At 36.0% G+C, this 144179-nt stretch overlaps 1 protein-coding gene across 3 annotated transcripts; it reads right to left on the bottom strand.

The window, feature by feature from the left end:
* Positions 1-38478: 38478 nt before the first annotated feature.
* SNX7 (sorting nexin 7) lies at positions 38479-136499 on the bottom strand. Of its 3 annotated transcripts, none has more exons than XM_063106575.1 (9): positions 136320-136499; positions 113557-113739; positions 108390-108500; positions 107808-107972; positions 105488-105686; positions 104052-104251; positions 101189-101275; positions 60116-60268; positions 38479-38709 (listed from the first exon to the last, which is right to left on the bottom strand). In XM_063106575.1, the coding sequence occupies exons 1-9, from the start codon at positions 136497-136499 to the stop codon at positions 38623-38625; spliced, it is 1365 nt and encodes a 454-aa protein (XP_062962645.1). In that variant the 3' UTR covers positions 38479-38622. The 3 variants fall into 3 exon arrangements, with proteins under 3 accessions (XP_062962645.1, XP_062962646.1, XP_062962647.1); XM_063106576.1 differs by having other exon boundaries at positions 38479-38673; XM_063106577.1 differs by lacking the exon at positions 107808-107972.
* Between the last annotated feature and the right edge of the window lie 7680 nt (positions 136500-144179).

Genomic DNA, 144179 nt, shown 5'->3' with positions numbered 1-144179 from the left:
GTGCCTTTTAGGTGGGTGCCCCAGGCATCTTCCTGCTTGGCCCTAGCCATTGTCCTCTCTGTTCTCCATCCATAATGGTCCACAGATTTTCTTCCTAGCATGACAGGACTCTTGTGTTTGACTTTGTCCAAATCTAAGCAATGCATTTAGCGATTGTTGACCATTTCCCATCAGCAGTGAAACTTCCAACATGTCAGTAATCAGTACAAGGGACACCAACTTACATTCTCATATTTAATGGCTGATAGATTTGGAGGTTGGGTCTAGCAACATGGAAAGTGGAGGAAATAAGAATGAACAAAGGAAAAAGAATCCATGCCAAAAGAAGGGAGAGAAAAGGTTATATTCACGTGAAAGTTTGCAACCTACACTCTGATGAAATTAGATACATTTATTCTCATTTTAAGGATGAGGAAATTAATGCTAAGAGAGGTTCTTTCTCAAAATATCACATATAGCTAGCTATCAAATCCAGGTACATTTAGCTAAAAAAAAAAAAAAAAGAAAAAAAGCCTATCTAAGAACAAAAGAATGAAGACCATATATCCTGAAACAAAGGTCTGTAATCTTAAAATGGCTGAGGTAGACTTATCATCAGTATCAAAGCTGTAAATAGGCAGAGTATGAGTTCAGGGGAAATGGGAAGACCCTCTTATTCTATAAAAATAATTTCCTATGACCAATGATGTCTGAAATTTTGAAAATAAAATATGATAGAAAGCACAGAAGACATTTTTAAAGAAAATAAATTATTACTAATACTGGGGAATAATCATACTAGCAAACATTTATTGAGTAGAACCATGCACCAGAGAGTATTCTAATGATGGTTACAGGAGGCATCTACTTGTAATCCCAACAACAACATTGTGATTAAGGTACTATTGCTTTACTCATGTAAACATTATGAAAACTAAGGTGCAATGAGGTTAAATAACCTTCCCAAGGTTACAAAGTTACTAAATGTCAGAACCAGGACTCTTACCCAGGACTGTATGACACTAGACCCCATACTTCAAACAGCCGGACTAAACTACTTCTAGAAGGGGAACTGATGATGGTAGCATAAGTGATTTGAGTCATCATCTACCTTAGCTAGAAGCCAAGCCCTACAGAAGAGGATTCCTAAGAGAAAGTAAACACCTAAGGATCAGATTACAATATATCCTTAAAATTTTATAGATCAGTGTTAACACTGTATCAGGCATTAAGATAAGTTCTTTACCTGGATTATTTTATTTCTTGCTCACAACAAACCTAAGGGATAGGTACTAATAGATCCTTATTTCAAAGTTGAGGAAATAGAGACAGAGATAAATTGAGTATTTTCTCAGGACTTGAAACCTAGGCTGTAGGAACCATATATTCTTAATCATTATACTCTATTTCAAGCCATATATCTACAGGCTTAGAGCTTTAATTTCGTCTTTCATAATACTAGCTCCTTAGTACCCTGGTACTTACAATCTTGCTCTTACATCTGGACCAGGATCTGGTAAGGTTGAGCTGAGAGGATAGAGTATCCTCTAGCTCCTCCTAGTGGCTAGAGTGGCCACTAATATTTACTGAAGTGTGATTATTGTGAATCATTACAAACCAGGAACCACCAGCTTGTGGGTTTGTCCAAAGGCCTGGGAGGCATTAAACACCTGAAGTCAAACCCATCCTGAGCCTTGGAGGTCTCATTAAATGTCTGACATCTGGTATACACCAGGGTACGTTAGCAACTGGGGGAGAGCATCATGCAGATTAAAATGATAAAATTACCCCCAAATTAGTCTGGCAGATGTGGAGTTTCACATCACACCAGGAGTTTCAGTTTCTTCCTTGCCTTCCACTACAATAAATATCAATGCTTGTTATCCAAGCTAATTACACAGTACTCCAGCACCAAGGAAACCCCATTTTCCTTTCATTTCTGACATACAGCATTTAGATTCATCCCCTCTAATGACCTGTTTCCTCCTCTTTCAAGAACAGAGTGCTACAGCCACCTAGCTAGTAATTCAAAACTGAAAGCTACATCATCCTCCGATCCTTATTATTTTTAGGGTTAGTTTTTAAGGCATACGTTAGTTACAGGAATTTACAGTCTTTTTAAAAGTGGCTATTTTCAGACCTGTTTGCATGACCACAGTCTGAAGCATCAGTCAAAAACAGCTTGAACTGATTGCATCCTTCTCTGGAACAGACCATCTAGAAGCAGAACATCCATTTGTAGCTGGCCCATCTGCCCTGTAATTAAGGTTGCATTGCAGCCCTGCTCCAACTTATTTCTGCAGGAGAACAGCTGAGATCCCCTAGATAAGATGTCAGAATATGTGCTACTGGGATTGCATCCAATTTTTTGGTTAACATTATCAGAGGCAATTTAGTGCTGAATTTAAATCACCAGAAATGTTGGTGGTATGGCCACACTAGCATTTATAAAGTCAGCCTTGCTCTCTTAAGCTCCACTTAAAAAACCTCTTCATATTACCATTCAAAGCTCAATGAAGGAAACATGTTGCTGCTGAATGAAAAAAATGAATCACTATGTACATCAACTCTGTATCATGCACTTAAAAGCCATAGAAACCAACCTTACCAAATCACAAGAAATGTTGAACCATGAGTTCATTCTTATACCATTACTCATACGGACAGCTGATGTCATATGCATTTTAAAAACAAGAATCAGCTTTATGGATCAAGCTGGTCAAGGATGAGAACAGTGTGGCCCACCGGCCGCCACCTCTCAGGTTAAAGTGGAAAACTAAGAATGATAACAACATTATCAGGGGCAAATCTTGATTTTTTTTTTTTTTCTCCCTAAAGCAAATTCCATGAAAACAAAAGCAGCAAGTGTTCTGAGAGGCTGGTGTATTTACATTATGTAACCATATCTTGCTAATATATGCTTATGTGTTTTTCCCCAGCAAAGTATAATAATTAAACAGACCCAAAGAATTCCTCAAAGCAAAGTCCAAGGCCTATAACATCAGACTGACAAATATTTGCACAGAACCTATTGTGAGTAAAGCACTGTTATGTCGTGAGGTACAAAGTGAAATAGAAAATTTGGCCCCAACTGCCTGCGCCTCACTGTCTACTCCCCTAAGATGTGGTGCCTTCTGCCCTCCACTAGCTGATAGCCTTGCACAATCACAGGGTCTTCCAGCTTGAGGTTTAGGGTGAACTGTTGAAGCATTACAGTGCTACCAAGGAGAGGCAGATAAAATGAATGGATACCATCACAGGACTCAGAAGCATGTCATGTGCACACACCCCTGGCCTCCGATTTTATGAAATCACCCCCCAAACCATCACTTAGAATATTCAGATAAATTAGTCTTTCTATTTAGCTCCCTCTCTTGAAAAAATGTTTTAAGAATTAAGCCCAATCCAAATGCTCTTGGTTTTCTCCTAAACACAAAACCTGTGAATGAGCATAATTTCAAGTCAATAGAGACAAACATAATTTATAAGGGGATTTTTAAAAAAATCATGCATTTCCTAACACTGTTGTTAAGGTTACAGCAAGTAATAAAAATGCAGAGAACATCTTGCAGGAGAGACAGACTTTGGGAACCCCCTTCTGGCTTAGCCAGAGGAAAACGACCCCACTGGTTCACTCAGAGACAGCTGTGGGATCCAGATTACAAATTCCTCCCGAGGCAATATGGATATGAGCTTAAAATATGCATCTCTCCTCCCAATACAAATTTGCTGATGCACTTGCTGTCTCAATATTTCTGTAAACCAAAATGCCCCACCCTCAGAGCAGAGCAAGTTGAATCCTAAATTCTTAGGAAATAAAGTATATGATGCTCAGAAGTTATGTGTGAAAAGATTTTTCTTTGGAATCTCACAATCAGCTGGCTCTTGGTAGCAAGACCAAACAGAGATAAAAATGAAAGATTCTATCACTACTTTAGGCTCTTGAATCTCAAAAAGGAAATATATTTGTTGTCATATTAATAGTTTCCTGTGGGGAACTATTTCCAGTGAAATGCAAAAACATTATTAGAAAATTTAGAAGAATATCTTATGTGTTTATTAATAAACAGTACTATAGAATTGGACGAAAACACAGACTAAACTATATAAAAACCCAATTCACAGTGACTGGAAAATGCCTAATGTAGATAGAAGGTAAAACTCTGAATTACTAGCCTCACCAGAGATTATGATAAAAGTGAAGTGAGGGTTTAAAAGTAGCCCAGATCTCAATTCTCATTCCAGTTCGACAAGTATTGGTTATATTCCATGTTCTTGATAATATGCTGAGTGCCAGAGATATGAGGCTAAAAGACACATGCAGTTACCCAAAGCATAGTATGTGCCATTATAGAGGACTGTATTAAGGGGCTGGATACTACCAAAAAAGGAAGAGCAAAAGGGAGGAAATATCAGATATGAGATCTCAGAAATTAGGGATCATTTTGACCATAAAGAATATGACTCTGAATAAAAATCTGCATGTCATAAGGACTTATAGGCTGTATGCAAAGGACTTTTTAACCTGTTAGTGCATTAGTCACATTTTTATAACCAAGATAAATAACTGCATTCACTGTCATCTTTGAATGTGGTAATTCCCAGCATTTTATTGACAATTGACTTTAACATGAACTATTTTATATCCCCTTCACAACAGTTCTATAAAATAAGCAGGGATGAGAAAACTGAAGCCCCACTACATCTCAGATTTGGTAGTCATGTTAAAGATCTTTTATGTCTATCTGTTGATATTTATGTCTATCTGTTGACTGTAACACAGTGTTACAGTCCACCCTGCACATCTGCGGGTTTCACGTCTGCGGATTAAATCCACCCCAAACTGAAAATATTTTTTAAAAGAAATAAATGAAATAAAAATTAAAAATACAAGAAAAATAATGAAAATAGAAAAGCAATACAGTATAACAATGATTTACATACTGTTTACATTGTTAGGTATTATAAGCAATCTAGAGATGATTTTTATGGGAGGATGTAGATAGGTTATATGGAAATACTATGCCATTTTATATAAGGGACTTGCACATCCATGGATTTTGGTATTTGCAGGCAGGAGGTGCTAGAGCCAATCCCCCACAGATACTGAGGGATGACCATATATGCACAGGATTCCAAGCTCAGGTTGAGGCTAATGGGAAGGAGTGCTGGAATCGACTGGAAATGTCTGTCCGTGCCCAGAGGACAGGGAGTGGCCTCAAGAATGTCTTGTACTTGCTGACCTTTTGCAATCCTGTCCACCGCTTCTCTTAGAAGTCTGTTTTTGTTGCTTATAACAAAATACCTGCAACGGGGTGATTTATAAGAAAATGAAATTTATTGCTTACAGTTTCTGAGGTGGGGAAGTCCAAAGTCCATCTGGTGGTGATGACAGCAATCCAGGGGTCTCAAATTGTAAGATGGTGGAAGCAGAGAGAACAGAGAGAAAGACAGACTCTCCTCTTCTTTTAAAGCCCTCAGAACCATGTCCCTGACCACCATCTTTAATGCATTCACTAAGGCATGGTCCTACAATCCAATCACCTCTTCAAGGCTCCACCTTTCAATTGCCATAATAGGATTTCCCACCCTCTTAACAGTCACAGGGGGGGTTAAGTTTCCAATACATAAAACTTGGGGGACACAATTCAAGCTTCAATGAGTTTTGGGGGGACATAATTCAATCCACTACAAAGACCTTTGGTAGTTTCCTGCTGTATTCTCAATACTGAGTACTAAGTGTTCTTAAATCTCTCTGTCCAAGTAATTTCAAGTTCTTACTCCAGTACAGAGCAAGTTCCAGTATTTCTTTCTCAGCTCCATCTCACCCTTCTCTAAATAATCATACATCATTTCACTAAGTACACAGTGGTGTCCTAATTCTCTGAGTTTTACAAAGTAAGTGATCCATTTTATAAGCATTTTTAAACAGTTCACAACAGTTAAGTAAAGAGGGCTCAAAGTAAATAAGACTTATTTCTCTTCATTGATATCAATATAACATTATTACCAATAATGTGTTTAACTAGCATTTTAATTTGTCTCTGACCACCATTTTGCTCCTTGTTTTATTTCTACTAAGTGGTTCCAACTTCCCCTACCCATGAACACTGATGGTTTTTCAAATATTTCCTACAGCATATTTTCCCATAAAATGTTTTTTTTTTTTAAAATAAAATCTGAACTCTGTGGGAGAAAATTTCTATATACATTTTAAAAATAAAAATATTTACACCATTTTTATTTTATGACATTCTCTCATTTTAAAAAATATATGTGGAGACTTTCTTTGCATACTAACATTAAGGAACTCCAATTGCTTCATCTCGGCAAACATCCTTAAAATCAGCAAGGCAGGCATTTAGCCATCTCTAACCAAGCCATACAAAGAGATAGTTATCATTTAGCATATGAACATATGGTTGAAGTTAAAGTGACTGCTGTGGAGGACTGCTGAGAAGACACACAAACCCAGAGCATGGAAGACTCCTACAGGGGAACGCATGCAGCACAATTCCACTCCACTCATTCCTTTCCTCCCAATACCATAATCACTATTTTAAAAACACTGTTTAAATCCTTTCAAAGTCAAGTTTAAACCAATACCCCGAAACTCCTACAGTCAGTTCTACCTCCTTTGAGCTTTTATAGGACTTAAGGTCTGTATTTAATTCTTTATTCTAAGTGCTCAGTAGATAATAAATTCTTGAATTAGAACGAGGAATTTTTAGGTTACAGACATACTTAAGTAAATAACTCCAATTTGAAGAAACTCCCCTAAGAAAATAATTTTACTCAAAGGGTGAACACTGCAATATTATTTATTGTAGTAAACCATTTAAAACTATGTGAATGTCCAACAACTGGAGATCGGTAATAAATTATGGCATGTCTAAACTATTGAATTTATGGTGGCCATTAAAATCAACATTTAGTACAAAAATTTCTTTTTTAATCTGAAGTGAAAAAATCAAGATACACAATTTTATATAGTATTATTATAACATGCAAATATAATTTTACATAGAAAAATGCAGATAAAGTATGCCAAATATTAATAATAGCAGTAACTATATAGTAGACCTGTAAATGTTTTTACTTTTTTTTTGGTATTTCCTACATTTTTCTGTGAGAAATATTCATTTCTTTTTTAATGAGAAAAACATATTTTCCACAAAAAGTTTTAAAATTCACAAAGTTAAGAATAATTTCTTCAGTGGGCAGCATGACTTAAATGACTTCAGTGCTGAAGAATTTGTTGCATAATGAAATGTTTATTGGAGAGTCATTACCAAAAGTGGGCTTTTCTTGTGTGAGCCTCTGGAACTAAGACCAAGAAGAGCCACATATCTAGTTATTGGCAAAACAACAGCCCCAACAAAAGCACTGCATTAAAGAGGGCTTCCAAAATGACTGAAATATTTATGTACAAAGATAGTCAATTATTTGCATCAGAGAATAAAACAATAGTAATATCAAGAGAAAATACACATTTTAAAAAATTTTGCCACTGTGAGACTGCAAACTTCACCTTCTAAGACAGCAGACTTTCCAAGTCAGAGAGTTAAAAGAGGTGAGGAGGGATACAAAAAGCTATTCATTCCAAAGTGGGCTTACAGTTTTTACCACTTTAGTGATATAATATCAATATATAATAAGCTGAGTATATTTAAAATGACATAGGTATATACTTATAAAACCATCAACAGTATCAAGGTAATGAACATACCCATCACCACCAAAGATTTCCTTGTACCTTGTTATAAACCCTTCCTCTTGCCTTTTTCCACTCCACACACCTGCCCCATCCAGAAATTAGTTTCTTAATGCAGATTACAGACTAATCTGTCACTATGGATTGGTTTGTATTTTTTCAGATTTTATAGTAGTCTATTTTTGTTTTGTTTTTTGCCTTTTTCTGCTAAAAATACTTATTTTTAAAAATAATTTTTTTTAGGTATTGAAACATAATTGTACATATCTGTGGGGTACAGCATTGAATATCAATATTTGTGTGCAATATGTGATGCTCATATCTGGATGGTTAGTATATTCAAAATTATACAATGTAATCATTTTTTGTGGACCTTGACAAATTTCTCACTAACCACCTGCCTCTTCCCACCTCTAATGGCCTCAATTCTGTTCTTCCCTTTGGAAAGTTCACCATATCATTGTGATTGTTGTATCTTTCTTTTTTTATTTATTTGTTTATTGTTTTAGTTCCCACTTATGAGTGAGGACAGGTGGTATTTCTCTTTCTGTGCTTTGCTTATTTCACTTAACATAATTTCTCAAAGTTTATCCATATTGCTGTGAATGGCAAGATTTCATTATTTTTTTAATTGTATTCCACTATGTATATATACCACATTTTCCTTATCTAGTCATCTGTCCATAAACATTTAGACTGGTTCCAACTCTTGGTTATTATAAATAGAGTTGTGATAAACATGGGAGTGCAGGTATCCCTTTGACACGATGATTTCCATTCCTTGGGTATATAACCAGCAGTGGGATTTCTGGATTGTATTGCAGTACTATCTGTAGTTGTTTGAAGAACCTCCACGCTGTTTTCCATAATGGCTTCACTAATTTACAGCTCCACCAACGGTGTAGGAGGGTTCTCCTTTCTCTGCATCCTTGCTGGAGTTTTTATTCTCTGTCTTTTTGATAATGGCCTACCTGGGGTGAGATGGTATCTCAGAGTGGTTTTGATTTGCATTTCCATGATGTTTAGTGATGTCCAGCATTTTTTCATGTGTCTATTGGCTATTCCTATATCTTCTTTAGGAAATGCTTATTCATTTCCTTTCCCCATTTTTAAAGTAGGCTACTTGTTTTTTTACTGTTAAGTTGTTCCTGGTATATTCTGGATATTAATCCCTTCTCGGATGTATAGTTTGCAAATATTTTCTCCCATTCTGTAAGTTGTCTTTTAGCTCTGTTGATTGTTTTATTTGTTGTGCAGAAGCTTTTTAGTTTGATATAATCCCATTTGTTTATTTTTTCTTTTGTTGCCTGTGCTTTTGGGGTCTTATTCATAAAGTCTGTACCCAATCCTACTTCCTGAAGTGTTTCCTGTATGTCTTCTCTTAGGACTTTTATAGTTTCAGGTCTGATCTTTAAGGCTTTACTCCATTTTGAGTTGATTTTGTTATATGGTTAGATGTGCAGGTATAGTTCATTCTTCTACATATGAATGTCCAGGTTTCCCCAGCACGATTTACTGAAAAGGCAATCTTTTCCCCATTGCATGTTCTTGCTGCCTTTGTCAAAGATCAGTTGGCTATAAGTATGTGGATTGATTTCTGGGTTCTCTATTCTATTCCATTGGTCTGAGTATTTGTTTTTATGCTGTATTAGTCCATGTATTAGTCTATTTCTGTTGCTTATAAGAAAATAACTGGAACTGCGTAATTTGCAGGAAAAAAAATGAAATTTATTGCTTACAGTTTCAGAGGCTAGGAAGTCCAAAGTCCAGGGAACACATCGGGTAAAGGTCTTTTTGGTGGTGGCTTTACTACAGGGGTCTCACATGGCAGAAAATGGTAGAGCAGAGAGAGACACTCTCACGTGTTCTCCTTTTAGAGCCCTCAGAACCATGCCTGTGACCACCATATTAATCCACTCATTAGGCTGTGATTCTAGTTATCTAATCTACTCTTCAAGGCCCATCTTTCGATTACCATAATAGGATTTCCCATCCTCAACAGTTACAATGGGGATTAAGCTTTAATACATAAAACTTGGGAGACACAATTTAATCCATATCATTCTGCCTCTGTCCCCCAAAGTTTATGTCCTTCTCACAGGTAAATATAGTCATTCCATCCCCAAAGTCTTAACTTGTTTCAGCTTGAAAGTCCAAAGTTTAGAGTCCCATCTGTGAAATCAATATAAGTTATCTACTGCCAAGATACAATGGTAAGACAAACATAGGGTACATACTCCTGTTCAAAAAGGGAAAAATAGGCCCAAAGAAACAGGTAACAGGTGTTAAGTCAGTCCAAAAACCAGCAAGGTAGGCTTTAAATCTCAAAGTTGGCGAACCATGTATTTTGACTCCATGTTTGATATCCTCTGCATGCTAGTGTGGGGGTTGGGCCCCCAAGTCCTCCAGCAGCTCCACTTCTGTGGCTTTCCTGGTATGAGGCTATACTTCAGCTCTCACCAGCTGGCATTGCACACTAGTAGACAAATCTGGGGTCTCTGCGGCAGTCTCACTTCCATGGGTCCACCAGGCAGGACCTTGGTGGGGTTTTTATGCTACAATTCTGACCCCACATTTCCTCTTGGCATTGCTCTAGCAAAGGCTGTGTGTGGTGAATCTGTCCTTGCAACAAATCTCTCTCTGGATCCCTAGGCTGTTCCATACATCCTTTGGAATTGGGGTGGGGGCTCCCAAGCCTTAACATCTTGCATTCTGCAAGCCTGCAGACCTAACACCATGTGAATGTTGCTGAGGCTTCTGGCTTGTATTTTCCAAATCTGCAGGTCCAGCCACATGTGGGGCCAATTTAGCCACAGCTGGAGCAGCCAAAGCAGCTGGGGTGCTGGTGTGCTTGGAAGCAGCTTTCCGAGGTGGCCCTGGGCAGTGAACCCATAGAGGGTGCCTCATGCCTGTTGCCTGAGACCATTCTCTCCCTCTAGGCCTCTGAGCCTGCAATGGAAGAGGAAGCCTCTGAAATGCGTTCAAGGTCTTTTTTCCTTCTCTTAGTCTCTTTCTTCTATACCAATTTGCTTAGCAAAGGGTCACTGGCTACAGCCTTGTATTTGTCTCCTGAAAATGCTCTGGGCTTCTCTATCACATGGCCAGGCTGAAAGTTTTCTAAATCTTTCCACTTGGCTTCACTTTTAAATTCTGCCTTTCAGTCATGCCTTTGCCACCATAACTCAGCACAGGCTCTTAAGAGCAGTCATGCAGCTTCCTGAATGCTGCTTAGAAATTTCTTCCACCAAATGCGCTGGTTCAGCATCTTTAAATTCCATATTCCATAAAACTTTTGGATATAAGTAGGATACAGCCAAGTTTCTTGCCAGTTGATAGCAAGGGTGATCTTTGCCCCAGTTCTAAAAATCTCCTTCTTATTTACATCTGAGATCTTCTCAGAATGGCCTTTACTCTCCACATTTCTATCAGCTCACCACCATTTAGCCAGTCTCTAAAACATTCCAGACTTTCCCTGGTTTTCTTGTCTTCTAAACTCCCACCCACAGCTAGGCTTTTTCTAGCTTGCTCCTTCAAATTTTTCCAGCCTGATCTCAATGCCCAGTTCCAATGCTGCTTCCTCATTTTCAAGTATTTGTTATAAGCAATACCTCACTTGTCTGGTACCAGTTTTCTATATTAGTCCATTTCTGTTGCTTATAACAAAATACCTGGAACCAGGTAATTTGTAAAATAATTGAAATTTATTGCTTACAGTTTCAGACGCTGGGAAGTCCAAAGTCCAGGGAACACATCTGGTGAGGGTCTTTTTGGTGGTGGCTATACTGCAATGCAGGGGTCTCACATGGCAGAAAATAGTAGAGCAGAGAGAGACACTCTCACATGTTTTCCTTTTATAGCCTTCAGAACCATGCCCGTGATGGCCATATCAATACATTCATTACGGCATGGTCCTAAGAATCGAATCTACCTCTTCAAGGCCTCATCTTTCAATTACCGTAATAGGATTTCCCACCCTCAACAGTTACAATGGGGATCAAGCTTCTGATACATAAAACTTGGGGGACACAATTCAATCCATATCATATGCTAGTACCATTTTGTTTTGGATACTATAGCTCTGTAGTATACTTTGAAATGAGGAAGGGTTATGCCTCTGGCTTAATTTTTTTATTCTGCTCAGGACTGCTTTGGCTATTTGGGGTCTTCTGTTGTTCCATATGACTGTTAGGATTGTTTCTCTTATCTATGCGAAGAATGTCATTGGTATTTTGATGGAGATTGCATTGAATACGTAGATCACTTTGGGTAGTATGGATATTTTCACAATGTTAATTCTTCCAATCCAAGAGCATGGTCTATCTTTCCATCTTTTTGTGTCCCTTTTAATTTCTTTCAGCAATGATTCGTAGTTCTTGTTGTAGAAATCTTTCACCTCTGTGGTTAAATTGATTCCTAGGTATTTTATTTCTTTTTGTGGCTTATAAATGGGCTTGCTTTCTTGATTTCTTTTTCTTCTAGTTCATTATTGGAGTATAAAAACACCACTGATTGTTGAATGTTGATTTTGTATCCTGTAACTTTATTGAACTCATTTATCAGCTCTAAGCATTTTTTGGTAGTCTTTAGGTTTTTCTATATATAGGATCATGTCATCTGCAAATAGTTTGACTTCGTCTTTTCCAATCTGGATGCCTTTTGCAATTTCTTGTCCGATCACTCTGTGAGCTAGTACTTACAATAATAGGTTAAATAGGAGTGATGAGAGTGGGCATCCTTGTCTTGTTCCTGTTCAGGATAATATTAGCAGTGGGTCTGTCATAAAAGGCTTTTACTGCATTGAGATACATTCCTTCTATATCTAATTTTCTGAGAGTATTTATCATAAAGTAATGTTAAATTTTGTCAAATGCTTTCTCTTTGTCTATTGAGATAATCATATGGTTTTTGTCCTTGATTTTGTTGATGTGGTATATCATATTTATTGACTCACATATGTTGAACCATCTCTGGGATGGTTCCTACTTGATAATCGTGTATAATTTCTTTGATGTATTGCTATAGTCTGTTTGCTAATATTTTTCTGAGGATTTTTGCATCTATACTCATCAGAGATATTGGCCTGTAGTTTTCTTTTTGTCATATCATTGCCTAGTTTTGGTATCAAGGTGATGATGGCCACATAGAATGCATTTTGGAGAATGGCATCAGTTTTCATATTCTGGAATAGTCCAAAGAGAATTACTATTAATTCGTCTTTAAAAGTTTAGTAGGCTTCAACAGGAAAGCCATCCGGTACTGGGCTTTTTTTTTATAGAAAAGACTGCTGATGGTTGCTTCAATATCATTGTTTGCTATTGATCTGTTCCGGTTTTCTATTTCTTCTTGGTTCAGTTTCAGTAGTTTTTATGTGTCCAGAAATGTATCTATTTCCTTCAGGTTTTCAAATTTCTTTGTGTATAGTTGTTTATATTAGTCTCTAATGATTCTTTGTATTTTTGTGGTAACAGTTATAAGGTCTCCTTTTTCATTTCTTATTTTGTCACTAGGGTTTTCTCTCTTCTTTCTTTTACTGAGCCTAGCTAATGGTTTGTCTATTTTGTTTATCTTCTCAAAAAGCCAACTTTTTGTTTCATTGATATTTTGTATCATTTTTGGGTCTCTATTTCATTTAATTCTGCTCTGATCTTAATTATTTCTGTCCATCTACTAGTTTGGGGATTGGATTGTTTGTCTTTCTAGTTCTTTGAGGCACTGCGTTAGGCTGTTTATTTGAAATCTTTCTATTCTTTTGATGTAAGCACTTATTGTAATAAACTTCCCTCTTAGTACTGCTTTTGTAATATCCCAGGGGTTTGGGTGTGATGTGTCATTATTTTCATTAGTTTCAAAAATTTTTTTGATTTTCTGTTTAATTTATTCTTGGACCCACAGATCATTAAGCAGCATGTTGTTCAATTTCCATTCATTTTTATAGTTTCCAGAGTTTCACTTGTTATTGATTTCTAGTTTTAAACTGTTGCGGTCTGAAAAGATACCTGAAATGATTTCAATTTTCTTAAATTTTTTTGAGACTTGATTTATGACCTAACATGCAGTTTATCCTGGAGAAATTTCCATGTGTTGATGGAAGAATGTATATTCTGTAGTTTTTGGATAAAATGTTCTGTAGATATCTGCCAGGTCCAGTTGGTCTAAGGTGTAGTTTAAATCCTGTGTTTCTCTGTTGATTTGTTGCCTAGACGATCTGTCCAATGTTGAGAGAGGGATGTTCATGTCCCCAACTATTATCAGATTGAGGTATATCTCTTTTGTTAGGTGCAATAGTGTTTGCTTTATATATCTGGGTGCTCTTGTGTTGGGTGCAGCATATATATTTATGATTGTTATGTCTTTTTTCTGGATAGATCCCTTTATCATTATTTAATGGCCTTCTTTGTCTCTTTTTTTTTTTGGTTTTTGGTTTAAAGTCTATTTTATCTGATATGAAAATAGCCATTTCTGCTCATTTTTGGTTTCCATTTGCATGGTATATCTTTTTCCATTCCTTCAGTATTAATCTGTGTGTGTCTTTACAGGTGAGGTCTCTGCAAGACAGCATTTAGTTGGGTCTAGCTTTTTAAACCAATCAGTTAGTCTTTGTTTGGGGGGGAATTTAATCCATTAACCTTTAAGGTTGTTATTGAGAGGTAGTCTTATTCTCGGCATTTTATCAATTTTCATTAAAATGTTTTAAATATCTTTTGTTCCTTTCTTCCCCTTTTATTGTTTGTCTTCAGTTTTTGTTGGTTTTTTGAGGTGGTAAGATATAGTTTCTTTCTGTTTCTCATTTGCATGTTTGTTCTACCAGTGGGTTTTGTTCTTTCTTGTGTATTCATGGTAATGCTTATTGTTTTTTAAATTCCAGATGCAGAGCTTCCTCGAGGATTTCTTGTAGGGCTGGTCATGTGGTGGTGAACTTCTGCAGTTTTTGTTTGTTTGTAAAATAAACTATTTCTGAAGGATAGCCTTGTTGGTCATAGTATTCTTGGCTAGCAGTTTTTTTTTGTTTGTTTTGTTTTCTTTTAGTACTTTGAATATACCATCTCATTATCTCCTGGCTTGTAGAGTTTCTTTTGAAAAGTCTGCTGTTAGTCTGATGGGGACTCCCTTATAGGTGACTTGACACTTTTCTCTTTCTGTCTTTCAGATTCTCTCTTTGTCTTTGAGCTTTGCCAGTTTGATTATAATGTGTTTCACATTATAATGGAGGACATTTTTGGATTGAATCTGTTTGGGAATCTTTGAGTCTCCTGGATCTGAAGGTCTATGTATCTCCCTATACTTGAAAAGTTTTCTGCTATTATTTCTTAGATTTTCTTCAATTTTTTTATTCCTTTTTCTTTTCTTTTCTTTTCTTTTTTTTTTTTGCCCACCTGGGTTATTTTTAGAAGACTGTCTTCGAGATCAGAAAATCTTCTTCTGTTTGCTTTAGCCTTCTACTTAAGCTCTCGGTTGTGTTTTTTATTTCATTAAATGAATGAATTCTTCAGTTCCAGGAGTTCTGCTACTTTCTTTTTTAAGGTATTAATCTCTTTGTAAATTTCCTCCTTCATATCCTTAATACTTTTTCTCATTTTGTTGTGTTGTCTAATTGAGTCTTCTTGTATCTCATTGAGTTTCCTTAAGATTATTGATCAGAATTCTTTTTCAGTCATTTTCAAGGGTTTCCTGCTCTATGGGGTCTGGTATATCCTTTGGTGGTGTCATATTTCATTGCTTTTTCATATTCCTAGTATCTCTACATTGATGTCTGGTCATCTGACAGGGCAGTTGCTTCTTCTATTACTCTGGAGTGGGCTTTGAGGAGAGAGACTTCCTCCTGTAGCTGTGTTTTATATTGACCATTGAGTGGGGTGTTTTAATACTGGCTCCAGGTAGATGCACTAGTGTAGTCCCATGTGGGTACCTCAGTTGTATTCAGTGTTGGAGTTGTGTGTAGTGCCTCTGTGGCCTAGGCCCTGGGGCAATTACTGATTTCTAGCCGAGGTTAGTAACACTGTGTTGGTTTGTCAATGATGTGGGTGAGCTCTTGAGTTCTTGGGAGACACGCCTTTGTGCCCTGTTATTCTTTGGCTGGGGTAGATATTGCTGGGCAGGCTGGTTGGCACTCTGGTTAGCATCCTATGACCCTGAGGGTATACTGGGGTATACTGGAACTCCTTAGTTTGAATGGTTTACCCTGGGTGGGGTTTCTTCTTCCTCTTTCGTACAGCAAGAGGCTCCTCCTGGGTCCTTGGTCCCAATGGATGGGTTGGTGGTGACTGGAAATTTTCTTTCTTACTCTATTGGGCTACCCTGAGTTTTTTCTCTCTCAGGTGGTTCTGCATGTGTGTCTTCCTGGATCAAGGCAGTTGTGTGGGGTGCACATGTACCTCCCACCCCCAGGTGTGCTACCACATGTGGCACTGTAATTCCCCCTGTGGGTTAGGCCATGGGGTCATGGGTCTGTGCTCACTCACCTCTTTCTCTGGGTTCTGCTGGTGACTCCCTTTGTGTGAATGCAGTTGAGTGGTTGGCAGGCTGCCTGCACAGCAGTGGTGGCTGCTGCTGTGGCCGCAAGCCACCCTTGCAGTGGCAGTGGCTGTGGTGGAGGCTGTGGTGGACCACAAAGCAGAACCAGTGTCTGCAGCAGTGGTGTAGGCTGCTCGCAGTTCCTAAGGTCCCACACACTTCTGACATCTGTCCTATATATTCTACTTTTGCTTGCTTCATTCACTCAGTATAATTATTTAGAGATTAATCCTTGTTGGAGAATGTATCAATAGTATATTCTTTTTAGTTGCTAGGCCATATTCCATTATGTTAATATACAACAGTTTGTTTATTCATTCACCTGTTAAGGACATTTGGGTTAGTTAGAGATTTTAGCTATTAAAAATAAATTGCCTATGAACATTCCTGTACAAGTCTTTGTATGGAAATAGATTTTGTTTCTCTGAGTAGAATGGATAGATGGCCTAAGAATAGAATAGCTAGGTCATATGGTAGGTCTGAATTTTTAAGAAACTGCCAAACTCTTTTCCAAAGCAATTGTACTATTTTACAGTCTCACTAGCCATATATGAAGGTTCTATTTCTTCCACATTCCTGCCAGCACTCAGTAGGCTTAGTCTTTTAAGTTTTAGCTATTCTAATATGTGTGTGGTGGTATCTTACAGTGGTTTTAATTTGCATTTCTTACAGACGAATGAAGTTGTTTATTACTTCATCTGCTTATTTGCCATAGGAGTATATTTTCTTTGGTGAAGTGTATTTTCAAATCTTTTGACCATTTTTAATAAACAAGTTTTTTCTTTTTCTTTTATTGAGTTTTGGGAGGATATATATCTGGATATAAGTCTTTTATAATATAAATGATTTAAAAATTTTTCTCTTTATCACTAGTTTTTAACAGTTGGATTATGATGAACTTTGTTGCAGTCTTCATATTTCTTGTGTTTTGGGGCTCATTGAACTTCTTGGATCTGTGAATTTATAGTTTTCATCAAATCTGAAAATTTTTCAGTTTTTTTTTTTTTTTTTAAATTTTTTTCTGTCCCTGTCACCCTACTTTGGGCACTTAAATTACGAGGGTATTAAGCCACTTGAAATTTTCTCATCCATATCTCACTGATGTTCTGTTCATTTTATAAAACTTCTCCTTTATATCTTTTTTCATCTTGATAGTTTATATTTTCATGTCATCATGTTTACTAATTTTTACATCTGCAATATTGCATTTGTCATTAATCCTATTCAATGTATTGTTCACCTCACACATTTTAATTTTCATTTATAGAAGTTCAATTTTTGTCTTTTTAATATATTCCATGTTCATACTTTTTGAACATATAGAATAGTTATATAACTATTTTAGTGTCTTTACTTGTTAATTCTAATATCTGTATCAGATTTAGCTTTCAACTGATTTTTCCCCTCAGTAGGAATCATATTTTTCTACTATTTTGCCTATTTGATCATTTTTTATTGAATTCCAGACATTATGAACTTTACTTTGTTGGGTGCTGAATAGTTTTGGATTTCCATTAATATTCTTGAGATTTGTTTTTGGTACATGATTAATTTACTTGAATATTGTTTGATCTTGCTTTTTACATTTGTTAGGCAAGACTGGAGAAGTGCTGCAGACTAATTATTTCTTACTGTTGATGAAGACACTTCAGAGTACTTTATGCAATGCCCCATAAATCATGAGAGTTTTCCAGTCTGGTTGGTGGGAAAAGGTGCTATGTCCAGCCCTGTTATCGCTGCCAGGCACTATCACCTTTAATCTGTTTGAGCAGTTCTTTCCCGGGCCTTGGGTAGTTTTCTCACACACATGCACTCCAGCAGCACTCTGCTACAGAGATGAAGGGGCTTGCTGCAGATCTCTGGATTTCTCTTTTCATGCAGCTCTCTCTTCTCCAGTACACTGTCCTACACACTCTCAGCTCTGTCTCTTCAACTCAGCAAGTCGACCATGCTCTGTCTGGGTTCTGCCTCTACATGTTGTGTCCTGGAAACCCTCTCCAGACAGTATGAGAGGGAAATCAGAGAACTCACATTATTTTTTCCTGTCTCTTGGGGATCACTGTCCCACATTGTTTGCCACTAGAGTCTTAATAACTCTTATTTCCTACATTTTGTCCATTTGTCTGTCAGGTTAGATAGTAATTTTGTTTCCTGTTACTCCATCTTAGTTGTAAGTGGATGTCCTTAAGTGTATTCATTTTGATCTTAAATGACATATTGCAAGCCTCAGCATTCTGAATGATGAATAAAATATTCCCATGGCAATTTTTATGTTAATACAATAATAATGACTCAAATATTCCTTTATGAAATGCTCCCTATAAAAAGAAAACAAAACAAAAAAACCCAATGGCTTCAATGAGACTTGTTTTTATTGTTGTTTAATAGGCATAGTTTTGAGTAAATATTTTTCACTTTATATTTTTAAAAATTGCATGTTAAGGCTGGCCAGTTAGCTGAGATGGTTAGAGCATGATGCTGATAACACCAAGGTCCAGGGTTTAATCCCTGTGCCGGCTAGCCACCAAAAAAATAAATACACAAATAAATAAATAAAAATTGCTTTTTAAAATTAATATTTTTCATACTATTTTTGAGTTGCCATGTTTGTTAAAGTGCTATGTATTAATTTTGATTTTCATTGCCAACTTAAAGCTCTTCTCCATAGACTATCAAGATAAGTCCAGAAATTATTTATTTTACATTTCTTTCTTTTTGAAAATTCAGTATCCTTCCATGTAAACTCAACTTTAGAAAAATATATGGATAAAAGCACAATAAAATGATAGAAATATCTTATAATTAAAAAAACATAATTTTTTTGTGGATAAAACATACTATGAACTTTAAATCAATCGCTTACACTGTAGCTACAAGTAAAATTAGCTGTTTTGTCTAAATTGACTGCTTGGTTGCTTCAAACTCCCTGGCAATTCAGTTAAATTGGTTGGATCATTATACGTTATGAAACTGGCAGGTTATTACACTGAACTGACTCTCCAACTCAATCAAAAATGGTTAGCAAGCTGTATATGGAGCCATAACACCAGTCTGGGAATAGTTGCCTCCTGCTGGGTGCTACGGGTTCTGGAGAGCACTATGAGAACATTTGAGAATCTTTATTTTCCTATAATGCTTTTCATCAAAGGACTTTGAAGTTACAATAGTATTTAAAGTTCCTTAGATCAAAGGTATTTATGTCATTTGAGGAAAGACAGTCATATTTGCAAATAGTCCATGACATGCATTACATGCGTAAAAACAAGCAAGAGAGGAAATCACAACTAGAACTTAGAATTCTCCCTCAATTGTATTATAAATATAACACTCATATTAACTAAATCAAACACACACTATTAAGAAACTGGCCTAATATTTACCCAACAACCACTGCAAAGCTGAAATAGAAACTTTGAATGGCATTCAATAAATAGGTCAGTATATTTATGCTGGATTTACAAAGTTTACTTTGGCATTTCTCGTCATTGAAATGCCACTAAGCATTACAGTACCAGTAGACTTGCTTAAAACTTCTTCCTAATAGCAAAAAAAAAAAAAAAAAAATGGAGGTTTTTACTTCAAATATAATTAATTTGGGGAGTTAAGAGACTTAGACGAAGATTAACTTGCAGGAACAGCACGGTTTATTTGAACTCTTCTAGTTTAAATCTACATCAGCAGTTGCACATTCACTATTCTAGTTAACCTAACACTGAATGGTCTAAGAAAGAAATAATGTAGGCTGGACAGAGTATTAGAAAGGAAATATCATGGTATGAAATGATGACTGGGGTAAAGGTGAAAGTGAACTACAATCTTTATGTTTAGAGTTAGAAAATTCTTTAACAGCCAGCTAATGTATTCCTTAGTTTTGCAGATATTTTAGGAAGTGAAGTGACTTCACACAGAGACAGGATAAAAGCCCATCCAAGCAGATCTATTGCTAGCAGTTCTCAGAGTCTTACCTGGTAGATCACTAAATCTGTTGACAGTGATAGTTCCTCCTCTCTGTGGCTCAATGCGGTTTCTAAAGGTGAGGGAGACTGGCCATGGCTGGCAGCAAGCAGTGATTCTTCCTTCCTCTAATTGTGGGTTTGACACTGCCTTTTTCAAGGAACGTCACCAGGAAAGCTCCTTGGCTCCCCACCACTGTACATCTAATGTTACAGGGAAATGCAAAGTGGCTTATGCTTATTAAAAACAAATCAAAAACCTTGGGTTCTTAGACTAGGGAAGACACTTCATGGTAGTGCTTAAGAACACAGTACTTAGGTGTGAATCACATTGATTGTTGTATGAAATTTTACAAGCTATTTAATTTCTTCAAGCCTTACTTTATCTGAAAAAATGTAATAATTGTTACAGTCTCATATTATTAAGAAATACTCACATGTAAAATGCTTGACACAGTATCTGTTAAATATATTATCCATTGTCACTATAACATCAAATAGATTACTCATCCCTTATGTTTCTTTTCCTGGGAGAGTATTGCTATCTAGTATCCCATTATTTTGCTCTAGATTCACAATGGAAAAAATTGATATTTTTGCAGCTTATGATTTTTGAGGCAACCACAAAAGAAGTTGTTTCCTATCAAGTGCAAAGTACCGTAAACACATCACATGGGAATTCATACCACATTGTTACCAAGTTCTCTTCCAGATTTACCTGGGGTCACAGGATCTTGAAAGGATTGTGGGCTTAGAAATACAGTATCAAGGAAGCTTCAATGCCGGTGTGGGGGTGATGGCAATGATCCATAAGTATCTGGAACTTAATGAGATGCCTTCTCTACCTCTTTATCCTCTTTATTCCCCCCCCCTCTTTTTTTCCCCCTCTAGACAAGCTAGATTCGAAGAAGGACTGGGAGCCATGTGCTAGCTCATAACAGCTCCAGAAAACTCAGTGTAGCAGTTGAGTAGGGGAAAATAAAGTGGTACAAGAGAAAAGTTTGAGAGTCACTGAATCAATTCAATGTCAAGTGTCTCTGTGCTCCCTGTACAAGAACCAGAGGCAATGCATGCTGGAATAGTACATAAATAAATTATTCTCATCATTTATTTCTAAAGATATTTTGATGAGTGAACTATTAAATTCATGAATGAAGGTGAGGAAGATGGAAACAAAGATTCTTCTCCGTAAGACTTGTTTGGACATGCTGCAAAATGAATGGCTCTCGGCCTCAGAAAATGTGTTCCCCACAGTGTTCCTCTCTTTTTCTGCTGTGACACGTGTGCCACAAAACACAATTAGCCTTTCTGTTAGGCTTTGCATTTTTCTGATCTTCTAACAACTGGGTGTCAGATATCTCAATGTATAACCACCTACTCACAACAAGATTACATATTAGATTCTTTGTTATCTACTTTTATGAAAGATTTCTGAATGCTAAAAAGGAATAAATTAACTGTGCCAAATCTGTAATGAAGTTTCTGTTTCTATCTGATGTTAATATTTCCATGATTGTACAGTAATCCTTGTTAAGGACAAGACCATCTATATTATCCTAAAAGAACACTGAAGGTTACATAAAATACATTTGATTCCATTTGATTATTGGTGCTATATAGCCATATTTGTTCTAGACTAAATATTATAAGTGTCTAATAGCAAGCTGTAAAGTAATTATTAGAATAAATCTTTCTGAATGTAATGTAAATACAAACCAGGAATACAAAATCAAACATAACTATTTTATTTAAATTTCCTAGACTTTAATGATCTGACTCCTAAGTTTTTCTCTAAGTGCTATTTTAGTGTTAACATTCCTGTCCTCATACTTAGTAGAAATTCGCTGATGACTGTGAGCAGAGGTGATGTCCATCTTTTTCACCGTTAACTCTGCCATTGATGAGAATGGCTAGCATGAATAGATACTCAAAAGATACTTGTTTGTTATTGAATAAAATAGTACATCAATGAGAAACTGTGAAATAATGTATATTCTAAATAAAAATAATAGCTACAATGTTTGGACTCTCCGATGTGCCAGGGTGCTTCATGTACGTTATATCTTTCCAAAGTCATAAACACACGATAATGTGTTTTCATGATCATTTTGAGGATAAGCGGATTTATAAAACATCTCTTACTTTTAAAGTTTCAATTTAAAAATCATTCAACATAGTTGTGTAGGAAGACAGAGAATATATCACATGATCTGCCACCTGCAACAATTCAGATGTCATTCCCAGCACCCCCCCTCTTCCTCACTCACTGTGTTCCAGACATACTGACTTCTCGTTGTTTGTGAAAACACCAAGTACGATTTTTGGCTCAGGGTATTTGCATTAACTTTTCCCTTTCCTGGGATGCTCCATCCCTTCTACCTGCAAGGCTTGCTTCATCATGACATCAGATCTCTATTCATGCATAATCTCCCCAGAGGGAGTCACTGACTACCCTATATCAAATAGCTACCCCACTCTCTATGTACTTGTCTTGCTATAGTTTTCTTCATTAAACTTGTTGTCATCACTAGATATTTATCTAGATCTCCCTCCACTGTAATATAAACTCCAAGAGAGCAGAGTCTTTTTATTCACTACTGAATCCTCAGTATGTAGAGCAGTGCCTGACACATAGCAGTGGTCGTAAGTATTTCTCAAATGACTCAGTTGGTCGCCCTTGTTTATTTAAAAATATATTTTACATGTGCCATGAATAAATTAGTTTGGAATTTCCTAGTTCATTATAGATGAGAAACAAAACCCCAAAAATGCTCTGTCTGATACTGGCTTTCTTGAGACATATTTGGGGAATATTTTGTTAAAGTGTTCACCAGTACTCATTACTGCTACGGAGTTGCTTAGGAGAAAAGTGATGCCTTAGTTTACTATGGTAACGTGACCCAGGAAATGCTGAGGTATGAAGAACCAAAATTCCAGCACTCACTGGCCGTGTAAATTAAGTTTTCCAGAGAAATTTTAGAGAACTCATAAAGGTTATTAGCAAAAAAACAAGAAAAAAAAAAAATCTGGTGAGCAAATTCCTGTTGCTATGTGACAGGCACTGTACTTAGCACTTGACATGTATTAACTTCTTTAGTCCTCACCTCAGAACTCTCTGAGGTCCTATTACACTATTTGCTATGGGCAGAATTGTGTATTCCTCAAAATTCACATATTGAAGTCTCAACACCAGTACCTCAGAATGTGACTGTATTTGGAGACAGGACCTTTAAAGAGGTAATTTAGGTAAAATGAGCTCAAATGGGTGGGTCTTAATCCAATAGGACTGATATCCTTATAAGAAGAGGAGATTAGGACTCAGGCAACATATACAGACCATGGGGTACACAGTCAGGGTTCTCCAGAGAAACAGAACCAATAGGATGTGTACTGTATATATATACAGAGAGAGAAATAGAATTATTTTAAGGAATCGGCTCACAAGATTATGGAGGCTGGCAAGAAAATGAGCAGGGTGGGCCAGCAGGCTAGAGATTCAGGAAAGAGCCAGTGTTGCAATGAAGTCTGAAAGCAGTTTGCTGGAAGAATTCCCTCTTGCTCAGAGGAAGTCAGTCTTTTGTTCTATTCAGGCATTCATTATGGAGAACAACCTGCTTTACTCATAGCCATCAATTTAAATGTAAATCTCATCCAAATACATCCTCACAGAAACATCCAGAATAACATTTGACCAAGTATCTGGGTACCACGGCTCAGCCAAGTTGACAGATAAAATTAACCATCACAAGTCTACTCCTTGTCAACTTGGCTCCCACACACTTCTCCTTAAACCGTATTTTAATAGCCAAATAAAGACAATAACAAGGTCATACTTCTGCCTAACATGATACAACTATCCTGCATACAACCCAAAATGCAGTAAGTCTTTCCCCAGAAGAGGATACAAAAAGTCCTTGGATGAGTTTACCCTTCTCCTTGATATCTTGTAATTTAAATACCATGATGTAAGGTTGACAATGCTTAAATACTATGATATAAAGTTCATACACGTTATATCACATAAGAGGATGAGAGAGGAAAGAAAATAGATATTTTCTATGTATTATATATAATATATATTATATAATGTATAAGTACATATATGAGGGTACTTCAAAAAGTTCATAGAAAGATTTGTATTATCTTTCAATTCTATTTTCCCACAAACTTTTTCAAGTACCTTCAAACACACACACATTCACACAAACATACTGATAACAAAATAAGGAAGAAATACTCATGACAATTACAGTCCTCATTTTTGTATCTGGTAATGTGGTCATAGCTGGAATTTATAATTACTTTCTTCCACTACCCATTCTATACTCCTTTGCCATCAACAAGCACCTCAGGTGGTCATGGTTCTTTCCCTGGTGGTATGACTCAAACCTTCATTCCTGAAGATTTCGGGCCATTAGTTGTCTTGATTGATTGGACTGTCATAGTTTTCCACTGATTTTAATCACAGGGTACAGTAATACTAAGAGAGGCCCTAAGGGATCTCCTGTATTACAGAAATACTCTTCCTTACTTCCACTGTAGCAGTCCAATTTCTCCTTTGTAGTTATGATCAATCACCTTAACTAGCACAGTAACTCCTTTGTCTACTGATTCACAGGCATGAGGAACCCAAAGTGACCAGGTAGCAGTCTTAATTTCAGATTCAATGGAATCATTATTGAGTGTCTTGGTGGAAGGATTTTCCCATTTGGAACTAAGACCTCTAGGTCAGCAAGAGCATAAGATCATAGGGTAGGAAGCAAACATTTTTCTAGTTGGTCACTAAGGCTGCCACTTCCATTTCCACCGCTCGATGCCTGGACCCATGAATCCTGGCTACAGGAGAAATAGGAACATATACTGGACGCTAACTCAGAGTGTATACAGCTTCTTGAAGAACCTTGACCCAGTCCTGCAAGGTATTACCATTTAGATGGTGCTGTAACTGAGTCTTCAAAATGCCATTCCACTGTTCTGTCAAGCCAACTGCTTAAGGATGCTGGGAACAGGTGACAGTGAGAAGGCAGCCATCCTTGAGGACAAGAAGAGAGGCCTCAGAAGAAGCCAAACCTGACGACACCTTGATCTTCGGCTTCTGGTCTCCAGAATTGTAGTATTTTGTATGTCAGCCCAAGGTCACACAGATAGTAAATGACTGATTCAAATTCAGATCTTAACTTCAGAGCCCTCATTTTTAACCATTAGTTAAGAGAGCACCTGGTTGTCTTATCTGCTTAACTAGATGTTATGTACTTTTATGATTTCATCATGATCAGCTCACTATGTGGTCCAGAATTAATAACTGGAGATAAATGCATTGTTCAGTCTCTTTAGGGATTGCCTAACAAATTAATACCTAGGAAGTGCCAGGCCTTAGAGGGAAATAATTGTCTTAAGTTTAAAAAGGAATAAAAATATGGAAACAGTTGTTTCTTGAATGACATAATCATTTAAGAGCATTTTTGAGAAAATTCTTACTTTATGAGGAAAACCCTGAAAACCTCCAGTGACATAGCAGCCCAAGCTGGCCCATGGGCTCAGACTGAGCTTTATCTGCTGGTCAGCAATGCAAAAAGTGAGCACGGACTCCCTGATTCTTCTGAACCATCTCAGGAGCAGGGCGGACAGAGTTCTGCTTCTCTTAGGTCAGGGCAGCTTCACTCATTTGTTTCCTCTATGGAAAAGTTTTCATTTAGAAGACTTGGCAAATGTTTCTTTAGAAAACTCTTCAGCTTAGTAATTGTTGGGGCTGTCTTTAATCAAAACAGACAGAGAGGCTAAAGAAGAAGAGAAGCATCTTCATTCAGAATGGAAAATATAAAAAGCAATCAATATCATGTGGGAAGGAGAAAAAATTTATATCAAAAAATTTAATTAGACATTATCCCTCCCTAAGCTCTTACATAATATATATTATATATAATACACAAAGCTAAATATATATCTACATATATATTTCCCAGATACTGAATACCTTGAACTTATTTAATTTCTCCCTCCTTGCTTCATATATGTTGATCAAAGAAAGTCAAAATTGGTTTAAAAATTATAAAAATATTAATCTTTTAATTTTAAAAAATCAAGTTTCCTATTTACTGTCAGACTAGCTGTTCTTACTTTTAAAAGCTTTTTTTAGTTTTGGAGGAGTATTTTGCACTGAACTTGTGCTAATGAACAAGAACCAAAGGAGTCTAAGCACCGTGCCTCCTGAGTACAACCAGAGAACTTAAGCAAAACACCTTCCCTTCCTGCCTCTTTGCCAGTCACTTATTTGATGTAACTAAGAAAGGTGGCATTCAATGCTTGTACACTATCTGAAGTAAATGCAAGATATTATATATTAGGAAGGAAGTTATCGAAAGGAGGGGCATTCACTTAAAACCCCATTTGGCTAAGCAGATGAGAGTGGGGAGAGAGAGAACAAACAACTTTAACTCCAACTCTATTTTTAAATAACTGAGACCAGGACTCAGTAGATAGTTTGTGGGGCCCAGCGCAAAATAAAAATGTAAGGCCCCTTATTCAAAACCATTAAGATTTCCAAGATGGTGACAACAGAGCATTAAACCAAGTTCTGGATCCTTCTAAGTGTATAATCCTGCAGGACTGCAGTCATAAACCATGACCCTGGCTCATAATTTCTTTATAAATTCATGGACTGACTTAAGTTTAACTTATCTCCATGATCCCCTACAGAATTTAAAACTCTATGTCATTACTATACGAGTGGACTTCAAAAAGTTCACAGAAAGATTTGCATTATCTTTTAATTTTATTTTTTCCATGACCTTTTGAAGTCCCCCTCTTATAGTAACTTATGCTTCTTAGAGGAAAAAGATTATACTGTGCACCTGATATAACAGAATTTTATGATTTTTTCCTCCAAAAGTGAATTTCTCACCAAAATATCTTTTAGTATTTGTAGCATCCTTGCCTTAGAGGGGAAAAATACTAATCTCTTAAATGGAATTCTTGATTATTTCTATTACATATTTCTTAAAGAACACTCAATCTCACCTGTTAGGTAGAAAGATCTTCATACGACCTTCTGGGGAAAAAAAGAAAAGGCACCTTGTGAAGGTTAATTCTAGGTGTCAACTTGGTTAAATGAAGGAATGCTGAAAAACCTGGTAAAGCTATCTTTTTATGTGTGTCCATGAAGGTGTTTCCAGCAGAGATTAGTATGAGAGTCTGAGTGGACTGGGTGGGAAAGACCCAACCTCAGTGTGGGTGGGAAACATCCAATCTGCTGGGGGTCCCAAGAGAAAAAAAGACAGAGGAAAGAGGTGAAGCTCTCAATCTGCTGGAGCTGGGGTACACTCTTCTCTCCTGTCCACGGACATCAGAGCTCAAGACTCTTCAGCTTTTGGGTTCCAGAACTTACACCAAGGACACCATCAACTTCCCTGGTTTTGAGGCCTTTGGACTTGGACCGAGCTATGCTACTGGCATCCAGTTTATAGACAGCCTTTCGTGGGACTTTTCTTCATAGTCATGTGAACTAATTCCCCTAATAAATCCTTTTCATATAATTATAATGTATCCTGTTGGGTCTGCCACCAGCCGACCCAAACAGCCCTAGCCTCATTCCTTTTGGTGGGCGAGCAAATGGCCCGGATTTCTCTTTCCCTCAGGTCCCCTTTGGAAGGAGACGGGGGAAGAGAGCTGTGAAAAGAGGTGAGCTCAGCTGCCGGCCCCAACCAGCCCAGTTAAAGGACAATCAGATGCGGCGGGGGTTCTGTCGAGCAGTTCCGTTTATTATCACACAAGCACTTGCTTTTAAAGGCAAATGGGGAAGGGAGGTTTTTTACATAATCCTATCAGCTTAAAGGTCAAGGGCATGCATCCTGTCTCAATGCCTAGCTATTGCAACCACGCAGTGTTCACGAGCGTGGAAGCACATATTTGGCCAATAAGGGCTAAGGCAAGGTTCCCGCAGACACCACCACCCTACTTCCTCCTGGCATCGTGGGCCCATAATGGCGCCCCTTGTAATGTCACTTAAGGTGGCGTTAGTTTTTAAGGCCCGACAGTATCCTATTGATTCTGTCTCTCTGGAGAACCCTAATACAGATTTTGGTACCAGGAGTGGGGACAGAGCTGCAGCAGAGGAACCTCATCAGCACCCTGTCTAGTGGATCTGTGAGAGCGGGACTGCCATGGAGACCCCAGATCTGTGGAAATACCAGTGTGCAACGCCAGCCTATGAAAATTAAAGCATCACCTGAGACCAGGAAAGCTATATAGAACTGGAGCTGCCAGAGGAATGGGGACCCAACTCCCACACCAATGCGCAGAGGAGGTTGAACATGGAATCGAGGTACCTGATTCGCCAGACTTGAGATTTAATGCCTTCCCTGTTGGGTTTCGGACTTGTTTGGGACCTGTTACCCCTTTCTTTTTGCCTATTTCTCCCTTTTGGAATGGGAATATGTACCGTATGTTTGTCCCACCATTGTATCTTGGAAGTAGATAACTTGTACTGATTTCACAGATGGGACTTTGAACTTTGGACTATTGAGCTGAAACAAGTTAAGACTTTGGAGACTGAATGAATGCATTTGCATGTGAAAAGGACATGAGTTTTGAGGGGCCAGGAGCAGAATGTAGTGGATTGAATTATGTCCCCCCAAAACTCCCTGAAGCTTGGGTTGTTTAACATATTAGGAATTTAGCCCCCACTATGACTGTTAAGGGGATAGGAAATCCTATTAGGTCATTGAAAGGTGGAGCCTTGAAGAGGTGATGGATTGTAGGACCATGCAGTAGTGAATGGGTTAAAAATGGTGGTCAGGGGCGTGGTTGTGAGAGCTTTAAAAGAAGTGGAGAGTCTGCCTTTCTCTTCTTCCTCTCTCTGCTCTCTCTCTGCTTCCACCATCTTGCAATGTGAGACTCCTGGGTCACTGTCACCACCACCAGATGGACTTTGAACTTTGCATCCTCATAAACTGTAAGGAATAAATTTCATTTTCTTTATAAATCACCCAGTTCTGTGTATTCTGTTATAAGCAACACAAACGGACTAATACACAGCTATTATGTATTCTCAATCATAAAGTTTAGAAGTGGATAATTATAGTTCTTTGGTTGCATTTTCTATTTGAGCCCTTTAAAGTTCATTGAAGGATGCAAATTATGCCATCAAGCCATCTTGAGTTCTTTATGTTTTTGTGATATAATAATTGAACAAAAAAATTTTCCCTTGAAAAAAGTATCAATTTTAACACCATTCTCCCTTTCTTGAAATGTTAGAATCTGAATATTTTTAAGGTGGGATATGTTGTAATAGGACAGAAATGCACAGGAGCATGAAACACCAAAGAGGAAAGATATGTTGAAGTCTTCACTCCCAATGCTTCAGAATGTGATCTTATTCATATACTGGGTCTGTATAAAGGCAATGAAGTTAATGAAGTCATGAAGTTGGGCCTTTATCCAATATGACATGTGTCCTTGTGGAAAAAAAAGAAATTTGAACAAAGAATCATGTATGGAGGAAAAACAATGTGAATATACAGAGAAGACAGCCATGTGACCAAAGTGACACATCTATAAGCCAAGTAACACCGAGGATTGCCAGCAAACACCAGAAGTTAGAAGGATACGTAAGGATTCTCCCCTAGAGCCATCAAGGAGAGCATGGCCCTACTGACACCTTGATTTCACATTTCTAGCCTCCAGAATTGTGAGACAATAAGTTTCTGTCATCTTAAGCCTTTGGTACTTTGTGAAGGCAACCCTAAGAACTAATACATGCATTAATTAAGATTTATTGTTTGTTGTATGATGTCTGTCTTCTCATTAGACTTTAGATTCATGAGGACAATGTTTGCCATTTATTTACCATTATTTGTTTGTGTGTTTTGTTTTTTTTAGCAGCTGGCTGATATGAGATCCAAACCCTTGACCTTGATGTTACAAGGCTGTGCTCTAACCAACTCAGCTAACCAGCCACCCCTACTTACCATTATTGTTTACAACAGCACAGATGATGATGTCTGGCACCTATCCATACTGGAATATTTGTAGAATTAGTAAATTACTGAATGAATGGGTGTATGGATGATGATACATTAATGCAAAGTGCTTCAAAAGATTTTAGAATCTCAAATTGTTCAAATAAACCACTTAAATGCAATGATAACATGATCTTAAAATCAGAAATCATAATACTTCAAATAGGAAGAGAAAAATTTTGATGAATAATTATCAAATGCCTCATTGAACCAGCTGATTAGTTATTAAATTGCATGTTCTGGGATTACTCCCCCTAAAACGAGAAAGCTTTATTCTTCTGATTTTGCCAAAAGATTACCTTATCATGTTTTAGAATAAAAAATATAAACAATCTCTTTAATCTTAATAACTTACATTTACAGATATATAAACAGAAACTGTAGAAGTTCAAATTTTCCCTCTTGAATGTATACAATTATAGCCTTAAAGAATCACATGAACTAAAGTGGTGGCAAACACATATAAACAGATGCCCCATTTTAAAGGATCTCATTGCCCAATAACCTTATGAACACGAACGTAAATACATTTTCAATCCTGGGAGAACTGTAATACATGAAAAGAAAAGAGTAAGATAAGTAATAGTATGCATACAGTAGGCTTCCTGCTCCATTGATTTTTAATTCATGTCTTTACACTAATTATTCTATACATTCACACACTAGACATGAATACACACAGACACACACACTCGTACATAAATATGAACTTAAATACGTATCTGTACCACATCTATTTATATTCACACGTATGCATCACATTCTGAACCTTTCTCACTATGATATGCCTTAGTAAATATGACCAGCAGTTTGCCTTATCTCAAGACTGATTCATGGAAGGACTGGAAGTTTCAAATATTTAGTGGGTAACATGGGGAAGGTGATACAGAACTTAATACTTTTTTCTTTTTTTTAGTCAAATAGTCAAAGTCACTGTGTAATTTATTCTTATACTTCCCACCAGTGTAGATCTGGCAGATTAATTCCCCCTTTCCACAGATGGGAAATTGGGGCCTAGAATAGTTAACTCACAAGCTCAGAATTTTAAATGCTAAAATGCTTTTTTTTTTTTTTTTTTAACAGTATGTTCAGAATTTAATTCTAGCTCTATCAACTCGAAGAGTTTATCCAAAGCCATTATTAACACACAGGAACATTTTTTCTGCATTTATAGGCTAGATATTAGAATTTGTTTGCCAGAAAGAATGTTTCCATATAACTTTAATTTCTTTCTTAAGTTAGTTCACGTTGCTGCAACCCTACATTTGGTTAAAAATAGCTAGGAATTGGGAAAGTTTTCTCCATCAGTTTACTTCCTATGAGTTTATCAGTACCTAATCTATTTCAGATTATGTAGCAGTCAAATTAATTTTCCCATTTTTGAAGAAGCCTGTGTGATAAGATAGGTCTCTGTAGGAGAACAATTTCATCCTCCTAAGATCCTATTCTTTTTAATGTTTAACTTGTGCTATTAATATGTACAGACCTTTACATACATAGTTTTATCAACACCATATTAATTAGGTATTATTAGCAGCCTTTTTATAGAACAGGTAAAAGGAAATAAAGTAATTTTCCTAAGGTCACAGAACTATAAGAGACAGAACATAAACCAAGGTATGACTCTAAGACTCAGGTAAACAGAGGATTTTATGTATTCTCACCAGGTGCACCTTCTCAATAATGATATCACATCCCTATTTAAAATGTAGTCTTTGGACTAGAAGCTTCAGCTTCCCCTAGAAGCTCGTTAGGAATGCGGAATCCCACAATGCACCCACACCTATGAATTAGAATCTGCATGTTAACACGATCCCCAGGTGATTCAGGTGCATGTTAAAGTTTGAGAAGAGGTGGTATAGGGAACATGGCTGTTGTAAAGAGACCTGAATTATCTTGATCCATTATTTTCTAATTTGCTCATCTGGAGAAAAACAATTTTTGTAATGTCTAGTTTCCTCATGAATGACAGAGATAATGATGTCTGCTTTGGCATTGGCAGAACATTTAAATGAGAAAATGCAAGAAAATCACAACCAAGCCTGACTGGCACATAAAAGGGACCCAATAATTGACAGATATTATTGCATAAATAGTATGCTATCTCTTACAATTGCACTCAATTTATGCTTCTGATAGGTTTAGAATATTTGAAAAGGATATACCTCTTCTTTCAAAACAATTAATCATGTGGTAGAATATACTAAAATTTCAATCAAAATTTGTATTCCTTCCACCTCATACACTTTAGCCTCTTTTCAACCTTCATTTAGACAGTAGAGGCACTGATAGCTTCAGGAGTGAGGTTGTATAGTAGGCAAACAGAGAAAACTCTGAATTTCAGAAGTTTAGGCCCTGATGGGTTTAAGGCAGAAACAATAAACTTAGATAAATAGAATTAGCCCGATCAACCAGGGTGGAGTAGAGTGCTGATTCTGAATCCTTGGATTTCCTCAACCAGTACAGTTTCAAAAGAAATGTGGGAAGACAAAATGATGGTGTATTAGTCACAATCCTCCAGAGAAACAGGGGGTGGTGAGAAGAGAGAAAGAGATTTATTACAAGGAATGGGTTCACATGATTATGGAGGTTGACAAGTCCCAAGGTCTGTAGTCAGCAAGCTGGAGACCTAGAGAGTCAATAGTGTAGTTCCAGTCCAATGGCTGGCAGGCTTGAGACCCAGGAAGAGCTGATGTTTCAGTTCAAGCAAAACAAAGCCTATATCCCAGTTCAAAGGCAATCAGGCAGGAGGATTTCCCTCTTATTCAGCCTTTTGTTCTATTCAGGCCTTCAACTGATTGGATGAGGCCCACCCACATTAGGTAGGGCAGTCTGCTGTACTCAGTCTATGGATTTAAATGTTAAACTCAATCAAAAACACCCTCATGGCAACACTCAGAATAATAATTGACCAAACATCTGATACATAAAATTAACCATCACAAATAGTTAACATTTGTTTTGCCATGAAAAGATACTGAAATTATCATTACATCATAGAAAAGGAGGCATATTTATGACTTTAAAAAGGACTTAGAAAGGACATAATTTCAAAACGATTCATAAATAAATTAAGTTTGGCTATATGAAAATTATAGTACATCATCCTTAATTTTCTTATTTTACTGTGGACTAAAGAAAACTCTTCCAGAATGAAACAAATCAGAAAATTGTGTTTTGAAGACTGGAATAGATGTAGGAGAGCCTGCAAAGGAGGGGAATATTGAGAGGCCTCTGCTGAAATCCAGCGATGATATGACTCAGACCTAATTTTCTGGGATGCTAGTGAGGGTATGAAAGGGGAGATGAAATGAAGAGTGCAACCGACTGGGAATCACTGTGCTGCTTTGAGCTTTTCTTTTCTCATACAACAAAGGTTGATTGAGATAATGCTAGGATCTGGTTCTCAAATGCCATGATTCTAGGATGTTCAAACTGAGCAGATCAGTGAGATGACAGAAATAAAACAAATATTCAAGACGTTAAGCCTCGGAAACCTGGTGAATGATGGTGCTATGGACAGAAAATTTGGAAGTTGTACCATCTTACCAGGTGGCTCTAGTCACTCTACAGTTGTAAGAAATCCATGATTGCCCTTTTCATTTTCAAAAGCGAAACGAAATAGGACTAATCCTATCTAAAAACAAAGCAAAATAAAACAGTGAATCAAATCCTTTGCAAAATACTGCTAGAGAAGGAAACAAATGAACACAATACTACTACTGTAGCTGTGAAAGTGTTTTATACATACTGTGTATTTGTCAAAGTTTCACTTGAGATGTTATGAAAAATTAGCTGCTTTTAAAATCTTTAAAAAGTCCCTTTCTCTGTCCCAGGTTGCTAGAATTAAGAGGTACACTGCTAAAGGGGTCAAAATATAACATGACAGGAGACCCAGCAACAGACTGATCAATTACATGATTAAAGGTGGAGTTACCTAAACTTAAATTAAAGGTGTTTAAATGCCATTGTTTCAGGCACTAACTCAGCTTACGACCTGGAAGTAGAAAAAAAAATCTCCACACAATAGACTAATTTCATTTTCTTAACTTTCACACCTTCATGAAATACTATATTGAACTGGATCTTCAGTGATATTGGATGTAGCAGTCCCTCATTATTCCATTCATGTTAAGATAATCATATAGTTGAACATATTTGTAAAAGAAAGGATCACACAACATTGTCATTCAATATATTCTTCACAGCAGTATCCTTCAATGGAATCCTAATTCAGTATTTCAGCATGGGAACATATTTCATATACTGGGCTCCTTATTAAGTCAAATCTAATGTAAAGATTTTTTTTTTAAATATAGATGAATGCACTAACAACTAATTTAAGTCTTATGCTATTTCTTAGCCAGTACAATTATGATTGACTTCCTATGTAATTTTATGTGCTAGACTAATGGTTTATTTACTCTTATAATCTCTGATATACATATTCTTTGAAGTGCTATTTTTATATTAGTCTTTGCTTGTTGAAGAATTTTAGGGTTAAGAATAGTGTTAATTACATAAGTGTATAGAACTAGTACAATTCTAAATGGATAAAAACGTATGTTCATTTAAAATTATAGTGTGTGGGCCGACCCCGTGGCGCACTCGGGAGAGTGCGGTGCTCGGAGCACAGCAGTGCTCCCGCCGCGGGTTCGGATCCTATATAAGGATGGCCGGTGCGCTCACTGACTGAGCGCGGTGCGGCCGGTCGCGAAAAAGACAAAATAAAATAAAATAAAATAAAATTATAGTGTGGACATGTACTGTATTACTTTGTCTTCCCCCAAATTCTTTCCTCTGGATAAAGCAGCCCCTTCTTTTGGATGGCGAACATCTAACATGGGGTCTGAATGAAAGCTGCCATCTTCCTTTGGCCATAATCTTCCTGCCTGCTGTAATTTGTATAAAAGTGGAAACTGACCTCAGCTGTGTTGATAATAGCACCTTGGCACAAAGATTGGCGTGGGACAGGGATGGGGGGTGTGGGGGTAAGAGAGGGCTTGGCTGTATCCCAAGCTAGTTCTTCCCTGAAGATTTTCAACTGAATTGAAGCTGGGAGGAAAGAACTCTTTTCTCCCTGACAGCAAAGTTGGGCTCTTGTGATCCGGGAGCTACTAGCAGACATTAATCTAGTCCAAGATTTCTCAATCTCAGCAGTAATAACATTTCAGGTCAGATAATCCTCTGTTGTTGGGGGCAGTCCTGTGCATTACAGGATGTTTAGCAGCATCTCTTACCTCTATCCACTAGATGACAGTAGTGCTCTTCTCCCCCAGTGTGACAAACAAAAGTATCTCCAGGCTCTGCTAAATGTCCCCTGGGGATCAAAATAGCCCCCAGGTAAGAACCACAGAATTAGCTTCATGTAAAAGTAGAACTGGAAGAAGTGAGGCCAACCCATTCAAGAGAAGTTGGGAATAAAGACAGAAAGAGAAAGAGGCCTGTTCAGGAACACTTGGCCTGTTCAGGAACACTTATGCCCAAATATACCCTTTCCTTTTCAGTTAAGCTGATCAAAGCCCTATTTTCTAAAGCAATTTGATTTGTTCTTTTGTCAAGTGCAATAATAAGAGTTCTGAAACAAAATGAGGAAAAGACAAATGCAGAAACTGAGCCAAAGGACAGTCAAAAAAAGAAATCAATCAATAGGGCTTGATCAAACCATAGATTCAACTGTGTGTTTTGAAAAATATTTAAGAACTTATAAACCTGATTACAGCAAAGAAGATAGAGAAATTGATTATGAAATATAGGGTCAACAGCATAAGTGGAGCCCTAAGATAGGTTTCCAGAGCAATGCAAAATTATCCTCAAGGTAGTCTTAGAATGAGGCAAAGGAAGTAAAAGAAAACAAAAACAAAAACTAGATTTTTATCTGTATCTTCTTGGGAATATACACGTCAGATAGTGGCTTCTTGTTTAAAGTGTGTGCGAGTATGTGTGTGTTTCAAGTTCTCTAGAAATGGAGAAAATAATGTTTCCTATTTAATCAACTGCCAGAAAAAAAAAGGGGGTCAGGGGAGGGTGGGGAGAAAAGGAAAATTACAAACTGTGAATATGAGCTTCTGCACCTGTGAACCAGAAAACATAAGCAACATCCCCAAATCAGATCTTAAATCTGGGCCTGCTGACTCCAGAGTTCATATGAGTCATCCTTCATGACAATGTCTTTCACCCACGTACAAAAATTTCCCATAGACACAGGAAATAAATTTCTTTCTTCCTAGGACTTCAGGTCAAAATAACACAGAAATGCATCATCGATGCTTCTGCTTTGAATAGCCAGTTATGGTAAAAAGAATTTAAATTTCCTTCCAGGTAACTGGAATGAAAAAAGGGAGTGGAATCCTTAAAAAGAAAAGATTAGTATTGCCTGGCTCCAAGAACTTGTAAAAGATGGACTTATGTCTTTTCAAAGTCAGCTATTTCTAAAATGTACTGTCTATCACCAATTCCGCATAACACTACTGGCATGTCTCACCTAAAATCACTGTCTTTCCTGAAATACGCTTAGGGGGAAAGTAACTGAACAACAGGAAACCTGTGTTTTGGGAAGAGCTATTGAAAGAGGGCATAGGTTGAGTGAAAAAGTACACCTAAACTTCAGGTTGGATTTTTCTTTTAAGTATAAATCTAATGTGTTATTTTGCTGTTGTTTTGGCGGAGACCAAGGCTGGCTTCTCCGACTGATTCAAAAATGCTTTAAGAGAGCTGGGAAAGGAGACCAGCTTAGGGTTTTTACTGTGTTCAGGATGCTGTGGGTTAAACATGTCTCCAAATGTTCATGTACTGAAAACTTGACCCATATCGTAACAGTGTTAAGAGGATAGGAAATCCAATTATGGTATTTGAAAGGTGAGGCTTTTAAGAAGCAATTACATTGTGAGGACTGTGCCCTAGTGAATGGATTGATCCATTTGTGGAATAATGGGAGTGGTTATGATGGCTTTATAAGGAAAACAAGTGAGATGATTAACTCACTCTTGTTCAGCCCATTCTCACAATGTGACTTCCTCAGTTGCTGCAGTCACCCCACTAGGAAGAAAGCATTCATAAGATGTATTCTCTGGACTTCGGACTTCCCAGACTCTGAAACTCTTAAGAAATAAATTTCATTTCTTTCACAGGGGGAAGATTCCAACCTGCAGGGAGAAGCTTGCATGGCTTGAACTTCTTCCTGTCAGTGCTAAAGAAGGGAGCACTTAGGCTTTCTTAGAAGCTTGCTCAGATGTGGGGCAGAAAGGAAAGAGGGTGGAGTGAGATTTAAAAGACGTCAGCAGTCAAACATCAAAAAATGGCACCAGATCTTTTCATTACAAATGGTTTAAAAATTATACATGTCATTATTTAAGAAAAATGTTTAGTTTTATATTTATATCTGTATATATTTATATGTGTATCTCTTGTTTTAGTTAAAACAATTTAAATGTCTAGGTTTTTTGACACATTTAAGTGTTAATAACACAAACTATATTTAAAGTCATACATGTAACGTACCATGCATGACCAAATGCCTCAAAATCTAAAAATTATTGAAAATTAAATAACTAACATATTCAGGTTTTTCATAAAGCTATAAAATCAACATGAAATCACTCTGTATGATCAATATTACCAGAACCTAAGCTGTGAGTATGAAATGTGTCTTTTTTCATCACTATAGACCACACGCACCTGCAACTGTGACTTGCAAAGAAGTTAGATGTGAGTGGTGAAAAGTATGTAAAAAATACCAAAAACAATATATTTACTAGTGGGGATACAATTATATTAGGATTTCTAACTAATAACTCATATAATAATTTAAATCCATCTTGGAAGCTTTTTTAAATGTGGAAAACAATTACTTAACTTTTAACAAACCAACTTTCATTCAGTTATCATTAATGTTTAATAACATTAAATCAATTTTGTATGTTTGCTACAAATTCCCAATATCAAAGTGACTAGTATTTCAGAGGAAATTATGATGAAATAAAAGTGAATGCATAGTATACTCGTTAACACATGCTGAAGTCATGTTAGAATCTGATCAGAGGCTTAAGCTACTGGTAGAAAAAGAAAACACCATGGCCAGCCATTTCATACTAAACTTTTTACTAAAACTGAGTTCTTTACAATATATTTAAAATATCATGTTCCACAGTCAAATATTTAAGAAAAAAAAATTCTATATGCAATTATTGGCACACAAATTTAAGAACATAATTAAAACTAAGCTAAATCTCTATTTATATAGGTAGATATATCTATCTATATATATAGATAGATAGATAGATAGATATATCTAAATTCATGTCAATGACCTGGAATACCTGAGTTTTCAAGTTGTTGGTTTTCCAGATAGTGAGAAACATTTTTCATCCATTTTATAAACGGCATGGCCAATCCAGAAAGAATAACTTTGGCTGATACATGTCATCTCCCAAAGGTCATGCAGAAGTCCTCAGTGGGGTTCAGGTTTATCTTCAGAGGCTTCTTCCAAGTGGAGGTCAGTCTGTGATGTAAGGAATGATTCCCATGTAGCAAGGCACTAAATAATGGAAACACGCCATGAGGAGATAAACAGCAGTTCACTTTCAGTGTTAAAAAGATTAATAAATCCTGGCACATCTCTTCCTATAGCAATCTACCCTCCCCACTCTGATCAGCTTGCCAGATCCTTGTCATTTTCCACATTAATTCTTAATGAGAAATGCTAATGCTAAATAAGAGGAAAACATAGTAAAGGATGAAAGACTGGCACACATTAATTCACTGAAGTAATCTACTATTATCCCATCATCAGGAGAGAAAACAGAGTCCAAAGTTATAGAGAAAAAGATGGATCCATTTGGATATGAGGAGGCAGGCATTAGGTGTCTAGACAGCAGAGGTGGTCATATCTGAATCTACTACCTCTAGTGTAAGTCTGGGAAAGTGAGTTAGGAAAGCTTTATTATAATTTTTTCAGCTCTAAATTAGATTAATGATAGTACTCGCCACTAAGACAAATGTGAAAATTAAATTTATATAATCTGTATAAATCTCTATGTAGAATGCCTAGAACAAAGAAGTTCTCAAAAAGTTAGCAACTATTATATTACAATGATCTGTTGGGACTGGATGGTGAGATTTGGTCATTAATGTACCACAGGAAAAGAAAAAAAGGTTGTAAGGGATTGAAGGTGGCTGGGACACACAAACATAAATACGGCCTACTTGATTTTGCCTAGGGCTTATCGTCCTAATAGACTAGTCTTAGGTATCTGTATGAAGTTTATCTACAGCATAATTTTAATAGTCAGCACACATTTAGGATTCTTCTAAAACATACTTCAATGTATATTCAGCTTGAGCTATAATTAATTAGACAACAAATTATGCTTTTTCCCAAATGTGATAGACTGTTATATACATGCATTTTTCTATATAACATACTCTAAAGCTGGATTGATTAACACAAGTCTACTTGCCTAAATCACTTCATGTCACTTCTTTTTCCTCTAATCCTTTTACAGCTTTGATAAGTCTATTTCTGACAACCAGTAGGAAATGACAGACCAGAGATTTCTCAAACACTATAAAAACTCAAATATTTAAAGTTCCCAAATTATAAGTGTGCTGTGTTCCAAAAACTATTTATGTATACACTTATATGTGTGTGTGTGTATGTATATATGTAAGCACACAATTTTTTACAAACTGAGAACTTAGAATATGTGAATACTATGCCAAACCAGGTTTTTATAACGGTTATATACAGTGATTTAATTCTGAGGTAGTTTCCAAGAGCCTAGGAAACTAATAATGGAGACAGAAGATGTATATTTGCATAAGAACAGTAGAAAATATCATTGAAAAACCTTGTCAAATAAAAAAGATGCTGGGTAAAATTTACCCAATAAATTACTGAGTAAAATTGAGGGTATTTATATTGTAATATATTTATTTTGAAAGCCAGGCTTAGGGTTATGCAGGTTTCATTAGTATAGTCAAGTCTAGTCTATGGCCATACCACCTTGAATGTGCCCAATCTCTCTTGATCTCAGAAGCTAAGCAGGGTCAGGCCTGGCTAGTACTTGTATGGGAGAATAGTCAAGTCTATTAAGACTTTAAGGGGTATTTTTGCTTTAAAAAGCTTTAAGAAGAAAGTTTAGTGCAGTGACCTAGAAATCAGGCACAGGACTTCTATTGCTACCCAAGATGGTGTGACAGGTACTGGATTTACTCTTCTGACAAAATCAATCAAGCAAACAAGCAATCAATCAAACAGACACAAAACATATGAAATAACAGTTTTCAAGTCCCTGGACATAAGGCAAAAAGGACAGTGATCCCTGACAGAATAAATAAATGGGTGAGTGCTATGAATACCCCAGGGCTAGGGATAAACTGTGCCCCTCCAAATTCTTATGTTGAAGCTCAACCCTTAGTCCCTCAGAATGTAACTGTATTTGGAGATAAGGCCTCTAAAGAGGTAATTAAGGTAAAATGAGGTTATATGGGTAGGTCCTAGTCCACTCTGACTGATTTCCTTATAAAAGTTAGAAATTTGGACACACAGAGACACCAGGGATGTGAGCAAAGAAGAAAGACCATGTGAGGACATGGCGAGAAGGTGGCCATCTGCAAGCCAAGGAGAGAGGCCTAAGAAGAAACTAACCAGCTGATACCTTTAATCTTGGATCTCTAGCCTCCAGAACTGTTAGAAAATAAATTTCTATTGCTTAAGCCACCCAGTCTCTGGTATTACATTATGGCAGTCCTGGCAAACTAATATACTAACTAGTTTACTGCCTTAAGAGAATTTCCAGGCCATGGTGAAGGGACGGTGAACTTAGATGTAACTTGGCAGACTCCCAGAGTTGAAGAGAAGCAGCTAAGAGTCAGGAAAATGCACCTGGTGTTCACAGACCAGATAATCTGAAGAGAGAGAGGTGCACAGACAAAGAACTCTGGAGAGGTGAGGAGGGTCCCCCACGAATACTCAGCAGGGTACTGGTTGGTGCATGCATATGAGAAAACTACTTGAGGCAGGGGGAGAAAAAAAAAAAACATCAGGAAAGATTAAATAGTGTCCAGCATTCTCATAGGGCTTGGAATAGTACAGGGTCCCATCAAGCAGACTGGAAAATCACATAATTCATGAGTTATTGGGTAGCATACATAGAATGGCCTTGCCTCAATAGTGAGAAATAATTAGCCCTAGACTAAAAACAACTTAAGTACCACCTAACAAATCTTAAGAGTCTAAAGGATCAAACTGTTACCAAGTAACTTAACTGAGCCTCAGAACTAAGATTAAGGATACTTATAGGAATACAAAAATATGCAACATACAACAAGGTAAAATTCACAATGTTTGGCATAAAATTAAGATCACCAGGAATGCAAAGAAGCAGGAAAGTACCACCCATAATGAGAAGAAAAATCAACTAATTGAAACTGATCCAGAATTGACAAAGATGTTAGAATTAGCAGACAAGGAAATTAAAACTATTATTGTGACTTTGTTCCAGATGTTCAAAGTGTTAAATAAAGGCATGGAACATAAGAAAATAGGACCAAATTGAATTTCTAGAGATTAAAATTACAATGTATAAGATGAAAAATATACTGGATGGGACTGATGGTTGGAAGACAGTGCATCAGAAAAAACAAGTAAGCATGAAGGCATAGCAATAGGAAATATCTAAAAGGAAACACACACAAAAGAAAAGAATCAAGAGAGAGAAAAAAGGAAAGAGCATCAGTGAGCCATGACAACTTGAAGTATCGTAATATACCTGTAATTAGAATACCTGAAAAGACAGGGGGCAGACATGTATTTGAAAATATAAAGGCCACATTTTTCCAAATTTGATAAAAAATTATAAACCTGCAGATCCGAGAAATTCAATGAACCCCAAACATAAGAAACATGGAAAAAAAATGCATCAAGCCACTTTCTAACTGAATTGCTTGAAACTAGTAATAAAGAGAAAATTCTTTAAAGAAGTCAGAGGAAAACGCTATGTTATTATCCAAAGGAAGAAAGGTAAAAATGACAGCATTTCTCATCCAAAGTAATGTAAGCAAGAAGAGAGAGAAGCAACATTTTTAAATCAGTGAAAGAAAAAATACTTTCAACCTAGAATTCTATGCCCAGCAAATATATCCTTCAAAAACAAAGGTAGAATAAAGATGTTTCCAGTCATACAAAAGCTACAAAGTTTATCACCAGAAGACCATGCTACAAGAAATATATATATCAAAATAAAATGTCATAGTAACCATATGGGTATTATAATAAGGTAGACTATGATAAATTTAAGATGCATTCAATAAAACTGAAAGTAACCACTAAAAAAATACAACAAAGAGTTACACCTAATACGCCAACAAAAGGTGTAACAAGAAATCATGTAAAATTATCTATTAATCCAAAAGAAGGCAAAAAGAGGAAAATGGCAACAATGAACAAATGGGATAAATAAAAAATAAACAGCAATAGACTCAAACTTAACAATATCAATAATCAATTGCAATGTCCACAGCCTAAACACCCCAATAAAAGATGCAGCCTATCTACTGAACTAAAAAAATAAGTCCCACATATATCCAATTTAAATTTCTTATAAACATTTTAAATATGACACAAATAGGTTAACATTAAAAGAATAAAAATACATATATCATGTAACACATGTCTAAAGAAGAGCTGGCATAACTATATTAATATCAGACAAAGTAGATTTTAGACCAAAGATCATTATCAGAGATAAAGAAGATCATTTCATAATGCTAAAAGGACCAATACATCTACGGGACACAATTTAAAATGTTTATACTCATAATGAGAGAGTTTCAGAATACAAAAAAACAAAAACTGACAGAAATGCAGAGAAAGACAAATCTACAATTATAATCAATTCTGATATTCTTCTCTCAAGAAATGACAGAACATGTGGATATGTCAGCAATGAAAGAGAAGATTTGAACCACTCTAACAATCAAGTCGACCTAATTGATATATATAGAACAAAAGCCCAATACACATTTTCTTTCATATGGACATACAACATTTACCAAAACAGAACATATGAGAAGCCTCAATAGATTTTAAAAGATTTGAGTCATATAAGTATGCTCTCTGAACATAATGAAATTAAATTAGAAATCAATAATGCCTAAAAATCCCCAATTATTTGAATTGTAAATATAACAATTATAAGTAACTCCCTGGGTCAAGAGTAATTACGATTTGTAATGATGAACATGCTAATAATATTGATTTGATCATCACATACTATACACAAATACTGATAGTTAACCTGTATCCCATAAATATGTATAATCAAAAATAAATAAATTTTTAGAAAAAAAATAATGTGTATTCTCAATTGGCTAGAAGGTAAAAGCTCAACTGCTCTCATCAGAAATAAATAATAACTTTTGTGATAACAAATATGCTAATTACCCTGATTTTATCACCACATATTGTACACATACACTGAAATATAACTCTCTACCTCATAAATATGTACAATCAATATGTGTCAATAAACAAATAAGAAGAGTTTGGTAGTAAAAAAAAAATAAATTAAATAACCCCTGTGTCAAAAGAAAAATTAGAAAGTATTTTGAACTGAATGAAAATGAAAACATAACATATCAAAATTTTTGGTATGCCACTATAGTAGTACATAGAGAGAAAATTTATAGCACTAAATGCCTACATTAGAACACAGAAAAAGTCTTAAATCAATGATTTTGGTTCTTTCTCTTTACTTTGAAAACTAAAAAAGAACAAATTAAGTCCAAAATTAGCAGAGGAAAGAAAATCCAGAAAAAGTCAAAGTGGGAATCAATGAAGAGAAAAGAAAAACAAAAGAGAAAAATAAATGAAACTATCTGTTGGATCTCTGAGGAGATTAATAAAATGGATAAACTTTTAGCCACATTTCTCATTAAAAAAAAAATAGGGAGAGATGACACAAATTACCAAGGGTCAAGGAATAAGAGAGGTAACATCAGTTCAGATTCTATTGAAGGAAAAAAAGAAATTTTATGAAGAGCTTTATGCCTATACATTTGACAACTTAATGAAATGAAACAATTCCTTGAAAGACACAAACTACTGAAATTCACTCCAGAAGAATAGATAACAAATGAATTTGTGTAATTAAATATCTACCCACAAAGAAAGCTCCAGGCTCAGAAGTCTTTACTGGTGAAGAAACATTTAAGGAAGAAATCATACTAATTCCACATAAACTCTTTCATAAAACTGAAGGCATAGAAATGCTTTCCAACCTACCAAAATCAAAGACATTATAAGAGAAGAAAACTATAGACTAATATTCCTTATAAACATAGATGCAAAAATTCTACACAAAATTTTAGCAAATCAAATACAGCAATTTATATAATGAATTATATGCATCATGACCAAATGGAATTTATCCCAGGGATGTAAGACTGGATTAACACTGAAATATCAATCAATGTAATTGACTATATTAAATGCAGTATCTTCTCAACAGACACAGCCTTTATCAAATTCCAAGGTCCATGCCTGATTTAAAAAACAAAACAAAAAAACTCAGCAAATTAGAAATAGGATAGAACTTCCACAACCTGACAAAGAACATCTACAAAAAAACCTATAGTTCACATCATGTGTAGACATGCAATATTAGCTGTTGTTAATATTTTATTTCTTTTCAATGCCAAGAAAAAAAAGAAAAGTTAGCTTTATAAATGCAAATCTCCTTCACCAAATTCCAAGTATAAAAACTAAGAAAATACCAAAATACCAAAATGTAACTTTTAAAAATCTATCTACAATGTTTACAAAACAAAGAAAACTATTAACTGGGTTAAGAGAGCTGATAGAGAGCAGAACCATACTTTACATTTGGGGAGAGCCTGTTTCCCTCACAAACCTTTCTACTAGAGCTCTCCGGTCTCTTCTCTGCAAATCTATAGACAATCTAGGATGTGTTAACCCTGCAGGGCAGCCCAAAGCAATTACTGCTTTCAGAAGATGTCATATCTTTTTGATAACTCAGCCAAACTACCATTTAAATAAACTTTTGAACGTTTTCAATGCAAAATTCAAAATGAAATTCTGAGCTGTCTGCTCTATTTAGAATTCCTGTCAAATAAGTGATCCAGATTGTGCCAAAGATGGCATTAGTCTTCAAAGTGAACAAACTTCTATCACTGTCTGCTTCAACTACGCTAGCTTAATTAAGATCTAAGTAAGATATTCGGTAGCCATCCATGCTGATTAGTGTTGTGAATTAACATTTTCATTTCTAAAATAAGTCGAAATGAGAAAGTGAAACATAGTAAAAGAGACACATTAGCTATTTAACTATCTCCTTACCATTCTCCATATGAGGCAAAAGAAAAAAAAATTTATGTATTTTGAAATACAGACCATTATAGAACTAGCTAACAACAAAAATAACATAACAACTGTCATATAGTGAAATGAACACTTGGTCAGGCATTATAATGGTTGTTTTACATGTCACCTTCTTTAAATCTCACAAGGACTATGAATCACATTTTACAAATGAGAAAGCTAAGGCTCAAATTGTTTAAGTACGTTTAGGATATTACAAATCTCATAAGTGGTATAGATAGGTTGAGCATCTCTAATCTGAAAACCCAAGATGCTACAAAATCCAAAACTTTGAGCACTAACATGATGCTCAAAGTAAATGCTTATTGGAGCATTTCAGATTTCAGGTTTTTGGGTTAGGGATGTTCAACTTTTTAAGTCTCTGAAGATATTCCAAAATTTGAATGAAAATCTGGAATCCAAAACTCTTCTGGTCCTAGGAATTTTGGATAAAGAATACTCAACCTGTACTTATTCATCAACAAACAGAGAACAGCCAATCTCCTAAATTATACCAGGGTACATATAATAAGTCACTGGACCATCAAAATGAAAAATGAGATGCCTTTCTGTCACATAGTGAAGAAGGAAAATTTTGAAAAGGGAAGGTGAATAAGAAAATATATAACTGCAGGAGCATTGGGATAATTAAATTTTGAGGAAAAAATGTATACATATACACATTTATATGAAGGTACTTCAAAAAGTTTGTGGAAAAGTAGAATGAAAAGATAATATGAGTTCTTCCATGAATTTTTGAAGTACCCTCATATATATATATATGTATATATAAATAGATGGATGTTGAATATAAGAAAATTGATTACCTATAAATCTCTTAGAAAGTCTTTGCTTCCAGGAGTACATATGTCCTTTGAAGATGACTGAGTTAATACATTCCAGCATACGGTAGGTGCTCAGTAAACACATATGACCAAGGAGGAATGTATTGAACGACTGATGCTAAGATGCTGGTCTTCATAAAAACTGCATTTTTTTCTCTCTGAACACTAATCACTGACATACTGCCTTCTACTGCTCTCTAAAGTTGTTAATGTTAAGTTTTGTTCCAAAGCCTCATTCCCACTCAGACTGCTGACCAATAAGGTTTCTGGGCCTGTAAAGCTGAAGATTTAACCTTGAATTATGTAGCTGCTTTTGGAATCTTGATCTCTTTTGAAATCTTGGTAGACTTTTTACTAAATAAATAAATATGTTAACTGCCCCTTCCTGTCAATGTTTAATGTTCACCTGAGTTTACTTGATATCTTGCATATATATCAAGTGAACATACATAAATCTTTTAAAAAGCAACTAAAGGATGATCTCTAATTCTCCTTAAATCTCTTTATTCTCTGTCTTCTTCTAAGTAGGAAAGCCTAACTATAAACTGATGAAATGGATTGTTTATACCACATAGTTAAATAATTTAGTTCAGTGAGTATTCACTGTGCCTAGGATTGTGATAACTGGAGGATATAAAGAATCATCAAAACAACAAAAAAATCTCAAAACCTAGTGTGAGATTTGCTTATAATTTATAAATTCTATTTTTTAAAAAGGTGTTTCTATTTGTTGTTTGGCTTGCATTGCTATCAAGCAATTATTTTTTTTTTTTGTTTCCCCACTTTTAAATCATTACAATCAGTGAAGCAAGCTAACATCCATCAAAATGGAAAATACCCAACTGCACTGCTGGCCTGACCTTCAGTAATACTGATCAGCTCATTCTAGCTTTAGATTCTCATATTATCACAGGAGAATCAACAACAGAAGTTCCACTTTTATTTGAATAAGGCACCATCATTTTCCATACAACAATTTCATTTGATACAACAATTCTCTGACAAAATTAGATTAATTCCATTTTACAGCTAAGAAAACTGATTCTCAGAGCACAGTACTAAGTCTTTTCAGTGCTCTATATGAACCCATAGTGAATGGCTCCTTCTCACTGCAGGAAAAGTAAGCCAATAAATAGGAGGGTACTTCAAACAGTTCATGGAAAGATTTGTATTCTCTTTTAATTCTAATTTTTCCACAAACTTTTGGAGTACCCTCGTATGCTATCTATGCAATTAGTCAGCATGTGGGGTGACTGGAAAGCGAGTTTATCACAAACTCTAGATAATTGAGAATCCAGTACACGTTAATCCAAAGTGGCTCCAGTTTGTAGCCAAAGACCAAATACTGTAGCTACTCTCTGAGGACAGAACTCTGAGAAAGAAAGCAGTCATGGTTAGAAAGTGAGCCAGGTCTAGGGGAAACAGACCCCCAGGTAAAGAAAGCCCTTTTGTTCCTACACACACGCTTAACACCTTCTCAAATACACAAATACAGAATACTTAGAAAAGTATGTTTTAATTCCAAAACTAACTTATAGTTTTGAAAATAAAGCTCTTGCTACTTCAGCAAAGGTAATGATGACATTTTGCCACTAGAAGAGGTAAATGTCTCTTCGGTTCTCATAAGTAGGTAGTAATTCCATGAGTAGATGTGACCAAGTTTTCTAAAGAGTAAATGGTGACAATAATCATGTTTCTATAAATAGAATCAATATTTTCTCAAGCTCATGAGATATGAGAAGGTTCTGTCCCACAGTGTGACATCAGGCAAATCTCTTTACTTCTCTAGGACTGTTTACCTATTCCTAGAATAAGGGGCTTTGACTATGTGTGTCCATTAAGTTTCATTCCAGAAATAAAATTGAGGTTTCCAGAGGCTAAGTGGCTGACAAGAAGTTGGCAAATCAGATCTCACACAATTTATAAATATGCCTGATTCTGCTTGGCTTGACCCAGTGTGTAATGTAGCAAACATAATATCTTACATTTGCCCCTAATATTTGGTATTTATAAGATAATTATTATAATAATTTCCAAAGTTAAAATTCATAAATGTATGAGAAATATTTTCAATCACCGCCACAGCTGCTATTACTAGTGGCCTATATTTATTGAATGTTTACTATGTGCTAGACACTGTGTTAAGTGTTTTCTTTCATTTATTTATTTATCCATTCATTCACTCATTTAGTTTTGAAACCTATTTTCTATACTGGCATTTTCAGACTCAAGTAAAATTAGTGGCTTAAGGGATATGTTGGTTGAGAGTGCTGGAAAAATATTTATGAGCATAAAAACTTAAAAAATCAATTTATTTTTAGTGTCTCACTGGGAATACTAAACTTTGCTTCTAAAACTTCTTCTTCATCTTCATATATTCCATTACCCACCTACCTACATACACACATACGTGCATACGTACATAAGTTATATTTTAATACCCAAACACATCTATGAGGTAAGTATTCTTATTTTCAGCACTTTATAGATGAGGATACTGCAGTACACTGAAATAAAGAAAAGCCCTCAAGGTCACTCAGCCCAAAGTCACAAGTTAAGCCCATTCTCTTAGCTACCATGTGGCAATGCCAACAGAACATTTAATATCTTCATAGGTAACGCCACCAACCTGTTCATGGAGAGAGCTAATAGAAAATTCAGTTTCATCCAAACTATCACATAAGTAAAAATTAATAAGATATGGTGTTATCTCTTTGGTAATAAAGTAACTAGAAATTAGCCTAAAACAATAACAATAATGTCTATTATTACAGAATGTGATAAGAGCCAAACCTTACCATACATTTCTTTGAAAGCCAGAAATTCCCATATTAAACTAAAAGTTGTGCTTTCACTTTCCTCACTAAAGGTACCTTTTAGAGAATACCATGATAATTGCATCTGTCTCAATAAACTAACAATAGAAATATGACTGAGTGTCCTCTAAGTATTTTAATATCTCAAAACGATAGGGCACAGATGACATCACCTACACTTAAAACATCAAAGCTCAAATTTGTAATCATTTCTACACTAGACCAGTATCATTGCAAAATTACTTTGCATCTATAAAAATTGTAGATCATGCCAAAAATGAAGGGATGCAACATTGCTTTTTATCATCTAAATCTAAGACTTGAAACACTAATGAAAACTTTCAAGAGCTGCATATTTTGAATTCTGAAATGTAATCAATCCAGAAAGAAATTAGAGATGATGTTGCCAGAGAAAAGCAACTTCTATTATTTCCCAATAGCTCAAAACTATTCACTAAATTTTATTTTTGGAAAAGTCTAAATTCATCTTTTGAGAATCATATGCAAATTTATAATTTTAGAAATAACAATAACTTTAAAATAACAGGATTTGCATATTTTTCTAAGTATTGCTTTGACACCTCTCTCAAGAAGGTAAGTGATAAGTTTGCACTTGTAAATACCTAAATGACTACAACACAGTTAATGCAAAAGGACCCATTAGCTACAAACGCCATCTTGTGGTTCATTTTTTTAATAGTCTGTAGATGTCTAATTCAAAATCTGATAACAATAGGAGTCTTAGGTATAATTTACTACATTTCTCTCATGTTTACACATGGGGAAACTGGGGCAACAAAGGGTCTAATATACAGAAATCTTTATAGGAGCAATTAATACAACAGCCACAATATGAATTCATATTTCTTCAACTCATACTTTTTCTATACCATATAATCATTTTTGACTTATAACAAGTCAAATACATGAAATTTGTTCAGTTTAATACTAGACACTTCAAACACCAAGCTTATCTGTTTTTGTCTAACCATTCTTTGAAAGTACAGAAAACTATAAAGAAGAGCACATTTACCTTTGGATTACTAGAAAATTATCAAGGCACTGCTATGATGTTTAAGCACATTATCTCAAAGCATTTCACATATGTGTTCTCATTTTATTCTCCTAAAGACTTGTGAGGGGTGTGTGTGTGTGTTGGGCAGGGGGAAGGGGTCAAAGGCAGGAGATCAATACCTCTATTTGACAGATTAGCAAACCAGGTATAGAGAGGACATAATTAAGATTTTAGAATTAGCTAATGGCAAGCACCATGATATCCAACTTTAATTTTTTTCATTAGTAAACCCACCTTCTTTATTCAAAATGTTATATCACACACACTGTGTGCATATGTGTGTACATGTGTGTTTTATATAACTTCTTTCTTTTCTATACAGGAACTATTATATTGGCTCATAGTATATAATCTGTCATTTACAAATCACAGTAAGTAGAAAGTCCTTGATGCCAAAACCAAACATTTAAGAAAATTATTTCATTATAATACGTAATCATCTGTTAAGGGACGCCCCAACCCCTGCTGACCTTAACATATGCATTCTGCTTCTGTACAAGTCGCTTGCTAAAATAAATGGGGGAATAAACAGAGTAGCATGGTCAACACCATTTTAGGCGGCTCTGCCATTTTAGCCTGGAAAGTCCCTATTGGGAATCCAGGGTGTGGAGGGGCTACAGGGCTAACCACAAAATTAGCTTATGTATAGCTGGCTTGCTTGCATTGGCTAGATTGTGTCAGGTGCAAAAAATTCCTGCCTCGCTAAAAATAAAAGCTGCGAGAGGTTTCAACTCGGGGCTGCGCACTTCGACTGGCCTGCGTAGTCCTGGCTGCCAGAAATAAACTCTTTCCCTTTCCTATCACCCGGTTCTCGTGGGCAAATTTCTTTTACCCGTCGGATGTTGGCCATAACACATCTATTCAAATCCCTGATTAACTAACTACATTAAAATTTATCTAGTCCAAAGTACAGTAAGAAGCACAGATTGTCTATGCTATGGTATAACTATCCATTTCACAACTAAACTCAACTTATTTGCATAGATGACTGAAAAATAATTATATTACAGAATACAGAACTAGTGAGAATATTTTTAATGGAAGTTTGTAAGAAAGCAGAAACCTGCAAAACAACAAAAATCTTTAAGACTTATATGAGACATAATAAAATAGGTCCGCCATTATGTGGTAACATGAACTGTGGTTCCAGCCTTTGAATATTTACTTCAGAACAGAAATCATCACTTAAACAACAAAACAGTTAAAGGACATAATACTTTATAATTCCAAAAATGACCAATAGTCAATTTTAAGGTTTCCTTAGAATTAAATAAAAACCAAAGCCTGCTGCACTTAAACTTAATTCTATAATACTTTAATATTAAATAGATTACAAACTTTTAAATGAGAAAGGACACTCCCTACACTAAGTGTAAGATATGAACAGACTCTTATATTAAAAAAAAGGAACTTTAGAGCAGGAACTTCAGAGCAGTGCTATCTGTAGAGAACAACAATTTTTTTTTTTCCCCTCTCAATTTGCTAAGGACCACTAACTGGCTCCACTGAGCATGACTGGTCTGCAGTTCATGCCACTTGTAAATCACTGTAAAAGCTGGACAATACTTGAATTGGTATATACCTTATTCAGCAAGACAAGTCTACTAATCACCTACTTGGATGTCTTAGCAATGTCTAATTGCTATAGAAGATTCTAACTGATTACTTTCAGTTTCTGAATTGAATCCTTAATAACAACTTATGGAACTGGCATCACCCCACACTTTAAGTAGCACTACATTAGAGATCAACAATACTTACCCAAGGTTTCCCAAACTGCGTTCCATGAAACACTAATCCTGCAGTAAGGAACACTGATCTAGTAAAGGAAATTATTGCCTTCAGATTCACAAACCATATAAGTATATAAAGTACTCTCAAACTTCTTTAGTAATAAAACCTGCTTAACTTTAATAATTGCTCTATATTTTTTTGTCCATCAGAATTGTCTTCTTTTTTTTCTTTTTCGTGACCGGCACTCAGCCAGTGAGTGTACCGGCCATTCCTATATAGGATCCGAACCCGCGGCCGCTGGGAGCGTCACCGCGCTCCCAGCGCAGCACCCTCCCGAGTGCGCCACAGGCTCGGCCCAGAATTGTCTTCTAACATAATAGAACCTTAATATGAAGCGCATAAAACTTTAAATTTTGAAAAAAACAGATTTCAAAGAGATCACCAAGATAAAGATCTAATAAATTAAATAAACTGACCTCTAAAAAGTATACTAACATTGTACATGCTGATGATTGTCTTACGTGGAATAACTTTGGTTTGAGTATAAAGATTCTTGCAGAAAGAAGCTAGTTAGATTTACCTCTTGGAATATGAAAGCAGGACCTTGTCAACAGCATGGAGGATAATATTTACCTTCTTATTTGTTACGGCAGAGGAGTGTCTCCCCATGGATAAGACAGTGGATAATGTGGACACAAAGATTTAATGAATTGGCAAATGTAACTGGTATAAAAGTGGTTAGGCTAAGTAAATTTCTATGCCTCACAGACTATAAAGCCGGTGTGTTTGCTGCAGAAAATCTAACCTACACATAATGGGGTGTATAAAGTAATTCTGAGACATTCTTCACATAGTTCCAAAGATACAGACTGCTCTTTTCTGAAGGGATGTTTCAACACCATAAGAAAATCTGTCTTCCTGAACCCTAGGGCAATAGGTCATGTTTAGGTCAGGTTTTAGTAACTGTTATGAGGCATGACCGTAAAAAGAAAAGCACCGTTATGGATTCAAAAATCTCTGTCCTGAATAACTCTGGATTTTTCCAGATCTAGTCAACTTCTTTGTTTTTATAAGGAAAGGGAGTTGAGACACATTAACTTTAAAGATCACTCTGTACTCAGACTCAGACTCAGAGATGGCCAATATAAAAAAAAAAAAATTAGTGGGCCAGCCTATGGCTCACTTGGGAGAGTGCAGTGCTGATAACACCAAGGCCACCGGTTCAGATCCCTATATAGGGATGGCCGGTTAGCTCACTTGGGAGAGTGTGGTGCTGACAACACCAAGTAAAGGGTTAGGATCCCCTTACCAGTCATCTTTAAAAAAAAAAAAAAATTAGTGATTTGTAGAGGATTCATAAAGCAAATGTACCTCACAGGGCCTGGTTTTCCAAAGCCTTGCAGTTTCAAATATTGACCTTGCAAAGGACAGGAAATTTCCCCGAGGGCATTGAGTCTCTGTTGCAAGATAAGAATCATAACACAGCAAGGCTGCTGGCTCTAAGACAGACAAGTTACTAATTGATCTGTAAAGTTACTAAAAAGCTGCTAGAGGAAAAGGGAATGTCACCTAAATCAAGCCTTTGTTAGTGGATCACTTAATTGCCTAACAGAATGTCATCTGACTTGTTTTTACTGAATGTCACTAGCTTCTATTGTAAAACTTGTTAAACTGTACTTATCAAAACCCCACCTATGTCTCTTCCTGTAACTTCTTGGTCCGGAGAATAAATGCAGGAAGAGAACCCCAATTCGTGGTTAATTTCCCAAATGGAAGAAATGACTAGTGCTTGAGGAAGTTTTGGGATATTAACCCCTTTCTGGGGCTTCTCACTGCTCAAAACAGATGGGCTTTGAGTAATGTTTGGGGGCTCCATCACCCAGGGGAAAAGGGGTGACAAATCCATCAGAGGCAAAGCAACAGTGATTTAATATAGACCATCTATTATGTCTCTGTCCCAACATTTTAAAAGAAAACTCAAACACTATCTGTTATTCCTTAGGTTCAGAACTATAGTAAACAACTCCATCTGGGTAAATCATCCCCACTTCCATCTTTTTCTCTCCAAGACAGGCTGTTTACAAAGAGTTCAGCAGAATTAGTTGATTGTATATGATGTGCATCAGAAATTACAGAGGAGGCTAACTACTTTGGAAACAGGAGTTATTGTTGCAGCATTCCCAAAAACCTTCTCTGGAGCTAATTTTAGTATTAACCTAGGAAAGAAATATGGCTTGCATTTCTCGTGGGTAAATTAAGATCTGTCCCTTTTAGTCACCCTTTACTTGTATTTGCCTAACCCTTTCAACTTATACTTTCATTCCCCTTGATGGAAAAAACAGAAAATAGAAATAAGGTAGCTCTGTTTTCTCAGTCTCCATTACATAGTTTCCATTATGGATCCATTTTTTAAATTTTGTTACAGCTTATTAATTCCTAATTTTCTTGCTTCCAAAGAGGCTCCTCACACCCACTCTGATTTGATTCTGGTACTGTTTGAAAGTTCTTTACTTTTTTTTCCAAATGTGCCCTCCCTGATATTAGGTCGTATGAGAACCGTTTTTCGGCCGCGCCCCATCATGGTGCTGGCTACCCTTCTCTTCCGCCTTTTTCCTTCCCGCCGGAGCCACAATACCTTCCCGCCGGCCAATCGCGCACCAATCAGCGCAGGCTCCCTGCTCCTGGCTCCTTAACCAACATAATCTATCCAATCCCCAAATGCCCCGTGTCCCCTGTAAACCTATCAACTCTCTTCTAAGCCTATAAAACAGATGTACTCGCTAAATAAAATCGGAACTTCTCTGGCGAGCTGCCTTGCGTTTGTGCCTCATCCTTTCACCTGACACTTCCTATTTTTTTCTGCATTCATCCTTGACTGTATCTTCCTCTTTCATCTTTACTTTTCATAGTCCATGGTCCACATGTGGAATCATATCTGATTCTCTTTCTGCCTCACTCTTTTTTCACTTTTTAGAACTGCTCACTCCTCTTAAGTCATATTTTCTGTTCAAGTCTGTGACTTTGAAGGTATAACTAATTTTTTAATAATTTTTAAAGCCCCTTTACTAAATTCTAGAGAATATGACTGAGAATAGCCACAGTTTCCCTTCCTTTGCTTTCACCTCCCAGATTTTGAAAATGGTACTTTCTCCCTGGGTTACTGGCAAGTTAAGATAGCAGTTCTTCTTTGTTAGAGGTAAGTCTATGGGGGCGACTCCCGATTGCTCCTTTCAATTCATACACATGAGCACAAAGGCAATAATTTTTCTGATTTCAAGCTTTTAAAAGAATGAAACTTCTAACAGAAATCTAAATGTCATCCATCAGAATCTTACTTAGACAGCAGTTTTACAATCATTATCAATACAGATTAATTTCTTTAACTAGAAATGCTTGGAACTGTCCTAACTTGGAACAGGGTGTTTTCTAGTAAATACTCACAAAATCTACAAAATATTCCAGAGTATGCAGTGCAACACGGAATTTAAAACAACCCTTTCGCTAGGATTTATTTCACCTTTTCCCCATTGTAACAAGTAAATTCCTAAATAAATAAAACTACATTTGAAGAACCTCTAGATACTCACTGCTCATGTATTACTTAGTTTGTAGGACTGCTGGGAGGTCTACTTTTTAAAATTTCTGTAATTTTTAAATGACTCATAAATAACTGGGCTTGGATTTTAGGACAACACTAGCAGTACTGTTCATTTGGCTAGATAGTGTACCCTTGTAATGATTTTTTTCTTTCCTCATTTATCTTCCAGAAAACGTCTGTCACTGTCATTGTTTTTCTGCTTCCTGAATGTCCATAAAAATGCATATATTTGTGTTATTCACAAAGGACAGAACCCTTCTATTAAGTCTGTCCATTAAAATTCAAGCAAATAAAACAAATATAAATACTCCTCCATTAAAAAATGATTATAAAGCTGTATTAATCAAGTGAATATATATACACATATATTATTCTTCCTTAATAAACTTTAACCTCCTGATAGTAAGATTTAAGTTTGAATTTGAATCCCCCACAGTGCTTTGCATAGGGCTTTGATAATAACAGAATCTTACATAAATAATTTTATATGAAGCAACTGATATTCTTAAATAAGACTGACAGAATTTGAAATGCAGTAACCATTGAACTGTTTTTTAATTGAAATTCTTACCAAGTAAGTGTTTTAAAATTAAGTATTTATAATTATTTTCAATAGTATTATTTATGGTGGCAAAAAAGAGAAAATAACCACAAATGTTCAACAATTAGTAATTACCTAAGTTAATAAAGATATATCAATGTACTATATGATTATGACACTATGTGGGAAAGCATGTAAAACAAATGAAAAATACAGAACTCAAAATAACATATTCACTTCAATCATCATGACACAAAATAAATAAGTAAACATATGTGTTTTTATAGTTATATATTCAGAAACGGCCACACAAAAAATTTAAAATTAATATTTTGATCTTAAAATATCAAATTATTTTTCTATGTTTATATTTAAATGTATTATTCTCTAAAAGAAAGGTTTATAGATATTCTTTATTTCTTCTTCATACATTAGTGTACTTTGCTTTGGTTGCTGCTGCTGCTGTTTGTTTTCAGTGAGCATGTATTAATTTTATAACAAGAAAAATAAAGCTATAAAACAAAGACTTCCATACACATATTAATAATTCTAAAATGAACTGTGCAAAGGAATCAGCTATATTCTTTTATTATATTCATTTAACTACAATCTGCTTAATTTGGCAAAAATTAACATTATGGGAAACTTGGTCCTAGATGGAGGTAGGGAGGGCAAGAAAACTACCTGCAATAGTTAGAGAAAGCTAAGTGAGATACCACATGTGACATACAGAGCCAGACCTGATCATAGTAGGTACTCAGAAGTGTTAATATAGCAGGCTATATCTGCTGTGGGCTATAGATGTGCTGGAACATAGCTCCCATTACTAACCCTACCCTTCTCATAACTTTGACATCTCTTGTAAATTACCTACCCTTTCTCACCATCAAACTGTCCTTGAGGGTGTTAGAGACAAAGAAAACAAAGACATGAAGATGATCAAAAGGCCTTCAAGCAGGAATGTAATGGAGATAAAGCCTATTTGTCATCTCGTTAATAACAAAGGTGATTTCATGGGACTGGATAAATGGTTTCCCATTTTTTGTGCCTATCCTACCAGAGGTTAACTGTTCTCTCTTAGAGTTATTGACAAATCAGGAGCTATTCTAAAGCAGTTCTTAAATAGCTGCACTTTCCTTCCAGAAAGTCCAAATAAGCACTCAAAATCCATTTGTAAGAGGACATAGGACAGCTAAGTGCATGCAAAGATATTAAAATTAAGCTTCATAAGAATGCACTTTTCCAATTCACAATATCTGCCAAGGATCACTTCCTCTCAAGCCTTCTTCACCATTAGCATCATCAGGATCAACAGTAACAAAAACAGATTCTCTTTTGTACCTTCAAGGGAACAATGAGAAAATATCCACACACTAGGAACAGACCCCTTGGGGGATTTATCTATGTACATGTTGATGAAGAAAGAAGTATTTCCATTAGAATGTGATTAAATTAAAAAAGAGAATGTAAAGACTCTGAAACATTTCATGTACTTATATATCTGAGATATTCTGAAGTTAATAGATGGCAGCAGATTGTTGCTATTTAGGCCTCACAGTCTTTCTGCTAATTAAGAATCCTTGATTATTTAAGGGCTCCAACTTCCTGATTTTGTTTTACTAGACTGATGTGACAAATCTGTTAAAAATTTTTCACTCAGGGAAAAAAACCAACAACAAATAACTGGAGCTGCAGGGGTCTTTTGAAGTTATACTAAAGAAAACCAATGATTCCTCCAAATTCATATATCCAGAATGCAGTACACTTGATATATTTTTAGTAACATTTAGATATATAATTCACTTGGGGGAAAGAGATAAAAACAACACACTGACAAACTCCTGTGAAGAACAAAATTTGCAGTATGGCACAGCGATGCTAATGTAACTGTTTCTAAGAAAACAGTGTTTTGTATAAACTGAATTCAGTCCATGAGAATGACAAAAATACATATGTATGTGAGAAGTATAGTTAAAACCCAAACCTTTTAGTTGAAGTTTTATAGAATTGTTATGAACATTTTCTCTTAAAAAAAAGTCCAAATGTAGAAAAACTTGGCAGATCTTATCATTTAAAGAAAAGTATATTAGGTACAGTTGTCATGTGATTTTTGTACCCTAATAGCTTTTGTCTTATAAACACAATCATGTACAGTATAGTGCAAATTCTAATTTTTAGGCATTTTCTTATAAATCATTTTAGTTGATTGTCACAATTTTGTATTGTAAGTGTGGACAATTTCTACTGTAAAGGAGAGGTGAAGTGACTTCTGTGGATTTAAACAGTAAAGTGGTAATAAAGCATTACGTTGATAAGTGTGCTTTATTATGTAGAAATATTTTAAATTATTCAAAATCTGAAATTTATGGGAAATTCCTTTAGATACCTGAATTTACTTAAGATTTTTAATGCAGAATAAAAAATTAAGGAGAGATAGAAAGTAATCTTTCCAATTCCACCCACTAAAAAATAAGTCACTTGAATCTGTTGACTAATTAATCTCCAGCCGACTACCACAAAGCTCCTAGGTCAGTTCACATCTCCACCTTTGCTGCTGCAGCAGCCTCTTAAACTAGACTCATCACATCCAGCATTGCTCCACTCTGACCCATACATAGCCAGGTGATCTGTCTAAACCTGCAAGTCTAATATTGTCACTTCTCTGCTGAAAACTCTTCAATGGCTCCCACTTCCCTTAGAATGAATGATAAAGGACTAAATTTACAAGGTGCTCTTCAGTCTCAACTTTTAACTCAATACTCCCTCCACTCCTCCTTCTTCCCCAGAAAAAAAAAAAAACTCAGTTATTTGAACATGCTCTCTCTCACTTCTAGGCTTTTGTGCATTTATTTGTTTTCTCTGCCTGGAACTCTATTTCTCACATCTCCATCTGGCAACCTCTTATTTATCATTCAGGTTTCAGCTTAAACATATCCTCAAAGGAACCTTTCTCAGTCCTTCTAGAGTAGCTAGGTGCCCGTGCAGTGTATTTCTGTATTGGAACTTAAACCACAATATTATGCTCTCTTGTTTTAATTGATTGTTTCCCTCTCTGACTGTAACTACATGAGAAACAGACTGTGTTTGTCTTGCATACTATGGTCTCTCCAGGGCCCAGCACAGTGTCTGGTGATAGAAGGGGCTCCATTAACTCTTATTAATGATAAGATGAACTGATACTGATATTAATAAAAATATATTCAAAACATAGAATATTTCAGTTTTAAATACCTTTAAACTGATAAGCACTGAAGACTATAAAACATAATTTTCTTAATGTATCAATTCCATATATTCATTAATTTAGCTGGAGATAAGGTTAAAGATGTGTTTAAAATATGCTTTACAGAAAAAGTACAATACGCTGGGTGGAGAAAAGGGATAGTATTATAAAATTCACTTACTAAAATAACTACTTGAGGAACAGTTAGTTGTGGAAATAAATGAAAAATAATCATTTGAAAAGTAAAACATTGACTAGGCTCTTTCCTGAACTAAAAAGAAACAATCTTGCTACTCTTTTGCTAATGTAATAGCACGTTTCTTTCTTGATGATTTTTAATAGCTACAGAAGGCAGGGATAGCAGGGATACAGGATCTGGCCCTGAACTGATTTTCCGCTTTCAAATTCCTTTCCTTCCTTAGCAAACTCTTTACAATACAGAAAAGAGAGACGGAAAAGGAGAAATAAGAAAATAAGAGGAGACTCATTAAGAAGTACTATCAAGAAGTATTATCAAGTGCTTTTGAAAAATTCAAATCCTTCCAAAACAGCAAACTGAGGGGAAAACAATAAAACAAATAGTAACTGGCAACTCCACCGGCACTTAGCCGCAAAGAGGCTTTTAAATGTGACACTTGGTTCTTTAACAGACTTTTTTAACATAGGGACAGATAGAAAGTAAAAGAGAACATAACTTTTAAAAATGGAGCATATCGAATATCACTAATTACCTGTTCATAATAGTGGATATTCTCCTCAGCCATATCTGTAAATGCTGACTTGATATCATTTTGCATATTCTGTTTCCATCTTTCCCAATCCGCTTTCAGGGCATTATTAGCACATTCCACTTTATCTTCAAGTTTTCCAATCTCTTCTGTAAGCTGAATTAGGTCACAGAGAGAAATTCATCTGTGTATTATTGCCATTAGGTGAATTCATCAAATTTAAGTTGAACATTATATCAAAACAGCCTAAGAATAACTTTTTTTGAAAAGTCACCACTACGAGGGTACTTCAAAAAGTTTATGGAAACAGAATTAAAGGATAAGAATCTTTCCACGAACCTTCTGAAGGCCCCTCATATTTCTTGTGTGTACTAGTTAAAGTAAAAAGAACAGTGGATTCAGTCAGGGCTGTTGAGTAGAATTCTAAGTCTACCACAGATTAGCACTTGACATTGGCTAAATCTCTCAAACCCTGGGCTTCAGTTTCACCATTTACAAAACAATTGAAATTGAACTACAAATTATCTCAAAAGTCTTGTACTAACACTGTCATTACCACTATCATTTCTGGTGACAATATTTGTGTTAAAAGATATGGTTTCATTCCTTGCAGCTTCCTAGTCCTGGTCCTTATTTTTCAATTGTTTTTAGCAGAAAGCTTAATTAACTAACATGTTATAATATCCATACATACTATCTAGTCCAACCTGAAGGGCCAGGGGATTAACTCACCAAATTTCACCCAGATAACTGGTAGCAGAGGAAGGTTTATGTCTCAGAACAACTGAACCCTAGTCCACGCTCAACTACACAGGCTTAGCAAGATATTTATACTCATCCCTACTTTGTCCACCAACCTTTGGGCATGTAATTCACTGATTTATTCTTTTCTATGTGACATGTAGATACATATTTTATGTACAGTTACCCCTCCATATCCGTGGGTCCCACATTTGTGATGTCAACCAACTGCAGACTGAAAATATTCAGAAAAAAAAATTGCATCTGTACTGAACAAGTACAGACTTTTTTTTCTTGTCATTATTCTCTCAACAATACAATATAACAACTATTTACTCAGCATCTCCTTTGTATTAGGTACTACAAATAATTTAGAGGTAATTTAAAGTATACTGGGGATGTGCATAGGTTACATGCAAATACTACTCCATTTTATATCAGGGACTTGAGCATCCATGGATTTTGGTGTACACGGGAGGTCCTGGAACCAATCCCCCATGGATACCTAGGGAAAACTGTATTTATATTTATTCATATAATCGACATATATTTACTAAATGCCTTATCTGTACTAGCCATTCTTCTAAGACCTGGAGATTCAGTTGTGTAGAAAATAAACAAACCCCCCTGCTTTTTTTTTTTTTTTTTTTACGAGTGTTTATACTCAACTGGGGAGACAAATAAGCAAGATAAATAAAATATGAACTATAAGCTGGTAATAAACGCTAAGGAACAAAATTAAGCAGGACAGTGGATAGGGAATGTTAGGATGTTGCAATTTTAGATAAGGTGACCAGGGAAGGCCTGAAATAAGAAAGTGTCATGTGAATAAATATCTGAAGTAGATGTGAGAGTGAAGCACAGGATTCTCAGTGGCAAAAGCACTCCTAGCAGAGGAAACAAGAGCAGTGAATCACCTGGAGGTAGAAGCATGCCAGCTTGTTCAAGAAGAGCTAGGAGAGCCAGAGGGAATGTCCTAGGAAATGAGGTCAGAGAGGCAGTGGGTGACCAGATCATACCGAGCCATGTAGCCCATGGTAAGGTTCTTGATTTTACTGGGTGAGATCCAAAGCCAGGAAGAAAAATTTGATCAGTATTGAAACCATTTCTCTCATGTTTTAAAAGCTAAACGTTTATATGTTACTACCATTTCATGACTGAAATTACTATATTTGCAAGAGGCCATCATTTAAGAATAATTCCTACCTCAAAGATGTTAAAATGTGAAAATGTATGTCTTAGAATCAATAAAATATGTTGTTTCTGATGCTCGTTTGAATTAACTTTTTTAAAAAAAATAAGGAATTTCACTTCTTTGCTCTTATTTCATTGCAGCCATGTGTGCTTTTATGTCCCTAAAAACAGATATTTAGCTTTACATAAATCCTGTATTACCCATGAGAGATCTATTTCAGTGGTAAGGTTAACTTTCATGTTTCTGTCTGTTATTTATTTATTTTTTTTTCACTTTCTTGTTTTGTTGTAGGGTAGACGACATTTATCACTTTATGGGTATGTGTACTCCTTTAACAATTTTTTTTCATTTATTTAATGTTCAGATAGAAAATTTTCTCAATATACAAACGAAGGAAAACACTACAAACTGAATTTAAAGTCCATTGATAAGGAGTAAATTTAACACACAAAGATTAACATCTTTAATGCATGAATAACTCTTAAAAATGAGTTAGAAAAATCTTAACAGAAATTTGGTGAAGGACATGAGCAGACAAGTCACACACCCAAAAGAAACACAAGTAGCTAAAAAATACATTCTAAGATGTTCACAGAAATGGATACTAAAACAGAAAAATGACATTTTTCATTTCTCAAACTGAAAAAATGATACTGTGTAATACTGGTGCTATGAGAGAAAAAATTTCAAAATCTTCTAATGTAAGTATAAATTGGTAAAACTTTTTTGAAGAACGGCTGGATTCACAAAAAGAAGTCTTTAAAATGTCCATACACTTTCAACCAATTATCCTACTTCTTGAAACCATAAGAAAATAATCAAAGAAAAAAATATTTTTTTTAATGTGGAAGGCAGTTATATAAAGGTAAAAAATTGGGAATAAACAGAATGTACAATAATATGAGAATAACTAAACAAATTGTGGACCTCCATAAAATGTAATATAATACAATTATTAAAATCATAATTTTGAAGAGTATTTAAGACAAATTTTCAAATCATAATATTAAGTGAAAAAGGAGGATGAAAAACTGCACTAAAAATAACTAGGTATATTTAAACACCAGATATACTTCCAAACAAATGACTGAAAAAAATTTATATGTATATATACATATACATATACATATAAATATGTATATATATATATATATATGTTTTGCCAAAAGGGAAATTTATTTAATGTAAATGCACACATTAATAAAAAAGAAAGACCTCAGATCAACAATCACCTTTGCACTTTAGGAAACTAGAAAATGAAGAGCAAACTAAGCTCTTCTTGATTTTTATTCTAGACCTAGCAAAGGGAGAAAATAATAAAAATTAAATCACAGATAAAATAAACACAAAACAGAAAAAAAAATAAGAGAAAATCAAGGAAACTAAAAGTTGGTACTTTGACAAGATCCACAAAATTGGCAAACCTTTACCTAGATGAAATAAGAAAAAAGAAAAGACCCAAATAACTAAAATCAGAAATGAAAGAGGAATCATTATAAGCAAATTTACAGAAATCAAAAGGGTTATAAGAGAATATTATGAATAATTCCTGGTCAACAAATTAGATCATTTAGATGAAATGAATAAATACCTAGAAACATGCCACCTACCAAGAACAAACTATGAAAAGTTTGAACAGAAGTATGGCTGATAAGATAAATGATTATCATTTTTTGGCTTCCTGATGCAGGACTCTTGAGGATTTCTTGCAAGGCTGGTCATGTGGTAGTGAATTCATGAAGTTTTTGTTTTCTGGCAAATACACTATTTTTTCCCTCATTTCTGAAGGATAGCCTTGCTGAGTATAGTATTCTTGGCTAGCAGGTTTTTTTCTTTTAGTATTTTGAATATATTATCCCATTTTCTTCTGGCCTATAGAGTTTATCTTAAGAAGTCTGCTATTAGTCTGATAGGGGCTCCCTTATAGGAGACTTGATGCTTTTGCTTGCTTCTTTTAAGATTCTGTCTTTGAGCTTTGCCAGTTTGACTATAATGCATCTCAGAGAGGATCTTTTTGGGGTGAATCTACTTAGGGATCTTTGAATGCCCTGGATTTGAATGCCCATGTCTCTCCCTATACCTGGGAAATTTTCACTTATTATTTTGTTAAATAGGTTTTCCATGCCTTTTCCTTTCTCCTCCCCTTCTGGAACACCCATGATTCGAATGTTTGGGCACTTAAGGTTGTCTGCTATCTCAGATTTTCTTCATTTGAAATTTTTTTTTTCCTTTTCTTTATCCTCATGTGTTATTTCCAGAAGACTGTCTTCAAGATTAGGAATTCTTTCTCATGCTTGATCTAGAGCCTGCTGCTTAAGCTCTCAGTTTTTTTTTTTTTTATTTCAGTGAGTGAATCTTTCTGTTCCATGAATTCTGCTACACTGAGGTATTAATCTCTTTGTAAGTATCCTCTTTCATATCCTGGATTTTTTTTTTCTCATTTCATTATGTTGTCTGAGTATTCTTGTATCTCAGTGAGTTTCCTTAAGACTGTTGCTCAGAATTCCTTTTCAGTCGTTTAAAGGGTTTCCTTCTGTATAGGGTCTGGTATTTGAGAATTACTGCATTCTTTTGGTGGTGTCCTATTTTCTTGGATTTTCGTATTTCTAGTATCTCTACATTGATGTCTGGCCGTCTGGTAGAGCAGCTGCTTCTTCTATTACTCTGGGAGGGATTTGAGGACAGAGACATCCTCTTCTTTTTTCTGGTCTCTACTGGTGAAACTCTTTGTGTCAATGCAGTTGAGTGTCTGGCAGGCCACCTACACAGTGGCTGTGGCTAATGTTGTGGCATCAAGTGGCTTCTGTGGCAGCTGTGGCTGTGGTAGTGGCTGTGGTGGGCCACCCTTGCAGAAGTGGTGTTTTTGATGTGCTCCTTGCTTGCTTCCAGGCAAGGGATGCTACCCTTGGCTCCTGCCTAGGCCCCCCAGGCCTGTTCTGCTGTTTGCCTGCTTTCAGGCAGAAGGAATGGCTGCCGTCAGCTCCTGCTCTGTTGCTTGCCTGCTTCTGGGCAGAGGAGGCAGCTGCCCTCCATGTATTCTTTCAGGTAATTATTTGGCTAAATCTTAGAGAACATCTCTAATGGGATGTTTACTGAATAATAATGGTAGGCTGTGGGTGCTAGGGAATAAGCAAAAGTAAAATTGTTGAATGGCCAAACTGAAACAGGATCTGGGTCTGCTAGAAAAAGTTCAGGGACTGGTTAGGGAGGCTCACTCCTCTGGATTACTGGATGGAATCTTGCTATTTGCATAGCTAGATGGAGCTTATTAACAGAATCTCTCCTGCATCTAGGAGGAAGAGATAAGTACATATGCTAATTGTAACCACCCTGCTATTCTCCTCTGCTTATGCTTTGCAGTCTAAAATTGCTATGCACTGAAGTGGGATTACTGGCAAGTGGCTCTACTGAAACTGGCTTTAGGAAACACAGTATCTAAATCAAATATTCTATCTTCCTCCCCTTCCAGATGGAGCTTAAAATGGTGTTATAAAAGATTTACAACAAAGACTCTTCCCTTGTCAATCTGTAAATCCCCATCATTAAAGCCCTTGGAAGTGGTAGTCAGGTTGGGTGGTGGTTCTGTGCTGGATAAGAGCTACCATGTTCCTAGAGAAGAGGTCTTTGATATCACTGTCTCCCACAAAAAGGTTTGTAGCCTTATCAGCACAAATATTGGGATTAAGAAAACTGAGAATAGGTTGGACTGAATTCAGCTGAAGCCCCACTTCTGTCTTTTACAGGCTATGTGACATTGGGTAAGACTATCTATCTGTTGAAGCTCTAGTTGCTTCATCTATAAAATGAACATAAAAATACCCATTTCACAGGGATTTTTATGAATATTACATGAAATAATGAACATTAAATGATTTACATAGTGCCTAACAATTTGCCTACTAAATGTTCGCTATTACCATCACTACCACCACCATCATCATTATTATTAGATGGTAAAACTGACACTGATTCACTCTCTTCTTCCAGTATTTTGGTCTCTAGTAATATGTCATACTTCTGACAGCATCAAGGTCTTAAGACAATTTCTATTGCTATTTCTCAATCTATTATCACTAGTGTAGATAATATATGAGCTTTAAATATGTATGATCAATTCCTGTCATTTTTTTTTGTGTGTGTGTGTGTGGCTATATCTGCGTATTTTTTTCTTTCTTTGATGATTTCTTCACTACTTTAGTTGGAAATGGAGAAAAGAGACATTAGGTTTTTCTTAACACTGAATCATCTTCTCATAATTCCAATTCTAAGAAACACTAGTTAATAAGCATAAAACACCTAATTCAAATTAAGAATGATCTGGACTATATCTTTCCTAACAATTTATGCAGGCATAATGTAATTAACTGTCCTTCCCCTTAGTTGACTCTAATTTTAGCAAGTTCTTTGGTATAAGGACTATGCATTCTGACTGTGCCATCTGTCAAGGCTCTGACAAACCAAATATACTCAACAAAAGTTAACCTAATTGGGAGAATGAGATGTGTTTGAAACCTGCCAAGCCAAAGGAACCCCTCTAGTGAACTGGTATTCTTCCTCCACCATACAGCAGGTTTCAACAATAACTCTAACCATAGGAAATTCAATTCATATTCTCTATTGCAAAATAGCATGGAAATGACTGGGTTTTAAAAAATTTTAAGCTTGCACAATTCTTCTTTTCATGAATATTGGAGGTAATTTGGCCCTCTGTTGGTGGAAAAAAACCAAAGAACCAAGTAATCCTTTTTCACCAACAAAATGTTGTAATATGAGAATAAGTAATAACAAAAGACTGTAAGGTAGTGAGGGAAGAAAGGTTAATATTTAAAAGCAAAGCTAATGGGCAATCTCTAGCTTCAGTTATGTTCGGCTAGAAATTAAGCCACACAATTAAATAAAGGTCATTAATACTAAGAGCTATCCTTCTCCAATAATGAGTACATATCTATAGTAACAGTACCAGCAGTAATAATAATGACCATTTATTGCATTTCTGCTATGGGCCATTAAGCTATACGCTTTTAAGCTTTATATAGTTTTAAGCTATATGCTTTGCCACATTATTTCATTTAATCTGCATAAGCAAGTGGCAAATTTGGGATTATCATTTCCCTGTCATGAACTGGGAAACTGGGAGAAAGAAATGAAGATATTACACAGCTGTACAGGGATTCACATCAAGGTCTAAGTCAAAGCATATGTAATATTTATACTGACTGAATAGCACAAGGCATTGGGCTAGCTTTCCTGTGGTTTTCAAAGCTGAACTGCTTCGCCTCTGAATTCAAGGAGTTTATAACCTATTATGATAAAGATATGCAAAAATCAAAGGCTATAATAAAAAGCAGTTTCCTCGTACCAACCAGTATCACCCCCGCCAAAAAAAAACCAAAAAACAGGTTGCGATACATACCACAACGGAGGTAAGAAAATAAAGTGGTATAGAAAGATACAGAATGGAGGATTAATTCTGATTGTAGGGTAAGGAACATTTTGACTGTAAATTCACAAGGCAGTGACTGGGGCAAGAAAACACCTAGCTGAGGGTATGGCATGAACACAAACACAGAGATGGTATGATACAGAGTGTGACAAAAGAATGGCAAGGAGGCTAGTTTGGAGTGGGCAAGGAAAAACATGGGGAATGCAGATGGAAAGGCGGGTTGAAGACTGACTACCAGAGGGTGGATGATATTAAGCATGAAATGGATTCTGCAGGAGATGGTAAGAAACTGAAGGTTCTGACCAGGGCAAAGCTGTACTTAGACAGATTCTTGAGGCAGAGGTATGCAGAGATGGTTAAGAGAGAAAGAAAGGAGGAGAGAATGGAAGGTAACCAGTTAACCAGAATGGAGACTAAGGAAACAAGCATGAAAACATGATCAGGAGGATGTGGTTCATTCCCACTCACTCACCCACCCAGGAGCATTCACTCAGCATCCATCTAGTCTGTGTTAGGAACTGAAGTGGAGTGTAAAGAAATAGACATTGCCCTCATGAATTCATGCCAATGGGGAGAAATAAAAAAGAAATGGGGGGCTGGCCAGTTAGTTGGTTAGAGCATGGTACTGATAACACCACCGTCCAGGGTTCAATCCCTGTACTAGCCAGACACCAAGAAACAAACAAACAAACAAACAATTGGATAAAGAAAACATGAAGGGCATTTCATTTAAAGCAAGCTGCAGGCATAAATTCACAGAAGCATGTTTACTTTGGAGTTTTTGAAGATTTGCAGGTAGTTCTTTAACGTTGGTACCTAGAGTATCAGTAGGGGAAGAGCAAAAGATGAAGACAGAAAGGCAGGTGGTTGCCAGGCCCTAAAGAGGTTTTCTGGGTGCATTTAGATTTAAAAAAAAAAAAAAAAAAGACAAGTGGAGTTTAAGAAAGAAGACTGAAGGGCAGTGGTAACAGTCAGATCCCTGATGACAGGGAAACAGAAGAAGACAGTAAAATGCTGGAAGGCAGAATCAGGAGGATCTGGCACCTGACTAGATGTGGGAATTGAGAGAAAACCTTGCTGCTAAGGTTAACTGGAAGAACAGGTGGGGGTAACAATGGGATAGGAAACGAAGCCCTGAAAGCAACAGTAGGAACACAGACACTCATTGTCCCAAACAGTCATGCAGGGTTAGGTATATCATTATATAAACATTCAAAACCATTCAGGGCATCAAACCACTTTTGGAGGTCAACAAGAGTTAAGATTACACTTAAGCCTCGAACTTCCAAAGTAACTTTGCTATACTAATTTGGGTGGTTTGGACAAGTTGGGAGGTGATGTGGACATACCAATTGACATACCAACTGCACCTAAGCAAAGTCTAATATTTTACATAATAAAAAATGAGAGCTATACGTCTAAGGAAGAGAAGTACAACTATTAAAAAAACTCCCCAGAGAAATGCTTTGCATCTCTGAACAGATGATGTGCAGCTCTGCTCTTTTGGGAGACACCTCTCTCCGATATCAGTTTTTAACTTGATATTTTAATGATGCTTCAATTGTTTTAGAATTCCTTGTAGAACAAGAAACAGTGATGTGGCTTATTTGGAAACTGTTAAAACACTTGTATAAAATGAATGCCTAATCTACCTCATTAAAATACATAAATAGATAAACCTGGTTCTGTTTGTTGCCTGTGGCATCTTTTGATACAATCATTTATTTAGAAGTGCTAAGTTTTCAGGGTTGTCTGAAAACTGTAAGACATTTTACTAGTTCTAGGTATAGTTGACCTTCGAACAATGCAGGTGTTAGGGGCACTGACCCCCACACAGTCAAAAATCCACATATAATTTTTGATTCTCCCAAAACTTAACTACTAATAGCCTACTGTTGACTGGAAGCCTCACCAATAATAAAGTTGATTAACATATATTTTGCATATTATATGTATTATATACTGTATTCTTACAATAAAATAAGCTAGAGAAAAGAAAATGTTATTAAGGAAGTCTTACAGAAGAGAAAATACATTTACAGTTCTATACAGTATTTACTGGGAGGAAGTCCATGCATAAGTGGACCCACGCAGTTTGAACTTGTGTTGTTCAAGGGTCAACTGTAATTTGAATGTTGTTCGCATTTAATTAAATAGAAGCTTTAAGTTTGGTGTACCTATAGCAGAATCAAGTCACAGTGAGAAATGCAAACAAATTCAGGAAACTTTGCATGTATAGTGACTGGGGTATGGGAAATTTGATGTGAAAAATAACTGAAAATTTTTCTACTTAAAGCCCAAAGAAAAAGGAGAACAGTATTAGAGAATTTAGAAGCAGTTTATGCTCATCAAGAAAACTACATTTTGATAATTACGTACTAAATCAATAATAGTCTTTATTCATATAGTTAATAAATTTTTATTCCTGCCTCCTACGGGCAAGGCACATGGCAGATGTCATGAGAGTTACAAACATTCTAATGAGCACACAGTTTTTTGAGGCCCTTGGGGCTAAATAAATCTCACAAAAAACCAAATTCTTACATTTTGGAGTTTTCCTTTGTTCTAAAAAAACAAAAACAAAAAAAACCAGGATTAGACTCTGAATTGTTTTTTAGTTAAAAACTGTTTTATCCTGAGAGAGGAACATGACCAACTTTGGTAAGCTTATGACATGATTCACTAAAAATTATTATTATTTATCTCACAAAGGGAAAGCAAAAATTGCTGATCCTTGCAAAGGGACAAAGTAACAGAAGAAGAATTAAAGAAAATAATGAAGAAAAAAATCACTAAAAATAATAAATTCACCATTAACATGAACATCCTAAATGTTAAAGTAATATTTAATTACTATACTTCATTATTTCTCATTTGTGGAAAGTATAGTCTAAGAGGGGGTGACAAATAGAAGATGCAAGATGATCATATCATATCCCATCTACTGCAACATCCCAGATTCAGCTGAAGGGAGTTCCCTCCTTTAGTTATAATATTGGGCTTGTTTCATTTCTTTGATTCAGTTCAAGGTAATCCAGAGAATGGCCTGATAACCAAAAAGGCCAAAAACAGATGTACCGGGTTCCATAAACACCAGCTACAGCTTGTCTTCCCATTGTAAACGTTTGTAAGTCACGTGGGAAAGTGGGAAAAATAACAGGGATGAATCTAAGCAGACCATTATTACTAGAACACAAAACCTACATTCTGTTGATATGGGTTTGAGGGACCATTTTTACAACTATAGACCATAATACTATTTTTTAATTTTTTTTTTTAAATTAATTGTTAGGATACAACATCAAACAATCTACCATTACAAAATGCAATCGATCCTCATGGTTCCCCAACAGCTCCTGACCCCCCAACCCCAGGCAACCCCAGTTCTGTTCCCCTCCCCCCAAAAGTCCAATGTATTACTGTGATTGCTGCATCCCTTTTTCTCCTTTCTTTCTTTCTTTATACATTCATTCATCTATTTTTTTTTTTTTTTTATCAGCTCCTACATATAAGTGAGGACAAGTGATATTTCTCTTTCGGTGCCTGGCTTATTTCACTTAACATAATTTTCTCTAAGTTCATCCATGTTGCTGCAAATGGCAGTATTTCATTCTTTTTTATGATACAGTAGTATTCCATTGTATAAATATACCACATTTTCCTTATCCACTCATCCAATGATGGGCATTTAGGTTGGTTCCAACTCTTGGCTATTGTAAATAGAGCTTCAATAAACATGGGAGTGCAGGTGTCCCTCTGACATAATGATTTCCATCCCTTTGGGTATACACCCAGCAGTGGAATTGGTGGATCATTTGGCAGTTCTATCTGTAGTTGTTTGAGGAAACTCCATACCATTTTTCATAATGGCTGCACCATTTTACAGTCCCACCAGCAGTGTAAGAGGGTTCCCCTTTCTCCACATCCTTGTCAGCATTTAGTATTCTCTGTCCTTTTGATAAGAGCCAGTGTACCTGGGGCAAGATGATATCTCAGTGTGGTTCTGATTTGCATTTCTTGGATTCTGAGTGATGTTGAGCATTTTTTCATGTGTCTGTTGGTCATTCCTATATCTTCCTTTGAGAAATGCTTATTCAGCTCCTTTGCTCATTTTTTAATCCAGTGACTTGTTTTCTCAGCTGTTGTTTGAGTTTCTTATATATTCTGGATATTAATCCTTTGTCAGATGCATATTATGCAAATATTTTCTCTCACTCTGTTGGTCTTTTCCCTCTGTTAACTGTTTCTTTTGATGTGCAGAAGCTTTTTAGCTTGATGTAATCCCATGTGTTTATTTTTCCTTTTGTTGCCTCTGCTTTTGGGGTCTTATTCATAAAGTCTATGTGCAGTCCTGCATCCTGAAGAGTTTTCCCTATGTTTTCTTTTAGGAATTTCATAGTTTCAGGATGTACATTTAATTCTTTAATCCATTTTGAGGTGATTTTGTTACATAGTGAGAGGTACAGGTCTAGTTTCATTCTTCTACATATGGATACTCAATTTTCCCAGCACCATTTATCAAAGAGGCAGTCTTTTCCCCAGTGTATGTTCCCCATGCCTTTGTCAAAGATCAGATGGCTGTAGGTATATGGGCTGATATCTGGGTTCTCTATTCTGTTCCATTGGTCCATGTCTGTTTCTATGCCAGTACCATGCTGTTTTGGTTACTACAGCTTTATTGTATAATTTGAAGTCAGGTACTGCTATGCCTCAGCTGTATTTCCCCCCCCCCCAGGATTGTATTGGCTATTTGGGGTCTTTCATTGTTCCATATGAATGTTAGAATTGTTTTTTTTCCATTTCTGTGAAGAATGTCATTGGTATTTTGATTAGGATTGCACTGAATCTGTAGATCATTTTGGGTAGTATGGACATTTTCACAATATTAATTCTTTCAATCCAAGAGCATGGAATGTCTTTCCATCTTCTTGCATCTTCTTTAATTTCTTTCAAAAGTGATATGTAGTTCTCATTGTAGGGATCTTTCACATCCTTGGTTAATTTTATTCCTAGATATTTAATTTTGGGGTGAATATTGTAAATGTGCTAGCTTTCTTGATTTCTTTTTCTGCTGGTTCATTCTTGGATATAAAAAAGCTACTCATTTTTGAATGTTGATTTTGTATTCTACAACTTTGCTGAAACACTAAGAGTTTTTTTGTAGTCTTCAGGCTTCTCCATATACAGGATCAGGTCATCTGAAAACAGGGACGTTTTGACTTTGACTTTTCCAATCTGTATTCCCTTTATTTCTTTCTCTTCCCTGATAACTCTGGCTAGTACTTCCAATACTAGGTTAAATAGGAGTGATGAATGGGCATCCTTGTCTCGTTCCCATTCTTAAGGGGAAAGCTATCAACTTTTCACCATTCAGGATGATATTGGCAGTGGGTTTGTTGTATGTGGCTTTAATTGTGTTCAGATACATTCCCCCTGTACCTAATTTGACAAGTCTTTACCATGAAGGGATGTAGATTTTGCCAAATGCTTTTTCTGCATCTATCGAGATAATCATATGATTTTTGTCTTTGATTTTGTTAATGTAGTGTATCACATTTATTGACTTGTGCATGTTAAAACATCCTTGCATCCCTGGATGAATTCCACTTCATCACAGTATATAAATTTTTGGATGTGTTGCTGTATTCTATTTGCTAGTATTTTATTGAAGATTTTTGTATCTACATTTATCAAAGACATTGGTCTGCAGTTTTCTTTTTTTGGTCTATCTTTGTCTGACTTTGGTATGAGGGTGATGTTTGCCTCACCAAATGATTTTGGGAGAATGGTCTCTGTTTCAATTTTTTGGAATATTTTGAAGAGAATTGGTATTAACTCTTCTTTAAAGGTTTGGTAGAATTTGGCAGTTAAGCCATCCTGTCTCAGGCTTTTCTTTTTTGGGAGAACACTGATTGCATCTTCAATCTCTTTGCTTGTTATTGGTCTGTTTGGGTTTTCTATGTCTTCTTGGTTCAGTCTAGGTATCTTCTATGTGTCCAAATATTTGTCCATTTCCTCCAGGTTTTTGAACTAGTTGGCATATATTTGTTTATAATAATTTCTAATTAATCTTCATATTTCTGTAGTATCAGTTGCAATGTCTCCTTTTTCATTTCTAATTTTTGTTATTTGTGTCTTCTTTTTTTAATTAGCCTAGTTAATGGCTTGTCTATTTTGTTTATCTTCTCAAAAAACCAACTTTTTGTTTCATTAATCTTTGTTTGGGGGGGGCTTTCTGCTTCATTTAGTTCTGCTCTGATCGTAATTATTTCTTTCCTTCTACTAACTTTGAGGTTGAGTTGTTCTTGTTTTTCTAGTTCTTTGAGTTGTAGCATTAGGTTGTTTATTTGCCATCCTTCTATTCTTCTGATGTATGCATTTATTAAGAACAACTTCCCTCTTAGTACTTGCTTTTGCAGTGTCCCACAGGTTTTGTTATGATGTATCACTATTTTCATTTGTTTCAAGAATTTTTTGATTTCCTGTTTAGTTTCTTCTTGGACCTATACATCATTCAGAATGTTGTTTAATTTCTATGCCTTTGTATAGCTTCCAGAGTTTCGTCTGTTATTGACTTCTAGTTTTAATCCATTATGCTCTGAAAAAATACTTGAAATAATTTCAATTTTTAAAAATTTGTTAAGACTTGGTTAGTTACTTACCATATGATCTATCCTAGAAAATGTTCCATGTGCTGATCAGAAGAATGCAAATTCTGTGGTTGTTGGGTGAAATGTTCTGTAGATATCTGCCAAGTCCAATTGATCTAAAGGGTGGTTTAGATCTTGTTTTTCTCTGTTGATTTTTTGCCTAGGTGATCTGTCCAATGTCGAGACAAGGGTGTTCAGGTCCCTAAATATCTATTATGATATTTGGTTCTATATCTTTCTTTAGGTCTAATAGTGTTTGCTTTATATATCTGGCTTGTATATGTATATTTATGATTGTTATGACTTCTTGCTGGGTAGCTCCCTTTATCATTATATATAGAGGCCTTTTTCTCTTTTTTATGGTTTTTGCTTTAAAGTCTATTTTATCTGATTTAAGAACAGCTAATCCTGCTTTTTTTTGATTTCCATTTGTGTGGTATATCTTTTTCCATCCTTTCACTCTTAGTCAGTGTGTGTCTTTACAGATGAGGTGAGTTTCTTGAAGACAGCATATAGTTGGGTCTATCTTTTTAATATAATCAGTCAGTCTGTGTCCTTTGAGTGGGGAATTTAATCCTTTTACATTAAGAGCTATTATTAACAGGTGCTATTTTACTCCTGGCATTTTACTGATTTTTGTTTGGATATTTTAATACCTTTTGTTCCTTTCTTTCCATTTCATTGTTTGTCTTCCATGTTTTTGGTTTCTTGAAGTAGTTAGATAAAGTTGCTTTGTTTATTGTTTGCATTTTTGTTCTTCCATTGGGTTTTGTTCTTTCTTGTGTATTCATAGTAGTAATAGTTATTTTTCAGATACCAGGTGCAGAACTTCTTTGAGAATTCTTCTAGGGCTTGTCATATGGTGGTGAACTCCCACAGTTTTTGTTTGTCTGCGAAGTATAATATTTGTTCTTCGTTCCTGAAGGACAGTCTTGCTGGGTATAGTATTCTTGGCTGGCAATTTTTTTCTTTTAGTATTTTAAATATATCATCCCTATCTCTTCTGGCCTTTAGGGTTTCCGAAGAAAAGTCTGCTGTTAGTCTGATAAAAGCTCCCTTATAGGAGACTTGACGCTTTTCTCCTGCTGCTTTTAAGATTCTCTCTGTGTCTTCGAACTTTGCCAATTTGACTATAATGTGCCCTGGAGAGGAACTTTTCGGGTTGAATCTGAGGATCTTCGAGCCTCCTGAATCAGAAGGTCCATATCTCTCCTTATATTGGGGAAGTTTTCCACTATTATTTCATTGAATATGTTTTTCAATGCCTTTTCCTTTTTCCTTCCCTTCTGGAATACCCATGATTTGCATATTTGCGTGCTTAAGGTTGTCTGCTCTCTTAGATTTTCTTCATTTTTTAGAATTCTTTTTTGTTTTTTTGTACACAAGGGTTATTTTCAAAAGGCCATCTTCAAGATCAGAAATTCTCTCTTCTGCTTGATCTAGGCTGCTGGTTAAGCTCTCTGTTGTGTTTTTTATTTCACAGAATGAATTCTTCAGTTCCACAAGCTCTGATACATTCTTTTTGAGGGCATTTATTTCTTTGTACATTTCCCCTTTCAGGTCCTGGATACTTTTTCTCATTTTGTTGTGTCATCTGAGTCTTCTTATATCTCACTGAGTTTCCTTAGGATTGTTGCTTAAAATTCCTGTTCAGTCATTTCAAGACTTCCTGTTCTATAGAATCTGGTATTTGAGAATTATTATATTCCTTTGGTGGTGTCATATTTTCTTGTTTTTTCATATATCTAGTATCTCTATGCTGGTGTTTAGTCATCAGGTAAAGCAGTTGCTTTTTTCCAGTACTCTGGAGTGGGGACTGAGGAGAGGGAGTTTCTCTTGGTAGATCAGTTTTATAATGACAGTCAAATGGGGTTTTTTAGTATTGGTTCCAGGTAGACACAGTAGTGTAGTCTCCATGTAGGTACTTTGGCCAAATTTGGTGTTGGAGTTGCATGACAGTGCCTCTGTGGCCTACTCCCTGGGGCACTTAGTATTTCCTTGCTGAGGTTGGTGACACTATTTTGGTTCTCAAATTTTGGGGGGTAGTGCCTTGGAATTTTCTTGCTCTCAGGTTATGGTGGGTGTTCTTGAGCAGGCCTGCTGGCACCCTGACTAGCTCCCCTTGACCCTGATGAGTGCACTGGGATATACTAGTGCTCCTAGATTTGAATGGGTGACACTGGGTGGGTTTTCCCTTTTTTTTCCTCTTTCCCTGGGTTCCATTGGTGCTTCTCCTTCTGTCTATGCCAATGAGTGGTCAGCAGGTTTCCTATGAGGTAGCAGTGGTGGCTGGTGTGGCAGTGAGCCACACTTGTGGTGGCAGTTGCTGTGGTGGTGGCTGTCACGGCCCTCTCCTTCAGCACTAGTGTCTGCAGCAGTGGCAGAGAGTGATACTGATGGTGCAGGTGCCTGTCATGCAGGCACTCTTGGCAGTGGTGGGTCGGGCTCTCTAGGGAGGAAGGGCCGGGCTTTGCTAGGGTTCTGTGCAGCTGCCTGTCACACGGGCTTTCCAGGGAGCAAGGGCCAGGCTTTGCCGGTGTTCTGTGCAGCTGCCTGTCACAGTAGCTAGGTCAGGTGCTCAGGGGGGCGAGGCTGGGCTTTGCTGGAGTCCCACATGGCTGACTGTCCATCGGTGCCAACAGCAGCAGCCAGGTCAAGCTCCCAATGGGAGCCAGGTCCAGTCTCTCCCAGGGTCCCACACGGCTGCCTGTCATGCAGGCATCCTCAGTGGTGCCTGGGTTATACTCTGACCTTTGAACTACTTTTAAGTTATTAAATTTTTGAAGCAAATATAGCTACCAGCACCAGCATAGATTCATTCAATCTCTCTAGCTGGTTTAATCACATTGGAGGTTTTGTTTCTTATACCCTCAATACTGATTTTAGGTGAAACCAATGTGGAAACTCTACAGTATTTTAATAATTTTCATTAAAGAGGGCTTTTATAAAAATTTATAAATTTTAATTCTCTATTACTGTTACAAATTTAAATTTGTAAGAGCATATCTTCACTTAGGTACAGCTATCAGAAACAGATCCAATATTAAAGTTACATAAATCTATGCAAATGTGGTTAACTTATTAGCTTTTTAAATCAAATTGTTAACTAAAATATGAAAAGTAAAAAAATAGTAATTTTTTCACAGAACATTACTTTAAAATAGTACTTATTGACTTAATAGAAAAAAATAACTATTTAGAATCTTATAAGAGAATAAAGAGAATTTGTTCTTTCTTATTTTCTTTAATTTTTTCACATTTCCAAAATGTGATCTTGGAAATTATATCACAGATATCTTTTTATTTATTAGTAAAATATTAGAGATGTAAATTGTATTCTCACTTATCTCGGGATAGCAAATAAATTACAGAAAAGATTTTTAAAACTGTTAAAAAAGACCTCACAAATACAAATCTCCAAAGATATTTTATAATATATAAAATTTGGAGACAAATTCTATAGTACTTGTATACTCATCAAGCAAATAAGATGTAAATACAAAGGTACTCCAAAAAGTTTATGGAAAACAGAATTAAAAGATAATATGAATCTTTCCATGAACTATTTGAAGTGCCCTCATACGATATCCAGAGTGCATACATTTGATCTAACACCAAACATTTGAAAATAATTGGGCTTTTCTTCTCAGAGATTGAAGTGTGCTTAAAGTTGATTGGGTAGGACTTTTGCTCTTAAGTTTGATCTTTTGATGCCATTTCTCTCAATATGTTTCCATTAGAGAAGCAAGAACTTTCCAATTTACTAACAGAAATAATTATTTCATTGAATTCATTTGGCCATCCTATGTCCTCTTACAAACGGACTTATGAGAGCTTTCTGCCAGAAAAACACAACTATTTAGGAATTGCTTTAGAATAGTTCTGGATTTGGCAAGGATTATGAAAGAGAGCAAATAGCTTTGGAGGGATGGGCACAAAATAATGGGGCATTATCTACCCAGTCAGAGTGAAATCACCTTTGTTCTTAAAGGGATGACAAAGGGCCCTGATCTCCTTTATATTCTTGTTTGAAGGGCTTTTGATCATCTTCATGTCTTTGTTTTCTCTGTCTCTAACACATCAAGGACAGCTTGATAGTACGAAATTCACAAGAGACATCCTGAAGTTATGATAAAAGAGTTAGTAAAGAGAATTATGTTCCAGCAAGTCTGTAGCACATACAGGATTCTTAACATACGCCTACTAAATTAACATTTCTGAGTGCCTACTATGATCAGGTCCTGCCCTGCCAGTCACATATGGCATCTCACTGAACTTTCTCTATAGTGCTTGGAGGTAGCTTGTTTCCTGCCAATCCAGCTGGCCCAACTTTAGGTAGTAGAAGTAGGATTTGGCATGTTACAGGTCCCTGTAACAGTATACTTTTGTCAACTGTAAAGTAGTTCTCAACTATGTTTTTCTTCTCCCCAATTACTTAGCAAACTCAATGTAAATTTTTTTGTACATAAACTTTTAATCTTACTTATTCATGCTCTTTCACACTGAATTCACCAAAATGCAGTTTCTAATTACCTTCAATAAGGAAGAAAAAATAAACTTGGTGTAAAATAAGTATCCATTCAATCATGACCAAGAGCACAGGGATAAATATGAGACAAAAGTCTCTGCCATTGGGAGCTTACAGTCTAGCAGAGACTTAACAATCCACATTGCAGTGGAAATTCCTTCTTATTTCAACTTAACAGTTGCCTTAGAGTCTGTCAATGAGTTTTCTCTTTTTTCATAAAATAAGAAAGTCTATCCAAACTAAATTTTAAGGAATTCAGAATTTCTAGGTTAAAAATAACCCTAGAAAAGAAATGTATCTTTATATTCAATAAATATTCCCAATGCCCTAAATATTCACTTCATAAAATTAAGGTATGCAATAATGTAGGTAAGTAAATAATCAAATATAACCAACTCAGATGGGATGACATCCTCATCTCCAGGACACTTCTACATGTCCAGTGCTCTGCAACATGTGGAGAGCAAGACGTGTACTTGTTATAAGGGAGGTTGCAGCACCTACCTCGGCTAAGTTCCTGGCTTCCTAATGACAAACTTTTAGCTCTAGGTCAAGACTCAGATTCCAAATATACTAGCCACTTAGATCCACTTTCAAGGACATTTCACCTTTTTTAGTTGTCTTAGGGTATTAACATGGTGGTTTTGCCTCCTCCCCCCCTTTTTTTCCTCAACTTTAAAAATATCATAATCACATACATTTATAGGTCAGAGATTTAAAGCATGAGCTTTGAAATCCCATGAGTTCAAACTCTAACTGACCTCATACAAGGTCAGTTTCTCAATAGAAGGCAGTTTCCTCATCTGTAAAATGAGAAAGTAAGTACCTCCTTCACAGGAGTATCCTGAATGAAGTGTTAGCAAAGTGTCTGGGACTTAATTAAGCATTTAATGCAAGTTAGGCAGCACTCTGGTGTGATTATAAAAGGATTATTGTTAGGGCATCAGAAATGTCCTGGCTGAATCTGCCGTCTCTCTCACTTGTCCTGTGTTAGGGAATCTCTGTGGAGGACCTGCATAAGAAAGGCACAACAGCCACAGGAAAAACAAAGAGCTACTCTGTTAATAGCTCAGAAAGTTCTAAGGAGCCCCAGTATGCCTAAGAGTGTTGGTGGCTGGACTGGACAGGGCTTCAGGCCAAAATGTCTAAGTAAGGTTATTCCATAAGGCCCTTTTCCAAATGAAATTGGTGAGGCCAAAAAGCCCAGAAATAACTTCTATTTTAAGCAACAGGTTGCCATATTACCTCAATAAATTATTCCTCTCTAATCCAGAAGTTTTAATGTCTTGCAAATTATGGAATGATAAAATCCTGAGACAAAATATGCAAATGGACATTTTTTCCCCCAGATTCTAGAGTATTCTTCCTAGTAATTAAAAAAAACCTGTCTAGCAATGTAAGAAGAATAAAAGCAAAGATCCCCTATACTTCCAAACATCTTCTTAGGCTTTTCATTTTTTTGTTTGTTTGTTTACTAGAGATGAGATTTTAGAAAATATATTATTCATCCAACAACAACCTGTTGAGCACTTAACTATGTGTCAAGTACCATGCTAGGCATGGTGATCCTATGTGAAATGTTTTCCTTCCTTTCTCATTCAATTTTTGGAACACTTCTTTTCCAGAGGCAAATCTTAGCATTAAAAAGTCTTCCCAATACTAATACAGTTTCAAGATGAGACCAATATGTAAAGCTTTAATGTGTATTTCTCAAACTGGAATTCCAATATCCATCAATTCTCAGTGATAGCCTAGAGAACCATCAGCCATGAATAAATATGGCATAATCTTGTCATATTTTAAAGAGATCAGAGAAAAATATTTTTAAATTAACATAAACATAAATATATTAGAGAGAAGTGATAATCACATGAAACTTTAGAACAGGAGACCTTAAATTTTAAGCTTGCACTGGCCACTGATGGGTCTCTCTACAATTTACTGGGGTATATATTCTAACTTTCCTATACTATAGAAAGTAAACTCCTTTGGTAAAATGTTTGAAATATATGCCACATTAGAATATGTGTTAGAAGCAAATTTGCTTGATTGTTGAACTATACATTCAATAAATAATTAATACACTTTGGCATAATTCTAGAGGAGTTAATTGCCATGATTACCAACAATTTTGTCAAAGTATCATTCATAGAAAGTATGGATTGAGAAAGCAGCTTCCCCACATTCTATTTCTCTAGGAGTAGCTGTCAGAATGACAGAAGAAATTATCCAGTCAAACTTTTTTAAGTCACCATGATCTATCACTGCTAAAAAGCAACCTAAGGGGAATTTTCACTTAATTCTTTAAGAAAGAACCACCCTTGTTGACTACTGAATCATCCGTCCTTAAGCACTTATCTGCAAAGTTGTAATCTAGATGATATTATAATCTAGATAATGGCAAGTAAGCATCCCTTATCCTCACCTCATGATTGTCTCTATTTACAAGTATACTAGTAAGGTCGTATGGGTAGCACAACTAAAATTTAGTCTCTCCAATATTATGACTGAGCCCATAATGTCTAAACAGCTTATAAGGGCTGTTCCTGGTGCATTATTGGAAGAGTTATTTCTTTATTATCAAATAATGACAATCTCACACAAATTAATCTAGTGTGCAAAAATTTATGAGGCCAGCATAACTTGATACAAAAACTGACATTTCTGATACAAGCAACAGTAATTACAAATCTTTCTTACTCAAAAATGTATATTCGAAAGTCCTAAAAAAAAAAAAAAAAAGAAAGAAAGAAAGAAAAGAAAAAAGCAAGCCAGCCAAATCCAGCAATGGCCAGATTGGGTTTAAACCAGTAATCCAAGGGTGGTTAAAATGAAAAAATCTCTTAGTGTGAGTAGCCACAGTAAGAGAATAATAGAGAAAAAGCATACAATTATCTGAGAAGATACAGAAAGTCATTCATTAAAATTCAACAACCCTTATAAATCAACCTCTAATCAAACAGGAGTAGATAAGAACTTCCCTAATCAGATTTAAAATACACAGGGAAAAAAACTACAGCAAACATTATTACTAATGGAAAAAATCTTGAAAGAATTTACATTAGAATTAGAAATAAGATAAGGATGTTCCATCGCTAATAACAATATAATGCTTTTTTTTTGACAGCTTAATAGCAAATGAAAAAATATATATAAGGTATAGTTATTAAATAAATGAGACCAATATGCACCCATGATAGGATTTTCTACATAGAATACCAGAGTCTACAAACAAATTATTAAAATTAAAAACAGTTCAGAAGATTGCTGAATATATAAGATCAATATGTAAAAGTGAACTACATTTCTATACTCTAGCCAAAAAAGAAAAAAAGGTTAGACAATAAAATGTTTTCAAATAGAAAATTTATACATACAAACCAAAAAAATAAGGTACTTAGGTATAAATTTAACAAAATAGAAGATCTTTTTGGGAAAAAAAATTTTTAATTTTATGAAGAAATGTTAAAGGAGACTTATAAATAGTGAAGTATCTAAAAAATTATTCTGTTTTAAATCTTCTAGCTAGTTCTATATCTTCTAATTTCAGCTTAAATAACAGTTTCTCAGATAATCTCTCGCAGTACAGCACTTAGGTACAAAGCAGGGTTGAGTTTTTTTGCTATTCTGTATCTCAGTCCAGTGTTCATTTTCTTAACAGTCATTGGAAATTGCAATTATTTTATTAATTTGTCTTGTACTTTCCTGTTGGAATATAAGCTCTGCCATGAAGGGCCACTTGTCTATCTTTTCCCCATTATTCCCAGTGCTTACACTATGTGGGAATTAGATAAATATTTGCAGACTGAATTCATGATTTTATGAAAGTGAAATCTCAGTAATATATCTAGGCTTGTTTCTCTACTAGCTTTCCAATCACCATTTCTTTACACTTAAATACCACAAAAACTTAAAAAGTGCCCATATCTAACCCTAAAGACATTTGTTACCAAAATTTTTGAGCAAAACAATAGAATTTGAGGATGACAGGTACTCTTACTTAAAAATATCATCATATTCCTTTTTAAATGGCTTCTCTATTATTTCCTTTTATGGAAAAAAAAAATCAACCATTCAATCTATTTGTTCAAATGCTAAAAATTTCTCAGCATCAGAAAAGCTGGAAAATTACCATTTTGAAAAGTTCTTGAAAATAACATACCTAAATAAAAAGATTTGGATTGCCACTGTATCAGAAGATAATAGAAAATTCAAAAATGCAATTCTAGTCTGACAGCTACCTCTTTTTAACAAGTATTAATTAAATTTCAGGAGAGATGTAAGAGGGCTCCTAACAATAAAATTGTATTTTATGATTCATGAGAGAGGTAAGATGTTTCTGAAGAAATTAGATGCTTGATTACACAATGCTGTTCAGGAATACATGTGATTACTAAGAAGTACCTTTTTTATATACTTTACAATACACAACATTCTTAAAAAGTAGAAGCCTTTCTTTCTGAAGCCAATTTTGCTATCCAAATAACTTGTTTAGAAAAACACAATACACTTTCTAAAAATGACAAATTGAGTCATAAAACACCCACAAATGTAGTTGATGCATCACCTTTCAAGCTCGCACCTCCAACAGCACTAACATCCTTCATATAATAATTATGATTTCTTATAACATTGCAGGCAACAGAAAACCTATTATTTAAACAGCTGCATTTCAGGAAATGTAAAGATCTCCTTTGACTCCTTTGCACAACACAACAAAGCACAGTAAATGTACACTAGAATGAAGAGAATTCATTTCTTTCTAGGTGTTTCCAAGAGTCCCATTAATGTAAACCTTTTACAAAAAGGAATGATGTGGCTCCTTAAATATAAAACAAAAAAATTTAAGGTCATTTAACTCTTTAGATATGACACTTTCCTGTATTTCTTTCTGGAAAACAATCTAAAATAAAAATAAAAACAATTTGCTATATTACGATTAGGTTTTCTGAAGTTAAAAATTATTTCAAAGCCAAAATCTAAACTTACTTATTTCATGACCTTCAAAGGCCATACAATTTTCTGTCATGAAATATTTTAATTTCATTCACCAATTTTATAACCAAACAATATCTCACATATTATCTCATCTAATTCTCAATATACCCCTGTAAGTTAAATATTATTTTTTACAGTTTAATGATACGAAAAAATAAAGCTTATTGAGGTTTAAGTGACTTACTTTGTAACGTCTGTCTAGATGGTTTTCTAACTTGTAATCCAAACCTCACCATACTACAAAACTCCAAAATGGAACAGACGAATTTCAGGAGATATATAAGACAGCTCACAATGCTGCATGAAAGAACTTTTGTTTATATTTAACTCTTATTTCATGTTTTTAATATCTACTTACATGGGTACTTTATAATACAGAGAAAATATATGAGGATAGTAGTACAAGTACATAATTTGTAAATTTAAAATGTACATACATTAGGAGGTATACTAAAAAACATTTAGGAAATGGAGCATGTGCTCAAAAATATCTAGTGACTACCGCTGTTATTTTTGCTGTAGTACTCTGTACATTATACTTTTAATCAGGTGTAATCCCTTGATGCTTCTTTCACATACTCATTTCTTTTCTATCTGAATTCCTAGCAAAACTTCCATGAGAAATGACCTCTCCTTTTAAATTCAATCAACCGCACTATCATATACAAAAAAACAGCTCTTAAAAAGCTAACATATTCTAAAACAGAGCTAACCAAAAGATCACAGGTAGAAATGATCTTTTCTGGATGGTCCAACATGGTAGCAATAGCCACAGGTGACTACTGAAATGCAGCTAGTGCCACTGAGGAGCTGAATTTTTAACTGTATTCAATTTTAATTAATTCAAATTTAAATGTAAAGCACATGTGGCTAGTGGGTACCATATTGTATAGCACAGGTCTAAAGAGCTGTGGTCAAATAACTAGAATAGTTTATGTGCTCAAGTACATAAATTGAGGGTTCCCCCCCAAAAAGTATCTTTTTTTTTTTTTTTTTTTTTTTTGTCTTTTTCGTGACCACTCAGCCAGTGAGTGCACCGGCCAGTCCTATATAGGATCCGAACCCGCGGCGGGAGCGTCGCCGTGCTCCCAGCGCCGCACTCTCCCGAGTGCACCACGGGCTCGGTCCAAAAGTATCTTTTTTTAAAGACAAAGTTGCTTTTAATCATTTTCCTAGAAAGCCTCTAATATTATTGAGAATTTACTCAACTACTTCATTCAGAAGAAATATTAGCCTGAAACAAACTCAATTAATGGTACTTTTGTATACAGCAGTCTACCAATGGAATTAGTGTTTTTTGTTTTGTTTCTTTTTGTTTTTTTTTTAAAAAGACACAAAGAAAAAAGAGAATAATTATTTCTAGAAAATGACCTCATAATTCAAGTGTCTATCATAAATATTTTAATGTTACTTTTTAAAGTACTGTAAATAGATGAAGAAGAAGAGCAATGGGATAGACAAGTTCCACCACATACAAAGCATATTCTAAAAACCCCCTTATTGAAACAGCATGGTCCTGGAGTGTTAACTAACCAACAGACCAAGGGAACATACACATATATATATATATATATATATATATATATATAGAAAGTCTTAAAACAGTCTCATATGAAAATGAAAATTAAGTATATTTTTAAAGCAGCATTGCAAATCACTAGGGAAAACATGATTATTCAGTAGATAACTTTGGCACAACTGGATAGTTATCTGAAAATATATATATAATTGAATCCAAACCTCATATTTATAACCAGAATGAATTCCAAATGGCTCAAAGACTCAAATATAAAAAAAGCAGCTCAAAAAGTTAATAGAAGAAACCAGGAGACAATTCTTTGTCACCCTGATGTTGAAGAGGACTTTCTAATTTGTCCTTAAAGCTAAAATCCTTAAGAAAAAGTTAGATAAATCTGTCTTAATAAAAAATTAGAAATTTCTGCATAGAAACTCAGTATAAAGAAAAAATCAATATAAAGAAAATTAAAATACGAATGACAAAGACTTATTCCCTAATAAGAAGCTCTTAAAAATCAGAGAATAACCAAGAATTAACAGAGAAAATCTAATGAACAGAAAAAGAAATAAACTTTACTTAAACATATTTAAAAAAATGCTTCACTCCAGTCATCATAGGAGAAATACAAATTAAATTTACAAGGGGATACCATTTTCTTTTTCACTTTTCATATGGCAACAAATCTACAGTTTGATACCACTGATAAGGCTGGGGGTGCAGCATATAGGAATCAGCAAGCTGGTGAGAATGTAAACTGTAAAGAGCAATTTGGTGGTAAGAACAGCAGCCACAGCAAATTCCTTCAGCCTTTCCTAAAAGCCAGGCACTATTCTAAGCACCTTGTAAGGATTATCACGTTTAGTCCTATGTGCTAGGTACTATTACTATCTCTATTCTACAAATTAAGAAACTGAGGAATGGAGAAGTTAGCTAACTTGCCCCAGATCACAAATTTAGTAAAGAGCTATCACAATTGAATATCCTTCGATTCAGCAATTTCACTTCTAGGTATTTATTCTACAGATATACTGGTACATCTTGAAAATAATATATATACAAGGTTCTTCACTCAAGCATTGTTTATAGTAGCAACAGATTAGAAATAACAAACATTTACCAGCAGGGGTCAGATTAAATAATTCTGGTATATCTATACAATGGAATGCCATGTAGCTGTAAAAAGCCAATAAATGGAATGATCTCCAAAATACATTATTATACTAAAAAAGCAAAGTGCAGAAATCTTTATAGTATATTACCACATGGATGAAAAAAGGAATGGCAGAATGTATATTTGTATTTGTTATATATAAGCTGGAAGGCTGCAGAAATGACTAAAGTAGTTCACACTTGTAACATGGGTTGTGGGACCTGGGAGGACAGGATATGGGGATGGAAAGAAGACTATTCACTGAATGAGTTTTTCAAAATTTATGCATTTTGAACAACGTGAATATATTATCTATTCAAATAAATCATTGTGTTTTTTTTAAGCGACATGCTAATTAGTTATGTTAGAGATCAAGAACATATATCTTATGTGACAAATGAAATGCTGAAGTTCCGAATGTCATATAAATGAGCAGTGGTGGTTGGTGGTCACATTTGCAGAGACAAATTACATATGAATTCAAAAAAATGGGGCATAAAAACAGAGACTCCTTCTTCCTGATTGCTGAACTGTGTGTACATATTTCCTCTTCCAATAAAAGAGAGCATTAGATGATTCAAAAGAAGTGCTGGAAATGTATGAGAGAATAGAAAAAGGTAATATTTCTATATTAATATATTATTTAGTATATATTAAAGAATCATATTTATATGTGTGTGATCTTAAATATATACTTGTATAACCAAATTAATATAAATCTTATAACTAAAAATTTGACATTGGACAAATCCTTATCTTTTGGTGAAAGATTTTTGGGAAACTTGTGTCAGGGCAGCCTTACATTTGTACGTCTACATGTGACAAGTGATAGCCACATCTGCTACTTCTCTCTCCATCTGAGTATATGTGGATGCCCCTTTCATTCCCTCGTTTATGGAATGCCCATAATGAAGTCCAGCATATTCTTTGTGCAAGGGTCTGTGACAGATCTTTTAATGTATTAAAGGTTTATTTTGAATGCATTTCATTGACTCTGTCCTCTTTCTTACTAGTTTTAGATTAAAAGTCTCTAAATCAGAGGGTCTCAGCAGCAATAGAACTTGCCTCCTGGGAAGGGCAGAATTTTAGGACGTTTGTGTATTTTGAAAATCTCTTACCTTCTCCCCAGCTACACTGCTTTTGAGAACCACAGGCACATATTAAGGAAATAAATTGTGCCTCCTTAACTCATTTCATAGCCTCTTTTTGACTGAGAGATAAATAAGGCACATCAATTTAATCAAAAATAAATACCATTAAAACTGCCAGTTCATTGTGACAGAATATTTCAAATCACCAGTAATGTTCTGCAGCAAAAATGGAAAACAGAATTTATCACATATGCAAACTCTAATTGATTGGTACTAGTTATCTGAAGCATATTGATAAGTACTTTTTGAGGATCCTTCTGGACTGAGATGTAAAGTTCCATGATGGAGTAGTGATTTCTGTTAGGGGTAAAGGAGCAGTAGCTCATTTACAGGTGTTGTCCTGGATAAAGTTTTCACAGCCTAGAATATAGTTAATAGCACAATTTCTGGAGTCTTGCTTCAAACAATTCCAATGTTAACGCAATAACTTTATTTCACTGTGCCTCACATTTAAAAAATGAGGAAAATAATAGTATCTACACCTCATTGTACTGTGTGAAACAAATAAGACAATACATGTAGAACACTTAGAACTCCACTTGGCACAAAATAAGTGTTTAAAAAACGTCTGCTATTATTATTGTTGTCAATCAGTTTCAGCATAACCTGCTGATCTGGTTAAAATATAACTCTATATAATAATTCCTTTAAAGAAGAATAAAAGAATTTTACTGTCTGAAATCATCATAACTCTACATGTTCCAGAGTGCTTTCAAGTAGCAATTTCCAACATATTATGAATTCTAAGTATATCTTTTGGAGAAGATAAAAGAAGAAAACAGCAAACTCTTAAAACTTCTTTTCGTTTTGATTTTAGATGCAGATAATTGTCACTTGCCTTCAAATGTTCTCATCCATCTGGACTTCAAGGCTGATGTCCACACTGGTGGAGGAGGGGAGGCAAAGCCAGGATGGCCTAGAGCAGGACGTCAAAGCAGTGAGATGAGGAAGTGGTCCCTGCAAAGAGTGGCCTGCCAAGGGGAAACAGAGCCCTGGACTGGGAAAGGGGAAGTTCTCACATGGGCATGGCCCAGTGCAGGGTGCAAAAGTCCAATGGAGTAAGGAATGTCTATACTTAAGAAAGGAGACACCATGGCTATACAAGATTGGTTATATACAGGGGGATTCATCAAACAAGTAGATACATGAAGGATATCAGGAGCCTGATTCTCACTGTCAGAAAGGCAACTACAAATATGGAAAGGAAAAAACCTAGAATGAATTCTTAAGATAACTGGATTTAATCCAAGATAATTGGAGGCATTGATATAGACTCATTGTTATACACACACACACACACATTTATACATATATATATATATTTATACATATATACATACATACATATTTTTATATATATAGACAGACAAATATATATAGGTATAAAAATGTGTGTCGGGGGGTGATTACACATAGATATATTCACTGGCTCTGTCCACTGAGAAAGTTTTGGATAGTGATACTTCAATAGCAATGAACACGTGTAATGCCAAGCTACTACATTCTAAATGTAATCTTTTCCACTAAAAGGAACCAGGGCTCATTAGAGAAACTGCTGATTCCAAGACTAGGGCAGGTCAAGTACAAGATGATCCCACAATGTTTGGTTGTATCAGCAGCAAAGAACTGCTCAGAAATAATGGGTACATGTCAAAGGAGCAGAAAAGCCAGCTTAAAGGTGGCCCCATTGGCCAAACTGTGGGCAACTCATGTATCAAAAGAACTTATAGTAATAATGGACTAAAACCCACATACTAAAATAAACAAACCACAAATACACTCACACGAATAAATTGGAAGTTCAAAGTATGATAAGGAATGGGATAATCATATAGTCTTAAAGAAGCCCCCCCCCAAAAAAATATTTATTAATTACAAAGGGAAAGGAGTGATTTTATAGTGGAGAAGCTGGGAGGACATCACCTTAATCAGTGATCAGCATGTACATCATCATTAATGGGACAAATAAATATCACGTACTACCTAACAGGAATCAGTGAAAAGATCACAGCAACGCTTAAGCAATATTCCTGTGCAAGGTCGTTAATTTAAATCTAATCATAAGGGCATATATCAAACAAGATATAATTGGAGGCATTCTACAAAACAACTGGCCTGTAATCTTCAAGGGTGCAATGGTCATGAAAGTCAAGGAAAGATGATGGAATTGTTCCAAACTGAATGAGACATCTAACTCAATGCTGTCAGGAACATTATAACACACTAGCAAAACTTGAAAGGAGTCTGAGCATTAGATAACAGAGATGTATCAATGATAATTTGCTGACAATGATGGTATTTTGGTTATGTAGGAGAACACCCTTGTTTGTAAGCAACACTCTATTCAGGGGTCATGAGCATAAGGTTAACAACTTACTCTCCAATGGTTCAAGGGAAAAAAGGTCATAGAGTTGCACTAGCAACTTTTCTGTAAATTTGTCACTTCAAGATTAAAAAACTTTAAAGCACATAACAAATTAAATCATAACACTTCCCTATTGACAGCTCTTCAGGGGCAATCCACAGCAACCAGAATAAAACTCAAGCTTACGTGTTCTTCACTGTAGCCCCTACCCCTCTTTTCTCTAAATTCTAGCTACATGGGACTTAACTATGCTCCTGGAACATGCTGAGCCCACTCTCATTCAGAGAACCATGGATCCTTCTTCTACTTTGAACACTGGTGCTCCAGAATTTGGAACGATCGTTCCTTATACCATCTGGCTCTCCTCTCAATATCATCTCCTCTAAAAGGCTCTTTCTGGCCACTTTAGCTAATGTTCTCTTCCCCTCCTGGTACTCTCTATCACGTTACCCTGTTTTATATTCTTCATAGCATTAATCGCTATCTAAAATTATCATATTCATTTCATTTTTTCCACTTATTTTCAGTGTCCTTCCACTAGGCTATAAGCTCCTGAGGGATAGGGGCTTCGTCAGTCTTGGTCACTGCAGGTCCCCCTCCTCCTAGTGCTTGCACATTGAAGAAGCTAATAACACTTTTACTTATTGACTCTCTAGGCCTCAATTTTCTCATCTACAAAACTGGGAATAAACTATTTACTAGATAGTAGATATATCTATTTGGATACTATAAGCAAATGATTAGTACAACACCTAGAATATAACATTTACTAAATGGATGTTAATTATGCTTACAGAAGGAAACACTAGTTTGGACTTAGAACTTCTTTGAAAGTTAAATGGTGATGTGCCTGGGACATTTCCCCCCACTAAACTGATTTCCCTATTGACTAAGATTCAGTAGAGAAAAAAGGCTTACTCTTAAAAACCTAGAAATATGAGGGATCTTCAAAAAGTTCATGGAAAGATTCATATTATCTTTTAATTCTATTTTTCCACAAACTTTTTGAAGTACTCTCATGTAACAAATCAAAACGTACTTAATTTAGTGATATCCCATGCTGCTAGAAGAAAAGCTACTGGTTCTAGACTGCTAAAATACAATTTTTGATTTTTATTACTATTTAAACTATTCATACTTTAAATGATATGTTTTATGATACCATTATATATTCTAATATCTTACACTTTCACACTTAAATTCTCAAAATTTTGCCAGTACAAGTTCTAGACTTTCTTTAGTTAATCTTCAAAAACTTCTCTTTTAAAGTAAGCATTATTTCTGCATATTCATAGATAAAGAATAATTAATGTCTGATTAAGGTCACAAGTTAAGTAAAAGTGAATCGAAGCCCTCTCCAGGCTTCTGATTTCCAGTGTGTCATTGTTTTAAGCATAATCAAATATTTATTGAGTGCCTAAGCAGGGCCAAAAGTGAAAGAGATAGGCAAGGCAGAACCTTAGTACATATTTCTTATTAACAAAAAGTCTACATTAAAAGGAAATTTTTGAGTTTCTGCACAGGACATCTGTTTAAACTATTCTATCTATTGTAGCAAGCCCCACAAACGAAACCACAAATCCAAAGGACACCATAAGTAGAATTTCTTAAAATCCTGACAAGAAATGACTAGAATTTTAAATTACCCTTTTTACTTACCCATCTGTTACTTTTTCTGTTGCAGTTAAGACGATCTTTCTTTAGGAAATTATCTGCAACAATGTTCGAATGCCTCTCTTCTTCCACAGTCTTTCATTGTCTATTCCCTTCCCACCCTCACCCACGACAAACATACACAGGCCTATTCATCTTGACTGCAAGTTTATATGTTTTTTTTCAAATTAGTAAACCTTAATATGCAGTTATTTCTCTAAGCAAATTTCAGTGGTAAAATTTTTAAAATAGCACAACTTTTTTCAACTCACTCTCAAATATCTCCTGACTAGTTTTCTGGGTAACAGTTACATGAGTCACTCAGTGTTCAGGTTTGTGTTCACAACAGACATGCTGGTGTTTCTGGATTCCAAAAGAAATAACTAAAAACACATTTTTTTTTTTTTGGTCATAAATATGCTACAAAAAAATGTGTTGGTCTTTGAGATGACTGGCAATACTTTACCTCTAGTTCTTATTAATTTATTTCTAATTTGCTCCATATTAAAATTTAAGATGACTTCTAAAATTATACTCTACCACTAGTTTAAAGACAGTAAGTAGATAAAGGCATTAGTGCAAAGAGAAAATAAGAGCAGAAAAAAAGAAAGTAAAGCCAGGGGTGAGGTCGACACACAAAAGACAAACTTGCCAGATAGAAGTGGATCAGAATTGAGGCTCCCAATAGTCTTCTAACTGGAAAGAATGGGATAACAAAGCGGGATAGGATCAGGTGTAAAATCCAAGATGTGTATAGGCTGAAAACACACTAGCTACTCAGGAGAAATGAAACTCTATTCCTGGTGCTGAGATGTAAACAAAACCTTTTTCATGAGGCCCATAAAGAAAAAACATAAAGTAGTCAATGCTGTTGATGCTCATCGTAAGCGTATTTATGATTCTCCTTAAAATGCCCTTCATTATACATTAATAATGCAATACCAAGTGCAATTTAATTAAAATAATTCCACGGGATTCCAAAACACAACTTTTTGATAGTCTACAGAAATTCCAATACATTTTAAAATATCTATTCAATTGTCTAGAGTGAGCAGGTGGGGCAAGTGGGTGGTCACTATCCAGCTCAAGTTAATTGCGGCTTCCTTTTTCTCTTTTTAAGCAAGTTGAAAGTCTAACAAGCAGGACTACAGCTACCACTTTCCAAGCTTTGATCCAGAAGAACAGAATGAAACACCCAAGATATACTTTGAAGAAAGTTCTTCCAATATTATTTATAAAAATATTTACTACATAACCCCAGTTAGGCACTCAGCTAAGAGTTTCAATATGCTCATTTAACAACACTCTAGGGAAGATACTACCCATATCTTTTATAGTTGAAAAAACAAAAGCAAAGAGAATGTAAGTAACTTGTCCAAAACTACAAAGGCAGTACGTGGCCTCTCTGCCACACAATGAGCTGGTTTATTTTATTTTTTAATTTAAACATAATTGATTGGAGGAGGGTTCCAGTCAAGATGGTGGAATAGACAGTCCCCAGCATCACTCTCTCCCACAAATCAACCAATTTCCAACTATAAAAATGTAACTACAGCCAAGCTGGGGCTGCTGAAGGTCAGGTGAAGAGAACGGACCTACGGAGTTGATGAAGGCGGGAGAAGACAAGATGAGAGAAAGAAAAAACTGCTTGGAGCGTTTTGGGCCGTGGCCGCTTTAAGGCTGGAACTGCTGAGCACATGGAGCAGGAGCTGGCAGAAGCCTCAGCTGTGCCCTTCAGATGGAGTTGCTTAGAGGCAGCAGGGGAGAAGAGGGCCTTGGTGGCTCCTGGGACAGCAAGACCACGAATAGGTTTCCCGTGGATCCACTCAGGAGTGAAGAGTCAGAACAGCTGAAAAACGGAAGCTATTCAGAGGCCTGTGAGTCATTGCAAGGAACCGGTGCATGGCCTGACCCATGGAAAGTGTTTGGAGCACAGGCGGTGGGGGAGACAGGCCCACCTGGAGAATACTGGGACACAGCAAGGACAGCCAATCTGCTCCCCAACCAGCACAGGACCACTCAGAGGAGACTGGTCAGGAATGCAGAATTGCATGCGGTGCAGTTTGATTAAAAGATCCAGGCCCAGATCAGAGTCTCTACACAACTCAGGAGCACCCAGTCTCTGGAGAGCCGGAAGCACCTATAAGGTCAACCATTAAACCCTGAGCTGCACAAAAAGTCTTCCCTAGGGAAACAACAGGAAAGCAGCAATTTAGTTCAACAACACAGCTCAAGTACTGATTCCCATAGGAAGTTCCCCTGTATTAGAAGTAAGCAAAGGACAAAAAATTACTTCTGGTCCAGGCACACCACCAGTGCCTCTGGGCCCCACTCAGGGACCCAGGGATGGAGCTGGGGACCGGACACCCCGTCCACACCCAGGCACACCACCAGCACCTTGGGGCCTGCCTGGGGACCTGGGGCATGGATCTGGGGACTGGACTCCCCCCCACAACCAGGCATACCAGCAGTGCCAAGGAGCATGCCAGAAACAACACCTCCATGTATGTGGCCCACTACAGCCACCACAGTAACCACAGCTGCCGCAAAAGTGGCTAGATGCCACAACCACCACGCAGATGGTCTGCCAGCCATTGGAGTGCATTTACACAAGGGGAGTCACTGGTAGAGACCAAAGAAAAGAATAGGATGTCTCTCTCCACAAAGTCCATTCCAGAGTGACAGAAGAGGTATGATAATATTGGGGGACCTGAACACACCCTTCAGCATTGGACAGATCATCTAGGCAACAAATCAACAGAGTAACCATTACTCTTTCAGAGGGAGAGAAGAAACCTAGGGTTATCAGTGGTGGGAAGCGGGAGAGAGGGAGGAAAGGGAGAGATTGGACAAGGGGCATAAAGAATAAATACAATTTGTAACAATATACATACTAATAATATTGATTTGATCAACATATGTCAACACTGAATCCGAAAAATATGTATAAATCAATTATGATTCAATAAAAAAAAGAAAGAAAAAAGAAAATCAGAAAACAGAAAGAAAAAAAGAAAAAATAAACATAATTGATTATACATATCTGTGAGGTACAGAGTTGAATATCAATACCTGTGTGTAGCATCTGAAGCTCAAATCAGGATAACTAGTATATTCAGTATTATTCTCATCATTTTTCATGGCCCTTAATTGATTCCTCCCTTACCCAACCTCCACAATTGCAATTACTTTAAATTCTTTTCAGAGACAGTTCTACATAGATGTGCCAGCGGCACAAAAATAAATGACAGAGGGGAAAAAACAGTATGGTAAAATTCCAACTAGAGATTCCAGGCTCAACAGACTATTATTCATAGGGTAGACATGTTTTTTTGCTATTTAATCAAAAGTATTCATTATTATCCTTTACAAGTTTATATAAATAGGAACACATTTTTTTTTTTCCTACCACTCAAGCCAATAAAGCCTTGAATGGGAGGCCTGCCAGAGAAGATCTAGAGGGAGAGGAATTCCAGGCACTCTCTGGTAGTTTCTTCTGGGAGGAGAAGACTGCTGAGGGCCTTCTTCATGACAGCATCTCTCCCCACCCATCCCAAACTCCCACTCAGCTGTGTGCATGCGAATCCAATATGCTGCCACCCAGAATCCATCCTCCCCTACCTTTCTTACTTTCTGCAAGATTCCCAGTTTTTTTCAGGTATCTGCATCAGGATGTGTATTATGGCTGGTCTAAGTCAATTCTGGTGGTCATATTCCCACTCCACGTGACTGGCGTGATCATGACTTCACAATTCTGGCCAACTAGATATGAAGAAAAGTCAGGAGGATGCCTCTGAGGATAAACTGATAAAAGGAAATGTACAAGAAAAAAGTCTCTTCTCCTTCCACCACATATTGTCATATTCTTAACTGCTGTGTGAGCATGTATATGTGTACACGTGTGCATCTGAGCGTGAAAGAGACACACACATAGATGCAAACAGACAAAAAGAAGCAGAGAGGAAGGAATAAGTTTGTAAATAGGTCAGGGCAGAGAGGTGAGTTAGCAAATATCTAGGAAGAAGAGGCAACCCCAACCCCTACCACAAAAATAGCTCACTATGCCAATATCACCATTTCTTTAAAGCTTCCTAGATTTAGAGAGAAGGCAATCTTGCTCTGAGCAGCATTCAGTACACTATCAAGATCACCTGAAAATTAATAACCACTATTTGAGGATGAGAGTAAAACACTGGTTCAAGAAGAGTAAGTCATACAGAGAAAGGACCAACCTAAGTAAATTTGGTGTCTGTTTGTATCTACTGAATATGGCTGTATGCAAATCCAGACTACAATGATCTTATGAAAATGCTTTTTTTTCCCCTCACATAAACATACTGTTAAACAGCTACTGCATTACATGTAGATCCAACTTTCAGATTCTATGCACATATTGCTAAATGTCAAATTTATTCATATTCATTTATATTTGAATGCTGCTTTTAGTGGAAAACTATAAATCATCCATTCAAAAATAAAAATTAAAAAAAAAATGGATATGCAGCATTATTTAGCACCCCAGATGAACCTTATTTATTCTACAGCTAAGCAGTGAAGTCAATAGCATTTTCAAACAGAAGCTCTGACTGTGAAAACTTACAACAACCCACGTACATGAGTTTTCCTCATAATCTTAGTTATTATTATGCCTTTTTTGCCACAGTCTGAAATTCTCTTGCTTTCATAGAACAGTATCTATTTCATAGAATATCTTCGCTATTGGAGCACATAACACAACTCTCAATTTATTTTGAAATATTTAATATCTATACTTATTCTATATCAAAGCGTTTTTTTATTAACGCCTTACAAATGGAGAAATGGTTAAAAAATTTGGATGACCCTAACTAGATCTGTTTAGTTCATCTTACCAGTCCAATTATCAACCACCAGCCAAAGCTATATAAATTTTCTTTCCTTCTCTTCACCAGCCACTCCTTCTCTCCTTCTCCCATTATCATGAACCTCTCAATGTTGGAATATGCCAAGGCTCAGTCCTGGGAAATCTTTCCTCTCTCTTTTCTCATCCTTTAATGACCTCAACAAATCTCACAGCTTTAAATACCAACCATTTGCTAACAACTCCTAAATACATATCTCTGGCTGGATCCCTGACCCATGGATTTTTATTTGTAACTGTCTATTCAGTCTCCATTTGGGTATCTAACAGACACATCAACTTTACATGTCCAGATGAGATTTTCTCATGTTCCCCACTAAACCTGTTCTTTCCAAAGTCTTTCTCATCTCCATGAATGCCAACTATTACCTTCCAATTGCTCAGTCCAAAAACCTCAGAATCTTCCTTGACTCCCCCTATCCTCTTACAATCCATTGCCCAGCAAACAGCATTTCCAACAAAATATACTCGGAATCTGACCGCTTCACATCACTCCACCCTGGCCCAAGCTTTCATGTTTCACTGGGATTGTAAGAGCTGCTCTCCAGCTCTGGCTGCCCCGCATCCCACGCACACACCACATATATGCCATCTTGTGTTTTTCCCAAGCACAGTAGTCATTTTATACCTTAAGTCTGATCATGTTACTCCTCTGTTCAACTGTTCCTCTTCCTATCTCACTAAGATCAACACTTAATAAGGCCTTACCTGATCCAACCCCTGGATACTTCTCTGACTTCATGTCCCACAACTCTTCTACTTGCTCACTCTATTCCAGTGACACAGGTCTCCTTGCTTTTCCTGAAATGTGCAGGCATACTTCCACTTTGTACTTACTGTCCCCTCTGCCTGAAAGGCTCTTCTCCCAGGTGCTGATATTACATAAAAACCACCTCCTTGATGAGACCTTTCCTGACCCCTAATTTTATTCTATCTCCTCCATTTATCACTATATGCAATATACTATAAATTTTAATTATTTTCTTCTTTTTTTATTCTCCCCACTAGAATGTAAGTATCATGAGGACCTGCTTTCTTGACTGCTGTTTCCCCAGTGCTTGGAATAGTGACTCTTATATGGTAGGTACTCAATAAAATTTGTTAAAACATTTTTGTTGAATACTTCTACATTAAATGGCATCTTATCATGACATAAAATTGCACATCTCCAAAATTCTTTTCTTTATTCTGTACTCAGTTTAGAGAGCCACTATCTGCCTACCTTACAACCTAGAAATGTTAGAGTCACTAACAACTTGAAATGTTGGCTGCCCCTCAGTATTTAAGTGAAATGATTCTTCCACCTACCTCTCTCTCAAATTAACTCCCCTCTGCGACTCCATTGCCACCTCCTCAGTTCAGGCTCTCAAAGGATCCATACTGCCCAAAAGATAAAGTCCATCTTCTTCAACCCAACAAATATGCCATGCCCCCCTTCCCATCTGAATGTCTTTACTGAGTTTAGGTCATTTTGAAACCATTAATTGTATTGCTGGGAGATAAGAACTACAAACCACAAACTCTAAAATGCAGTCACTGTACAACTACCCAGGTAATAATCAAGAAACTCGCTATAAAATATTATTTTAGTGTGTAGAAAAAACATATCTTTTGTGGGCATATTTGTGATAGGAAAAAGTAACCATAATGCCATTGTTGCTAATTTACAGCATACACAGAGTTACAGGCCAGTAAAAAGAAGCGTCTTTATTTGCACAGAACAAAGCCCACATAAAGATCACCTGATATATTCAACATGAACTCTGGAATGTTACATCACTGCTATTTTTCTACTCAGTAATTATACCACCCCCCCCCACCCCCCCCCCCCACCCCCCGCCAATCTTTGCCCTTCTTGGTAGAGCTTCATTTCACTGATCTTTTCATCATTAGTTGCTTTGCTGGATTTGCACATAGCATCCCACCCAAAGATGACTTTGATAGAGTGAAAGTAGCTCCAGTGTGTCTCCATAGAAATGGCCCCAGGGTTGTCTCCAGTGTGGCCCTGTCTGAGTTGCCATGGTAAACAACCAGGCAGATTGCTATATTCAGTTCTCTGCCAGGGTCGCCATGGTGACTGCAAAGGACTGCTCCTTAAAAGGACCTCCATGGGCACGTTTCCATGGTGACCCTATCCTGCATATTTCTAAGCAACCTCCCTTTGGTTGTTCTGTCACCAATCATGGCAGGTTCATTTTTACAGTAACTCTGGAAGGTTTCTCCCAAAGATAACATCATAACACATAGGGATTTGGAAGTGAAAGGGTCTGTAAGTAAATTAACTGTTTGAAAATGTAAACAGTGCCATTCACGATCATTAAATCAGTCCCAATACATTTTAGGAAGAAACTGTTTTGATGGGTAGCAAAGAAATCACTGCAATGCAATGTATTTGTTTCAATGTATTTGTTTCAAACCTTAACTAAAATTATGTTACAAAATATAACATAGACAAAGTGTCAAATTTCTCCAGTCTTACAACATAGCAGCTATTCAGGTATTAAATACTTTATAGTGGACATGACACACACACAAAAATGAAATCACAAATACAGACTGATCATTAGGTTATGATATCAAGAAAATGTTTATAGAGCAAAAGACAAAGTATTTGCAAGCCGAATAAAAAGGAAATGTGTTTTTCTAAGTTGAGATGGGAAATCCTAGCCATATTTGGACCAAAGCTATTTTTTTTCCCTGTGCTTTTGTGGTTAGAATAATCCCAACTAATCTTCCTTTCATTTTAAAATATGAATATGGGCCATTCTGAACAGATGACTGGTTTTTAAGTCATCTCCTGAAATTTTAAAATGCTATACTTTTTCTAGTATTTAGTCAAGAGCAAAATTTTGTCTAACCACTATTTTCAATATTTAAAAAATTATTTAATAAAAAACAAATTCTAAAGTTCAAAAGATGCAATTACAATTTTTATACGTGTCCACTGTTTTTCTTTTTGCTCCTCCAGTTGACTCTTAAAAAATTTTATATGTATATAAAAATATATATATATATATATAAAAGTGTGTGTATGTGTATATATAATTCCTACTATATGGAAAAGGTTAATTAATCTTAAGTTCCCTCCTTTCTCCTCATCTTGAGGTAAAAATAAAGATGACTTTCCCTCGAGCACTAGTCTCACTTGTTCTATGTTTTCTATTATTCTCTCTCACAAAGTCCTATCTACTACTCTGTCCACAGCAGCCCACCGTCCCACTCACGTTCTACTTAGGAGAACAGAATTTCAGTTTGAAGAATACACATAGACATGGAACACGAGGATAATTCATATCACTTTTTAATGAAGTCTCCGTGTTCTGCCCAAAGTCTGATTTAGTAAAGACTTCTTGCTTCAAGCCTTTAATATGTTTTCATGAATCAGAGTAGTCACTGCAACTTCCATTCATTCATTCATCATTCATTCATTCATTCACTAAATATGTACTGAGTGACTACCACATTCCAGGCACTATTCTAAGCGCTGGGAATGCATCAGGGAACAAATAAAAAATTCCTGCCCTTAAGGTGTTTAGATTATGAAGAGGGAGAGAAAGAAAACCAACTACAAAATCATATATTATGTTATAAAATGAGTAAAGCTGGGTAGGAAATTAAAGCAGGAAGGAGAGATGCAGAGTCCTTGGCTGGGAGAGAGTGAGGGAGAGTTCAATAATGCAGATTTACAGGGGGATTTCAAGGACTCCCCCACTCATCTGATGTAAGTGTACTCAATACTGTACTAAGTACCAATCTAAATCCTTAAATTAAAAGAAAAATTAAGAAAGCATCTTTCATAGAGTCCTCAGCAAAAGTTAACTAGAGTAATAGTCAGTTTTTCCCACTTCCATACTTGCTGAGAGACAGTATGGTCTGAGTCAGGCAAGAGATATCATCACTTCCAATCTTACTTCTGGGTTTCAACAGCTATAGAAACCTAGGCAAATTACTCCACCTTCCAAGTCTCTTCCTCAATTTTAAAAAGAATAATAATTCTGATCTGATAATATTACTCTGAAAATACACAAAGATAATAAAAAATAAACAGTAAGATACTGTGGGTAAAATAATACAATATCTAGAATTTGCATTAGAATACTTCAGAAAAAAAAAATGGCAGAAAAGATAGATGAAAAAAATTAGGCAAAATTTTGAGGATTAATGAAGTCCAGAGATGGCTGTACAAGAGCTCATTGTATGAGGGGTTTTTTAAAAGTTCATGGAAACATTTGTATTATCTTTTAATTTCATTTTTCCATGAACTTTTTGAAAACACCCTTGTATTGTAAGATCCATTTTTATGTTTGAAAATTTCCATAGTAAAGTGTTTTAAGGAAGGGATTAAACTTGAAAACAAAGATACTTCCTTTGTAAAGATTTTTATATTAATTAGAAAAAATGTGTATAGAAACATTAACTTATTTTTGTATAAATGTCTTATAAAACCAGCAAAAAAGTGGATTTATTTACTAAGTACTTACTAACCTGGAACAATGCTAGGTATTTTCAAGCCTTCTTCTAATACATTCTGTCCTTTTTAAAAAATTAACTTAATACTTTCTCTATAGTATGAGACAATATATAAGTCAGAAAGGCAGAAAAGCATTATTGTTAATTTTGCAGATTCACACAGTACTCAACATAATAGATATTTAGAAGAAATTTTAGTATCATTTGCTCAGTGCTTAGAAGCAATCATGTAATGAAGCACTGTATTGTTCATAACAATTTTCAACAATGAATTCAATATGATTATATCATTTTAAGGAACTTAAAAACTTACCAGGTCAATATCTGCTTTTTTATAGGTCAAGGCTTCAACTTTGGAATCCAGTTCTGCTTGTATTTGGTCTCTCCTTTTCATAACACCCTTCATATTAAAACATCAGGATAAAATAGGCTGCACTTAGTTTTAATAATCTTTTCTATAATGAAAATATACATTTCAAAATATAAACAGCATCTGTTCCCCAAGCCATTAGTCATTTGGGGATATAATACATTTAAGAAATTGTTTGTTTCTGTTTTAGTTTAAAAACTAAGTTAAAAGCAAGTATTTAAGATAATATTTTCAGAAATATTTTATTAGTTTTCCCAATGCACATTTTACCACTTTAAGCATTATATATACATATATACATTTGATGGAGCATTCTAGGCAAGCATAATTCTTCAGAAAGAGCAAAATATAAAACAAAAAAAATTAATGGGAACACTAGAAGTACATGCTTTAGTGTAAACTGGGCACAGCTGGGAGGTCATATGAGCTACTCACTTGAAAATGTCTACAATCAATGGAAACCTTATCTGCCTCTAGAGGGACAGTTATTCAAACAGGCAATTACAGAAGGCAATTAGAAAATTGAAATATACATTTACATCATTAGATTTTTTAGCTTGAAATGTATAAAAAATATTCATCAATTAGCCAAGCTTTTGATGAAAAAATCATGGCACTTTTTTGACTGATAGGAATTCCATCTTGTTTTCTTGAATAATCATGATTTTATGCTTCAGTGTTTTCAAACACCCTAGTGAAACAATTGAGTGTAGAATCCATCTACATCTTTAATTACTTTTGCCAATCTTTTACAATGCCTTTCCCTTGGTGACTCACTTTTCTTCTAAGACATTCTACTTAGACTTCATAGACACAAGAACTCTTTTATTTGTACTCATCTTTCACTGGTTTTCCCAATATTAAATAATGAAATTCTAATAATGAACACAAACGGCCTAATTGGGTTAAGGAAAAAATAAAAATGACTCTGGGTAAGCAAACAACTCAGCCAACAAGAGAGGAAGCGCAGGACACACAAGAGAAGGGCCTTACCCAGGTTCAGGCCTTCTGGGTGTTTTACATAGCAAGGAAGAACCTAGATGCAAATCAGTTACATGGAGGTCAAATAAGATGGTTCTACACTATTTGAATGAGAACTGAGAGGTATTAAGGATAAAAAGTATCCTGAGAACCACTCAGTCTAGTTTTGCAATTGGTGAAATCACTCATAAAACATTCAAAAAAGATTAATAAAATAACATTTCTCCCAGTTTCAAAGAAACCAATAGAAAATTCAACTAACTATCACAAACTTGGTTATATTTACTTCCATGCTTAATGGTCATTAATGTCAAGAAACCCCTTCCTTTCTCTAGCCCAAATGACTCATACTATAATTTAGTTCCATTTATTTAAGGTCTATTTCATAGAGATGAAATACTGTGCTTCGCATTCACAGATAGATTTTAGAGGTTGCCTCAGAAGACAACTAGCAAAAATTACACAAATTTAATCACTGTTGTCACAGCATTACTTTTCATTATTTTAGCTCACACTGAAGAAAACTTTCTAATATAAAACAGAACTGCAATATAAATACTACTGATTACACCCTAGGAGTCTACAGCATAGTTCAATCAAATGAGAACCTATAAAACAATTCTTTCTGGGTGCTATTATAATTTTTCCACACCTTTAATAACATAAGATTTAAAATGCACGATTTCCATCTTGACATAATACAAGGGGAAATACTATCTAATTAAGGGAAGAGAATATACAAATCAGATCTCTTTGAAGAGACATGCAAGCAGATGATCAATAATGAAATAAAACCATGGATGTAGCAAAGGAAGTTAACAGAAAGAAGCAAAAGACTCCTCAGCAGTGCAACATTAGAAGCCTTTGCAATGCAAGAAAAGTTTGTTTATAGGAGGATCCCAATAAATTCAAGTAATAGCAGAAGCCTGGAATGTCCACAAAATATTTAATGACTGTCAAGGGAAGCCTAAGCATGACAAACAAGAGAGAGGCTAAGAGAGCTTTTCTTACCAAGACAGAAGCAAAGTAAAAAAAAAAAAAAAAGAAAAAAAAAAATCCCTAGAAATCAAGGATCCAGAAACCAGACATGGCTCCAATTATCAAGAGCAGAAAAAAAGGGATATATCTCAATGTGAGCTGACTCTCTTAATGTCACCCTAAAGCACCAGAGACCTGGGGGTGTCACTCTGAATATGCAAAGTTCTGTGGCACAGGATAATACTGGATGAAAAACATTAGCTTTGCAGATAGCAATGTTAAATCCCAAATATCTGGAAACTTCTTAACTTGAACTGAGGACATAAAATGTAAAACTATGATATAAGAGGAATAAAAGCCTTTTCAAATAGTGAAAGAAAAACATTAAACTTGAAGGATTTCTTTTTAGAAGCAACCAGAAGGCAGAACAAACATCAAGTACATTCTATATAATGGTATTAAATATATTGCTAAATCAAATGTACCTAGAAGCAGTACACTGTCTTTCATAAAAAGAAATCCCTAATCTATAAGAGCACTAAAAAAATTTTAAGTAAAATTTTAAAAAACTAATAATATTCCCTAAATCTTGATTGAGTATGTTTCAAGTCTACGTGTAGTCTTATAAACTGTTGGTGTTGCTACTGACTATTCCTGTCATTCATCAACGTATTCTTTTATTCATCTATTCATGTGCACAGTGAAGAAATATTTATTGAGAATCTACATGCTAAGCATCCTGCTAGGATAGGAAGATAGTGGTGAAAAAAACAGAAATAGAAACCACCTTTACAGAGTTTGTAATCAGGTAAAGCACTGAGGTAAAATTACAACTAAGTATTCTTACCATTAACATTTCACTATAAAGCACATACTCATGTACAACAGGAAGCAGGGCCTCTGAGAGTCCAGACATTCGTTTTTCAGTGGCCTTACAGCATTTGTCAATGCAGCTTGCAACACCTTTTAGAGTATCAACCAGTTCCTCTTCTGATGCTGACCACAGAATATAAATTGGGCCATATTCTTTCATTTCATCAAAATATTCTAAAAAAAATTAATTAATTCATAAGTTCTTCAATTTATAAAAGTTTTCAAAATCCCTATATCACAGATAGTAAAAAGGAACCTTATTTCTCTCATTGTGCACATATTCTCACACATGAACATGAGAAAATGGGTATCACCCTTTATTAAAATGACCAGCCACTCAGGTTTGCCCAAGTCAGTCTTTGAATTACTACTGTCCAAGACAACCAATAATAGCATCCCTTTTCATTGTCAAAAGTCTCCTGGCTTAGAAGATAAATTATATGATCGCCATATCTATTATGAATATCTGCCTACCACACAACTACACCTGAGTGCTCATAAGCACCATGCACTAAATAAAGCTTATTTTCTTTCTCCTCTTCTTCTGATTATATATCAGACTTACTGGTAATCACTATCCAAAGATCTAAGCAAAACTGGGAGTTATCATAGACTCATACTTGCACAGAGCCAGTCAATCACCAATTCTAATATTTCTAGATCTTAAACTACCTACTACTTACCTACCTTTACTTCCACTGCCATCAGCATCTCTCAGCTATACTATTGGAAGGGACTCAACTATTCTCCCTATTTCCATTTTTGTCAAGTATATAAACATTGAAGCTTCTTAGCTAAATTAGAAAGTCCTTTATGATCAGTCCCTACCTACCTCTCCTACCTCTTGAGATTCTCTGCCAAATATGTTTTGATTCAAGCCAAAAAAATCATTCATTCACGAATATCCTATGATTTCTCCTGACTCAAACATTCGCTGAACTTTCAAAAAGAATGAAACGGAGGCCACCAGAGGTGGGAGGGAGGAAAGGAAGGGGAATTAGCAAGAAATTGGTAAAGGGCCACAAAAAAATGATTACATTGTGTAGTGATAGATAAAATAATTATCTGGAAAAAAAATAAGTAATTTGCACATGACCCTTTGCCCTGCCTTCTAACCATTTCTATCACCAACAAACTAGTTCTAATCCTTTAAATCCCAGCATCTGATACCAACTTCACACAGCCACATCCAAAACTCCATAAGTGGGAAGCTAGTGACTAATGAAAGCAAATGGGGACTGGCCATGACTACCTTCAAAATCATTTAGGGATCAGAAATGTTCACAACACAGCTGGACATAAGCCAAAATTCGAAGGTGAAATTCTAACAACATTGCAATAGAACACCAGCAAATGAGAAGATCCATCAGAAATTGAACTTTGAAATCACATTTCAGTGATTTTACGTACCCCTTTCTTCCTTGTAAATTCTCTGAGATATTTTATCTATCAAATTTATTTTCTGGCTAAATGTTTCAATAAAGTTATGCATTTCCATGAACTCCTCTGGGCGGTTTTTAACTCCTCTCATTGAGGATGCAACAGCTCGGACTGTCTGCCCCATCCTGCTTAGCAATCCAGGCCCTTGCTTCTTGTGCGAAGAGAGTTCCTAGAAACAAAAAAATGAAATGTTTGTGGTGAAGCAAGTAACAATATTCCAAGACCCAATAAAAAAAGAAACCTAAATCGAAGAATAAAGTAAAGATAATAAAAGTTTCATATACATTTTTCTTTTTCATGTTAGTTTGAAGCAGATGAGTTTTATTACGGTACAGTTTCTCCTCTAAGTGTGTCTCCTTAATAATACTCCCTTTCAAAGTACTCATGTAAAACAGGTACATAGTCCTTCCTCAGAGTATAAGTCTTTAAAAGAACAGGGTTTGACTGAGGTAACAGTGCTCAAGGAAATACTAGAGAAGATAAGAGGGTGCCATCTATATTTTATAACAGGAATTTAGTGGAAAAATGATTGACAGAAGATTTCTCAGGACTAAATTACTCCCTGAAAAAGAAAATTGGAAAACTTCATTAATTCTTTAGATATACTTATAGCTAATATTATTGAGAGTGTAATACAATCTAGGCAGTATCCTCACATTTTTATGTACATAACTCACAATAAACCTATGAGGCAGGTCCTATTAGTTTCCTTATTTCACAGAAGAAAATAGAGATTAAGTAAGTTGCTCAAGATCCAAGAGCAATTAAGCAGTAGAACAAGGAACAGAATTATGGAAGTCTGATTCCAGAGGCTTCACTGTTAAGCACTAACCTACTCTGCCTCCTTAAAGTCATTAGGATAGTTCGTAAATAGATACTACCTGACCATAGCTCTTCAACCAACTAAAGTGGGCAAATTGTGACACCACCTCCACTGGCTAGTTGTCTGCAGAGAAAGATTTTTAATAAGACACGTAACTAGTTATTTCCTAGTTATTAACCTAGGAGGGACAGCTACAGACTTGAGAAACGCTATAAGAGGATATACCACACACAAAAGAACCCCTTTAGAATTACGGCATATTTTAAAAGAACAACAAAAAAGACAAGGGATTCTGATGACAGTTGTAGCACTTGTTGAAACACAGGTTTGGGGCTAAATAAAAGCTGAAGAGTAACACACAAGAAAAAAATTTATAAATAATAATGCTGACTAACTAATCCACAGATAAAAATATTATTATGTGTTATTTAGCCAAATATTACATAACATATCGTCTATCTTCTCCAGGCTTTCTTTCCTGAACATCCTACAGAAAATAATATACATAAAGTAAACTCGTTTATTTCCAAGATAGTGTAATTTTGTATGCAAATAATAACAAATGCCATCCTTGACCAGGCAACACGTCCATCCAGAAGTACTACTGCATCATCTGATAGAGTAAACATTATCAGAGACAGCACAAGTCACAACTGGCAAACTGTTACTCCAACTGTTGACTATAGAGAATGTTTTTTAACAGCTTCTAAGGTTCTGGAGTCAGGCCACAATTTCACATCATATAAGTCACAAATGAGCTTCCAGACAGCAGGACTATCTGTCGAGATTGAAATGAACCACCTTTTAGCTTCTACCACTTTGGTAACACTGAGAGATATAAAATTTAACATTGGCCAGTAATTACTTGATATCAACCATTTGTCCTATCTATTATCTGTCTTGCTGAGTTATAGCTTTATAGAAGAAAGGAAAAAAGAAATAGAACATATAAGATTATTGTATTAGAAATTAGATCCCTTTCCTCACTTAGGTAATTGAAGGAAAAGTAAGGAGACAGTATTATCTACCTATCTATCCATCCATCCATCCATCTGCCTATCTATCTATCCATCCATGTATCCACTTAATAAAGGCTTTTGTCCTCTCTTGAAAGCCCTGGCCCTTTACTATTCAAAATAGTGTCAATAAAAGAAATATATTTATATATGTTCAGTATTGGCTATATATGCAAGAAGCACCTTGACATTTAAAAAAAAATAATTCAACTACCAAGAAAAATAAGAGTATGTGCACATTAGGAAGACACAAGATTTCTATAATGTTTCTATAATGTTTATGTGTAACAAGGTTACATCTGAAGGATGTCTCTTCGGTGTTTTTTTTAAAATTCCATCTCAATTCAAGGACATCACTGCCTGATTTGCAAAGGTAAACAAGAGGAAGCATACAACCTACTATAAATATAGATGCTAAAGGATTATGTGAGCATAAATAAAAATTCTTTACCCAAGCTTGTGCAGTGAGAAAAACTTTGAAGTCTTCATTAAATGTTAAAGTTGGATGATCAGCAATTCGGTTCAAAAACGTATGTAATGCCTTTCTACGAGTCTCAATGAAGTCATCATTAAAGCGTTCCACCATTCCTTTCACTATAAACTTTTCTGGCAATGGCTAAAGCAAAATAAATAAATAAATAAAAAGGTTTCTGAGCATTATAAAATGGGACACAGGTTTACAAGGAATTTTATACTTTTTGTTCTTGGAAGACTAGCTGAACATCTGATCATTTCTTACAAAAATTATTTTTTAAAAATTCACAACACTACTTGCCTTTGCTTTGTCAGTGTAAAAATTTTTTTTAAAAAATTCACTACACTAGAACCAAAAATGTGAAATCATAACATATCACAATAGCTGAAACAAACAAATTTACAAATCTGTACACAGACTGAAAAGTTTAGAAATAAATGTGTTTCTAAGATAAATTAATTACACTGAATTTAAAGGCCTGAAATTAGGTGTAAGTGACTCTAAAAGATTCACAAGAAAAAATGATAGGTATTCTATGACAAAAACTTGTAAACTTACTGGAATAATCAGAGTGGGGTGTGCTTCTTCCAGTTTTCCCTTCAACCAAAGGAAATCTTGATAACGTCTCCTAACTTCAAATTCACTGGAGTCAAATTCTCCACGAGATGTCTGAACAAAGCAGAAGGAAAGAAGAGCACGTGCAATATAAGGCAGAAGACATTTGCCTAATGTTATTTTAGACATTCTGAAATAAATGGGTCTCTAAGAAAAATTAGCAAATCGTAATTATTCAGTGTTTGTCAGCGTGTATTTTTTTTTTTTTTTTAAGTTATCTATTCATGTAGCAGATGAAACAAAGCAAACTTTCTGGTATTTCCAGAAAGAAAGCAAACATCATACTTAAATTTAAAATCTAAACTGAAAGATCTGTCTTACAACAACCATCTGCCTTCCACAAGATCTTAACTACTATTATCTTTGGCCTGACTTTCTTGCTAACAAGTGTGTTCTGAATTTAGGTTTCAAATATATTTCTTTCCTCAAAATGATCAGAATTCAGAATTTAAGGAAAATCCTATTTTTACGATTTGGAAAATAACTTGAACATAACTGAGAAAAATGTTTTCTTGGAATTTGCTCAAATGAATTGCTTTGCTAAAATTTGCTTTTCATATAGGAAAATTCTACCATTTTACAGAATGATTTTATCACTGTTCTAAAAAAATGTAATTAATGGATATTTGATTTAAAAAGAAAATCTTCCTATCATTTCTCAAGAAACTTTATTTTGAGTTACATGCCTAAACTCCTAAAAATTAAGCAAATATATTAAAATGTCTGCTCTCAACAAACCAAATATCTATGCCAAGAACATGGGTAAAATATCAACCTCACTTCTACTACCTGAATTCCAAGCCAAAAACAAAAACATGGGGGATTACCTAATACATACTCACCTCTCATAAGAAAATAATCACTCACAACAATACCTTACTCAACTGAATTTTTGCATGTTAGAAATTACGTGCAGTAATATTTAGATTGAGATTTTCCTGAAAGAATAAAGATTGAATAACACATTGCATATATATTTCACACTCACCAGAAATATCTATCTCCCAGACAGATGAACACAATTGTAAAATTCATAAGATGCAATCTTAACTGTCACGAAATAAGGTTTGTGAAAGCTATACTTTCCAAAGTTTATTCTTTTAAAATGAATGTTTAGAGTATCATACAATATATCTTAGTAAAACATTCCCTTTTTAGTGGGAAAAAGTGTGAGTAAATGTGATGTAGAAGTCTAAGAAAATAAATGTTCACAAAACACTAAAAAATCTGAATTATTATGCAAAATGGTATAAAATATGGAAATGGTAAAAATAGGAAAATTAAATCTAGAGAAACATAGTTTAACAATATATATACTGGTTTGTACATGTGCATATATATATGCAAATACACACATGCATGCATACATACATATGCACACAAAACATGGTCTAAAGTAACTCATTAAAAAATATTTATTGAGCACCTCCTTATGCCAGGCACGTATGTACAGGTTCACTACCAGTTTCCAAGACAATAAATTGGCATAACCAACAACAAAAGCACTCAAAAACTGGGCAGTTAAAATAAGACTGAGCTGTACATGTTCTCAAGAATTTCCAACACTCTAAGTAAACAGAAAACAACCTGGTATATATGCCAGTAAGAAGATATAAAATCAAGTCAAATAATTGGTTGATTCTGTCTTCACCACTCTGGCATTGACTTAAAAGGACTCTCCAACATACTGCAATAACAGAGAAAGAAAACAGAGGAGATAAGTCTCAGAGAGAATATGCTATTTCTTCCTACTATAAGAATTTATTCTACTCCTGAAGAGTTATATGAGATACATATGTAGGAATATGATGAGGGGAAAAAACTATTACCAGCTAGGTTCGGATCATGACTAATTTCCCTACAGCAGGGATTAGAATCATTTTATCATCTGAAGTGGCCAAATCTCGTCATAAAAGAGAGACAAAAGCTTTGAAACTATAGAAATAACTGGGTTTGATGACAGATCTCCAAGTAAGAAAGAACATATGTTCTACAAAGTTCGTTTGGACCACAAACAATGCTTCTAACCTAGAATACAGTTTTCTACTAAAGCAATATTGTAAACGGTGTTTAATTTTTCATGTCTGTCCATAAATGCTTGGGTACTTGAAGTTTCTAATGAACTCATGTGATCTATACCCTAAAATACATTTATTCAACAAACACCAACCTTTGCTCAAATGCAAACAGTTACTCTAAGCTCTGAGGATATAGAGAACTGTTTTTGAGGAAAATTAATCCTAATAGTCAGTTCAGCCAATCAAGAACCTAACTTAACCCCTACCTGCACATTGGCAGGCATTTTTAGGTTTGTCTTCATGATGAGGAAAGTCCCTTATTAAATCTCTCAGCTCTAACTTCTATATGTACTAAGAGAACACATATCTCCAGATCTCCAAAAGAAAAAGTACTTCTTTAGAGCAGTTACCTAAGATATGTTAATCTGGAGAATAAAAGGTAATTTCCCATAAGGAGAACAGCTGCCAGAAATGTGGGCTACCTGATATAATTATTCACAGTCAAATCATCCTTAAGTATTCCTAACTAGGAGATTGTCTGTGTAGATATGTGCATATGTATATGTATAGTCTTATAATCCTTAGTGGCCATGAATATAAAAATTTGTAAAACTAAAACTTTCTCACGGAAACTATCTATGAACCTCCAAATTAGATGGTGTACTCCATGCTCGTAATATCCTGCATTTTTTCTTTACAACATTTATAACTACAATTAAATAACTAAGCATATAATTAATTTTTAATATCATCACACACACCCAGACACACAGACACACCAGACTGAAAGCTCCATGAAGGCAGAAGGCTCCTTCCATCAGGTCTGTCCTGATCACTGATGTAGTCTAAATATACATGCACAGAATCTGGTACATAATTGGCACCCAATAAAACTTTGTGAGATAAATGAGTAAATGAATAAATGATGATAAGTCAATAAAAAAAAGACTATTTGATAACATACATCTACTAGATGTTTATATATTAGCATAAATAATGTATATTTCTGTCTGTATAGGTATAGTCTGTATAGTAGGAAATAGTAAAAGTAATGGGAAGTACAAGAAAGGAACTTAGTTTACAATAGTTAAACTGAAAGAGATAGCTTGTCATATTCATATACAGATGCACAAACATCTAATACAAAAAGTGTAGAGCATAAAAGTAATGTAAATTGTCTAGGCTTAAATCCCAGCGAAACTAATTGCAATGTTGTATAACCTCTGGCAGGTTACTGAGTTTCAGTGTCCTCATTCACAAAATGGGAATAAATCATAATACCTGTGTTATACGATTGTTGTTAGCTTAAATGAGTTAATATGTAGAAAGTTCAATATTCCACTCCATGTAGTCTTGCTCTACCACCTCCTGATATAACTAAGATACTATAAATTCCTTCACTCACTCATTCACCAAAAATTTAAATTGATTATTTACTATATCCTAAGAATTGTGTTTGAAATTACAGGTAACTTAAGATAGTTATCTTCCTTGAGAAGCTCACAGGCTCACTGGGAATAAACACAAATACACACACGTAGTTATCTACTCATATACAGGTAGGTGGCAATTACTTAACACTTACCATGCGTTAGCCACTTTGCATTGTGTTTTACTTTGATTACTTATCGTAAATCAATTCTTACAGCAGTCTTACAGAACTAGGTTCTATTATCATCTTAGTTTTATATATTTAAGAAAAAAAAAAACTGAGGCTTAGAAGGATTAAATATGTGTTTTTCGGTTAGCTGGTTAGCTCACTCACTAGAGTGTGGTGCTGATAACACCAAAGTCAAGGGTTCAGATCCCCATACTGGCCAGCCACCAAAATAAATAAATAAATAAATAAATATTTTTTTTAAATGTATGCTTTTAGATTTCTTTGCTATGTTGACTCTAATATTTCACATTCTTTAAGAGTTCAGTTAGAAAATTATGAGAAAACAGAAGAAAGATGACTACTTCAGCCAGAAGGGTGGTAAACTAGAGCTTTCACAAGCATCCACCATTTTGAGCTGTATCTTGAAAAGTGGGGGATGAACACATCAAACAGAAGGAAAAGCATATGTAAAGTCATGAGAGCAAGAAATACCCTAGAATATTTAGAGAACAGAAGCAGCTCTATGTGAGTAGAGAACAGGGGTACTGGTTGTGGGGAGGAAGGAATGAGTCTTACATGGTAACTTGACTCAGACTTGAGAAGTTCTTTATATGTCATGCAAAGGAGCTTATATTTTGTTCTGTAGGAAATGAGGGGCCAAGGAAGGATTTTAAGAATTTTAGTGAAGAGATAAGGTGTGTGTATATATATATATATATATATATATTTAAGAACCATAACAAGAAGCAGTATGGAGGTTGCACTGGAAGAAGTGATTATAGGAACAAAGCTAAGAATCTTTTCAGCTACAAAAGAGATGTATTTACACATATATGAAGCATAGAGGTCTAGAGTGAGGCTTCATAAACAAAACATTATAACTTACAAAGACAATTCTTAAAGACTGCTATTAAATAAAGGATTTAAATTTTTTTAAAAACATTGTTTAGTTGCTATATTTTGTCTAAGGTAAACTGTCTTTTTGCAGACTTGCCCTAGGATTAAGGAGACTTGGGTTCTAGATCCACTTCCACTCTTGAATTATTGGACAAGTAACAGTATCTCATTTAGATAATAAAGTGGACACATGGTCCTATTTAGAAAACAAATAATATACTTTGTAATCTTCAGAAGAAATGTAAATATAAAATATTACATCATGTTTTTAACTATTTGTTTTTCTTATTAGCAACCTAAGGCCTTTTTCCAAAGGTATCTTTTAATTTTTTTAAACTAAAAACCTAAATGTTCTTTCCTAAGAAGCACAACTGCTATAAAATGAGTGACCATTTCTCAAGTCAATTTGAACTTCACTGACTTCATACATAAAAAATGTAGGACAAATAAGATGCAATGTATTACCCAAAACAGTTGAAAAAAATAAAAGTCAATTCAGCTAAGATTCTGTACTGTTGAGAGTTACAATGAACAAGAAACACTTCAAAAAGTTCAGAGAGCAGCTATATTCAAGAACATGTTCTTCAATGTGTACCTTAGTAATAATTCTATAAGTGATGAAAGTTTCAATTGTAGTAACATGGCTTTCAGGTTCATCAACTGTAATGAAGAGATCCTTTAAATCTGGCTCATCTTCAAACTTGACTTGGTTTATCATTGATAAAGGAGATGTTGGCATCATAGGACTGAAGGAGTTCATGTCCATCAATGAGGCATCCTAAGGAATAAAACATGCAAAAATTACCATAAATAGGGAAAAAAAATTGTTAAAATCCTCTTATTTCTCAGACACCTCCAAGGACAAAAAGGATTATTGGACTTCTGGTTAAATATGGTATGTTGACCATGTATTTTTATCTCAACCTTCTCTTAAAATCCCACCCAAAAAATGACAGTAAAGATAGAAACAAACAAAAGAAGGCATAAACCCTCAAGGGTTGCTATGGTTTGAATGTCTGTGTTCCCTCCAAAATTCATGTTGAAACTTAATCCCAATGTTAGGAGTTGGGCTTTTAGAAGATGATTAAATCCTGATATTAGCGACTTCATAAAAGGACTGGAGAAAACTAGCGAGCTCCTTTTTTGCCCTTCTGCCTTCTTCTACATGAACACTCAGCAACAAGGCAGCATATTGGAAGCAGAGAGCAGCCTTCACCAGAAACCAAATCTGCCAGCACCTTGATCTTGGATTTCTCAGCCTCCAGAACCGTTGGAAATAAATTTCTATTACTTATAAATTACCCTGTCTCAAGTATTATGTTATAGCAGCACAAACACACTAAAACAGGGATAAAAAGAAGAATATATAGCAAATGAGAAAGGTCAACTCCATCTTGGAAACTGGAAATCTGATTGTCAAATAGCAACTGAAAAAGCAATGTAGAGAAAGCTGAAATGTAACCTAGAAGAGAATGGTAAACTAGGAAGAAGCAAGCATATTTACTGTAGGATCTCAGAAAGGCTCAGGAATTGGAAGCAACAGGAACTTGTGGACACAGAGGTGTTGGTACAGCTAAAACCAGACGATTGATTGAAAATCTAATAAAATTTAAAAAAGTTATTCCTCATCTACCCCACGTAATCAGGTGACTTTCCCACCCCAATTTTGCAGAACACTTGAAGTTTACTTTCTGCAGTGTCTCTGAACTGGAGAGCACCAGGTTGGATAGAGAGAAAGGCCCTAGGAAAATACAGATATCAAGTGAAAGTCCTGCATATTAGATGGAAAGACATCCAATCCTCTTCCTTCACTTGATCCCAACAATTCCGACAGAAAAATGTGAAACCCCACTGTTTAATCCCATTCACTTTGGGGAGGACAATAGTGGGGTTGTATTCCTTAAAAATTCCATCACCATGACATTTCATAATAGTAGAGATTTTTTTTTAATTTCTGAAAGCTTTCAGAGAGAATATAAACAGGTAAAATAAAATAGGAATCTCAAGAATCACAATGGCATTGGATGCATGTCAATAAAATACTGTACTCAAAATTTTGAGAGGAAAGTATTTTCCACCTAGAATTATATATATACCCTGGCAAAGTGCCATCCAACTATACATGTAGAATAAAGCCTTTTCAGACAGGCAGGATTTCAAAACCTAACTTCCCATGCACCAATTCTTTGGATGCTCCTTTACTTCTCCAAAATAAGGGCAATTACTAAGAAAGAAGAAAAATAATCTAAAAACAAATAAGCCAACAAAACAGAAAAGCAAAGGGAATTTCCTGGATGATAGCGAAAGAATGTTCCAGGCTGACAGCTTTGCAGCTAACTTAGAGACAGACTATACAGACTGGACTAGGATGATGTCTCCAAGGAGGCAGGGAGATCATGAGGGAGAAAGAACAAAGGAAGAGAAAGAGGAAGGAAAGAGGGATGGAGGAAAAGAGAAGAAGAAAGAGGAGTGAACAAAGGAGGGAAGGAAAAAGAAAAGGAAGAAAGGAAACAAATGAAGAGAAGGAAGTGAAGGAAGGAATGAGGAAAGGAAGAAAGAAAGAAAACTGATAGAATACCTAGTATATTTAAATATGAGAGGAAGCATGCCTGTGTTAGACTCATAGATGAACTATAATTGGTACCAAGAAATCCAAGAGGGAAGGAGAAAGCAAGAGAGGGAGACAGGGAGGAATGAGAAAGAGAGAATGAATGAATGAATGAATGAATGAAGAACACTAAGGAAAACAAAAGCTGTACAAGAATGAAAATGTAATCATATTTCACTATATGGCTTGACTGTGAATAAAAATAAATTGTTCATAATCCTGGATTTACCTTAAAATGGTGATGTAATTATATTAAGCTGATGTGAGAAAGAAAAATACATGTAATGAGGGGAGAGAACATTGCCTATAAAATAGCTTCAAAAATGTCAATACCATGAAGGAAAAAGAAAGATGAAAAATGGTTCCAGATTCAAGGAGACCAAACAGACACAACAGCTATATGTAATACGTGATCCTGGATTGGATTTGTACCAGGGGATAAGAACATTTTTTCTTTCTCTGAAGGATTATTGGGAAAATCAGAGAAACTCTAAAGAGTCTGTGGAACAGACTGTTGTATCAATGGTAATTTCCTGATTTGGATGTTTATACTGTGATTATGTAGGAGGGAGACTGTTCTTGTTTTCAGAAAATATACAAAGACCTATTTAGGAGTAATGGGTATCACGTCTCCAGTTTAATGAGAGAAAACAAAAGTTGTGAAATGGTAACAGGTGGGGAATCTTGGTTCTTTGCAAAAGTCTTGCAACCTTCCTCTAAATTTGAAATTCTTTCAACATAAAAATATATTTATAGTTTTAAAGTCATTCTATCTTTATATCATTATTACATAATATTACACAACATATATCATTATTCTATCACTATAGTCTTATCATTCTATAAGGATTAAAATAAAGCAAAACAAACCAATTAAAAATTAAAAAATGCAGCATCCCTTGCTTTATACAGACTGCCATTAACTGTTCATGATCCTTAGAAGCAAATTCAGAACTTCCTAAGCTATTTTTGTTCCTTGTTACATTCTTCATTTTAAAATTACATACATTGCTTTTTTTATTTTTCAATTTTCTACTAAGCAAAATGAAGAGTATTTATTTAGTCAATTAATTATATGAATGTAGATGCACAGGTTTCTATTTTACTCAGTGGGTTATAATCCATTAATGTGACTTATTTTGATGTTTATAACTCTCCCAGATTTGGCTGGGGGGGAGCCCCTTAAAGCTGGCACCTGTGCACTTTTGATTTACCTTCATTATTCCTTGAGCACTTTATTTTCTGGCATAACAAGATGTTTAAGGTTGATCTTGTTCTTTCCCTGCCCCAGCCCTAGAATCAGACATTTCTCCAAGGAGCTCTGGCTCCTTTTAGAGGAGGCTGGTATTCACAAACCAAGATATGAGTTGAGTAGTAGGAAATATATGTACCACACACACACACACACACACACACACACACACACACACACACACAGATCTAGATTTATGGATAAATATAGAAATAGAAATAGATATGAAATTCCAAGAGTTCACACTGATACCTTCGATTCCAATTTGATACCATATAAATTTCTCCCTTTCCATATTTATAACTCATTTCTCCAGCAGTGAGAAGACTAGCTCCCATTATCCTGAATATAGTTACTTATTGGCTCAATTCCTCTGTATGTGACCAGTTCCCAACCATGCTGGCTGCCTCCTCCTCTCAGACCACACATGCCAATGCAGCCTCATTCGCAAGGAAGCCTCTTAGCCCCAATCTCACTGGCCATTTCCTTGGCCACACTGGTCATCTGCTTAGTTACATTCAATACTTGTTTTGTTTTGTCTAAATAAAGAAAAGAAAAATATGGGAAGGGAAGGGCTACATGTTATTTTTTATAAATATATTTTTTAAAATTAAACAAAAGAATAATACATAAATTTTAAATACAAATAATACTTCATTCATATGCAAAGATAAAACTAACACTATCAATAGGACAGTTGAGTTATTTCTGCAGCAGGAGTAATGACTTGCTCTTCGACTCTATACTTTCTCTTTCAGATTCACTTTTCCCCCAAATGTAAGGATTCATCTGTTAGAATCAAAAGTTTTGTCTGTTGTCATGATAAAAGAGAAAAGTTAACTGACATTAGTGAGTTAAATCTGCAACAAAGCCCTTCTTAGCTTACCAACAAAGTTGCCCAGTCCTGAGTGAAAAAATCATTATAAATAAGGCCAGAAGTGGCTTCTAGTCCTGTCTCTACCATTGACTAAGCAGGTGACCCTGAACCATGAGTTCAGCCTTTCTAGGTTAAATTAAGCAGCTGGACTTGATCTCCAAAACCTCTCCCAGCTCCAAATGCATTAATACAGTAAAATGTAATAAATTATGATGTTTTAGAAAAAGTATCTTTTGTAGAACTATGAAGGAGGGGGAGGATGAAATCATAACACGGACTTGTGTATCCCTCAAACCAAATCAATAAAAATGCTTTTGAAGCATAGATAATATCCAGAGCACTTCTCTAAAGGCTCTTCCCACAAAAAGTTTAGCTATGTGAACTATAATACAGCATTTAGGCAACGCTTCAATGTAATAATAGATGACGTATTATTGTAGGATACACTAAATGAAAAGACAAAAATAACAATGTTCGTTAAGATTAAGAAGTTTCACTGAAAGAGTTGTAAAAGGAAAACATTTAAGAATGATTTGGGCCAAGGAGTAAAAGACAAATTTCAGTTGCATCATCAGGCACACAAAAATAGAGGCAATAAATGTCTTGCAACAAAAGTGTAGTGAAGTAAATCATTTTATATCTTTATGATAAGAAATGATAAATTCTATCATAGAATACAATAAAATGATTAAAAGTAATGTCTTAGAAGAATATACAATAACTTGGAAAAAATGCCACAGTATGTTGTTAAAAAAAGCAAGTTATAAAATTTGTGTACAACCAGATTTCAATGTGTGTTTGTATGTATATGCCCAGGAGGGAGGGGAGAAGAGGGAGGAGAAGAAGGAAAGAGAGAGGGAAAAAGAACTTAGAAGCTATATTAAAAATATTTATATTATTTTGTAATCAGAAAAAATATGTTAAAATAGTTAGAGTCAACACTGTACATGATGTGTTCAGAGACAGTAAAAACCATGGTAATAAGTTAAAAGAGTTGTCTAGGGTCATTTTGGCAGAAGAACTTGGATTACATTTAATTTTTTTTCTTAACCCTTCAAGGTTGCATAGTCAAAAAGGAAATTTAAAAATATGTCTAGAATCCACTAAAAATGGATTGTCAAAATAAATTATGGGATGCTAATATAATGAAATACAAATAGCCATTAAAAACAGCATTTAGAGCTTCCAAATAAATGTGCAATCAGCATGTACAAAAATCTCAAAAACCATTTCATATAAACAGTAGTTTTTAAGTTGACAAATTGTAATTTGATGAGCAGACATATTTTAATTTCACTGACATCACATACAACTATGTGCTTTGGCATTCTTTGTACTCACCCTCCTAACTCACCACAACCCACTTCTTTTACCTACTACATAATTTAGCATTCTATTTCTTCTGCTTAAAATGCATCCTTTTGTAGAGTGGGAAAGATCTGCATGAATTTACAAAGGCTCACAATTCCAATGAGTGTAGTGTGGTTTCATAAAAATATGCTTCAATATCTAGCAAAGGAAGAAATTACAGGCTGAAATTTAGTAACATCCAAGATTTCAGTAGAAGGATTTAAATTACTGTGAATCACTCAAAAACATTCTTAAAACCTCAATAAAACTGACTATCTAAAGTGTTTTATATTCACTTCAAAAAAAGTAAAGAAAATATACTGACAATACTTAAAAGATTTACATTTGGACATGAATAACTGAAGAAAATAAAGTGTTAGAGAAGATCCAAAGAAGCAATTAACCAAAAAGAACTCCATTAAACTTTTGTGGTTGATACTTTTCAGGAGAAATGGATCATCAGAATTTATTTTTTCCAAAGGTCTCACCTCCACAATGTCTGTCCATCTGTCTCTGTCTCTCTGTCTCTCTCTCTCTCTCTCTGATACAGATGTTATCATATACTCTTTTAAGCAATAAAAATGCATCTGTTCATTTTTTTCTTCAAGAGATTAGAGCAGAAGGGAAATTATGTGTGTGACAAATCTCTACTTCTTAAATAATGTTTAATACTGCTCCTATACGTAGTATAGTGAAAACACACACACACACACAAAACCAAGAAAACCTTGGGGTGGTTTCAGGTTGAGATCTGAATGTCTATAACAGAAGAGAGCCCAGTATGTTGCAAGAATTCAATGTCTTTTATCCTTACTCCAAAACAACACATCCACTGCAAAAGAAAACACTTAAGCTGCTTTGCCAAAACAGAGTAGGATGATGATAGCATGATATTGGGATTATTAGCAAAACCACTTACAAATTAAGTGTTAAATTTTCCTGTTGTTACTCTTGGTTTATTAAAAGCATGCGTTATGAGTTGATGGTGTTATCCCAAAATTCATACACTGAAGTCCTAACTTCCAGTACCTCAGATCGTGATCTCACTTGGAGATAGGGTCTTTACAGAAGTGACTAAGTTAAAATGGAGTCATTAGGGTGCGTCCTCAACCAACAGGACTGGTATCTTGATAAAAAGGGGAATTTGTACATGGAGACATGCACAGAAGGAAGATGACATCTAGACATCAAGTTGAGAGGCTTAGAAAAGCTCTTTCCAGGCCGGCCCCCATGGTGCACTCGGGAGAGTGCGGCGCTGGGAGCGCAGCAGTGCTCCTGCTGTGGGTTCGGATCCTATATGAGGATGGCCGGTGGGCTGCTGAGCGCGGTGCGGCCGGTCACAAAAAGACAAAAATAAGAAAAAAGAAAAAAGAAAAGCTCTTTCCCTCAACAGTCTTCAGAAGGAAACAACAACCAAGTTAACTCATGATTTCAGACTTCTAGCCTCCAGAGAGTGGGCCGATACATTTCTATTGTTTAAAACACCCAGTCTGTGGTATTTTGTTACAGCAGCCCTGGCAAACTAATGCACCATTTCTATACCTAGAGTCCCACACAATAAAAAATTAAGAAGCAAGGATAGAAGAAAGGAAGAAATCATAATTAAAATATCTCAGCCTTGCTCCTTTCAGTCATTTTTTTTTACACAAGTTAATAATCAACTTCGGTAATTTCTGGAAAACCTCCCTCCTTTAATGTTATTAGATGGTTCCAAAGTTCTACTACTGAAATAAAATACATAGCTGAAATTTAAAACAATGGTTTGTCAATATTTGAGTGTTTAGAAGATGAATACAAGTTTAAAAGGTGAGATATAACCTCTCTAAGAGATGTCCTTCCTTAATGTCCCTCACTAAAATGCTACTCAGGAACATCTCATAAATATAACATGAATTACTCTGATAATGCTAAATCACATCCACCATCTGTGCGCAAACAGCTATTTTCTTTTTACAAGTAGAAGGGGAAAAAATCAATGTGAGAAGTGTGATAAATCAGAATAGTGCCATGAAAAGGCCATGCAAATAAAATTGCTGATGCACGAGAAACACGCACACCAAGAGACATCTGGTAAAAAAGCAACTTAAAGTGGAAGGAGTTTGAGAAACCATGTTGTTAAGAGGGATACTCATCTTGATAGGCCTAAATTTAAACTTACCAGCTGTATTTTGGTTTACAAATCCTTCCAATCTGCCTACTTATAATAATAATAAAAAATGAGAAAGGCCTTCTGTGGAACACTGCTGAAAATGTGATTGGGGGGAAAAGCCAGCCTCTGTCTTGTTCTATAAAGAAGCATACAACATCCTAATCTTGTTTGACATAATTCCCATTGCTCTGTAGTATATACACCCTTGTATGAATATGCCACAATTTATTTACCCATTCTTCCATGTCTAGTTTTTCTATTTTCTAACACTGTTACCTTGAATGTACTAGTACTTACTTTCTCGGGTTTTGTGTACTACATAGCTATGTACTGACCATAGAAATTTTTCAAATAATTTTATTCAACATAATTTTCCCTTCTGGCAAAAAATAAAAGCAGTATATTAAAAGAAAACGTCTCGGTAGTCAGACAAAACTAAATTTAATCCAAGTTTAAATAAGTAACAGCTGTGTGAACTTGCTCCAGTCATTTTTATTTCCGAGGGTCAGTTTTTTCACTTGCAATTTCTTAGAGACATCATACCTCACCTTGGATCACAAGGATAAAGGAGAGGATAAGAAGAGTCAACTAACATAACGTACACAATGTCTGCTTGAAGGCTTTATATGCATTACCTTATGTAAACCCTACCACAATCCTGAAGAGTATATTTTTCTCTCTGTTTAATCAGAAATACTATTAGCAGGTGCACTTTTATCCCTTATTTTCAGAAAAAACAGGTTAATAGGAAATAGGTTAAATAACTTGTTCAAACATTGACTGCTATTAAGTAGAGGAACGAGGATTTGTCCTCCTAACTGCCAATGAGGCAAACTTACATCAAAATATGATATGGACCCCTAGAAGTCATCACTGAATTCACTTTTCCCAATCTCCCATCAAATTAAAAGAAATATAAAGCAAAAATAAATGTCTACGATTAGTATAAAGCTCTGTAGTACACAAAACCTAAGGAAGTACAAGTACATTCAAGGCAGCACTGCTGGAAATTAGAAAAAACTAGACACAGAAGAATGGATAAATAAATTACGGTATATGCATACAAGAGTGTGTATACTATATAGCAATGAAAATCAACTATAATGTGGATAAATCTCACAAACTATTAGGAGAAAAAAAGCAAATCGTAGAAGAATTCACACAGGATGGTATCATTTTTTAAAGTCCTACAACCTACAATGTCCAAAATACATAAATGTGTAAAATATATTGATTCAAGGTACATGTATAGAGTAAATTTTTATGAAAACCAAACAAATGACAAATAACAAAATTCAGATTATTAGTTTCTTTGAAACAGGAGAAAGAGAAAGAATCTTCAGAGGGGGGCACAGCGATGTCAAAATTTTGTGATATGTTTTATTTCTTAAGCTGAGGGGTAGATACATGGATGCAAATTTTATCATTCTACCTTCAGTAGTTGACAAACATTTTCAGTAAAAGGCCAGATAGTAAATGTTTGGGGCTTTATGGGCCATTTGGTTTCTGTCACAACTTCTCAACTTGGCCTTATAGGGTAAGCAGCCAAAGACAGTACATAAATGAATGAGCTATGTTCCAATAAAACTTTATTTACAAAAACAAGGCCAACCAGATTTGGCCCACGGGCTGTTGTTTTCTTTTGGTTTTCAATGAATATTATATTGATAGTTTTATAATACATAGAGACAGATATTATATATATATATATATAAATGGAATTGAAAGATAATACAAATCTTTCTACAAACTTTTTGAAGTACCCTCATAAATTCCTTTATATGCATGAGAACATTCCATAATAAAAATCATTTTTAAAGTTTTTAAAAAATATGTTCAAATAGGATATAGATATAATCTTGATTACTGAAATGTTTTCTCATGAATCTTAGAAATAAAAATAAAGTCTTCTTGACAATTTTGGCAGAAGGTAAGTTCCAGATGTTGAGCATTTGCATATCTATTAGGGGAATTTTTACATTCCACGCACACGTTCACACAAACACACTCACAAATCAATGTTTTTAATCACCTCATTAAAGACTACTGCATATATAAGCAAGGACAAGTAGAGAACAACTAAAATGCTGAGGCTGAAATGTAGGCAAGGCTTCCCCACTAAGTGTGTCCTCCAACCCACTGGTACAGTTCACCTGTGTGCCTCAGTGATATGTCAAATTACTGCATGTCAAAAATATTTAAAGCCATGGATGCTAAATCCAAAAATGATAAAAGGTCTACAGAAACTGTCTTCAAACAAATTTGGGTATTGGATAAACACATGAAACACAATAGTCAGCCAACCACCAAACTGTGGATTCAGTGAGGACTAACTGGAAGCAGAACAAGCAAGGAAAAATAATAATTCTAGCCAGAACTTCTTTAGAGGTTGAATACATGTCCTACAGACAGATAACACTGCAGACCCAAATCAAAAATATAATCAGAAATGTTTTCTAAGGAGCACAACCAGCTGATGGTGTGTTTACTAAGCATGTCTAAAAGGAATCCTGGCCTACGGTGAACTAAAACTAGTCCTCTAAACCAGTGTTGTCTTTATAGATATTCCCCGAGGGAAAGGGTTGAGCTGCCTAGATACCTAGCCCCACCAACAAATTTACAGAGCATTTCTGAAGAGATGTAATATATGCTTATACATATATCAGGAAAACCAGTAGACAAATAAAACAGATGCACCAAATATTCTTATTCCCTAGTAATTCTAAGTTGCCTGGCAGATATTACAGGTAATGACTCACTCAAAGAGGGACTCATGCATATACTACAGCATTTAAGAAACAATACCAGAATGTTGGTACTACTCTTAACAGTAATTTGAAAAATATGTGCTCCAATTATTTCAAATTAAAAGTACATTCTCCTAAATTTTATCACATGGAGCTCCTCTGACTCCACAGAAGGTTTTTCTATACTTTCCATACTTAACTGAGTAGTCGTATATATAACACCATCTAGACTATTAATACTTTAAATAAGTGTAAGTTCCTTAAAGACTGGGAACAACTATATTTTTGTGATCCTCTAAATATCTCACTACACATTCAAACTAGATGCTTATATAAGTCAAAACCATTAATCTTATATAACCATAACAGCAAATACTGAGACTATTCTAAGTGCCAGTGTAGGAAAGGACAATATTTCAGCTCAAAATACACTTCTTTGACATAATTCAAATGGCTAATTCAGGGAGACTGGAAAAACAAGATTAGCTAGAAGGCTGTTTTTGGGGGGAAAAAATTTTTTTTCTGAACTCTATATGCAAACAGCCAGGCTTCCTCTGAGGCCCCTCCTTTGGCTACTATCTATTCTTCCTGAAGGCAGATGCTACTTTACCTAAGACATTTTCACTGCTTAACGAGACAGTCTCTGCTTAACTTTAACTTCTGCCTGCTTTCTCTCACCTGTCCAGAGCTCCTGAGAAACCTGGTCTGAGGCCATTGTTCTGCAGCTTGTTACCTCCCCAACATTGTCCCTCTCTTGTAAACACTGATATATAAGCTTTGTGCCCCATTGGATTACTGGGAAATTGGGAAATTACTCTCTTACGATTCCCTTGTGACTGCCTCCTCCCAGCACATTAAATAATACAATTTGTTATGCCTTTTCTTCACACTAATCTGAATTTGTCAGTGATTGCTAGTGAACCTTCAGGGGTGAAGTCGAAGTTCTTCCCTTGGCCTCTACACCAGTGACTGTGCCTGAGCAACACATACGTTCATTCTTTCATTTAATCCTCCCAACAACCTGATGGAAGTAACTATAATCATCACCACCCATATTTTACAGTTAAATAAAATTGTGGTATATGGATGATGATAATTCTCCCCCAAACACTTATCTCTAATTTATAAAGCCAAGACTCAACCATCGCCACCACCTATGTGCATACAGAAAAGCACCTGTGTGGCAATTTTATTTCATTTAAAAAATGTTCCCTGAATGTCAGCCATGTGTCAGGTACTGGGCTGTGATACAACAGTGGCCAGGCAGGGTTTCTGCCCTCACCAAGCTTATACGTTGAGCTGGGTGGGAGTGGGAGGGTATAGATCATAAATAAACATATAGGTAAATAAGATAATTCCAGATACAAAGATAGGAATGAGTACTGATAAACAAAGGAGTAAGTTCCACAGAAATCAGAGTGGGTTGCTGGGGTGAGGGGTTAAGGCAGGACACAGGAAGAATGCTTTTGATAGAGCCATCAGGGAAGGCTTCTCTAAGGAGATAATGTGAGAAGCCAGCTATGTAAAACACTGAGAGAAGAGGGATTCCTATCAAAAGGACCAATGAGGTCCCAAGCAGGAAAGAGCTTTGAATGTTCAAGGACCACAAAGGACAGGAATGAGTGGAACATAGGCTTTGAGGACAGAATAGCCAAAAAAGCTCATTTTGACATTTAGTGTGTCAGAATTTCAAGTATTCACATTTTATCTTTAGGTCTTTTAAAAAGGGAGGATAGAACTCCATGATAAATAAATGTTACACCTGAAAATCCAAAAGTAAGACATCTGTTGCTCAGCCAGAGATTATTAAGCATCTGTATGTATGGTCTTAAACTATTCATGAGCAGTAGCCAATTGGAGGTTATTAATCATAACAAATGCAGGTCCATCTATCTCAATTACACTTGGATAATTTCTTAACCTAGTGGAAAATTTTCTTTTTTATATTTAATACTCTATTTTTTTTTAATTGGTTTTTCTTTATTCAGAAAGGCCCAGCGTGCCATTTGCCTGTAATTTTGCCACAAAACCATCATGAGAAGTTGTGTGATTGATCCCTGTTCTTCCAGTAAGTGGGTTATACCTCCTGGCCAATAGCAGGTGACTTCCAGTGCCTCACTATGGAAGGAAAATAATTCCCCACACCAGTGGGTTTGACCAGTGACTTGCTTTGGGCAACAGCATGTAACTGAACAGAAGATTTAGGAGCCACTACCTGTTTGCACTAGTGCTCATGTTCTTTTCCCTCTGCCACAGGAATGTCATGTCCCAGTTAAGGGCCACTCCTTCAGTCTTGATCCCAAAATGAAGAACACATATGGAGGAGATTCAAAGCCTAGAACAGGATCATATCTCAGCCCAGCCAACAGGTACATGAGCAAGAAATGAATCATTATTGTAGATAAGACATTAAGGTCTTGAGGTTGTTTGTACTGCAGCACAACCTAGTGAAAGCTGATGAAGATATCATTCGTGTTTTATTAGATTAATATATATATCCACACACACACACACACACACACACACACACTTAACTTTGTCAGAGTTAATACAGGAGAACAAATTAGGGATTTTTTTTCTAATTTTGAAGACAATATATATTTATATACACACATTCAATATATATATGTTCAAAAAATAAAGAATTCACCATTTATTTCAGTCACACTAATATGAGGCTACTTCAAAAAAGTTCACGGAAAAATAGAATTAAAAAATAATATAACCTTTCCATGAACCCTCATAAAGCTTTCATTTTAATTCTAAATAGACTTTATATTATTAATATTTCATTTTAAATTATTAAGCCCTCTGTTTTTCATTTTAACAAACCAAAAATTTATATCAAAAATTAAAAATGTGATATAAAACCACAACAAAAATGAACCTCATAAATATTATGCTATGATATCACTCATATGTGGAATCTAAAAAAAAAAAAAAGAAAGTGGTTCTCATTGAAGTAGAGAGTAGAATAATGGTTACTAGAAGCCCAGAGGGGAAGGAAGGAGGTGGGAGGAGAAGCAGTGGACAAATGGGTGCAAAACTATGCCATCTACCCTAACTGAATTGCTAGACAGTATATGCATGTATTGAAATAACACATTATACTCCACAAATACGTACAAGTAAATGTTAAAATTAAAAAAATATATATTACGCTAATGAAAGAAACCTGACATAAAAGACCACATATTGTATGATTCTATTTATACGAAATGATCTCAAGACACAAACATAGAGAGAGAGAAAAGGGTAGATTAGTGGTTATCTATGGCTGGGAGTGAAAATGGGCCATGACGGATCTTACTGGGGAGATGAAAATGTTCTAAAACTGGTTTATAGTGATAATTGTACAACCTAATTAATTTACTTAAAAAAATCATTCACCCAAAATGGGCAAATTTTATGGTATGCAAAATAGACCTCGATAAAGTTGGTTTTAAAAAGTAAAAAAAAGAGAATATCATATAAAAGCATTTTTCAAAGTCCAAAAAATAATAAAATTGTTTCAATTTTAAAAACTACTGGTTTAACCTTCTGTTCTGTTTTATCATGACTGTTTTACTGTTTTTACATCAGTATTTGCAAATAATTTTGATTGTCCTTTTTATTAATACTACAGGTGACACTATATTTTCCAGCATGATTGATATATGCTGTGCCAAAGTTAATCAAATATTCTGTTTAAAATAGACAAAATCTTTTAAGGACATAACTCTTTACCTGTTCGTTGAGAAAACATTAAAACACATGCTTAAAGTAACTAACCAAATAGTTAAGTTTTAGTCTAATACTCTACAGTATTTTCTTTCTATAGTGTGGGACACAAGTAAATAAATACATGATCAAATAAATTTTGAACACTGTAACTTCATAGCTATTGAATCTGTTTCCTTTTGATCACACTGGCTATTTGCAAAACTGTAACAGGCTATCAGTTTAGAGGTGTACTAAAGCATTCTATCAGGACCTCAAGGATATAAACATAAAACTCCACTTCTAAAACTCCATGGAATAAATATGCTTTTTAGAGTAAATTAAGTTTAAATCTGTAGTCTTTTGACATCATTTTCCTGAAATATTTGTAATAATTTTCCTCATTGTCCCAACCAATAAATAAATAAAACACTGTTGTCTCGGCATAAACAATAGTTCCCTTTCCTATAGGTTCCCATGAATTTTTTTTTCTTTTGGCTATACGACATCTAACCCCCTTTCCAAATATAACATTGGCTATAGTTCCTGCTAGTGCCTGTCTCTTTCTGCATCTGTATTTCCAGCCTTCACATCTACTCTGTGAGCTACATAACACAGTAATTCCCCTTACCAAAGGAGGTTTTGTTTACTGTGGTTTCAAAACCCGTAGTCAAATATGGTTTGAAATATTAAATAGAAAATTACAGAAATAAACAATTCATAAGTTTTAAACTGTGTGCCATTCTGAACAGTGTGATAATCTCACTCTGTCCCGCCTGGGACATGAAGCATCTCTTTGTCCAGAGTAACCATGCTGTCTACGCTACCCACCCATTAGTCTTGGTCATCAGACAGACTGTCGCAGAATCACAGTGCTTGTGTTCAAGTAACCCTTATTTCTTAATAATGGACCCAAATGCAAGAGTAGTGATGCTGTCAATTCGGATATGCCAAAGAGAAGCCATAAAGTGCTTCCTTTAAGTGAAAAGGTGAAAGTTCTTGACTTACTAAGGAAAAAAAAAAAATAATAATGTTATGCTGAGGTTGCTAAGATCTAAGATCTACAGTAACAGCATATATTCTCTCTGTGAAATTGTGAGAAGAAGAAGAAGAAGAAATCCATGCATAGCATATACAGGCTTGGGTACCACCGTGGTTTCAAGCATCCACTGGGGGTCTTGGAATATATCCCCTGCAGATAAGGAAGGACTACTATATTCACTATTTCACTCCTTTTCTGCCAGATTTGGTTTCCATTGCTCATAACCAAGCCCCCTGAATAACACAGGTGCTATTTGCTTAAAAGGATTTATTTTTCCAAATAAAAGAAGATTCTTAAATAACGCTTTTGGGTTTTTTTATGCTTTGTGTTTATTCGTTCTAATACAATCTAAATAGGAGATTTTGTCCAAGATTGTGCTCAACATAGCTCTGCGTCATCCAGCAATAACATCACTCATCATTGATTAGAACCAATTTGTTTTAAATCTATTTAATATAGTATCCTGATAGGAAACACCAAGACAATGCAAACTGAATTTACTGAAAACAGATCACTTGGCAAATTATCATAGTAATTAGGTCTGTAAATATGGTGGGGGGGAGTCAGAGGCTGTGTCACTCATTAATGTATTTATTCCATAAATATTTAGAGTTCATACTCTTCAAGATTAATCTATTAAAAATACAGTCATCCCTTGGTATCCATGGGGGACTGGTTCCAGGACCTCCTGAGGAGCCCAAAATCCACGAATACTTCAAATCTCTGATATATATAAAATGGTGTAGAATTTGCATAAAACCTATACACATCCTTGTGTATATTTTAAATCATCTCTAGATTACTTATAGTACCTAATACAGTGAAAATGCCATGTAAATAGTTGTCATACTGTATTGTTTAGGGAATAATAACAAAGAAAAAAGTCTGTAAAGTTCAGTACAGATGGTTATTTTTTCCCAAATATTTTTTGATTCTTGGTTGAATCCACGGATGCAGAACCCACAGATATGGAGGGCCGACTGCAGACAACCAATCAAGGTTTTAGAGAAGAGAAATAAATACTTATTTATAAGGCAGAATGTATTAAGTATTATGAGAATCAAAATACTATTACAGAGAGTACAGGGTGAAAATAAATTGATTCTAGCTAGGGAATGAAGAAGGTTCTTAGGGAAATGGTAGTTTTTTACACTGGGTGATAAATAACAGAGAGGATTTTGTTTTGTTGACCCAACATTAATTAAACAGAAGTAGAAACATAAAGAATAAGCTCATGCATTGGCAAGTGGGCCAACCTATACCAGTGCTTTTCAAATTGTAAAGGACAAAAATATCATCCACTAGGGAATCCTGTTCAAATACAGATTCTGATCCATGGGTCTGGAGGGGGTTCTGAGACTGCATTTCTAACCAGACCCCAGGTGATGCAGTAGATTCATGTAACATACTCTGAATAGTGAGGGTCTAGCAGAGAGAGAGAGTGGTGAGGGAGAAGGGAGAAGATCCAGTCCACAGCCTGATCACAAAGAGCCTTGAATGGCAAAATGTGATAATATGATCAGCGCTGCATGCTCTGAAAACACTGCTTTGCTGGGAGCACACAGGATAAACCAGAGGCAGAAGATTATGAGAATGAAGACCTGATGGGGATATTTTAATGATTCTCAGAGGTAATCACATAACTACTCTGACTGTAGCAATGGGAATGGAAAGAAGGTACTAATCCCAGAGACACCAAGAAAGTAAAACTGATGGGGAACTTGTCAGATACTCAGGATGAAATGGAGAGTGAATGAAAGGGATAAATAGAAGGTAAACACTAAGTATTTTATCCTAGATACCTAAGGCATTGTTACATCATTAGCAGAAAATTAAATGAGAAAAACAACAGGTTTGTGAAGAGAAATATACAAATTAGGGAATACATAGTTTGGTATGGGAATCAAGTTAAAGGGAGGATTAGAACCACCTAATTAAGACTTTCCACTGCTCCCATAGTCAAATTTAGTAAGTTAAAGTTCCCATTGTTAACAGCCGCTCAATAGTAGAAAGGGACAGCTCAACTGTCACACCCCCTTCTGCTCTGGGACAGTTCATCATCTAGCTTGTGCTAGAACATTTTTATTGACAGCATTCATGATCATGCTGGGCAATCCCTTTCACTTTGGAACCTTCAATTAGTAAACTCTTCTTTAAACTGAACGGAAACTTGCCTCCACATATTTTTGACCCAGTGGTTCTAATTTTGCCTATAAACTACAAACATTTAATCTGCCTAGATCATAATGGCTGCTGCTACTTCCTATGCCAACGGATCCAAGCTCTCCTTCTGCTAAGCCCAGACAAGATCTCAGGCTCCATCTCAGCACAGCATACCAAAGAACTGATAACAAGGCACTGGTGTCCAAAGATGAGATAATATTCCTTCTCCATTTTCTGACATAGGCAATCAATTCCCCTTTTAAAATACAGAGGGTGGAACAGATCTTCACAAGTGCCATGGACAGTTCAGATCACAGAACAATCAATACTTCTTATGACTTTGAAAATATGGTGTTTATTTAGGTTCAGTTTGTCGTTTGTGCATACTGATCTTTCAATCACTGAAAATCACTAGGAATATTTGCACATAAAATGGTCCTATATGAGGTCTCCCCAAACTTATTTTGAAGTCCCTTATTTGTTTTAATCTTATTGTTCATCACATATGCTAACTCAAAAAGAGAACTTGAGGATTTTTCATCTTCTTTCTACTTCACTTACCTACGCTTCCTCTCCCGGAGGAATATAAAAGAACACAGCATATAAGAGGGCTATGATGTAAGAGAGTGGAATTTCTAGTGGGAAGAATATAAATAGTACTAGTTCAGTCCTATTTTCTTTGTTTTATTGGTTTCTCCTTTTTTTCTTTTTTTAACCATTAAAATGGTAAGACCCACTGAGCCAGGATCAGGATGTAGGCCTTAGGGAAAGGGGAACACATATAGTAAAACATTTAGTCCTAATATTTATAACTTGTCCTCATTTTACAGATGAAAAATCTGAGGTATTGACTTTAAGTAACTTGCCCAAGAAAACAAAGCTAGTAAGCAGTGTAGCCAGGATTTTAATACAGATTCTCCATTTCTAACCACTAAGCTTACATCTTGGTTGTATTTTTATTTACAATAACCAATAGTGAAGTTCTGGCTAAGGGCACCTAGATACTGCAGGCTGAAATTATATATGCATCCTCATTCACAAGCCTGCCACTATATACTGGATGATGCCTGGGACTCCAGCTGGGCCTGCTGACCAGAGTATTTGCATGTGGGCTCAATGTAACCCGGATTCTCTTACAACAGAGAGGCCTTAGGCTGCATTTTTTACATAGCACTCCAAAAAGCACAATGTCCCATTGGACAAAGTAGAAGCTGCATTTCCTCGTATGATCCAACCATGGAAGCTGCACAGCATCACAGCATCACTTCCGCCACACCATACTGGTCAAAGCAGTCACAATCCCACCCAGATTTAAGGAGACCAGCAGATTCCATCTCCTGAAAGGAGAGTGGCAGGTCACATTATAGAAGAGCATATATAATGGGCATCACTGATGTGGCCACCTTTATCCAAAGCTGTTCTCCACACTTTTGCACTATGTACTCAGTTGGTCCTTCTTTATTTCCACCCCTACCACCGCCCAGCACCCACCCATCTATTCTTTGTGCACTAGGAGGCTGACTGCTATGGATATCACCTTAGCAGCTCAGCCAGTGAGGGTAACAAGCAGGAGATCCAAGGACAAGAGGAGAGGAGTTCAGGGAACATACTCCCTCCTCCTTCCCAGCTTTGGCACCACATTTCTGGCAGTAGCTACATCTCTCTGTAAATGCAGTTCCTGTGAAAGTGGCCCGATTTCCACAGCTCCAGCTCCCACTGGATTCCAGCAACACTATTTCCATTCCTTGCCTCCTTACAGCAAGAAATGCTAATGGCTTTTTGCTACAAGTCTCTAAGTGCCTCAGTATCCTTTTTGTTTCTTAACTCCGCCCATAATTCTATAAATAGTCCCTGCATTAAACTCATTTAAACTATTGGAGAGAATTTTTTTTTTTTTTTTTTACATCAGGGCAATGACTGATACAGGCACGCAACTGAAACTAAATAAAAGCTATTCAGAGTACAAATGTGAAAAATTAATTAGCATACTTCCAATATCTTCTAAGTATTCAGTAAAACTGTTGAATAGTACAATTATGTCTTTCCATTACTATGTTGAAATTCTGCATTGACAGAGACTACATATATATGTAGGTATATACATACATACACACACGCATATAAGCTGAATGTCTCAACAACTATAGCATATTAATATTTCAAAAATAATTTTTCTGCAAAAGTATGTGATGCTTTCAAAAGCCTGGCTCAAACATGGTCATTGTTATATTTCTGATTTACCATAAAAAAAATCTTAAACTTTCAATTATTCTTATAAAACATGTCAGTTTCTATCATTCACCTTTCTTTTCAAAGTATTTATAAACAAAATACTAAATAATTCACTTTCTGGCTTTGCTGGAGATTGAAATTAAGCCTACTGGTTTGTACTTTACAGAACTTCCTTTTTGCTCACTATTTCAAAAAAAGAATATTTACCTATCTCTAATTTGGGGGCACCATTCCTGCATTCCATAACTTCTCAAAGATGACTAATGATGATGAGGATGATTACATCTGTAAGTTCCCTGATTATCCTAGATGATATATATTTCGCTTTATGGTCCTGAACACCTTTAAAGAGGTCAATATTAAGAACTATCATTTACTGATAAATATCTCACCCAGATTTAAGGAGACCAGCAGAGATTCCATCTCCTGATAGGAGAGTGGCAGGTCACCTATTTCAGTTGCTACTACTTCTACACATTACAGTGTTTAATAAAAATAAAGGTAACTTATTTTATTTTAATACATTATTTTTCTCCCAAGAGAATTTTTTCTTTTAAATGTAAAGAAATTGTCCCCTTTCTTCCAGTTAAATTTTTTGAAAGTCTCATCTCATTTTGGCTTAGTTCTAACATAATTCTTATACTACTGTTACCAGTTGTATCTTTTTTCTTTTTCTTTTATTGTTTTGCATCACTGGTTATGTTCTCCTACCTTCTATCATCTATACTTGTTAAGTCAATATCCTCTGCATTTCCTATGGTCTCTTGAGATTTAGCATCACGTTCTCCTCACTGGACTGTTTGAAAACTCAGCACACTTTGTTTTGCTTCCCATCCCTCTTGATTTATATCGTCATTTAGAGTTTCTGTCACATATTCCTACCTAGACTACAAGACTGTGTAAGTAATTCAGTAAGAAGTGAATCTTGCATTTCTTTTTTTCCAAACAAGCCTGGCAACGTACACAAAAATATGTATTTGCAATCTTGTGGGGGAAAAGGAAAAATAGTAAGTTGAAGTTTATACTCTTTAAAAAGTTTCTGGAGGAGGGCACCAGGTATATATTCACTAATAATATAAGGAAATAAAGGGAGTACAAATGTGAATGTAAACTGAATATGAAAGTAGCCAAACTCAAAGTACTAAGGGGTAAAGACAAGTAATTGTTAGATATCATCCAAGAGTAGGCTAGGCAGTGGCAGAGTTCTAGAGAGGAGTAGGCTAGAAAGAGAGTCGTGGAAAGAGTAGGCCACATGGAGAAGACTTTCTTACATTTGCTTGTCTAACTACAGTAAATGGTTGAAAAATGCAACTTACTGAAATGTAAGCAGGTGGCTAATTTTAAAATTTTAAAGTATTCTATTAACCAATATTATATCTTAACCTCAACCTATGTGGCCAACTTTTATAGAAATGGTTCTTAACTTTTTCTAATCAAGTCATCCAACACAAAAAAACAAGCATGGTGAATCCAGGTGTACAGGCCTGAAGCTTACACAGTTTGGAAGGCCCCTTTTTAAAAAGAATACAAAGTTACAAATACAAAATTTGGTAGAAAAACAAATTTTTATTTAGAACGAGAAAAGAAATCTCAATAAATGATTACAGCCATGGAAATCTAGATCCCTTATTCTGAGATAGCTTTAGGCTATTTACCAGAGATGCATATTTAGAAATGCTTCTGGTTGCAACCTGTCATTTCCTTCCCACCCAGAACATCTACAACTCCAGCAACTCGCAATGCTGCCAGAGAACTAAGCAAATGAACGGCTCCAAGGCTTAAATTTCACTAGCTTCACCTTACAACCACCTCTGACAAGAGGGCCTCATTAAAACAAATTCTTAAGAGCAGGCTTACTTAGAATCTGGGGAAAGAGACATGACAAGTTTGAAACAATCCCAGATCATTCAGATACAGGATTGCCACTCCCAACAACTCCCCCCCCCCATGCTGGAAGATTCATAATGCCTAACAACAGACAAATATTCATAGACATAGAATGCAATATGGCAAAGAAAGTAAGTAATCAACCAACTGGCCAGTTGTCCTTGATCTGAACACATAAGGTACGTGCGGAATATAAAAAGGCAGTTTTAAACTTTTACAACTGAACATAAAATAATTCCATTGTTTTACAATTTTAATAAAAGGAAAAGTCAAGAGCACAAAACTGTGATACTCTGTCTGAATATCTAGAATAGGGATTCCATTTAACCTTCAGAAAAACTGAGTTTTACATTTTCCTCTTTGGAGTCAGTGTGCGCGTGTTCACTTTCTAACTTCGGTTCGCTCTCCCAGAATAAAGGCAGTGATTAAGAGGTGGGTTGCCTTAACTAACATTTTATGGTAACATTTAACCATTGCACAGGCTTCTTAGTAATTAATACAATGTTCTGATCCGAACTAAAGTCTTCAATCGGTAGCAACTTGAGAAACTGGAGTGACTTTCAACCGCCCCGCAAGAAAGGGGTTTCTTTTCCAAACCCCTTTAAGAAATTACAACCACCAGTCCGCACGCCCCAAAACTCTACCACTACCCTCACAAGTCAATTTCCCTCCAACTGTAACACAAGCTAAGAAGGGCCTTGGGTCCCAGATGTCCCGGGGGAAGGAAAACAGGACAGCAGCCTGCGGAGGGCTGGGTGGCAGCAGCTGACCGTCTGCAAACGCCCAGCTCCGCAGCGCAGGAGCTTCCTGTTAGACACACGACCGTTTCCCCGGCCGAGGGGATCTCCTCGCACCAATTCTTGCACTCGAGACTCACCTCGCGTGTCACCCAAGTCTCAAATCCACAACCAACAACACTAAAGCAAGAATAATTTCTCTAAATTCGGGGGTCGCTCCTCAGAGTTCAAGGCTAGCCGCGCCCGAAAAGGAGCTGGCAGGGGCAAGGGGAGTCTCGGGTTCCGGCGCTGTTGCGAGGAGACATCCCAGTCAGAGAAGGAGAAGTGGGGGGGGGGGGGGGAGAGAAATCACAACTTTGCACTCCATGAAACCACGGCCCTGACGAGCGGAAGGTCAAAGTGCGGCGGAGGGAGCGGCTGCGGTTCGGGTCCCCGCCGCGGCGCAGCCCCGGGTGAGACGAGAGCTGCCCGGCGGGGTCCAGCGGCCGGGGAGACCTCACCCAACTCCCGCTCCGGGACGGCGAGCGCGCCGGAGGCAGCCGCCCGCGCCACGGCGCCAACTCCCGAACTTGCCTTGGAACTTTCCCGGGACGCGCCGCCCGCCGCCACCCTCACCTTACTGAACACCTCCAGGTCGTCCTCGTCCTCGTCCAGATCCAGCACCTCCGCCTGCAGCAGGCCGGAGGAGCAGCTGCTGCCCGGGAAGGGGGCGCCGCCCCCCGGGCTCTCTCCGTCGGTGGCCCCGGCCGGGAGGCCCGAGGAGCGCACCCCAGAAGCCCAGCGCTCGCCCTCCATCCCGAGAGTGCGCGCCCGGCCGGCCGCCGCCGCCAGTCCGGCTCCCCCGCGCCTGCCCATTGGCTCCCGTGCATCCTGCGCCTCCCCGGCCGGCCCCGCTCCAGCCTCTCGCCCGCTGCGCAGACGCGGAACTGCAGGGACGCGCGCCCGGCCGGGCAGGGCCGCCGCCGGGCAGGGCGCACCCCCGCCTGGCCTGGAGCCCGCTGCAGGCGCAGGAGTGGGACTCTGGGATTCCGGCGAGGGTGGGGACAGGGACGGCTGCCCCCGGGTGGAGAGGGAGAACTCGCATTGACCCAGCTAGGGGCCGGGGAGAAGCGACGGAGCGAGCCATCCTCTTCGCGGGATCCGAAGCCGGGCTGGAAGGCAGCCGAGCCAGCCCGCCAAGGAAAAAACCAATACTGTATTTCCTGTACTTAACGGTTGCCTTTCTTCTGGGTTGTGACTTTCGAGTCCGTCTGTACCAAGGCTAATGCAAAAATAAAAGACATGAAAATGTTCTCTGTTTTGTAATTGATTTTTGACCCACTGACTGGGCTGTGCGGTCATTTCACTGTCAAACCAGGGAAGTTGAGATTTAGAAACTATTTTCAGCCACTTTCAAATGTATCTTTACTCCTGGAAGCCTTCCTGAAGTCAATGGGCAAGAATGTTACTAGGAGCCAAGGACAACTAGCGAGACTGAACATTGCCACTGAGAAATAATCTTCAGTCCCTGCATTGCCAATGCAACGCCATGATTATTTAGCTGCTCACTGCTTCTTATTTAAAAAAAAAAAAAAAAAAAAAAAAATCTAAATACCAAAAGTAATGGAACATTGAACACAAATTCCTATATTTTTGAACTATCTTCAGGTTTTATTATTTCCTCCTCTCATCCCCATCTATTTTCTTTTGTAGGTCCTGGAAAGATTGAAGATTGTTTAAGAGGTTTGGGTATAGCCAGGGAGGAGGCTAAGTCAGACTTGATTTATAAAACCTCTCCTGGCAAAATATTTAGCCCAATTTTATAAAAACTTTAATAAATTAAAAAAAATATATAAGAATTTGCTCTTTGGGGAAATATAAAATTTCTCTATTTCTGATTAGAAGACAAGGCCTTAATAATATATGCCCTCTTAATCATTTAAACGTACCTCCCATTAATTTCAGGACATGTACCCACCTTTTCAGTCAGGCTGGTCACTGCTCTGTAAAGATCCAGACTATTTCCTGTGTTTTATGTTTCCTGTACTCAAAATGCCATTCCCTACCCATTTTTCCAGAAATTAACTTTAGTCCCATCGCTTTCAGAAAGACTTTCCAAGTGACACAGACTTCTCCTATTGTAGTTTTTAATTTTATTCCATCTTAGAGATTGTATTTGTTTCATGTATATGTTTTACATTCCTTAGCAAACTAAAACATTTTTAAGCTGAGGATCATGATATGTATTAGTAAACCACAGTATCAGATGTACTCACACAAAAAAGTTCTCTGCTAATGTCTGTAAGAGATATAACTTATTAAAAGACTTAATTTTTTCCTCTCTAAACTTATTCTGGCTAGTGAAGAAGATGTAAGGTTCCCTAACTGCAATCTGAACCAGGAAATTCTTAATGATACTGTGACTCACAGAATTGCCAACAAGCATCGAGTACAGCGTCAGAAAATGGGCAGAACAAACCAAGGCTAGCTACATAGCTTGGGTCACAGCCAAAACTATGCCACAGAACCAATGGTGCAGACATTGCTGCCACTGTTGCCTGATAATGGATGCCACAACACCTTCCCATATTGCCATTGACACTAATGTCACTGGACTCCAGCTGCTGTCCCTGACATCAGTACCACAGCTGTCTCTGAGAACTTCTCCTGCTGTTACTGCCATAGAAATGCCCCCACAGTCCTGTTTCTCTGTATGGTATCTCTAGATTCAAAACCCTGCAAAGTATGTGTGCTTGGCCCATCTGGCCAAGTCTCATGGGAGATTCCTAAGGCAGAGAATTTTCTAAACTTTTTAAGGCCATATCGATGTTAGTCAGTGAAAAGAAAAAAGAAAAATCTCACCCCTTTGGGTGTCCAACATTAATATCACCTTTTTCTTCACATTCCCACTTCCCCTCTCCCTATTTCTAATGAATACAGTTTAGCTCTGCCTTAAGAACCTGGGTATGCAATCCACAGTTCCCCAAAGGAAGAAAACCCTAAACCTACTCATGACTGGTACAACTCCAAATCTAATGTTAATTCTTCCTGCCAATCTTAGCTTCCCATTAAATGGGGCTATCACTGGGTTCTCTAATGGAAGAATTTTTATTTAGGTACTAAAGCCTCTAAACCAGCATAGTCCAAAACTTTGAGTACAGGTGTCTTATTAAAGGAAGCCCTACTGGTCCTGTGCCTTGGTTCCTGATTGTGGTTATAGGAAAAAATAATATCATATTATTTTTTTATTTTGAGAATACGCATCATGTCACAAAGCTCCCTCTCCCCCACACTTTCCAGGTGGGATCCCCTGAGACTATAGCTGAGTCATAACATCCACAAAGTCAGCTTTTTCTGGCAATAGGATTCATGATAAAAGACAAGTCACCTCGTGGGCATTGCCCAAAGGCTCTACTTCTTTTGCTGGAAAATGATTTAAAACTGGTTAGAAAAAATGTGATGTGAAAAATCTGATGGGAATAGAACAGTCAATAAATTAATGGATGATCATGTTGGGAGAAATTTGATTAGAAGGAAAAGCAAACCCAGTGTGTCTTTTCCACTAAAGACAAATCATAACATCCTCCATGTTATATGGCGGTGGGGGGGGGGAGACCATGAGCAGTTGCTGCTGTGGCGGGCTGAGCACTTAGCAACAGACTAGCCCATTCTCCTTTCCCAACAAGGGGAAATCCTTGGTGTTGACAGATGCATTGCATATATCCTTGCCACCCATGCCACTTGGAACCAGCAATGGAGTGCCTAGAAAAGCTGTAGGATTAGAATCCACAGAACAAGAATTCTTATCAAACTTATTTGATGACATAAATTCGTCAAATGGAATGGCTTTTTGGAAAGCATCCAGTGGGCTATAAATATGTTTTTATTCTCGGACCACTCCAAGAAACCTATCCCTATACATTTTCTCAAACTTGCTTGATCCCCAAATCTTGCCTTGTTCCGTCTAAGTCCCATCCAGTCAAACCTTTAATTTTTTTCCTGGAAACAGTATAAAATCCTTATCTTAGACTCTCTCCTTTGAAGTATAGTAGACATTGTTATATACCAAGAAGAGGATTTCCCAATTCCACTGCCCTTTTCCACAGCAGTGCACTTCTAGATGATGCCAGCATATAATAAAGAACCATCTGTAAGCCAGATTTGAATTTTTTACCTCTTGGTTAACTGTTCAGATGGAACTCCCTGTGAAACCATAGGACTAGATCTATCTGCTGGTAGTGAGAGCCAAATGCTCATGCAAAATATGCTTTTAGGACTACTTTCATATTTGCCATTTCCACAAGAGTATGGTCTGCTGAAGGCTCATTCAATTTTATGGTTTTTTCATAATTATAGCACCCATTTAATGATGAGCTGTTCAGGTCGCATGGTCACCTGATGTTCCATGCTCAGGTATTTAGTCTTTGCCAGAACCTGATAGCAAGCCAAGGACAGGTTTCTTAAATGAAGCAGAGGACATGCTTTGCTTTAAAACTTTAGGGTTTTTGATTCTCTTTCACAATTTGCAGAGGCCCCAGAGAGCATCCCTATTTTCTACAGGCTCATCAATAATATTAACACTAATAGCTAATTAGTGCCTACTTTGAGTCAGACACTGCTATAAACACTTTATGTATGAACACTCATTTAATCCTCACAAACACCCTATGGTGCTATTATTATCAGCCCCATTTTACAGATGAGGAAATTGATGAACAAAGAAGTTTAGTGACTTACTCAAGATAAGTAGGAACTGGTAAGTAATTTATTGCTCATTGAAAAGTATGTTAGGTATGTTGCCTTAAAATTAGAGAAGAGAATTTATAAGGATATCTGGGGATTCTAAGTTCCTGCAATTCAGCAAAATAGATCATTCTACAATTATATCACTACAATTCCTGAAAAACTGTAATAAGAATCTTTAAATTTATGGCTGAGTTTGCAAGAAAATAAATAACTTTCAAGGGCAAGAAACAAAGTAACCTTACATGAGAGAATGAGACGGGTAAATATTTGAGCTGATACTCTGCCTGCCTCCAGGGTGAAATGGATAGGATTGGTCTCAATAATTTAAAGGTTTTAGTTTGAATTATCACGAAGGAATAATAGAAATGTAAATTTGTAAAATATTCACTCAATAACAAAACTCTTCTGGATCAGCCTGGGTTCCATGTAGGAAAGACATCTCCCCCTCAAATCCTGACCATGGTTCAGGAAGTTACAATCAAGAAAATTAAAAGTGTTCCTGGGTTAGTGATATATCTGGAATTTCTGGCATAAGAAAACAAAGAAAATCTCTTTCTCAACTCACTTCTGACAGAGTTTCTTCAGATAAAGCCATAATGCAGATGAGATCACTATACAAAATGAAAAACTTTCAAGGAAATAATCTATCATGAAACAGAATCACCACTCAAAACTATAAGAAGGAGTAGACCTTCAAAGATTTTTAAATAATTAAACAATATACCAAAATTATAAATTATTAAATTAATAAAAAGACTAAAAATAACTACAGGACACTATAAAAATGAACCCAAAAGTCTACAAATTAAAGTGTAGTCATTGTGCTGATTGTTAATTTTTTGCCTCTTAGCTCCAAATTGACTTGTTGCCTGTTCTGTGATAATGGAGATAAGCCATGTAAATATTTCTCCTTTGCCATCTGGCAAGATGTTAAACCTTAATTTTTTGCCTCTTAGCTCCAAATTGACTTGTTTCCTGCTCTGTGAAAATGGAGATGAGCCTTGTAAATATTTCTCCTTTGCCATCTGGCCAGATGTTAAACCTTGTCAGTAGAGGACCTGGAGGGACTAGAGGAGGAAGGCTTTTTCCTCCTCCTGTTTCTGGTATGCTCTCTTACCAGTGTCCTGCAGAGAACTCTTTTTATCCACTGTTCAGGCTGAGGTTCCTGCAGAAAACACTTTTTACAGTATAAGACTATCAAATTCAGATAGCTGTGACAGCAAAGTCTAGAGACCAAGATATTGTGGGCCTGCTCCCAAACCAGGGTGCTGTACCTTCTACCCTCTCTTTAGTCCCAGGCATGGACATATACCAGGGGCACTGGAGTCCAGCCATTCCCTGACCTTTGTCCTACACAGCCAGCCCAGAGCTGAGTGAGTACATTAGATTTTTGAAGAGGGGGACCTCTTAAGCTCCTGGTTCTGACACTAACAGGCAGCAGCTTCTCCTGGCACTTAACAACTTCTGAGGCTCAGAACCTCCTAGAGGGTAGATTTCCAAGAAGTCCCACTAATGAAGTACTTCACTGACTTCTCCACTATTCAGGGAGCAATGGTGGTACTCTTTCCAATGACATCTGGATCTCAGTCTTAGCAAGGATGGGCTTGTCCTTGGGTACTTATCTCAGCATTAGGAGTAGTGGTCACACCTTATAGATGCTATTTCTGTATTCTTTAGAATTCTAATTCTCAAGAGCTAATTCCTTATTATTCCAATTCCTTATTGGTAATGCTTTGTATTAAATTTTGCCTGTTCAAATGATTGTGATTTCTATCTCCTGAATGAGCACTGAACAACACACAGTTGGTCTGAGGAATGGTCCCAGAAGATAGACCTGCAAGAATCTCCTTAGAACTAGTTACCTGAGACAAAATCCTTGAGCCTGGATTGCAGATCACCTGAAAGTGGACAGCTGCCACACTACAGCCTCACTCAGTGGGTAAACCTGAAGATGGGAAGGAAAATCTTCCCAGTGGCCAGAGCTTCAAGTGTGACATTTGGTCATCTACTGTGTATGTTTGGAGGAAAAAATGGCCTGAAATACAGATCTATATTAATTCATGAGTAGTTGCAAATGGTTTGGGTGGATAGTCAAGGACTTGGAAAGAACAGTATTGGATGATTGGTGAAAAAGGAGCTTAGAGAAAATGTGGATGGACTTTTCAGAACGGTCTAAAATATCGGTGAATGTGAAATGCCCACCAAAGGGCCACTATGGCAGAGTAGGCTCTTAATAATCAGATATAAAAAAGTATGCACTCTGGAATGTCTGTCAGTATTTCTTTCTCCCCAGCCATCACATTCCTTGCTGAATGGGCCCATGAACTAAGTTGCTGTGGTAGCTGGGATGGCATCTATGCATGGGTTCAATAACATGGGCATCCCTTTACCAAAGTTGACTTGGCTAGTTCTGCTGTTATATATCGAAGCTGTTGACAGCACAGACCAACACTGAGCCTGCAGTATGGCACCATTTCTTGGATGTGGGGGCCAAGCCATCCATCTGGTGGTAGGATGATGATATTGAATCTCTGCTCTCATGGAGTGGGCAGAGATTTATCCTCACTGAAATGGACACATTCTGGATACGAAATTACCTTCCCTGCCATTAATGTTTCTGCCAATACAACCATTCATGGATTCACAGAATGTCTATTCACCATCCTGGTATTCCATGCAGCATTACATCTGATCAAGGAACTCATTTCACAGCAAAGGAAGCCATCGCTGTCTCATACACAAGGAATCAACTGTCTATACTATATATTCTAAAACCTGGAAGTGGCTAGCTTGACTGAAAGGTGGACTGGCTTACTGAAGACTCAGTTATGGTGCCATTTGGGAGAAAATATCCTAAAATAATGGGGTTCTATCTTAGAGGATGCATTATATACTTTGCATCAGAGTCCATTGTATGGTGCTGTCTCCCTCATAGGTAGAAGATATGGGTCCAGGAACCAAGGAGTGGAAGTGAGAGCAGCTCCTCTCACTGGTACTCATAATAACTTGCAGAATTTTTGCTTTCTATTCCATCTGCTTTCATCCAGAAGTGACTCATGTTTATTTTGCTGACAACTCATTGGCCAGAACTGATCACGTGTCTCCACTCCACGTATAAAGGGGGATCATGAAGTACAATCATACCGTACGTTCGGTAGATATAGGGTCAAAAATACTTGAATAGCACAAATGACAGTTGCAAACTAAAGGCAGTTAATTCTAGGTGATTAACATAAGGCAAAGACAAGCTGATGGAGTAACCATAATCCCAAGCCTGTGATTAAAACCCAAGTATTCTGCAAGCATACAATTCTTTACCTTGAAATTCCTTACTGGCTTAGAGAACTCAGGCATGTATTTTAAATTGTTAGCTTCAATTTTCTCATCAACAAGTGGGGATAATTAATCATATATTCTTCAAAGGTTATGAAGATCAAAGAAACTAGTATGTGGTAAATCATTTGTGAGCTAAAGATCCATACAAATTTATTTTTTTTCTTACTATTACTGTTAATATTATACATTTAAGTAGTATGTGGTTTCCATATTTGGCCCATGATTTCATTTAGACTTCCAAGTAGTAATGTTTATGTTAGTTCCTGTAATGCAACATAAAAACTTTGCAGCTTTTACTAGAATACATGTTTTTTTAAGTTTCCTTGACTGTTACGAGACACTGTCAATTTCCAGTCTTCTGTCATTTATCGTAACAAAAAAATAAACAAATGTGATGGAATAATAAGACAACAT

Source organism: Cynocephalus volans, chromosome 8 (genome assembly GCF_027409185.1).
Source record: "Cynocephalus volans isolate mCynVol1 chromosome 8, mCynVol1.pri, whole genome shotgun sequence".
Taxonomy (NCBI): Eukaryota; Metazoa; Chordata; class Mammalia; order Dermoptera; family Cynocephalidae; genus Cynocephalus; species Cynocephalus volans.
The sequence above is the reverse complement of the archived record's forward strand: the minus strand, read 5'-3'. Positions and strand labels throughout refer to the sequence as shown.

What these genes read in the sequence shown, in the direction of transcription:
- SNX7 (XM_063106575.1), bottom strand. Translation starts at nt 136,499, where the DNA reads ATGGAGGGCGAGCGCTGGGCTTCTGGGGTGCGCTCCTCGGGCCTCCCG. An exon ending in CTTATAGAATTATTACTAAG is followed by an intron (nt 108,501 to 113,556) that starts GTACACATTGAA and finishes TGCTTTGTTCAG; the next exon opens with ACATCTCGTGGAGAATTTGA. An exon ending in TTCTCACTGCACAAGCTTGG is followed by an intron (nt 105,687 to 107,807) that starts GTAAAGAATTTT and finishes TTTTGTTTCTAG; the next exon opens with GAACTCTCTTCGCACAAGAA.